This window comes from Taurulus bubalis (genome assembly GCF_910589615.1).
Source record: "Taurulus bubalis genome assembly, chromosome: 3".
In the NCBI taxonomy this organism is placed as follows: Eukaryota; Metazoa; Chordata; class Actinopteri; order Perciformes; family Cottidae; genus Taurulus; species Taurulus bubalis.
The window spans coordinates 9,027,508-9,171,686 of NC_136591.1; the positions used below are offsets into that span (position 1 = coordinate 9,027,508).

The following is a 144,179-nucleotide window of genomic DNA, read 5'->3' on the forward strand; positions in this document are numbered from 1 at the left end:
AAGTGATGGAATGTACACATTAAAATTCGATCTCCTGCATCAGTACATCCAGTGCCGGTCAGGACGGCAACTATAAATTTCTGGCCATTATTTTCGATTAACCACACTGACACCGTGCCCCATCACATTTCTTCCCATTTTTACCCGCTGTCACAGTGGCGCCATATTTTCAGCGCCGTTTCATTTTAGATTGTCCTGAAGCATGATAACACACACCAGCAAACCTCGGGACACAAGCCAGCGGCCGATTTTATTAATGGCGGAGCTACGATAACAGTAGTTGTCTACGTCCTCGGTCGGTATCTCGATCTTCCGGCACATCCTTTCCAGGGCCTGGAGAGCAGAAGCGTCACAGCGGGTGCAGAAGGGCGATGGCTTGACAGTTCATAGTTGATGTGATGGGGAAGTTTTATCTCATAAGGAGGGGAAATAGTTGGGAAATAAGTACAAATAAAATGAAATCTTCATGCATTCATAACCCCGATATTTACATATTAACATAGGCAGTATGCATGTTAATTTTACTGTGCCAGATTTACAACGTTGGAAGCTTATTAAACATAATGTGCAGATTGGATAGAAGCAGATATGGTCAACTACCAGTGGACGTCGGGGGGAGCAGATGCACAACACAATAGGAGCAGATATATGACTTTAGCAATTGCTCATTCTGTAAAAATAATGGCCAGTGTCCCAAAGCAATAAACCACTGCCAGAGCTACAGTGTTATCAGAATCATGGTCATTTCATTGCCCTCATTATGAAGCCATTGCGATATGCACATTCAACTAATTGTCTAACTTCAGGTTTGAATATAGTCTGGGGTAACTGATATTAAAATCGTTGATATGGCTTGGAGCCATGAAGCTCAGTTGGAAAACAATGAGTTCAAAAGGGCAACGGAGTAAACTGAGTCTGTGAAAGCAAGTGCTAAGCTCTGTTTTGACAGAAACAAATTGTTGTGTCTGTGCGGAAAGTCCTTCTCTTAGTTCTTAATGAGTTTATTGGGAATCGATATCTCTCTCTCGTCCACTGGCATGTGACACTGAGGCCGTGACCCCGGAGGGACCCTTAGACGGCGGAGTCGAGCGGGTCAGGGAGGATTGGCAGTTGCTTGTTTATGCTTAAGCAGACAGGAATGTCCCAGTTTCACCTAGGAGTAAGATCTCGACTCGTACCCCAATGCTGCAGTTTGTTTCTGTCGTAAGACGGAGGCATAACGTGTCTATTCACTTAAATTAAGGAAGCGGCTTTCTTATTTTGGTCTCTCAAAACCCTCATTTATTTAAAGGTGCTATTTCTTTGTCAACATTCTGCAGTGCATGCCAACGGCCTTGGCTGGCGACCAATGCTCTTTGAAAGCAGAGCTTCTCAAAGAGCTGGGTCTGCGTCCCTGTCACATACTGCACAAACTGCCAGTTTGCCTGTCAGTCAAAGCATCTTGAATGAACCCCTCTCCCTGTGATTCTGTCCCCATCCTGCTGACATGGACGTTTTTTTTTTTTTTGGGTCGTGTTTTTTTTCTACTTTTTTCAGGAAAATGGGGCCTTGCCTCCCCGTTGGGGGTTGGAGAAGTTGACCCCACCCTCGCGAGCTCTCAGTCTGCCCGAGAGGATTTTATTCAGCCCCACTCAGTAGAACAGCGGGGTGTGACCCGAGCCGATGTGGCACTGCCAACGCTAACTCCATTGAGAAACCCAAGGCCCATTCAGAGCCGCTGATCGGGGCTGCCGGATGTTTTTGAGTCACACTGCTCAGCCTCTGTATATTCAACAGTCAAATCAGTCTGCTAGAAATGATTTGTGTTTCCCTTAAAACAAGAGATAGCCTTTATACTGTGCTTCATGTCAAACTAACTTTATATGCACATCATTCAAAGTCCTTTTTGTTCTTATTTAGCCGGCTACAAAGCAGAACAAAGGAGGGAGAGAAGGGGGTATCTGGCAAACGGAAAACAATTGGGCCAGGTGCCAGACTCAAGTCAAGCATGTGAGCTCAATAAAGCACACTGTATCGATTTGCGAGTTATTCATTATTTGTTTTGGATGTAGAGAAAGTTCTTTGGAAAATGATTTTCGTGTGCAGTTCAGACTCTGAAATATACGGTTTGACAGATCATCAATGACCACTGTATATGATAGTAAATGGCCTGGTATTGATTTATTTCCCAGTGCCCCCTCCTCTTCTCGTGAGCTGTTATGCTTATGGCAAAACCAAGCACTCCCCTGAGTATTGGATTTTTGTCCACTCTGCTTTCAAATGTGAAAATGAGGATTTATTTGGTCCTGGTGCTTGAGTGATGCTTATAAGAGAGCATGGATTCGACTGGATGAATGGAGATAGAGAAAGGATATACATCACACCGCACTTAATATCTCCCGTGACAACAAACAACCTTGCAGGTGGTAAATATGCAAGCATCTCAAAATGCACAAAAAAAAATAAAATGGCAGCTTTGTTTACTGCATTCTAAATAAATGGCAGAGGCCCCGCTGTCACTCACAGATGGCACTTCCTTTGAGAAAAAGAAAAAAATTCGCAGAGCCAGTGACTCGAAATAATGCGTTGGCATGGCGGAAGCCATTTTGCACAACCTCCGGAGGCACTGATCGTCACAGAGAGGCGTTGGCATTGTCTTGGCACCGGCCCGACCCCGGGCCCGGAGTAGTAACTGATAGCCAAGCTGGAGCTTGTCAGGCCTGACGCCTACCACTTTTGACATCTGTCCACGCCATCTCTCTTCCCTCGTCTGTGGCTGGCCTCCGAACACTGACCTTGGGATCTCTTTCTCTGTTACTCCGCTGCTCCGGACCTCCCCTCCGCTGCTTCCATGTCCTCATTTGGCACGGCTTCCGTGTGCGTTGTTCTGAGGCTATCATTTACCCTTTTAGACCTTGCTCTGTGGTCAGACCTGACTTGCAAATCAATGCTCAAGCACTGACAAGTCCCCTGCCTCATTTTTGGATTCCTGCTTGTTTGTAATGAAATGAGAAATGCAGTTTGTTTATTAACAATTAATTTATGTTGGAAATATATTTCACATTTTTATTTTCCCTTTGGGGAAGATCTGATAAATGTTCTGCAAGTACAAAAAATGAAAAATTATATTATAATAAGAACAGTTGGTTTGTGATTTTTTAAAGATAATTATGTAAGAATAACAAAGTGAAAATGAAGACGAGCTGTCACACACAGCCTAGCGTCAACAGGCAGGCAGGAACTGCTTGAAATTATGTATTGTGAGGGAGGGCTGCTGCTGCTGCTGCCAGAGTCCCTTGTTGCTGTTGCACAGCCTAAAGAAAGGGTCAAGCGTGGCGAGCACATCCAGACACAGATATGCCCGAATTGGCATCCCGAGTCAACTTGTGTTACGGCTGACAAGAACAAATATCCTGATCGCCCGGCTTTTACATACGTCGAGGTCCAACCAGTTTAGAAGCGGATCATTTCATCCTCCTTTCTCTGTACGAGAACCAACAACCCCAACCCCCCTGTTTTAGTCAGCAGCTGAGATATTAAAAGCGCTCGTTAGACTCCCACATTGCCTGCAATCATACATCCTTTTTTCTGCTGAATAGTTTTCTGCCACTGAGTCACCACTTGAATCAAAATCCACAAATCGTATGCATTCACAGCAGAGCGCGTTGCATTTTCCCAGGGTTACATTGCACATCCTTTTACATTATGAGGGCTGACTCATCGGCAGCCCTCACCCCTGGCCTCCCTTATGAGGTAATTAAGCCCCAGGTTGTTTGTTTAGCTGTCTGCATGTGTGTCCTGTATAAAACACAGGGGGGGCATATGTTCTTCCTACCATAAACCCATTTGAAACAGCGGGACATGAGTGGTGAGGAGGGGTCGACTGTGAATGTGTGTGTGAGCGTGTGCTCTAATTAGGCAGGCAGAAGTGTATTAGCCTCACTGGGCAACAGCCAGCTGGGAGCATCTGGAGTCGTCTTTCATACTCACCAACTTCCCATCCACACGCATGCCTGTCCACACACACAAACACACACACACACAATTAGAAAAGATATCTATGGAACGGCAGTGTGATAAGAGAGCCCAGGTCAGGCATGCTGGGTCATATGGGCAGCTATTTGAGTCTGCCACATTGCAGGCCTCTCTCTCACATCGCAGCCCCGTCTGCAGTCCTTGTTTTAGAGTAACGGTGCCACTCTCACGTCTCTCTCTCAAAACTGGAATGCCAACAGCGGAGAGGGGAGGACCTTAACCATCCCAAAGACGCGTCGAGACTGTTTGAAGAGCCAAAAGAATTCAGTTTCAAAGTGGGGTCAAAATCTAAAATAGTCCTTCCAGCCTCTTGCTCTGCTCTATGTGTTTGGTTTCATTATTTTACAAGAGATGGCTATTTTGCTTTCATTTTATTTCATGGTTGCCGTTTCGATTATTTAATTCTCCCGAACCTCTGCCAAAGTTGTGAAACAATTTCGCAGCCCCCCTCCATATAATCAGAAGAATTTTCTTTTGGTGATATCAATGGGATACTTCAGCTGCTCCCACTCCTGCGTAGGTGCACACTCACCACTGTATAAGATACGTCACTTCCTGTGCATCAGCTAAATGTCTAAAAAAAAAATACTGCTGTCACACATTGTAGAGGGTGAAAAAACTGAAACAGTGAGTTGGCACTCTCAGTATTTATCCTATCCAGAGAGCTCAGTGAGCCAGCTGAGATAGTGTTTCTTCTCTGTGCTATTGATTATCTGGTTATGCCATGAAAAGCCTGGGACAAGACAGCCACTGAGCTCTCCTTCCTCTGGCTTATGCTCTAGTGTGTCTGCTCTCTCACTTTTCTCTCTCGCTCACACTTTTATGCCCTTTATTCCTCCTCATCTCTTCCAATCCTCTCTGTGTACTGTATGTGTTGCCCTCATTCTTGTGCTATTCTTATGTGTTTTACTATTCCGCTCACAGAGGGGGGGAAAAAGCCCCGGCAAGCCGCTTGCCGAGTTAGATCACAGGGACCCAGCTGTTCACAGTCAAGGGCCGCTTCTTTTATTAGCCGCGAGTAGGCCGACCCGGTGGGGCAGTGAGAGGGAGAAAGAGTGGGTGGCGGGAGGAGGAGCAAGGGCAGCGGGGGGGAGCTGGAGGAGGGGCACAGATTTCCCAGCTGTTGGTCCACAAGCTCTGCCCCCCTGTCAGAGATTAAGTAGATCAGCGGGAACGTGAGCACATACACAACGGCGAGACAAGACAGCTGACATGGATTGAGATTTTCCTCCTCAAGGGTGATAGTAGTTGCATATGAACGACCAAACTCTTGAAGTTCTTTGATGGTTGAGGACTGTACATTGGGGAAAGGAACAAGCCAGCAACCGTGCAACGCCTTAATACCCCTACAAATCCCCCACTCCTGCCTTGCGTCCCTTTTTATTTCCCCCCCGACCACCTCACAAACCCAATGCCGCCTTTTCGCCTACGGAGGACTGTTTTATTATTGAGCCCGTCGTCTGGAGGAACACAAAGGACCTGAGTGTAAAATCATATTTCTAGCTATATAACTAGACCTCCATAGTGCCATTTTTTATGATATTATTTTCATTAAGATTGCTTGGGAATCAGTCTTTGTTGTGCCTCCCCTTTATATATTCTTCAATTCTAACCACTGTGGAAACAAAACCACTCAAAAGAAATGGCAGTGTTGAGAGCAGCACAGAGTGCTCCCATTTTGTATGATTAAATTCACTGTGACAAGCAAGCATGCTGTGTTTTGGCAAAACACGTTGCAGCAGGAACCCAGAAACTTTCGCCCCACGTGAGATGTTTAAAAGACCTGACTCGAGATGTGAGAAGGGGTCTCAGGCAGGTCTTTGCCTGAACTCCCTTTTGCACTCAAAGTACTCAAGATGTCTGCATTGTATTTGCATATTCATGAGAAATGGGTGTCACAGTGATTAACTTAACTGGGAGCCAGTTTTTCAGAGTGTGGATAAAGAAAACTATATGAAATGTGAAAGCCAAAAGACATGATTTATTTTTTACATATCCCCTTTAACCTTGTTTAAGTTTGGATTGGGATTTGCCTCAGCCAGATGGACTAATGAATATGGTCAGAAGATGGCCCAGTAGCTGCTGAGATTGTTGGAAGATGGTAAAAATGACAAACATCAAGATCAACATTGTCCATTTGTCCTGTGCGCATGAAAGAACTGACACAAAGATAAATCCAGTGCATGAGCAGTTTAATAAACATGGAACCACTATGGACAATAAGTGCTTGTGACCAATGTAGCTGCGTGGCCCCAGACAAGTAATTAGAGTTCACGCTGAGACCTGACTCTAAAATATAGTCATTATCCCAGCAAAAATACAACCTTTCCAGGTCACATCATTTTGTTTGCAGCAGTAAAACAAGTTTATTTCTGGATTGAGCCACCATTATAGTTGCCCCGATCCACTTGCCAGCATTTTATGGAGCACAGAGTGATTGGGGGCGACTGAAAGATTCAATAAAAAAAGTGGGAACACGATTGGCTGAAAGCAAGGTAACCACGTGAGCGTAACACATTTTGTGTGGATTTTTTGCTTGATTATAGAATATTTTTATATGCCAGTGTATGCGATGCATGTGTAGAATAGTTTTCATTACCCTAATTTAACAAGCGCCTCCTGAGTGAAGCCCCAAATGACAGCACACCATTCTTTACAGGCCCCCTAAGAGCTAATCAGCCATCCTGCAATGAAACACTAGTTTATATTGGACCTTCTCACACAATAGTCCCAGTGTACGCTTGTTGTGGGTCTCACAGTTCTTGGCAAGAACAAAACTCATCTAGGTGATAACTGAATGCAGACAGGAAGGGGAAAAAGTCCATAATCTGTCGACAAAAATGAGGTTTTTGCAACTGCGGACTGGCCGGTGGACAGAAGTTTGTCATAACAATAGAAAACATTTATCTAAAAAAAATTGCCCTTGGAATGTGAAATCAGCTGTGAATGTTCAAATAATATCCGTTTACTCACAATATGACATTTTGTCTAGAACTGTATCAGGGACACCATTTGCAGGGCTCCATTGGGTTGGATCTGTTTTCAGTTGGAATTTTCAGATAAAGACACATACTCTAGTCTGTGCCAGTGTTTTGTTCAGCTCAAATTAAACTCTATACTGTAGAATAGTTTTGTGTAACATTAGACTGTTTTGTCAAGATGCTTAAGATGATGCTTAAGATGATTACATAATGACTCTATTCATCAACAGGTATTTATAGTATACACAACAGATTTTTTTCCTCATATATATCAACCTATGAGCAGATGATACTATAGATGCTAAAAACTTTTGGTGACTCAATGGTGATTCATATTGAGCTTTTGAATTTTTCGTCATCCCTCTGGACCAAAACCAGTAAAGTGCTTCCTCTTGTTTTTCCCAAAAGGGATCACTTGACAGAGGATACGTGGGAGAATCCCGCTCAAATGCTGACTTTCAGCATCAGACGGGGGCTGTACTTCCAAAGACTATGCACTTCATCAAACACACCAGCGAAGAGGAAGGAGATGATGACCCCACTCACACATACACAACACTACTGGCACCGCTGCCAGTTTATCACACGTAATTTCCTCAGCTCTTGACCATTGACCCCTCCCTAGAGCTGTATTTGTATTTAGGGCAACCCGCCACTGTCTGAACTGTCTGTTTGAAGCCTCCCTAGAGGGACGTAGCAGTGCTTGCAGGAGAAATATCCTGCTTAAACCACTGATGGTAAATCCACCCTTGTGCCCAGCATGTGTTGCTGTCCCTGTGTGTACGTCTATCATTGTCTGCTCAGCCCTCTGGTGTTTTATGCATGCTGCTCATTAGCCAGACAACGGACACTTCCGATGAAATGCCATTCAGGTCAATATTTCAGCGAAACCCTTGGGATGAGAGAAGGGAGGCTGGCAGCTTTGAAAGAAAAGAGGAGGCTGGAGTAAAATGAAAGAGAGGTACATGTGAGGGGAATGACAGAGAGATCCTCTGGATAGCTTAAAAACAAAAGACACAATGTATCTGAACCAATGAGGAGGGGTTTGCATGTTTTTCATCCACAACAATCCCCGAATAAAGAATCAGTGAGACCTCAGTTCACCCCGGCAACCTGCTTACAAGCAAAAGAGTCCGAATGCCCTGACCTCTTGTGCTTGTGAGACCTAGTAGAACAAGCACACTGCTCCACGCATGCACCAGCCGCACCGCTGCAGCGCTAACTGAAGCACTAGCTCCATCCAGTGTATGCCGGCTCCCCTCCCCTTACATCACTGCGTCTGGAGGCGGGAGGTGGGGAGGGGTACAAGATTAATGACGGTGCTAACCGCGTATTTATCATCCGGCTGGAGAGTAATGCGACACCTTTCTAATCTGAATATATTTCATTGGGCTGTTATGGCACTCAGCCCTGGGCCCCCATGTATGTGTGTGTGTGTGCTGGTGTGTGCTAGCACTTGTGTGCGTCACTGGAAGTGTATTTGAAAGTTAATCATATCCGCTCAAGTTGGTGCATGAGAATGCGTGCGCTTGTAAAGGCATGAGAGTACTGTGATACCAACCAGCCACCATAAACGCTCACGCTATCTAACCGTGTGGTAATTAGATAAAGATGAAGTTCCTCTTTCCAGCACGTTAGGGCCACGCTCCCTGAGATCCTCTCCTCTGATTTCCAGCCGCCTTATCAGGTGAACACCTTCCTTCCATCCTCCTCTCCATCTCTCCCTCTCATTCTCGTACTACCTCTTTTTGGCACTCAGCAGAAATCAAGATGGATGTCTCTCCAACAGAGATGGGGAGATAGGGAATGTGCAAGGCCAAGATGGGGCCTGATAGAGCCCACATTGGGCAGCCGCCAGTTAGATTGGCTTTACTGTGGCCAAGTCTGCCAGAACTATTGAGGAACTTTGGAGTAGAAATTCCCTCGTTTAGATGGTCATTCTGGGCATGCACACGACCACATACAAATGTAAAATCATGCAATAATTTGGCTTTCTTACAATTTGTTATATTGAGTTACCCAACTGATGGTATAATCTCAAAACAGGACAGAAGATGAGTGTACAAAATCTGTTCTGCACTCATTTTCTAAATCTAATCATGTGTTTGGTCTTATATATTGGTTCAAAACTGTGGTCATGTGCATTTGTATGAGATAGCATGAACATAGACTGTAGCACTGGTCATGGGAAAAAAAGGATATAAGAAATGCAGTGATAGTATAGACTGTTTCAACAAACACTGGCCCCATCACTAATTAAATGTCCATAGCTAATTACATTCATTCAGTAGGTACAGCCTTAGTCTGAAGACAGTCTTTGTACTCGCAGGAATCTACATCTTAAGCATCCATAGGATCGAGCATCAGGCTTACATTCCAGTGAACAATCACAGCGGTGACGAGGACGTCGACATTTTATGCTGGAAGGGGAGTACACACGCAGGCATGCTTCCTAGCACAAAGGGGTTTTCTCTCGGAGATTATGCATCTTGCTTTCTTGTGCACCCTTTGCCAACATGCCATTTATGCAAGTGAATGTATGTCAGACTCTGTAGCTTATTGCATGCTTCATTGTCCAAGTTCATTGTAAGGCAACAAAGAGAGAGAGAGGGAGTTAGACAAGGTTTTTTTCAAGTGAGCGATTTAGATAAAGCTCATTACCAGCTAACCAATCTACCCAGCTACCGATACTTACATTAACACATCACTACAGCAGCAGCTACTTGAAACGCCTGGTTGAAACTCAAAACGATTATTACAAGTCAAGACTCAAGATATCTTAACAGCCGCTTGTGTTGTTTCATTTGCTCTAATGACTTAATATTGGGACTTCGTGGTAAGTATATCTCATCATGCCGCCATCTTCAATTCAGGTACATCGAAAGGTGGCCAATGTTAAAGAACGGGTTTGGATTCACCTTTGCTTTAGATGTATAAGGTTGCTAGATAGTCAATGTACAATGTAGTAACAAAAGATAGTATCTTTCCCTGATGCCTTTACCAAATGAATCAGCATTGCAATAGCACCTTCGGTTATCATTGAGGGCTCAGGGACAGACTTCTCTCCTGTCATGTACGCGATCCAAGTTAATTTCCTCGCTAGTGTAGGAACCTTTTCAACCTCCATCATGTCAAAGAAGAGTAATAGGCCTGGTACTGGGACAGCACTGACTGACTCATGATGTTTCATTGTCATTTCAGCCCTGAGCATCGTTGGCCATTCTGCAGCAGCATTCCTCACCATAGTGCTCATATGAATCCCCAGAGGGAGGCACAGTTTATCAGTAGCAGTTAGCAGCTGGTGTCTGCCCCAAAGAGTCCAATAGCCCCCAGCTAGCGTTGCCACTTCAGATGCTAGTCATTTAGCAAACAAGTCAATCATGCGCAAGCCAACTGCCAGTGACTTGCCAATGTCCCCAGTGATCCCACATACAGAGATGAGGGGGCAAAACAGAGTCACAGCCTGCTGGGTCATGGAAATTATGTCAACATAGTCATCAGAAAACTATCTGGTCCAGCCTTCTGTTTTAATAATTGCCGCTGTTGAAATTGTTTGTGATGACAAATGATCAGGAGCCCTTGGTGTCGTTCAGAGTCCAACTCTGTTCATTTATTCAAGCGCCTGTCATTGGCCAGTATATTGCTCAACTATAGGTTTTGAATTATGATCTGAACTGTGTTTTACAAACAACTCTGCACTGTAACATGTGAGTAAATGAGCCTGTTAGACGTGTTGTGAAATTGCAAAGAAATCTGTGGCCACACAAAATTGTTAAATGTTAGGAAGGGAATCGAATAGCGTTCTCTCTCTCTCTCTGCACTGAACTGGTGGTACTTTTGTCACAACGTCTTTGAAGATCTTAAAGGCGACAAAAATAAAAGCTCCTTTTGAAGTAAACGCTGCATTTACTTTTTCACAACATCAGAAATTCAATTTTGGTGGTTAACGTCACAATGAATAGATGCATTATCGTTGCTTCTGTAAGAAAAGATAAAAAAGATACATATCCCTCTCGTATCTCATCTCTTGTCTGAGAAACTGCTTTAGATGTGGCACTGGAGACCTAAGGGCTGACATACCGTGGCGTCAATAAAAAACTTGAGTTTGACGATCGACAATGTTAGAGGCATTAACTCACTTGCTGTCTTTTGTTGTTGGGCTCGAGGAAACTTAGCAGTAATGTGTGCACAAAAGTGCCCCTTCTATTGGATTCAATTAGCTTCAAGGAGACAGGAAATGTTTTAGCTTTGTAGTGTTTTTCTTTCATCACGTAGCACAGCCTAGTACTCTCAAAGGTTTTCCTTTAGTTTGTAGCTTTATTTGTCTGGCAATGACAATGTTGCCCAAAAATAGCAGTTAGAACAACTGGAGCAAAATTTGCATCATATTAACAGAAAGACTGTACATATCTCCCAAGCAAGTTTTCCTTGGCTAAAGCAAGGAGTGAATGTCTTCATATATTGCCTGTTATAACAGCTTTTATCAAGCAAAGCAGAATTCAATTAAATTAAAAATATGAAAAAAAGGCTCTACAGAATAAGAAACTCATTATGTTTGCATTTGGTCACCATTGGAGAGCAGGAAAATGTCCACTCAGCTAACTGACACTGTAGATACAGTTGACTTAATCATCAGTAAGTTATAGAATAGGAACAAGATAAGAATAACTGTTTTGAGTCAATAAGGAAAATGTCACCGTAATCGAAACTAACAATTGCTATGAATTCAAACAAAGTCTTCGAGACCACCAATTATGTGTAACATGTAACTTTATTGGGATTCATAAAGGTTGGACCAATAAAAAAGCACAGAGATCGTCTGTGGAAAGTTCCAATGTTTACTCCCACCGTCAATCCATTTTTAAAGGGGGATTTCTATTGGATTCACTTGAACAGTCATGTGCCAAACTGTCCAAGTGCAATGTCAACAAAAAGACAAGGTTACAATCTGCTGCGCACACAGGCATATGCAAACCCACATAACCCCTCCTCCTCACGGACACACACACGCACACACTTGCACACGTGCATACTTACATGCATGCACAGGCAAGTACATCGCTATCCCTGTAGTGCCCTCCTTGGCAAAATCTCAGTGCCAGTCTCTTAATGGAATGCTCAATTAGGGTCTTTAAATAGGTAATTATGCAGTGCCTAATCCCTTAGCTCCTGGGCCCTATCTCATTTAGATGACACTTGGGCAGGCAAAATGGGAGGAGCAGGCACAGGGGCCTTGGTTTCTGTCATCAAAGCCCCTCAGTGGTGGAACAGGCGGCCCTGTTAATGATAAGGCACATCCAGGCAGTCAGTCAACAGCGACTCCCAGTGAGGGCCACTGACAAGCACGGGAGATGGCAATGGCAGGCTTGACAGTGTCTTAATCATGTTTTTGAGTGTTCGGGGGTGGATTGTATTGGGTTGGGGGAGCTTCCATAGAGGTTTCTAAAAGGACGTTAGATGGAGAGCGAGACTATTTGTGTGATGTGAGTTTCTAGCCATTTTTTTGCCACAATTTCCAAGTTAATTTGACATGAAACGAGTACAGAGGGAGTGAAAATCTCTTCCAAATGTCAAATTGTGTATTTTGCTTGACGCCAGGCACTGACAAAAAGGTTTTGATTTCCTGTACTGACATTTGTTTGAAGGTGGCATTTGATTTGAATTTCAATCTCCAAGCTGGGGCTGGAGAAAAGGACCCATTCATTCATATTCAGCAGCATTATAAAATGCCTCGTTCAAGCCTTACAACATGCCATCACTGACCGGGGAACTGCTCTTGTTGGGTTGCTAACGTAGCAATGGCAAGCATTTGTCTTAGTGAAACGACAAAGAGGGAATTGTTGCTTTTGCCTCGGGGTGAACCATTGCTTTTTCTCGAATGAGTTGCACAAGCAGCCCGCACTGCCTTTCAGGAGAATAACAGCTGAGCCAGACTAAAACACCTTTAAAGGGTGTCCAAGAACTTTCAAAAGTCCAGCTGTCGAAACCTATTAATCAGCAGTGCCCACATCAAAGAGCTCAGTACACTTTGGTGAGGATAGTTGAACCACCGAAATATGGAAACAGCTTTCTAAAATGCTGTTCAATGCTGTCCACCCTGCATGTCCTTTGACAGTCTTATCAGGATATAGATGGAAAAGCAGAAACAACACAATTTCACCTCTATCTGTCTATTCAGCAAAAACATCTCATATCTGTGATAATATTTTTTGTCCCGTTGGCCCTCCCTGTTGGCACTGATGTATTTTCATGCAAAAAGCTTTTGATAAGCTGCTGGTGGTAATGCCGCCTGTCTGTTCTTTCAGTTGTTGACTCAGGCTTTCTTATCAAATCTGAGTCATGGCAAAAACACCAGTGCGCGAAATACACTGAAATACAAGAATAGCTGCCAGTGTCCTCATGCCAACGGCAGTTTGACCGACTCTGCAGACGCTCAGACTGGACTGACACAGGAGGACATGTTTGCATTTTCTGAAAAATAATATTTAATTCATATTAACGCAGCAACAGTTTTGCCTACAGTACTTTAGCTTAGATTAGATAGCGAAATATTGTCTGCCTGTGAAACAGAGGGTCATACGACGAATCCACTCATTCAAACATCCATCGCATAGTTTTTGGAAACAGATAGCATACAGTATGCTAGGCTAATTAAAGGGAAAATACCCCCGGCGGTTGCTTCTGTGCAGTACAGCAGCCATAATGTGGCGTTACATTTTAGCTCAGGGTATATCAAGGCAAATTAGCATTTAGATAATGGGAGATACTTGGCATTTTAATTATTTTGCTGCCCTATGAGTGTAGCGTGTATGCCCCAAGTGCCTCCTTACATCCTTCATGTACGCCTAAGTAGTGCATTTACATACCAAACGGTTTGGCTTGTGTACAAAAGCCACTAAAATGTCACCAGCGCACAGTGTACCTTGGTGTTCAATTGTTTTGAGAAGATAAGGAACCATATTGTTGTTGACTTATGCCACATGTATTAGGGGGCAACACAATGCCCAGTCCTGTATCACTCAGGGGTTTTCAATAGACGTCTGTTTGGATGTCTTCCGCCATGGCGGCGAGTGACGATGGAATGCGGGTTTGTCTGTTCGAGGTCTCTGTGCTTTCCATTAAGCGACAAGAGCTCAGGCCGGGAACAACCTCCGCCTCACCCTCATTCCCTTTCTCTCGTTCTCTCTGCCTCGCTCGCGGAAGAGAGATTATTCCTCTTCCCACAGACCGTTGCTGTGTTGGGGGTAGATGTCAAAGTGCCAAAAGCATGTGGTGCAAAGGGTATGCGTGCCTGCTCGCTGCCTGACTATTTACAGCACATGACTTGCCTGCATTTACATGTGTGAGCGTGTATGTGCTGGGAGTCGCATGTCTCAGGACACATCTATTCACATTGGATGCGGACCTGAGCCCCAGTCTGTGCTTTTTAGGGTGAGGGGGAGTTTGCATGCGCCATGTTTCCTCGTCGCTCGTTTTTTCCACTTGCTGTCACCTTTCCAGTTTCCTCCCTCCAGGAAACAATACCTTTAGACTGTCAGAGTGGCCTTACAACGATTATCTCCTCTTCAGCAGCGGCTGCTTTCCCTCCCTCCATTCTTCTCCCCTGTCTTCCATCTCTCTCATGCTGCCTCTGTTAGGCGTACAAGCGCAGACGGAGCGTGAGAAAAGCTGGCAGTGAGGCACATTCCCTTGCTTCCCTCCCTCTGCCTCCACCTCTCCTGCTCTCTACCCTACACCACACTCTCCTCTCCTCCTACCTTCCTCTCCCCTTCCACATTACGTTCCCCGAACCCTCCTCTCCCTTCTCTCGCCACCTCTCTGCCTCGTTGCTCCCCTTATCCATTATATTTCCACCCCTCTGCTCCGCCCCCTCCCCTCACTCCCCCTTCTTTTTTTCTGGTTCATAATATGTAACATGATTTAGCTTTCCCCTGTTCATGCGGCATAAATTTAATCCCAGCCATTCCTGCTGCTGCATCTCCCATTTTTTTCTCATTCCTCCCCCCTCTCCCCCCTCCCCTATCCTGCCACACTCTGTGCTCCCGAGGAACAATAGACTCCTAAAGATTCAGCCTGTTTGCATGATAACAAGTAGTTTTTTTTCTTCTCCCTGTGCTAAATGCTGACGTGCAAGGTCAAGCACGACCCAAGTGGCACATGCTGCACTATAGTAGCCTCCCACACTGTGACAAGCAACCACAGCACAAGAGAAGGCCGCCCAACAAGCAGGCAGTCATCGGAATAGTTAACACAGCTCTCACACATGCTCAATGGCTGATTGTACCGGGTGCTTGTTTCATCTGCTGCACATTGAAAAGGCATTAGTGGCGTCCATTAAAGTTCAAAAGGTAGCGTGTTTTCCTGTGTCATCAAGGTCAAAAGACGCGATCCGAGCACGCAGGTAAAGATGAAATACGCTTCAGCGTGTCCTTAAAGCTCACCCAATAGCGATGTAACCGTGCGTGTGTGTGTTTGTTTGTGACTGCCTGTGTGTGCACTGTGTGTTGGTATTCTTTCAGGGAGCAGCACAACAGGGCGGCGGGATAATCAGTCACTAGACTGCAGGTCAGGGTCTTGCACTGTTGGGACCATCCATCTGAACCCAACAGCTGCTGGGAAACGTGGTGAGAGGAAAAGGGACGCGAGAAAAAAGATGGTAGAGAGGGAGGTAGACCAGGTAGAGAGAAAAGTCAAGGAGAGGCTTTTGAAAATGAGTGGGAGGAGGAGGAGGAGGAAGATTTGTGGTGATTATTATTTTATTTTTACTAAAGTGTCCGCTCAAGGTCACTTTGGGTGGTCTGAATTCACACGACGACACAAAATGCTCTTTGCACCCAAACAACGGAACGTTTTTTCAAATTAGAACCTTGAACTATATTTCCATTACAAGCTTGTTTTTACAGCAGTTTCTATCCGAAACCGATGTGTAGCCTCTATTTTCAATGGCGAGTATTTGCATGAAATGGGAAACTATCACTTAAACGGCAAATAAATGTCATTTGATCAATAACAGTGTTCGCAAGCTAGGTGAATACATGCTATTTTATTTTGTGGTGTGAGATTTCAAAGTCCAGGTAATTTTGCGGACAAAAAATTAATAAATGGGCGGGGGTGTCTTTGAAATCTCCTGCTGTTATTTTGCAACGGACACACAACTGGGAGTGTGATAGCTTCGTGGTCCTACAGCCGCAGCAGGTGCTTTTAAGCCAATTATTAGACAGACAAATGTCATCAGATGCAATTAGTTTCCTGCTGTGTGTTTCATGTTGGGTGATTCATTTATAGGAAAACAAGATACAATCAGTTACATCATTGGCAGCATTTGCTTGACAAAAATAATATTTCGGGCTTGCAGGCAGAACTCTAAACCCTGACTTTCTCGAACGTAAAGTCAGGCGCTACCACCCAAAGGGTACTTTATGACCGTGGGAGGCTTGTCAGGGGAGGCGAGGAGGGAGGGGAGTAAATAAATAAGTATAGCAAATAAACTCCTCTGATGTGTGCTTGTCAGGGTCTTTCATGTGGAGGCTGCACTTGAGGGCATAGCTTAGCTTAGCTTGAGGGATGTTATTACACATGCCGGCTGATCGGGAGCGATGTGTGAGAAACGGCCTTGTCACTCGGTCTTAAATCACACCATCGCAGGCAGAGAGAAGAAAGTAGCGGCAGATGAAAAAAAAGGGTTAAAACACACAGAAGAAAAAAGCAAAGAGGGAATAGCGGTGAAGAAAAGAAAGAACTACAGCGAAGGGAGGGACTTCATGTAGATTGACCGACTTTATAACATGACATTAAAGAAAGAGTTGTAAAAAAAAAAGATAAAAGATGGCTGCAGCTACCATGTGAAACACATTGGGACTTAACCCGGACTTAACCTCTCTTAATGAGGATGTGGGGATTGGCAAAGTCGGTGGGTGGGAGTCGATGTATGAGGGAGCCTTTGATTAGCTTATTTCATAAATCTGGTCATGTGACGTTTACAAAAATCCTAGAGGCACTGTGAATGGGTGCCTGTCACAGGAAGCCACGTTTTACTTTTACCGAATCTTTAGAACGAGGGAAGTGCTGGTGCACAGCAACCGGTACCCTTTTACATTCCCTTTGACCTTGAGGCCTTAATTTAAGCACTGCTGCATCTTTGCGTAGTTTAATCGTATCCCCAGCCCAGGTCCTGAGCCAGCGAGGAACAGCCAATTGACGACCATTACAAGCGTTCTCAAAGAGAGAGACAAGCTCGGGGCAAAACAGAGGGCAGGTCGTTGTCACCTATTGCATCAGCAAGGAGGGAGACGTGTGTGTCACCATTTTATTTTACATAACTGTCGAATTTAATTCATTAAAATTTGTATAATGCCATTCCTGAACTAAAGTAAAGCGCTGGGAACACCAGGCAGCTCGTTTAAATGCACAATGAGATAAGAATACTATCCAAACAACGTCTTGATTTGCAATAATGTTTCAATTATAATTTAGCACTACAGTTAAATTGTTACCCGGCTCTGATGCAATACTACATCAGCGTATTGGCAATGATGCATGTTTTTTTTCTTCGACAACACACACACACTTAGTGAAAAGTTCAATACAATTCATCAAAATGAAATCTGTTAAACAACCCTTTACTAACAAGACATGCTTCATTCTCCAAATGTCTACTATTGCGCCTTCATCAGGGTGTTTTGAGGAGTAGTTAAATTAAATGTCATGCCAGCAGGAAAATAAGATGCCGTTGGAATCTGCAGTCCTGAGTCTCCTCCACCTCTCTGCTACTTAACTTTAACTTGACCCCAACATTCTGAACCAGGGTCTGTCTCTGTCAGTATTGGGCCAAAGTAAAATAAGAGGGATCTCAGAGATCATTCCAGTACTTACACAGTATCCACCCTGTGTGCTCACCACCATAGTCCTCTGTATCATTGCAGTGGGAATGTGTGCGTGTTGGGGGTAATTACTACATTCTTTAACTTTGCTGGTCCAGAGGGAAATAGAAAGCTCTGCCTCATAAAAAGACAGTAATTCTTATTTGCTGTGCCTGGCTGGGCATGATACTAGGGAACTTTTTACAACCCCATGCAGCACGGATCACATCCTCTGTAGTTTTGCAGTGCTTTGTCCTTGCATGTGTTGGGCTAATTACAGAGGGATTGGCCTTAATAGATTTGGGGGCATTTTTGTGGCTGCTTTGGTCTGTTAAGGATAACATATTGTGAATCCACTACTTCCTTAAAGTTCAATTCAGCTTGTGCATGAGTCTGAAATTAAAAACACCAAGTTTAAACATCCCCTGGAGGCGGCCAAAGTTAAATTAGCCGACTCGCACGAAGGATGGGCATAATGTGCTACAACTGTTGTGTGCTCAAACCCACGTTGCATTTGTTCGAAATGGCCCCATCAGTAGCATGCTCATGTCAGCACTTGCTCCCCACTGGTTTGTACTCGGTTTGCCAAAATATGACAGTATGTGCGACAACATGGAGGCTGATGTTGTGAACCTGAGACTTTGGGGAGCTCATTACGAATCTGCCCGCATTCTTTCCTCCAACAAGTTCATTGCGGTATGACTGGAATATAAGATAAATATGAATCTGAATCTTTTTTTCCCTTGTTATCCCCCTCAATAATATTGCCCGTCTAAATAGTGCAGAATACCAAACGCACGCGCTGAAATGAGAATACAGACCAGCCATTATAGAGCGCATAAACATCCCACCCTCTTTCTTTTTCACATTTCTGATAAGGATCATGGGGAAGGAGAAAGAGTAGACAGCTCAACAGCCCCTTTCTCTTTTTTTTGCCCCCCACATCCCACACACCCCCTTTTCTAATTAACATTGTGCATGTTGTCAGGCTTTGTTTAATAATGCATGATTGCTATCAGCAGCAAAATCCTTTGAATGAAGCACCACTGAATGGGAACACAATAATACCACCAGAGGCTCAGGAAGAAAGACAAGATTGTTTTTTTCTCTCCCCTCTTTCTTTTGTAATACATGTTCAATGGAAAGCATCAATGCCACCAAATGTATGAAAGTGAAGGGGCAGAGCGCGACGCAAAATGGCCATGTTGGGGATAAAACGGGCAAAGGTGGGGCCACCTTTGAGGGAGTTCTTTCACGCCGACAAATGAGAATGGAAAGGATCATTTGTACTCACGCGCATGCTCATACATGTAATCAAACATGCATTAGCATAAGCTTTCATACAAAAAAAGCCGCGGCTAAATCCACTGCCAGATAGCGACGCACAATGCATTTGGCAAACTGCTGCTCTTCTGCCAGCTCTGGCAGGTGGCTTCTCTACCCTCAGCACATTAGGAAGGAAATCTGGAGTGCAATTTCCTTGTAAGAATGCACACCACGAGTCAAAACCAAATATAATTGCATTTATTTTTTGTATAAATCAAGGCTTTCACGGGGTGTTTTAGCTGTGCCTACATCAGCTTCTCCTTGTATTTACTCACATGCCAAAGCCTCTTGGTTGTCTCACTGGTGGTTACACAACATACAGATGGTTTTGTTTACCTCTACCTGTGTGTTCGTGTGTTCGTGTGTGTGTGTGTGTGCGTGTGTGTGCATGCTGGGCGCGATTAGAGAAAGGGAGGGCTGCTGAGTAGTTTCTTTTGTGCCGCCTAATGTCATGTCATTATGAAAAATGTACACATTAATTAACTCAAAGGCTTTCACGGCAACTTCACCTGCACAACATACACTGCAGCTTCATCACCCTCGCTCCAGTTGAGTCTAATCAAATTCAAAGTCCGCTACCTCTGTGGAAGAGGTAGCGTCTCGTGTGCTCAAACGTATGTACATGTATCCGCATTTGTGTTTGTAAGCGTGCGCGCGTGTGCGTCGGTGGCGGTGGTGCGAGCGGGGGATGAGATTGCCTCAAATTGATTCCCCTCGCCACGCGTCCCCCGCTCCCGCGCTCGCTGCTAGCCCCGCGGCGCTCAGAGACAGGTAGTCATGTCTATCTCCCCCCAACACAAATCGAGTGTGACAGGTGCGCTATCTTCCCGTCTTTTCTGCCATTTACAGCCCACAGAAATGAAAGCGGGAGAGAGCTAGTGGCGAGAAAAAGGATGATTGGTAACAGGGAAATGAGGTACTTTGTCATCATTGCGCCTGGTGATTGGGCTTAGAGGTGGCTTGTTTTTTTTTTTCCTTTTCTTTTCGTGGTTCAAATCTGCAGATAAACAATCCAATCAAAATATTATTTCCAGCGAAAGCATTTACACACACAATTGCTGTCTCCTGAACAGACGGCTACCGAAGCTGCAGACTCCCCCAAAAAACTTCAAAAAGATCCCACCGCGTTCTGTGTTTTGACCTCACGGGCCATGAAGTGTCTGAAATGTCACGGTACGCGGGCCGTGTACTGGGTCGACCGCAGCTGCAACAACAGCATTCTGCAGAACAATGCAGGCGGAGCGGCTCGTACACTAACCAGCAGTACAGTATGTCATCAAAGCTCACACACTTGGATTAGCGGCGAGGCGCATTACAAGCCGAAGACTACCGCAGAGCATCCATCACTAAGGATCAAGCTCTGAGCTTAAGCAAATGGATGACAGGGATAGAGCCGGTCTGCAGCTAATACTAGCTCACTGTATCACATTGATTTTCACAGCCAATGTAGTGGCCCTTCAATAAAGAGCTGAGACATGAATGGCAACACTTAGCCACTTTGTCGTCTCGATTGTATTTGTTCGAGCGGCGAGGAAGTCGGTGTTTGTGTGTGCTAAAGCTAAGCTACTCCATCACTTTGTATCGGCATGTCGAGCTATTAAACCTTCTACTATGGATTACGTGTGGCGTAAGAAGCATGGGTATGAGCTGCAGATGAACTGGTGTATTGAATGTGTATGTCATAATGTACTGTAACTAAGCATCTTGTATTGTACTTTAATGTTTAAAGTGCCAGCGGTCTCGCAGTGGTCAAATATACCCAACTCCTAATTTAAGAACTATGAAACAGCTTTCAGCATTCATGAATATATATCCTGTATTTCCCGAGCTTTTTTATGTGAAACAGATATTTTAACACTCATCTTAGAAGGACTTCAAATGTACTCTTATTATACAGTATATTTAATTGCCGCCCGCGACAAAATCTTATTAGCCGACCCTTTCGTATATGTGTGGTTTCTCCGTCTCTCTCCATCGCTCTCCCTCACACGCACACGGCATGCACACGCATTGTGTGAAGTGACTATTCCATTTAGAGAACTGTCAGAACATACCCTGTGAGCACATCAGCCTCTTCCTATCCTCTGTCAGCTCCAGCCGAGGCTGTGTGGGGGTATGTCAGAAATGTGCAGGGATAGATAAAACCCGTTGAGCCAAACAGCTTTGTTTCATTCAGTCCCTCTCTCTCTTCCTCCCTCCTTTTTCTCTCCCTCTCCCTCTACCCATCCCTCCTTGCCTTGCATAGGCTGTGAATACCCTGCATCTGAGAAATCAGACCAGACTGACTCACAGGGCTCTGTGAGCCAGCGCCACCGAGGCTGCCAAAGCATGCTGGTGCCAAGCTGTCCCACCATGCACAGAGCCAGACCCACGCTGCTGCTGCTGCCGCTGCTGCTGGTCCTGGGTCTGTTTCTCCACCTCGCCGACGCTCAAAGTAAGTGGACCGTTGGCTTTCACGTGGGCCTCAAGTGTTGTGTCCTGCTGGGTTGGGGGTGGGGCTGCCAGGGTGGGATTGTTTTTTTGTCTTAGTTTTTTTCAAAACAAACATCATCAGACATCAATACTTCATGTAACACACATGCAACTTCAATAAATACTTAATGAACGCATGAAGCACACCCTCTGAGCTGTACTGTGGTGAGACTGCTGATACACCGGGGAGATATTACCACTGCCACTACCAGATTGCTTTTTCAGTGCTTGTGCACATACAGTACATTTGGGGTACTTTGCTGACTACCAGCCCACGAACTGTGAAATGAGACAACCCAATTAGTTTAGTTTTCTGTGCTTTCAAGATCACAAATCATGTGATGCAATAAACCATTCAGATTTGTCACTGAGGGTGTCACGATACCAGAAATCCAGTAGCCGATATACCAATACCAGTGAAATTACATGATTCTCCATATCCAATTCAATAACACGGTAAAAAAAACAACAACAATGCACTTCAACATACACTCCTTACTTACCATTTTGCATACAGTTTTTTCATATAATGTATTATTAATTCCTTATAATATACCTCAAAAACAGTAAAAAAAAAAATCTGAATTTTAGCACTGACTTGGTCCCAAAGTATCAGTTCCCGTGACATCTCTAGTGGGTTCCCCTCGCTTTGTCACATGCAGGCTTATTACAAAAGCTTATTGGCAAGTAGTAATCGTATTGAGCTTCTCCCTCCCTCCCTCCCTCACACACACACACACACACACACACACACACACACACACACACACACACACACACACACACACACACACACACACACACACACACACAAACATGGAGACAATGATCCATCTCTTTATCTCATCAGACAATCAAAATGTGTTCAAGTCCCTATTTTCCGACTACATTTTTCCGTCGCAAAAACCATCATGTGAACCAGAAATGCTCGGGCCGCAGCCAAAAATCTCATCATGAAAAGTCATTGAAATTGAGTTAGTTGACTTCAGACACCTGCCCATTGATGTGTGACAACAGTTTTCAAACCTCATTGAGCTCTGGTCCTGCACCTCACCTCCCACCCTATTTTTTCTTCTTTTTTTTTACACTAAGATCCATGAATCATTAGCTTCTGGAGTCACAGAGGGATGAATAAAAGTTTTACTGCTCCCTTTGCGCCGACTGAAATCCCTCCAGTTCAGCTGAATATCTCTGACTGGAGAGATCATTCACCCAAGGTCATATACAACAGAGCCACGCAAAGTGAAATTGATGGGAGAGATTCACAACTTTGCGCCTGAGAAATGTTCCCTGCAATCTGTTCAAATGTGTTTTATTTTTCTTCTCTGCCTCCCGCCACATATGTCTCACAGCAGGGAAGAGGCAAGCGGAGAAATGTAGTCGGCGTTTATCCTCCGTTTTATGTGCCGCTCCTCGGATTTATTGACACAATTTAATTACGGGACCTTCCCAAAACGGCATTAACAGTCGATAAACGTTACCATTGAGGGGGCTCTTTAGTAGTTATCTTTTCAGAAACTCCCATCTTTGTCTAGTGTGAATTTACATAACATCATTTGATGAGCAAAAGAAACACGACTGCCAAAACCGTCCCTCAGACAACTGCCTTGACAAAACTTTCGCTCTCGCGTGTCCAGACATTCCACAGTCACATTTGAGCACACATGTCACAGAGACCTGCACAAGTGTAGTCAGCAGCCCCCAAATCATGACGCCTCTGCTCTCACCCACCACACCCCCGCCCCCCCAAAAACTCCTTCCCTTAGCTGTCTGGCTGTGAGCAGCTGCTGCTACCTCATACCCTACTTAGACAGCTGTGCTGGGTCATCATTTCAAAGCCAAAACAAACGTATCATGCGGTAGCCACAGTGGCTGTCTGTTAACGACTGAGGGGGGTGGAAGGTCACGGGGGCGAGGTGTGGTGTCCTATCTGCAACCAAGGTAAGAGAGCGGGTGTCTGTTCCTGTAGCCAGAACCACTTCAGGCAGTACACATTAGCCCTTTCCTTTCTGTTCCTGCACGGCCGGCTCTCCAACATGCACATGTTTGCTCCTTCCCTTCCCAACTCCCTTCTATTGTTTTCCCCTCCTAATCGCTCTCTTGCCAATTTTCTCCTTATTTCTTTTTTTTCTTCTTATTTGTTCCTAATGTGTTTCAGCCTGCGTCTCTGTTCCCCCCTTGCTGCTTGGAAGCAGTGCAGTAGCCCCTTCCAGCGACCGAGCGGCTCCTTAATTTCCTCTACTGTGCCGCTGCATATGCATACCCAGCCCAGACGCACTCTGGGGCTCTCTCTCCAATCTGTGGCGTCCGCTGAGGACAAAAAGACCTCCACTCAGTTTAGTCTGCTCCAGACGGACACAGAAAAAAATAAAAGTCGGGCTGCATTTAAAGGGAAAGCTGCCCTCTGTTGGTGCTCTGGATTCATTTGGGTTCGTGCTAGCCTCTGGCTGTGGACATGGTGGAGGATATGAGACAAGCGAGAGCAGAAAATGGCTGAGTCGGCCTGCTCAACAGATGGCACGATCCTCGGAGCCAGTCCTCCTCAGCACCCCGCACAGTGGACACTGCAGCGCCCTCTCAAACAAACACTCTAATCAGGCCCAGAACAAACAAACATTGCTGTTAATGGAAGCTCTACCGAGGGTTTTCTGTGTGCAAATGTTTCTAGTTGAGATCAGGATATAGCTGGGAACCACATGATGGATAAACAAATGTATCTATAGCGATATGTTGTGTAGCAATGCTTTTGTGTTCGTTTGTTTTCACCATTTTTCTTTTTTTTCCTTTTTGTCTTTGGCCTTCTCTCTCCCTCTCGTTTTCTCCTTCACCACGTCCCCCTCGCTCTTCAAATGTGGACCAATTAATTTGTGTGGCAAATTGGGCTTGGCAATAGCTTGAATGAAGGACATAATTGTCCCCGGTGAGCCAAGAGGACGGATCGCGAGAGACGAAGAGCAGGGAGGCAACAAACAATCCCTCTGTGTCTTTTTGCTCACCGATAATGCAGAAAGGAAGCGTCTGAGGGTGAGAAGAGAGCTGAGAGCGTTTAATATCTCCTCCTGGGCGGGGATGAGGCCGGCTATAACTTTGATGCATCCGCACTAAATAACTTGGCCGTTAAATAACTGGATAGAGTGTTTTATGAGTCGGACACTGAAATGAGGAAGGAAAAAAGCCTTGTGTTAAATGTTAGCGTCTCAATGTGTGTAGAAAGTTTCCCCCAAGGTATCGTCTTGTGATTGAGTTGTAGAATGCAATACATCGACCAAGACGGACTACAACATTACTATTTTACCTTTTTTTTTTCATTTGCACTCAATGAACACATTCATCTCAAAAATACTGTTTTTTGAATATATTTCTTGATATAAGATACATCTGAAGCGAAAATTGGCTCGCAAATCCCCATTGCACTCACCACCTCATGCTGTGTTGGACCATGTCAAACCCTGGGCGTTTTAATTGATTCCCCTCCTTGCCAGTGGACAGCATGGTGAGTCCCAGCAAGCCAGCATGCTTCTCTTTAACATGTCAAATGAGTATCGACAGGTCCCCCCAGCCTCTGTAAACATTAAGACGTTAACACCCAAAGCACTGTGCACACACACTCGCTCGCTCCATCCACAGGCATCAAAATGTATGCGAGAATCCTTTTGAGTCGGAAATCAAAGGTGAACCACACGGGAGGAGAAAATCTGCAAATTGTCTATTGACCCGGCACTTAGTTTGAGCCGTTGCAGTGTGTGTGTGTGTGTGTGTGTGTGTGTGGGGGGGGGGGGGCGTAGTCACATTTAAACATGATGTTGGTCACGTTCCAATGTGTGTTAAATAATCAGAGGAGAGAACTTTCCCTCTTCCTGTTACACGTGAATTGGAGTCTCATGCTGTTTTTGTGACAGGAGTCAGTTTTCCATATGTTCACTATAAAGGCGACAGTTACACATTTATGATCGAGGAGCATCTACTGCTCTGTGAGGAGTAATTTGTTTAACAGTACGGCAGTAACAATCCAACGGCATCTGCCCGTGTTCAAGTCAGTTTGAATATTTTGTGGGTGGAATGCAGATTATCATAACGATGTCTTGTCGTGATGTTTGTGTATCAGATGCATGTCGGGATGGATAAGAATAACTAAGCATGTATGCACGAGCACACAGACACACACACACACACACACACACACACACACACACACACACACACACACACACACACATACATAGAAAGGAAGTAGTCCCAATTACATGCATGTGCAAACACATGCACACACCCCTAAACAGGATCACCTTGTAGCAAGTCCGAAAGCTAATGATACTCTCTTCCCCAGATGACATCAGGCTGTAATATGTATGCTTTATGCATGCCTGGCCTAATATGAATTATTGTAAAATAGTGTTGTATTTGCATATGAGCTTCCGGGCTGTACTGAAATTAGCATTTTTACAACAGCTCAAATTAAATCCCTCTGCTTAATTTGCCTGCATGCTAATTTGATTTAAATTGAGTCTATTTCATTCCCTTTTCCTCTCTTACCCACACAGCACTAACATACAACCACGCACACGCACACACACACACACACACACACACACTAATTCAAGCACATGCACACATGTGAATGCACAGTATGTACTCTTTAAGAGCTGCAGCCTATATTTACCCTCCCACCCCCCCGCACACATTGAATTAGACACACAAATATACGCACACATCTTACATGTTTGTGTATACACATAAAATGGGATTAAAGCAAGAGCAGAACTCAACTCGTAGCGGTTTCGATGCAACTTTAAATCACTGTAATTCCCCCAGTCGACCACGTCGTTCATCATTCTGCCGGACACCGCTCAAGTGGAAATCTCATTGTTGGCTCCACTCGTTCATTTCAGAACCGGCTTACTACAGTACGTCTTGAGAAAAAAAAACAGCATCAACATCGACAAGCAGAGCGCATCTCATGTTCAAACTTCAAACAGAAGCCGTGAACACACCTTCACTTAGATTGCCGGCGCTTAATTGCCATCTCGTTGTTTGGAAGCAAACCTTGTGACGAGACTGTGAATCTGAGATAAAACAATGTTATCAGCGCCATGCAAGATGTGTCTTGCTCGCAGGTTGAAATAAACGGGTAAGAAGTCATTATAATCTTTGGCTGAAAATGCCTGCACCAAGTCCTTGTCAACAACGTGCTGTGCAATTATGTTTAAAGGTTGTATCAGGCCCGTTATTAACTCCATGAATGCCATGAATGTTTCTGGCAACTACACCCCAGTGTATTATTTAAGGCCATTAGCCTCATCTATGGATTGCAGTCATTTCTCCTCGCGCTTAGACCACAGAATCACACAAAAGCCAAGCAATTTTCCCCACACTCATGACCCTCCCACTCTTAAGAAAAGCAGATAATCAAATACAATACGGAGATGTTGTACAGGCCCCGGTGCAGGTAATTAAAGGCTAGCCCCCCCAGCCACGCTATATCTAAGTGCTCTTATGTCTGCAAGACACATTGACTTGAAAATGGTGGGGCAATTTCACCATGCTGTACCATTCATGTCTCAGAGTGGGAATATTGACAGAACAAAAGCACCATAATCCAAATTGCAAATCAATTGGAGTGGCAATCAGCAAACTCCCAGAATCCCTTTCTCTGAATCCATATGCTTGAATACCTTGACGTGAAATGAGTCTATCACACTGCGGCACGGTATGGACTTCAGTCAGCCGAGCACCTCCTTCGCTGTCCTTCGAGCTTTTAAGGTACCAAAAAAAACAATAGAGGACCATGTTAACGCAGTGCACAAGACCAGCTCTCTATACTTACATAGTATTTTTCTCTCACACACACACTTTCACACAAAGGGTACCTTGTAGCATGGCTTTGAAGCCGGGATCAGCCGGGGAGCTGAGCACAATGCCAGCTGTTTTGCATCTGCTGGGCTTACACTTGGCATGATCCGGGCCTTGCTGGCATATGTAGTAAATCTGATCACCCTTCATACGCCATGCCAGTGAACTGTATAACAATGCAGGTGTTTCGTGACATTGCCCCAGTGACAGTGCAATTAATAGATTGATGCTGTAGCTGCAGTAATGGGATTACTGGACCAGTCAAGTCTGAAATACATCAGCGTTGCCTGCACAGATGATGTTTTACCGCAGTGTGCAGTCTGAACAATGAAGAGCTGCTCAGAGTACAGATCATCCACACGTCCACTATTCTAAGAATTCATACTAAAATATCAAAGATGATGACAGTTTGATTTTTCAGGCAAACGCAAAGTTCCTATTTAACTCTTTTAAATACAAATACAACTCAGAATGGTGCAGTGTATATGGATAACGTCCATTATGATTAAGATAAAAAATATTCTGTAAATGGTGCCGATTGTCAGACGGCCTTATTTGCATTAGAGCATTAATGGTAGATAATGTATCAACCGGCTCTGGGTGCACTCTTTAGCACTTTCTGCATACAGGTATTCAAGAACAAATGGTAATTTAATGCAGGTTTGGCTGCTTATTTATTAGATTTTTAAAGCTGACCAATGATTACTAATTCAGCAATAATTCATACTGTGGTATTAAAACTATATATCTTCAGCATGTGGCATTCACTAAGATAGGAATCAAAGAACCGGTCCATATTTTGCATAGCAGAAGCTACCAGAATGTGTTGGTTTGGAGGGAGCAAATGTTTTTTTGTGCACTTTTATAGTACATAAGAATTCAGTTAGAAAAGGGTTTTGAATGATATGCCTCAGAATTAATGCATCTACAGTATGTGTGTGTGTGTGTGAGAGAGAGGGGGAGTGTGAGTGTGTGTGTGGCCGTGCGTGTGAGCTTGTGTGGGTAACACCTGGCCCTAGGCTGGCGCTTTGGTCTCACTCCAGGGGTCCTACGAGTGCGACACATTGCACTGATCTCAGCGTAGCACATTTGTGTGCCTCTGGGGTTTGTTGAGATTCTGCAGTGGGGTTAATGGTCTAAACCATTCATCTCCATGGAGAGCCTCGAGGCGATCTCTCAGTTGCAGCCAGAACGCTTACATCCCCACCTTCTTACCTGCAGCACTCTCCAATGCTTGACGCCGATTGGGAATCTTTATGCCCTAAGCTCCTCTTGTCACAGTGGATTTACATTCAGGAGAGTGATGGAGTGAGTGCTCAAAGTTCGTCTTTGAAGAGCCGTCTTTCTCACCCGATACTCTCACACAAACTACATCCGTCACCTTTTTTTCTTCTTTTCTCTCTCTCTCTCTGTAACTCCGCCCTCCTACTTGCACACTCATTCACACACTCCCCGACTTACACTCGCTCCTTCTTTGGCTTCTCTGCACCACCGAGCGAGTCGTGCCATTCGTGGGGCTGAGATTTATTGTGACACACAGCTTTAGTGCGGTTTATTAGTTATGGCAATGAGAGTGAAAGCCTCCATTGAGAGGGTAAAATGCTCTCACGCCACAGCCAGACCCATAGGCTTCTCCAGTTGAAACCGAGCCAAGCTCTTGTTTCTAATGGCACGGCGCTCTAAGTGCCCATCCCATCACGCTGCAGACCACGGAATATGCATTCTCACTCACACACACACACACACACACACACACACACACACACACACACACACACGATTACCAAAGGGTCCCTGGACATTTATGAGGCGTTTATACAGCATCCATCATAACATCCATGAGCAGTCTGTTTCCCCTCAGCTTTAAAACTCCCTTGGTGCAGTTTTTCATGTCATTCATCATTCTCTCATCAACTAATTAATTATCACAATCCCCTCCATCACTTGAGTCATGATGAAAGATATATCCAGTTGAGTGTAGATAATTCATGTAAAACAGAGCGGGGCAATGGAATCCGGAGTGGTCATTTGCTTCGAAAGGACCTCATCTGGGTTTCCTCCATGCCTAAGAATCTTGAGGACAAACACTTATGCCGATATATTTCATCACAAATATTAAGCCCTCTTAAGCTTGATCTCACTCAATCTTTACGCAGTCATTAATCCATTCATCTCCCCACTTTTATCTCGCCCTCAGTCTGATAGTTAGTGCAGGAGAGCAGGTATCGGAGAACGTGGGGGATGAGGGTGTGGAACAGACCGGATGATGTCAGGATTTATGCCAACATGGATTTCTTTAAATACACCTTCCAAATAAGATTTCCTCACTCTCACGCTCGTGCCCCTCGGAGTGAGGAAAAAAATAAATAATGATCAGACGGTCTCGAAGAGATTCCCCTTCACTTGCACAGTCTCCTTCCTGCAACTGCCTGGGTAAGACCGATATTTCACACCGCATGAGCTGCTGCCTCTCATTACATGGCACGATTTAATTGCCTGTGCTTTTCCCCCGTTGTGATTATTCAAGGAGTGATTTCCAAGGGAAGGATCAACTGTAGTTTCACCATTAAGTCCCACAGGGAACACCTTATTTGTGTTTTTGGCAAAGGTATGCCAACTCCAATGGGAGGAGAACAGGGACACCCAGGAGACATTAGCAGTGAGCAGGTAGTACACAGGACTAGATGAGATCCATGCTGGAAGCAAATGGCTTCAATCTCAAGCAACATATTTGCCTTGAAATACACAAATAATAACATGATGAAAATAAATTAAGATTATTATCATCTCAGAGTTAATGTATCTCTGCACATGCAGTAGGGAGCACAACTATGCATGCACATATATGCAGGTACACCCATTGTGTTGTTCACACTCCCACACATGCAGTGTATATGCTAGCAGCTTTGCCCAGTAGTACACATATTCAGTATGCGAAGTATGCATGTGTAAAAATAGGACTGTGTTCTCACACATACTGGACACCTAATGGAACCAAGAGATGGACAATATGGCTTATCTGTAATAATATGCTTTCATTCTCCATTACTGGCAAAGAGCACCACTGATCAGATGGTCTGCAAAATCCACTTTGACCTATGCTAAAAATAACCATGTTCTGGGACGTCTGCCGCAGCAATGTGCTGTATGCACACTGTACAAACAACATCTTTGTTTGCAGAGAAGGCAGCCACAGTACTTGGTAAGACACCTTAAACATAAAATAAATTAAATACAAATAAAATGTAGGTAAGGGGAAGGGGTCAGACTGACAATCAGAGTGTAGAACAGCCACAGACGTGAAATCTCAAAATGCCATGGGACGCAGAGACGGGGAGTAGATAGAGAAGAAAGAGCTCAGATGGAGATTAACTGAAAGAATGGATGGATTGACTTTCAAAGACATTCTAACCAGATGAGGCGATAGAAATGAGGGAAAGACAAAGATAATATGAGTTACAGCGGTTTCTTTTATGTTTCTTCACTGCTTAGTCAGAACTCTTCTTCTTTAGCAAAGCTTAAAGATAATTTCCAAAAAGTAATCCTGGAGCCTACAACTTTAATCCTACAGATATGATAAGGTTCCTGACATCTAATGAAATCATCCCAATCGTTCTTTTAAGGATCAGAAATTTGATAATGAAAGTTAAAGGTATACAGATGAAATATATTGTATTTGGGATGGAATATAACCATTTTGATCTTACTTCAAGAGTCTCGTGACACACCATGAAATAAGTCAACTTTGGTCTCTAAAGTATTAGTCATTAAGTTTAACTTCAACCAACTTCTATCATAGCTGGTAGTCAATACCGAGAGGCGACATGAATACATTTAGTTGTTATCCTTGTGCACAAAGGGAAGCAGTCTGGCTTGTGCTTATTATTATGATAGCCAATTCAAACCCAAGCATTATAGGGAAAAATAAAAGAATAATGCAGCTTTATAATGTGTGCTGGGAAAGAAAAGCGAGCTGAAAATGCAATCCTGTGTTAAAATCATATTCCATTGCAACAGACCGTCAGGCAATACGCAGTGAAAATAACCCAGGTCCAGGCAACTTAGTAGTAATCAATTGGTTGCATAATAACTAAAGCGATTCAGGGATGAAGATGGGAGTCGCAATAATAGCAAACAAATAAGCAAAACAGAGCCATGAGCGGGTATTCTTATCTCAAGATCTCGTGGAAGACAGCCACTTTCGTTTTGCCACGCTTCATTGTGTGGTGTCTTTGAATGCTCAAGGGCCCGTTACGCAGCATTCATTTTGTTTCATCCCGTGCACAAAAGCTTGACTGACAATATATGAGATAGTTTGTTTCAGGTACAATGAGAGTAATTATTCAGACTGCATTGAGAAAGCAGTGATCGAATATCACGGCACATTTTTAATAAAAGTCTTTTTCATGATTCACAGTGCCCATCGGTGCATCACTCCTGCATCATGCTGCGGCTTTCTAGCTGTAATGAAGAAAGACTCATATCTCCATATCTGGAGATTGGTTTTGGTATCGGGGGGAAAACATTTGGGTCAAAAGTCAAAGTGGCCACAAAGTGACACTGAACACTTGTAGAACACCCAAAGCACATCCAGAAAATGATGCAACAATTGCCGGGTAGGGGGACATTTTTTCAGCTTAGACATACGTAGTATGTATATATAGTAACATATTCAGGTACAATAGAGCCTGTGTCCATTACTGAAATAAGTGCTATGCTTGTGTGGTCATGCAGCCCCGCTATACTGTTCCCAGCACACTTACACAAGGCTTCTTAGAAGGCAGATCTATGCACCCGGTCACTGCTCTACATCTGTACAAGATCTGGAAATATTGATCAGGTGATAATTAAATTGTCCATCCCAGCTTGATATGGATTAATAATTGCCCACTAATGCCCTCCTGACATTTTGCTGTATTGACTCGATACTGTTTGCAGCAGTGCGCCGATAATTATGACGCTTGGCATTCTTCATTGTGTCCCTAATGAGACCAATCAGAGTTGGCTCGACTTTTGCCTAAGAATTAGAAAGGAGTGAGAAGGAAAGATAGATTTTCTCAGAGGACCCATTCATCAATGATTTGGGCCTTATCACAGAGATATTTCCTTGTCTTACAGGACCGTTTCTTTCCTTCCATTCATCATCTCTTGATGTGTAATTAGTGCGATGTCAGGATAAGGATGAACTGTCATACTATTTGGGTCCGAATCACGAAAAGAGGCCATCTTCGGACAAACAACATCACCACGAGGAGAACTATAAATACTGAGATGAGAAGGTGGTGTGGGCATCGTGCCACTTCACTGCTTCGACTTCCTCAATGCCATCTGTGAGTGTTCCTCCTCTGGCATTCTCACAAAGGCCGTTTGGGCTTTCTTTTACTCCTTTGTCCCCGTTTGCTAGGTTTAATTAGGTTATTTACTTGAGCCTCACCTCCCAGTGTTTTCATCACAGTGGGCATTGCAGATAGGGCTTCACGCAGGGCATGGGGCAGATAAAAAGTTAGGACAAAAGATGATAAATGTCGCGAGTGGAGACCGGAATGCAATCTGGCCGCCACGATGCAGAGATGCTCTAATGGCTTCCCAGCAAGGAAGGGAGGAGGCACTGTCGAGATGGCAACATGATAAATGGTGCCGGGATAGCCGTAAAGGACTGAAGGCAAGACGGAGAAAAAGAAAAGTCATGGAAGGAGGAAAAAAAACGAAGATGACCACAAAATGGAATCTAATTAATCTGGACTTGGTTCCCCCTTCTGACAAATACAGTGAAGAAGAAGAAGGGGAAGGGAAATTGTTTTTTCGGGACGTGTTCGCCTCCCACCTTCCACACCATTCCACTTTCCTCCCAGGTTGAAAAGGCAAAGGGACGTGTTGGTTCTGACAATGCTCCTGCACCTGTGGAGTGATTAATGACAGTGTGGACATAAGCTCACCAAGGAGAACCCTCCTATGAACATAATTCTTCTGATATTTGCCGGTACATTACACAAATAAGAGTTGTTTTTTTTTAATCACTGTGGGCCTTTCGTTTTCACTTGCGTATACAATGCCCATTTTACTGTCCAATATTAAATTCCCAAATGATTTCTAAATTTAAAAATAACATTATCATATAAATCATTTACATAAGTTGCAACATGCCAATATAAATACTTTGATGCCTCACAGAAGAATGGAACGAGAAAGTGGATAAGACTGCATTATTGCCCTTTCAGATGCATGTTGAAGTGATATCCATACTTTTTTGACAAATAAGTGTATATAATTAATACTTTGATTTTATATAGCGCTTTTCTGAATGCTCAAAGGCGCTTTATACAGGAATCATTCACCCACTGATCAGAGGAGCTACCATGCAAGGTGCCACATCAGGATTATCAACCATGTATACACCATAGGTGTAGCTACCGGAGCAATTTAGGGTTAAGTGTCTTGCTCAAGGACACATCGACGTGGGCTAGCAGAGCCGGGGATCGAACCGCCGATCCTCCGATTGAAGGACGACCCTGCTCACCACTGAGCCACAGTCGCCCCAATTGACATGCCACATTTGCACACACCGGCAAACTGCCTCACCATCAGTTTGACCCGCTTCAAGTTGAAAAAGTTGCTTTATCTTTCCTTTATGTGCTTAAGTGTGCTAGGTTTATAAGAATATTAGAAGTTAACAATCATGCCGAGTCAATGTGCCGACTTACTATTTAACCTTTAATCTATGTGAGAAAACGGATGAAGCCATTACTTACTGAGGACCATAGTAACTTGTGGCATTTTGTGACAATGTCATTGGCTTTTTACTCTTTCTTCCTCGCAGTTTCACTACTCCACATTAAAAGCCAAAAGCCTCCGCCATGGCTTACAGTTGTGCTTTTAGAATGATTCAGATAACTGTGATGTGCTATGTTCACAAATAGCACATTATCTCGGCTCACAATTACATTAACTGTACTGTCTATACAGTATGTATGTGTACATACATGTAACCCACACGAAAAAGCCACACACATTCATTTATTCAGTGGACTAAAGCCCATTACTGCTGGCAAACATTTGCACTTGAGGCCAGCGCTTTTGTTTACCCTCTTGCTTTGTCAACTGAGGATCAGTTTGGCAAAGGGTGAAAAGGACTAAGAAGAGAAGCGCAACAAACTCCATCAATCCAAAGGCCACATCTCCGGACCCCAACGGTCTTTTACCCCGAGGAAGCTCCTCGTCCATAGAAATCTCCCCCTTTTTCCAGCCAGCCTCTGAGAAAATATCAGACAATGTTCCATTAAATCACGATGCAGACACAGTTAGAACAATATAGTAAACATGGACTCTGAGAGGCATTTTTTTTTCTCCTTATAATCTATCTAATCCAAAATTGTCATGAGCCAACAGTTTTAAGAATGTATATCGCTTTTGGATTGGTTTCTCTTTTGGCCATTTGCTTCACATATAGCAATTCAAATCTTCATCTCTCGTTCTTTTAACTTTGACAGCTTTCCAGCCTGAACTCCACAGAAGTGTTGTATTCCACCACCCTGATCATGTTCACCTTTAATGTGATGTAAATATTGTTAAAACAAATTGTATTCTTTTTTCTAATCACATTACCAAATAGGGTTTTCATGGTATATTTGGACCATTTTCAAAGTTTTGGAACCAGATACTATGATGGTACATTTCCAGGTTGATGAATATGAATGCATCTTAAAGCCTTGGCTCTAAAGCATAGTGTCTCGTGACAATCACACACTGTATACAGAAAGACACATGTGCACGCACACACACACACACACACACACACACACACACACACACACACACACACACACACACACATACAGAGTCATCCTCTTCAAACTTCTACACATCTCTAGATGAATCATCCCCATATCCACAAACATCAAGGAGGAGCCTTTTTTTTTTTTTTAAGTGATCTGAAGCATTTAATTTAACTGGAGTATTTTAATGATGTCCCCTGAGGGTTGTTGTTTTTCGCTCCTTGGGTGACATTGCACTGTTTGCTTCCAAGTGAAACCCCATCCGCCAGGCTGACCCTGATACCACCCACCCTCATTTGTTTCCCAACTGTAGCTCTTCAAAGATGTAGCCACACACACAAGAGCAGAACACTTTTCTTTCGGGGTTTGCAATTAGGAATTCAAAGACCTCAACTTAGATTTACTGCATGTGGTTTAGTTGGAGACATATTGACACAAACAAGACTCTAATACACAGCTAATGTGTTATCCGGCAGTGTTGCATGTCACTCACGTAATGCAAAACAAACAAAGACAATGAATATTATTTTTCAGTATTATGACTAATCATTTGAAATGTATTTTTTTTTTCCATTTAACATTTGCTTGGAATTTTGACATATATTATATGAAATGCTGCAGCTCAGAGGCAATGTTTTGACCACAATTATTATGATTTTATTATTAGTAAATAATTATCTTATGAACTTTGATTAAATTAAATCAACCAGGGAGTCAGGAAGTTGACAAATTAAATCAAACAGCATGTGTACAGCTTTATAAGCATATATATACATTATACCGTGAATTGAAAAAGAATTGAAACTAACGTACTGCTTAAGCCATTCAAGACATCCAATCCCTGCATCGGCACTGAGGCTGGTCCACTGATCGCTATTAGACGATGTTTGTTCTAAATAGCTGGATTAGTGGTCTCTATAAAGGCCGATCAGAAAATGGCTTTGCTGGAGTTTGGAGTTGAGTCTCTAAAGCCTCTTTTCCACAGCCTGTTCAAGACTGTTCAGACATTATTCTTCCTCGCCTTTCTGTATAAAAAGTAGAGACAAAATGTAGCGGGCATTGTTAATCGTCCACTAAGCCCGCAGCGGTGTTTGTCACAGATCTGAATCGACGTCAGCATAAAAGTGACAGCCCGCACGGCGGGACTGCACACACGTTAGAAGTTGTGTGACACGTTGGCATGCTATATAAAAAGCATTATGGTGACTTTTTTGGGTAAGCGTAAAAAAAAAGAGGCAAAGACGGTAATGAGGGGACTCATTTATAAGCAGTAGGATTGCAGGATTTATGCACAAACAGGGCTTATGTGTGAAAGTGTCTGCAGCGAGATATTGTGCAGTATTTTTCACACATATACACTTGGGCCCCAAAAATATTTGGCGACATCACTATTTTTTTGTATTCGTCCGAAGCCATCTGATTGACGAGAAGACTTGTAACAATAGAACGCGCTGGGGAGTGAACGTCCCATGGCATGCTATTGCAATCAGCTCACCCAGGAATAGTTCCTGGTATCAGGCGGCAGAAACCCCTTGTTAGACTGACAGGCCTTTAGCGACTGATCCCCAGATACCTCCACAAAGACAATCTAATTCTGTGAAAAACACTGAAGTGGAATATGTTGCCAACGTTGCTTGCCAATAAATGAACGGTTGACAATCCATGACATTTTCTCATCTCAGATAAATACTGGTCCACAATAAATTGGAAACTCGAAATACAGCCTGTAGTCAGTATTGTCTTTTTCTGCTTTTAGGGATTGGTGATCGGCCCCAAGAGCACGATCGAAGCACCCTTAATCCGTATAGGAAGCTAGCGTTTAAACCTAGCAGCTCAAGGCTCAGTATAACAAGACTTGGTTGATAGTCAACGGCACTGCGCTACTCTTATAACATAACATCACTCAATATTACATTCATACGATACTTATCTCAATTAATAGTATTCAGAATGCTTTTACCCTCATATATTCGGACAGATCACACTCATCGGTAGCTTCCGAAATGAAAAGGTGATTTTTTATTTTTATTTCAATCACAACCATTATTATTCCTCTCGTTTATGTGTAAACTCTTCCTTCACTGCTGCATAACATTAGTGCCCTGTGAAAGGTCACTTTGGTCTTTGAGTGACTGTTTGTGGTACCTCCCCTGCATATTCTTTGTCCCAGTAATAATTTTGGGTTTTGAGGATAGCCATGACGACGGCTCGCTGCAGAGAACAGTATGCCGAGATTTTAAACTGCATTTAAATTGTAGTTTCCTATTCCAACATTGTCCATATGTATTCCCAACAGAGTTATGAAATATTCCCTGCACTTTACAATGTGAAAACTGGTAGTATGTGATGGTTGGACGTACAGTAGATGCGAGAAAAAGGCCTGTTTATTGTTTCCCCGAAGAGCTTGGTTTAGGTGAAACCTCCTTTGCTGAACTTGGGGACATTCACACGATATCTGAGCTACAAAGCTATAGAGTGGGATTGCTGGAGCATGAGCTAGTTAGCCTGTAAGCGCTTGAGAAAACACAGTGCCGGGAATGTGTTACTTCTTCTGGCCCTACAACTGGCATCCAAAAGGCTTGGCACAACTTATCCATACAATTAAAGTCTGTTTAAATATACAATGCCGAATCGCTGGAATGATTTGCAACTAATCCATCTCTGCTCCTACAGAGAAAAAATATGAAGCAAGCTTTTTTCCGCTCCGTGGTTGAGGGCAAAGACAATTATGTGAAGTTTATGCTGTCAAAACATACAGTAGGACAGGCCCAAGCATAATGTAATTATCTCTTGAGTACAGCCAGTCAAACACATTGCTTATTTGATTTTCCATTCCACTTTTCCTCATCCATATCTTTTGATTTCTGCTACATGTAGTGGAAAGCCAGCAGCTTTGTAGATTCTCATCTGCACATGCAGTCATGGTGATATTTCCATATCAATCTCCCATAAGATTTACATCACATGGTATAAGCGTCTGAATCATACACAATCATTTCCGTCTGAATCATACACAATCATTTCCACTTATTATCTACACATGATTACATTGGCAGTAAGCCGACAGGCCAAAGAATGTTTATCACTTTTGCCATTTTTAACATCTTTTCAAGTCTGTGCAGCCCCAGCATGATAACTATTGGCCATTTTGCTGCAGCACTGCCATTTAATGAATCGTTCCATTGCCTCGTGGATAACAGAATGAACGAATGGCTTTCTGTGTTAGTGGCTGCCACTGCCTATCCTATCAGATAATTAACTTTTTGCAAATAGACTGCGCTGACTACCAAGTAAGCCTGCACAATTAGAATTACTTATCTATGGTCTCTCTTTTTTCCAGATGTTGGAGAAAAAACAAGCAAGACAAACAAATCCAAATTTCATACTTTTTAATCTACAGTTTTTCCCTCAAATGATCACACATAAATGTGTATTTATAGACAAATGAATAAGGGAGGATGTTTTATTGAAATCTAAGCCTGTGTATTATTTTGCGTCTTCGTTCGACAGCCTCAGCCCAGATGTTCAGCATCTTTTTTTTTTACCTCCCTCCCCCTGCTCTTCTCGTTTTTTTTTCTTCTCTCTTGCGGATGGTCTCGCGCCAACAGTGGCACAATTCAATATTTATATGTTTCCTTCTGTTTGGTTTCCACCGCAAAGGGAGGTGGGCTTTCATGTGTCGGATTTGCCACAGCAGCGATTCAGTTCCAGCTTTTAAAGCGTTGGGGGCCGTTTGAACAAAGCCATCTGTTTGAGTGGGCCGTTTTATTAAGTGACAAACTGGATCCCTCTACATGGCTAATGTGTCCCGTGGGAGATGGCGGTAGCTTGTGTGTGTATGTGTGTTTGTGTCTGGTAGAGAGACACACACAGGAAGGGAGAGAGATAAAAAGGGGTACACGTTTTGCTCTGCAAACATTGCTATATACCACGGGGGGGGAAAAACGACATCACTGACGTTCTGTCATTGCAGAACTGCGAGGCTTTTGCTTCATCTTCAATGATAATTCAACAAGGGGGACCTTTCAGATGCCATCTCATCCCATGAAACACAGAATAAGACTATCGGCACTGTTCCATAAATAAACCCATTATATTTATTTTATGGAACCTTCCAGAATGTCCCGAACCCCAATTTATTAATATTGTTCACCCATTCGCAATGTCTCCGTGCAGCGAGAATATTCTAACGTGAGAGTGAGAGTGTGTACCAGTGTGTTGCTGTATGTGTATGATAGGTAGTGCACCTCTGGAGCCCCCACCCCTCTTGTCAGATAATTTGTCAGTCCATTAAATGTGGGACAAGTGCATTAGCCATTCTTTTTGAAGCTGTTGCTGTTGTCTGTACAAAAGTGCCCTAACTCCTGCACAGCTCTTGCCAGAAGCTGAGGCCTTGCATCGCAGTGCCAGCGAGAATGAGTAACACACACTTAGTGGGGTTAAGGAAGTCCCATTGGAATATGATTTATGCCATCTCAGTCATTGGGATAAATATTTGACAAGCAGCCGTGTTGTAATTGATGATATGCATTTATTTATTCACGGGAGACTCTTGGCGGCTTATGAGCCAAATAAGAGACCCCGACCCCATCGCAAAATGGACCCGCAGTCCTCGTATCCACATGCAGTCTCAATATTAATGTGTCATTAAGCTGCATTTTTGTATCTTCTATTGAATTAGTTTTACATAATGACTGTTAGGAATTTTGCTGAGAGAGCACATTTTAGCAGTTGGGAGGTGGGGGGAACAGTGTAGGAGAAGGCTTGTATTATGAACTTCATTATGTGTGACAAGCAGCACAATATTGATGGAGGAGCAGGTCCCCATCATTGCACTGCATTAAAACCTCTGCACTGAATTAATGTACTATTCCTGATCCAGTAATTAACAGTCATTCGGGAGCAATATCCCTTTTCAAGTAATCACTAATTGCAATAAGAATTTCAGTTTCCATTTAAGGCCAGATTACCGATGAGCATGCAATTCAAATCAGCCAACAGTTCTAATTAAGCTCTGATTCCTTTTCATTCTTTCTGCTTTGTGAGCACATACAATGTGCAGTTTGTTTCCTCAGTATTACAAAAGGCACATTTTTTTTTATCATAATGCTGCAGATAGAGCGCTGTGTATTGTAATGTAATGTGTGCGCGGTTTAGCTTCTCTTTTTTATATTTGCATTGTTTATCTCGGTGTTTGCACGTCTGCATCATGCCACAAAGTCACATGTTTCTGAACACTATATGGGAAGTAAATTAATCCATCGAGGTGGTGTTACTTTATCAACCACACAACTGCAATGACCAACAAACCCATCCCTCTGCACCTTTCTTTATTCAAATTTAAATACTGCAATAGTGAAATTGTTGAAGTAAAATGTCCTAGAACTGTATATGATGTGCATCCCTTTCACCCTCTTCCAACATTAGCCACCCCTTTCAGTCCTATTTGCACCACTTGCAGCCATTGTGACAATTCATCAATAGCGCAGAACTGATAGGCTGCGGCTTAAAGATGTCGAATGAGGTTAATGGCATCTTTAAATGTTCCTTTCTTCCACCAGTATGTCCAAAATGGAGCTGGGTATTTGCAGACTGCCACCCAATGTGTTAGGATTAATTATCGCCCTCCACAACCCCACCTCACCCTGCAAGTTAAAGATTCAGAGAGGAAATGGCCCTTTTCATGCAAATGAAATTGAATATGTCAGTCAGTATAATTGTGAAAACCGAGCCGTCTTGGACTGGCGTCTGTGCCGAATAGAGGTTCCAACTGAAAGTGGGTTTATTAATGTTCGTCTCTCCACTCTTTGATTCATGCTCTTTAATGGCTTGGCAGATCAAACTTTAGTCATGGCGGAGCCCTGATGACTTGAACTGTTTTGCCCATTATGAATGAAACCCAGACTGATCTTTTTGAGAACAGTATTTAAATGCATGTTTGGCTGTAAATTAAGCCAATATCAAACAAACTTGTAATAGATGCAGATCCGCAAGATGCTCTGAACCCAACTATTCTCCCAGTCTGGCGTGATAATACAAAAATATGATATCATTGGCCTCAGTTTTGCATTCCACTCAGCTTATAGTCTCGCTCTGCAACAGGTTCCTTAAATTCTCCCCAAGTTCTGCAGAACAGAAGCATTTAATTCACTGCTGGTTCAAACCAACTAGTACCAAAACCCCCCAAAAAGCTGTCCCAGTGTGGTGGGGATCCCCTAAGAACATCTTACTGATTGATCAGACCACTGAATTTAAATGGTAGTTTTAAAAGGCCTCAACAGGGGGGAGAATGTTAATAAGGATAGTTTATAGAAGAAGCAACAGTAGTAAAATGTGCTTCCCACATTGTTGAAGGCTTCCAATTTCCATTTATGTCTTCCCATTAAAAAAATATGTACTTCCAGGCATGAAATGCTCTGCCCCCTCAGCCCTGCGGACATGGGTGTTCTTAAGAACGGTAAAGGCTCTCAGTCAGCCACCGAATTATTAACATGGCATTGATCCATGAAAAATAGAGCAAAGGATGCTATGACGCTCTTCTTCCTTTCCATTGGCAGCGATGTGAATGAGGTTACACTATGACCTCAAGGGAGAACAGGCACAGGCCCATGTCACCAACCGTTTAGCTTGTGACAGGCTTTGCTTCTCATTTAAGCTTAGCACTGGATTAACAGGTGCCTATCCCCGGTATTAATTAATGGTTACCTCTCAAAAGAGATCCAAACATTCTGCAGAGGTAACAGGAGCTTTGACTAGATAGCAGTTCAATTGAGATGTATCTGATTTGATTAAAGGCCAAACAGTGTGCGCACACTGAACTAATTACATTAGTTTCTGTTAGAAATTAACATGATTGCAGATTCATCTTTCCACTTTCTTAATTTAGAAGTGTTTGTGTTTTAATGGTTGTTGCAGTTTTCCAACACAATTCTTGAAAAATCAGGGTTCTGTGTTAAAAGGTGTCTTCGTGCCGCATGCACAATGTTTGTTCATAGACCAAATCATTTTAGTCGCTGTCAAGGTTCTCGTCACGGCATTGTTGAGAGAAAACAGAGGTTTCAATCAGCCTTTGTCTACCCGCAGCCATACGAGGAGTCGACCAAAATGGATGTTTGTCAGCGGCAGACCTAAAATGGGGGTATGATGGTGCTATCAGCGGCCATGTCTGTGAAAACACTATTACCTCCATGTCACGCCTCAATCACTCCCCATTGTGCGATGACTCTCCCCCCCACCTCCAGTGCTGATCTCCCGTACATGTCCTAGTAGTCTATCACAGCCGGCGTGGGGAGACGCACCGAGCCATAATGGATGGCCCCGGAGCGAAAACAGCCCCGATAGCATATCAATTACCCATCAGCACCCTCTTGGCTGGGTGACAATGCGCACCACACCCCGGCAAAGTCAACGAGATAAAGTGCAAATTCAGATATAATGGTGCTTTTTTGCCACGTACAAATTACACAGTGTCAACTCTGCTTCCCACCTGTCAGATCTGTCAGCGTGCGAGGTGAGAGAGAGCCTCCGAGAAGCGTGTGTGGGTTTATTTTTTATGTATGTGCGCATGCCATGAGGCAATCAGGTGATTTCCCCCGACTCATTTGCCCGGTGGAAGCCCAGCTGCTTGCCTGTTTATCTATTCGCCCCTTTTGATTGCTGACCACACGTTATGTCACCTCTCTGTGAAGCCCGCAGGTTAATTTGTCCCTCTCTCGCAGCGCCGCCGCCGCCGCCGCCGCTGCTGCTGCTGCTGCTGGGCAGTACAATCTGGGAGGGGAAATCAGTCTACACACAGGCACACGGGCAGGCACAATTGCACTCACAGATGAGGTGATTCAGATGGTTGGCATTACCGCAGCTGTGTGGCCCTTAATGGCCTGCTGAAGTGATTGATAAAAGGCAAACAGTTGCTCCGCAGGGGGACAGATGGAGCTGCACCTCCCACTGAAGCCGGTACTCGAGCTTTAGATGAAAATACTAGGGGAGTCTGACTAAGCACTACAGCATTATTGAAATTAGCCTTGATCATTATTATGGAGCTGGAATGTAAATCTCAAAATAAAAATCTCATCAAGAAGAGAAAGCTTCCTACTCATCCCATACAACATGAGAAACAACTCAATTTCTTGGAATTGAAACTGAATTGAGAATCGTTTTAATGGCTGACCAAACCTGGATATTATTGGGGAATAATTTTTTCTTGACAAACAACAAGAATGTGGTTGCAGCTCTCTTCGCCGCTATCGGGATCGGAGCCTGAACAGACGCGATTGTACGGCGCTGGTGAAGCAACCGCAGTAGATGGGAACGTCCCTGTCCACGTCCACACAAAGCAAACACTGTTCCACTCTGCTATTCTCTCACCTCCACTCCCCTGCATTTTTTGCATTTCTATCCTGATTGCCTTTACACTTGACTGAGTCGAGGGACCAATTAGGAGCAACAGAATGCTCACATCGACGATCAGAGCGTTGCCAGGTTCTTATCAGGTTCGTGTCTGGATTGTGCGGGGCGCAACCCACGTTCTGATTGGTGGTTTTCTAGAGATTAGTGGTGTCTGCTACTGAACGCAGAGGCAAGCTTCTGTTTCTCTTCAACAGTGAGGGAAATGTCAGCCTATGTTGTTAGAAACACTGCATGGCCACATGGTTTATGTCCATCCAGCATGTAGACCGTGTGAGTCGTAACAGCTCGTCAAGATAGATTACTTTTGAATGACACTTAAGGTTTTTCCTAATTTTAAGAATGTATTTCCCTTTTTAGTGGCATTATATATGAGTTACTCACGAGCGGCTTGAACACCTAATTACACATAACACAGCAAAGGGTTACAAGTAGTAGTGATTTCCATTGTAGCCTTCTCTGTACGGTGTAGTGAACAATCTAAATCCTAAGTGAACAGTTTCTATACAGCCCACTATATGTTTACCACATTTGCTTTGGAACATTATCAAATAGTACTACAATGAGGGAAGAGGTAATTTACTATTCTTTACAAAAAGTTTGCAGCCTTGACACAGACTCAAATATCTTACCACAATCAGATCTAATCAAACAGCATGTATATGAACTTCTTTTCTCCAGTGATTGATCTCAACCCTTTCTTTCTTTCGTCCCCACAAAAATGAAAATAATTCCTCTTTAAAACTCTCTCCAAAGTCTCAGTTATGCTTCACAGTCTCACAGTTACGTAGAAATACCCCCAGTCAAGATAAAATGCCCTCTGTCTTAACTTCTGATCGTAATCACTGATCCTCCATTTCCACTCATACAATGATGTCAGTACAATCTCTTTTCTTGACCTCCTCACGCGGAAATCTGCAACTTTGTTTCTTTCTCGTGCGTGTGGCTTGATAAAAGAGATTACTTGCTCTGTCTGCAAAGCTTAGCGTGCTTACTAACTATTTGTGTTATCTTTTATTTTCTTCCTGTCTCACCAGCACCACCAAAGTTTTTAAGAACCCCCAATGACCAAACAGGCGTGCAAGGAGGCGTGGCCTCCTTCATCTGCCAAGCTACAGGAGATCCACGACCGAAGATTGTGTGGAACAAGAAGGGGAAGAAAGTCAGCAACCAGAGATTCGAGGTATTAGGTCTATTGTTCTGATGTAAAATGCTCGACAAAATGGGAATGCTTCAAGCACTGCTTTTGGCTCTGCTCGCACATCATCCATCGCTCCAAGCCCAGCCTGCTTGCTTTTCGCCCTGACTTGCCACCAAGCATTAGCAGGTTCTAATAACCATGCTGGCTAGGCTTTTTTGTTTTACATGCATGAGTTTTAATGAGCAAGTACACAAAAGATCTGGGGACCGATTTGTAATTAAATAAAAAGACAAGAAAAGAGCAATTGGACAGAAGAAAAAGCAACCTTGTGGTGTGACCCAGATACCTACATTAGCATCACGCCACATTTGCCAGCTTTATGCAAAGTGAAAAGGGAAGTAGCGCTTTTACTTCGAAATACCCTCTTGCTTTGTGGCATCTTTATCTAAATGCATGTCCTACCCTGCTTATTTTGGCTGAAGCTTTGATTTCTGGTCAGCTTTAATCTGCACTTGGGCTCAATACCCATGAGAAATAACACATCGTTGCAGAACACTGATAAGATTTCTATTAATTTCTGTGTCAGTCCTCGGGACTATCACGGTGTTACTTTTTCCACGCTCCGCTCGAGATGCCGTATTTGCTTGCTACTGCAAAGCAGCAATGGCTTAACGGAGCTCGGAGATCTCTTCCCGCCTTTTCTTTGCATCTCATGCCCACAGAAATCTAATCTTATCAGAGTTCACTGCGTCGCCCGTCGTGCTGAATGCTAACGCGCTAGTCTTCATTCTCTCATTGCTTCACAAGGCTTGCTGGCTGTCACCATTCCGTGCCCATTCAATCATGCACTGCCTCCTCATCTTCTAACAAAAACCCATTTCCTTTTAGAAGTCTCGCAACTTCCTTTCTAATTCTGCTGCTTTGACTATGAAAGGAGGGCATTTACATTTTTTTTCACCATCACCTGCTGTCAGCTTGAATGCCGACATCGCTATAGCTCGGCCAATGAAATGTTGAGGTGCATTGTTAACTAACACATGCACAGATGTATTGTGAACTTTTAAAATGTTTGTAGGCCTCTGCGCGCGCGTGTGTGTGTGTGTGTGTGTGTGTGTGTGTGTGTGTGTGTGTGTGTGTGTGTGTGTGGAGCAGAGGTCTCAGGCATATCTTTATTGAAATCTACCTCTATGCTTAAAAGAGAGTGAGTTATGACACAGGGCTTTCTAGAAATCAGTGAGTATACAACATGTAGCATGCAAAACTAGCTGTATAAGCTACAACAAACACCTGTTTGTGAGCATTTTATGTGTCGTTCGTCCAATACAGTCGGTCCTGTCTTATGTACCACTATCTCACCTCATGGTACAACTGTCCGTTACTGTTTATCAAGCCACCTTTAACTGTTTGTGCTTGTTTCTGTCCCATTAACACAATCCAGTGTGTCACATTTCCAAGGGATAGAGTGTTAACTTTAAGAGTGGGACACATTAAGATTTCAATTTCACTCTCCAACCCGATATCCAAGTAAAGATTCTGACCACCCTAACTTTCCCCATTCTTAAAGTTAGTCAGCCGCATTAGTTATTTAGATAGAGAATAGTTCATTACCTAAAAGACAGCACGTCTGAACACATAACAAATGGACATATCTACAACCAAAAGGCAAAATTATACTTTGTGTTCATTAATATGCTCAGTACCTACATATTATGAACACATTTGAATACTGCACACATCCTGATGTTACTTGTTGCACATGTATGTGTAGAGTATAACCACAACATCACTAGGGCTCAATGTAAGGTAGGCAGCAGCTTTTGTTTATGTCATGGGAAGCGCATTTTGTCAATCACCATCAGTGTCGAAAGCCAAATGTCCTCGACAGTGTTGTCTCTTACGTCTCCGCGGAAGGTCCCTCGCCCATTCTGAACCAAAAAATCTCCTTTAACATATCCTGTCTCTCGCACCTGCAGGTGATAGAGTTCGACGACGGCTCTGGATCAGTGCTAAGAATTCAGCCATTACGCACGCCCCGAGATGAAGCCATATACGAATGTGTCGCCTCCAACAGTGTTGGAGAGACGAGCGCGACCACCAGACTCACTGTTTTACGTGGTAGGTCTCAGCAACCTCGAAAGAAAAACAATTGCACACACACACACACATCTAACATGCACTTTTTCTCCCAGCTAACCCAGGTAATCTTGAATGTACTTGTTGTTCTGTCCTTTCTCTTTGTTTCTTCCTGTAGCAGCGCACCGTCAAACCCAATTACAGCCTCTGGTTACACTCACGTTGCGTCTTTTAACTTGATAAGATTTAGTCCATTAGCCATTTAGCTGAGTAAGTTTCTGTTTCTAAGTGACTTAAGTCATTTGCATACAGATGCCTGACACAATAATTAAGATGCCAGTTAAATTATGCAAATAGCCATCCATTCCTAGCCTGTGGTGGTTTCATTGAAAAGCTCAGCAATCATTTTCAAATCAGTAATTTTTCCTCTCTGCATTTCATCTTTGATATTCTCACTTGATTAACAAGCATATATTGTTTATGGTAGTATTCTAGACCCAAGTTGCCTTCAGGCGAGTACCTTTCAGTGACCGGTGGCGGTTAATAGCTAGCCTGCTCTACACAGACATGTGTAACAATCCAGATGGGAAAGGTCAGCCCCTTTGTTTACTTCCAGTGAACAATGAGAGTATTCAGATGACAAATACATAGTTGGTTGAAAGTACCGCTTTTATAATAAGCACTGAGCAACATTTTATCTTGATTACACACAACATTCCATTCAAAGGCAAAATATGTGGTGGCCGCTGAGTTTAAAAGGCTGAGTAATATCTCTCTAAAGAATGACTTGTTTGGTGCAGAATGGAGAAAATGGCTTTAGAAAAATGCCTTGGGCTGCCTGAATGAGGTGTGCTCCATTATGTCCCACAATTACACAACATGGCAAATGAGTTTCTATTGAGAGGGGTGCTTCCATCCTATAGAAAAAAAAGCTGGCTCTGCGACTCTCTGAAGCTCGCCCTACTCCCCCCGCTTCTTATCTCACCAATGAGCCAACAAAAGGACCCCCTTTGCACTGTCTCCAGAGGCAGATTGAAAGAGAAAGGTGGCACGTTCACATGCAGCTCTCGCCTGTTTACTCTGGAGCACAAAGTGCGGGTGTGTGTACGTGTGCACGTTCTCTCACATGCAATACTCTGTGCATTTCCTGTTCCCTTTCGCTCTGTCTATCTCTGTTTTTCCCCTTCAAGCACACACACACACACACACACACACACACACACACACACACACACACACACACACACACACACACACACACACACAAATAGATAGCTAAGGGACGGGTACAGAAGCTGCTCTTCCTCGCTCCACGGCCTAGCATTAGCATGTTTATTACCATTTCCATTTTGCTCTTCTGCTCGCTCTCCTTTCCCATCAATGTATTGAAGGTGAGTAGAGGCCTATCACGGACCAAAAAAAATAGAAAAACAGGAAAAGAGCTTTTTTCTTTCTCGCCGTTATTGCAAATACAAAAGGAGGTGCTCCCTGTCCTCACATTGCATCCAGTGGATGCATATAAAAAATATTGGCATTGTGAATGATAAGTTGCACTATTTCTATATATGTCCATTTCACTACCCTCCATCACCACTTGTAATGACGCAACAGGTATTCAACCTATTCTCGCGTCGAGCATTTACAGTTGCTTGACATCTGATGTGTTGTAGGTCTGACAGAAATGTATTTGTATGCACACACACACACACACACATACACACACTGGTAGTGAAACAGCAAATAATAAATCACAGACCTGATTAATTATTATGAGCAGTGATAACAGTCTTGGCTTGATAGACAAAGGAAAGGAAGCAAGATGAAAATCAATTATATACAAAAGAGGAAAAGCTGCCACAGCGCTGGCCACAGACACGGATAAGCATTACTATGATAACATGAACTCTATCTCGCCATATTCTTTGAGATTACACTTCAACAGTCATAACGTCAGTTGTAGATGTCCTTAATACAGCCAGGCTAAATATTATTATTTCAAGACCCAACATAAGGATGACTTTCAGGAAGCTTGGCGTAAGCTGACACACTGCATTGTGGGTGCAGCGTTCTGTATGGGTAACACAAGGTTACCTCAAGGAGGCTTTATGTATTATTTTTAGGAGACCAAAAAGCTCCCTCCTTTCACAGCTACTTGGTACTGTAGAATACACACAGCGCAGCTGGTTTGCTACTCATCATTCCACATGACATAAACTGCAGTTTGAAAAACGCTATGACACATTTCTTTTAAATCTGATCTGTCACCACAACCAGCAAAAACACGATTTCTCTCCTCCTTTGGCCCTTTTAGTGGAGCGCGTGATGCAGGATTGGGGAGATAAAGAAATAAGCAAATACAAATAAGCGCTTCTACACCAGGCCTAATACATATAAAGTGACTGTTTAGTTCATTTGGGCTCCAATGGTCTGTAGAAACAACTGCAAAGCATCTGTTGTGGGAAGCTCGCCACAGGGGGTGATGCCTAATTCCATGAAGGAAAAGCACATTGTTGTAATTGCCATGCTATGAGGAGAGGGGACTTGAGGTGACAAATGCAAAGTACTGGAGGATATTAGTATTCGAATGTGTCTCTAACTTGATGCTAAGTGCCATTAGCAATGAACTTCCAGGCGCAGGCAAGTGATTTGCATGAAAGGCGAACCCTGAAACGTAATGATTTCCCGAGTCAAATCTGCGAGGCCACAGCATGAGCTACCGGTTTCGTTAGTGCACACGTTTTTTTGGGGGCCCTCTTTTTTGATTAACTACGAGATGAACCGACTCATATGTGACGCGTGTCTTTGAATTAAGGTTGTCTTGATTTGCTATGTAATTGAGAAGGATAGGAAGGGATGGAGAAATGGAGAAACAGCACATTTTGGGTGTCATGGCTGGAATATGATTTCAGTGAAGTGGCATTTGATCTAATTTATGAATATGCCCTGCGCAAGATATCTGAGTACACGTGTGGACTCACAGGAAGCCTTTATATCTGTCGCTAGACGATGTTGGGGCATTTGGATTTTCTCTAAAGTAAACAAAAGAAATAATCAGAAAATGTAGCAAAAAAAACCACCCCACAGGTCTACACTCTCTGCTAGGAGTAGTTCCAGCAGAATGATGTGCGGATTTGAGTGTTGCAGTTCATGATTCAGGCATGATTAAGGATTTATATTGCATCCTCACACTCCCATTATGCTGTCAACAGCCATTTCCTGTGCCCCACACACAAGCGTGCAAACTTATGCAGCTGTGCACAACTTGACAGTGGGAGCGGAAAATGGGAAGCCGCTCTCCTGTGACGGAAAAACAGAATGCATCATTTCCATTTGTATGGAATGGTGCAATGGCACGGTCGAAGCCATGTAGCTGAGACGGATCTTTCCCTATACAATAAAGGGGCTGCTCCACGATCAGGGATTATTCATAGACAACGTATGCACTCGGCTCTTTGTCATTGTCATCAGGAAAATGGTCTCACAACTTGAATAAAAGACACCAAAAGCTGCTCGATTTAAATTCCAAGCCTAGTTAACTGATATCCCCGAGATGGCGGTCGACGCAAACTGCATTGAAAAAAACAACATACAAAACTTTAAAGAGTGACTGATAGTAATAATTCTAAATACCTAAGTACCTTAATGCTCATTCATAACCATTTTTTTTAAATATAAGTGCTCCCGCACAATTTGCTCAATGTACAAGGCTTTCTTTCCTCCAAGTGCAGAGTGAGGGATGAACAAAAGCCGGTCTGCATGCTCAAATTGCTTCGCGAGATAAATGCTGTGTCAGCTGTCTCGGACTGTCGGAGCAAGGGATGCAGTGGGGATGAAGCAAGTGACTATTGTGAAATTACTGCGGGGGGGCCGCAGCTACCATACAATTGGTTGGTTTACTGGCGGGAGCTCTATAGATGGCGAGACCTGGGCTGCCACATGGAACACTCAATTTTGTAAAAAAAATACATTTTTCCTCCAAAAGTGGTGCTGTGGAAACATGCTGACTCATTTTGGGAGTTTAACTTTTTTGTTTCATTAAACTATGACATTATAGACTTCTTGGAACAGCATTTTAGGTCTGAAGGAATTGTACGACCTAAGTGGCCGGTCCACTATGAAGCACAATGGGTATTGATTTACCCCACTTTTAAACATGCTTTTCTTTGTCACCAGTTCCGGTGTTTCAGAAGCCACGTTTGCATTTGCAGGTTTTTCATATGAATGAGTGAAATTTTTCTTTTCTTCTTAGAAACCAACATGCTTTTTCTCTCTCTCACCTCAGCATGCCGGGACAAATCGGGACTAAGCGCAACTAACTTCACAGATCATCAATTATCTTCATTTCCATTAGAAGTTTCATAAAATATCCACTGGCAGGAGTTATTGCTTGGGATTTGGCCAATATTTATTTGATGCTACTCTCCCCTCAATTCCCAACTTCTCTCCCTCATATGCCACAGAAATGAAGCATATGATGACAAGCTATTAATTGTTGTAATTAGAAAGATGGAGTCGACTGTCCTCACCGGAATTGATCTCTTCTCAGAAAAAAAAGAAGAGAAAAGAAACCACACACCTCCTTATATCTTACTGTGTGGGTAATAGTGGGAGCCAATCAGGTTCTGTATTGTATGCAAGATGATTTAAGGCATAACCGCTGCCAACAAGATGGATGTTCGACTTTACAGTCTGCATAGCGTGTGAGGAAACATCTGTTGGAGCCACAAAGGCGCTTTGACTGCACACTGAACATGATAGATAACTCTGCACACGCCGTGGCTTCGTATGTGTTGGAATTCAAGTAAAGACAGCCTCTTGAATTAACAATTATTGATTCAGACAAATGAGGAATGTGTTTTCTGTTTGTTTGTTTTTCTTCTTCCCTCTCTGGCTTTAGATGCCACTCTTCTCCACGGTGACCTCACCGCACTGGCGGTGTGATTAGATCACGAGTGATTTAAACATGCAAATTGTTTCCCGCATCTCGTGGAAGCACAATCCAACAGTAAATAAAAAAATTAGGACACCAGCAACATGTTTATTTGCTTTTCCAGATCTTGGATATACATTGTTGTGTATGTTTAAGTAACCAAAACTAAGTCTACATGCAGTCATGCTAACCGTTTAGTCACAAGCTACTGTTGAGCAGGTATAGGACCACGCCTTAGTCCAGCATGTTAGCATGCTCACCTTTGCTACATACTCAAAACTGAATTTGTGCAAATTACACCATATATGGCAGAATATAACCCAGCCGTATTCATTCGCTGGCCTGAAGGGGACACAAGGTCATAAGAGGAGGAGCATGTAAGTCTGAGCCAGGTATTCAAGGGGTTCTAATGTTAGTAGCTTTGATCTCAAGTCGTTTTCCACGAGATTAATTGGGTACTGCAGGGTCATCCTTAATGCATCTAATGCATGTCAGAAACTTCTCAAGCCGCTAATTAAAACCAAACAACTTTGGACTGAGAAAGTTGGAAGAATTGATTTTCTGGTGTAATTAGTTGCCTTTACATTATCACATTCGGTACGTCAAAGATGAGCGCAGTTAGTAATGAAATTTTATGGCTGCAGGAAAGAGGGACAAAACCCGTGTATCACAAGTTTCATCTGCGGTAAACCCGAGCTGTCAAATCTCAAAACATGTGGCCTCAATATCGTAATCTCCATAATAAAACAATGCAATCCACTGCCTGCTGTGACACCCATCATCCTCCCTCTTCATGTTTGGGGAGAATGCCCGTGTGATGAATTTGAGAAGCCTGATATAACCCTGATTTCCATTAGGGCTCTTTGAGAGCCAAGAGGTCCTTCTCTGCAGGATGCCAGCAAGCATGAATAATCTTTATACTCCCCTCTCCTGTAGCAAGCTTTTAGCTCTATCAATTATTGAAATGGCTGGTGCTCAGTTTTCCCTTTCTCAGAAGGAAGTGAACTTGTATGAAGTCGGTTCCCGCAGACATTTATACGGCGAGTCTCCCAGAGTACTCGTCTGGGTCTGATGATACCATGTTCAAATTGAAGAGTCCTGGGCCGTGACCCATACAGATATCTGGTCATGCGCAAAATGCTTAAAGTGATTAAAGCTCAAAGGATTTTGTGGGAGCATTCTGGCAGCTGATGGGATGCTTTCTTGCTCGTAAAGTAATACACACCACACACACAAATTGTCCCCTTCAGTCCATTTAACCTTAACGTACACCGGTTTCTGGTAATGCTCAAATGATATGCCAAGAGACAATCCAAGCCAAAGCCTTTAGAAATGCCCATTTGATCAACCTGACCCACCTGCTTCTGAATGTATAGTACATGAAGCTTAATGAAGCAACTCAGAGTCTCACAGTCTTGCCTTCTGTCTCGTTTCTTGCCCAGTCGGCAGACTGGACCGGTTGCTGAGTCTCTCTCCGCCTCCAGCTTCTGGCCTTTTATAAGCTTCCCCTGAAAAGACAAAACAATTCAATCAAATATTATTTTACGGTAAATGTTGAGACACAAACGTATACTTTATTAAACTTTGACTCATCAAGCATCATATAGTCATCCCAAGTGGGCGGTAAAAGGGTGAATATACAAGAAAAGCCTGAAAGACAAAAACATGTCTCGCAGTATCTGCTTCAAAGTGACAGGGGGGTCTCCAAGGAGAAGGTCGTGTGTGGTTGTGTATATATTCCCTGCCACGTCCTCTTTATTTGTGAATGTTTAATGCACTCAAGAGGATCGAATGATGCTTGATGGACTGTTTCGGGAAAAAAAAGCGAGAAAAAAAGAAGACAACGCTTCCTAAAGTGTGTTTTTTATGGAGTTGAGAGAAAGTCTGCAACATCCATTTTACCTTTGTGTTTGGCTGATAATTCAAAGAGTTGTCAAATCGTTTTCTCCCATCTCCTTTGAATATTGCTAATAATACCAGAACAAGTGCTGATGGCAGATGAGATGACAGGGAGCAGAATTTTCTTTTCTGTCTTTCCCCAACTCTGAATAAATGTGGCACTGCTTTCTGAAGCAAATGGAACCATTGCTCAAGGTAACAACCAGCAAATGGAATATGCAAAGCGAAATCCTGAAGAGGGTTGGGGAGGGACAGAAGGCAGAGAAGATGGGAGACAGACAAATACATATTAGGGGAGAGTCTTTAACATCAAGCATCTTTTAAAGTCTCAGATGAGCTGCGGCTGGATGGAGGCAAATGCAGACACACTGAGTAAGGCAAATGCAAAAGGCAATGCCGGTGTGGTAGAGAGACGTGATTGTTGGTTGAAAAGGTCCTGAAATCTCTTTTTACGCCCTCTCCACTTTCCCCTAGGTGATCTTTACTCCGAACAGTACATCTGGCTGCGCTGATGTGTAGTCTGTAGAGCAAAAAGAGGGTGGAGGGGGCATCTGAACGTAAATGGAGCTTTGTGCCTGGCTTCCTGCCTGCCTTGCTGCTTGCCCAGCCAGGCCTGCAGAGAAAGGCCCCCTTTCCGCCCTTCCTGCTTCATCTCGGCTTTTCATCGCCCTCTTTACCCATCCATTTTAGTACTATACCCCTTAGGGGCATCTGACACTAACACTCACTCTCTGCTTTCATTCCCCTCCTCCAACTCCCTTCTGCTTATGTTGTAAATGGAAGAATATCACAGCTAATCCGTCATGTTTATGAATGACGTGGGGCCAGGGGAGAGTTGGGGCACCGTGCCAGAAGTGGCGTACATCTCCATTGCATGCCCCGTGCTTGGCCGATCCAATATCCCTCAGCAGCGAGGGCCTAGAAAATGTATCGGCAGACGGGGGTCATTTTAAAGCATAATACATCATTTTTGATCTGGATCGCGTTTTCTCAATTTCAACCCAAATCTCATCACTGCTTCTCTATGGTGCTCCCTACATAAAAGTCCTAAAAGGGAGAAGCGGACATTACAAAAAACAATCAAAAATCCGCCCATGGTGGTCAACAGTGTCGCTCCTCCCTTTTGTAGAGAAACATGACAGATGTGCATTATGTCTTTCATGGTTGGATATGAATACGTAAAAATATAAAAGTTATTGTGTGATCCACAAAAGACATATAATTGTACTTGTTTTACACGTGTTTAAAAGTGATTATTCACCATGACAACAGTGTGTCAACTTAAAGTTTTATAACTAGCTCTCCAATGTCATTCACAATGAGGAACGGCTTGAATTGTTCAACTGTGAAGGTTTTTCTGGGGAAAAAACGCTTGGTGATTAATAGATTGACTCTACAATGGTTTCCTCATAATCTCAGGCATTAGGCGAGGGGTTTTTAATGACAAATAAGCAGCATTCAATTAATTATACAATCTCAAAGGGGATTTATGGAAGAAACAATCAGTGCGGGGCAAAGGGGGAGACGATGCTATTTTTCACCGAGACAGAGTGCCATGAACCTCGGGTTACCAGAGCTCCCTGTGCCTTCACCTTACTCCTCCTGTATTTCGTTACAACGTTCATCATCGCAGGATAGAGAAGACACTGGATAGTGTTTCTCAAGCCATTCCTATTTTACTCCTTCGGGCAACAATGGGGGAAAATACAATTTTAGTGATACAATTTGGATACTAAATGGTCCCTCGTTGTCGGCCTTGGGGTGTTAGCGGTTTTCTCAAAGAGGCTGCATTTGTTCAGCAAATTACTGAACTACCTTTTAGAGGTACCAAGCTAACGAGACTTAATGCCACTTTGTGTTGAAGTGGGCCTGCTCCTCTTAAAACTATTATAGTGAATAGGAATTAGCTGCATGAGCCAATTCTGGCACATTCACAGTAATATTCATTAGCATGCTCTATACCTGTTGCATCAACTGATGTCTTAAAGCAGACTTTCGTCAGCCCAGCTCCACTCCACTCCACTCCTTCTGCGTTGCCCAATTTTTCGCTGCACAAAATTCACAATATTGAGGCACATTTGCAAAACATGTCCCTTAAGTTTCTGAAAGCCCTATTGTGTACGTGTGTAGTCTATTTGGTTTTTACAGGGAAACAACTGTACACGGTAATTGTTTTTAACCTAAAATCACCCTCCGTCATATCCATGAGATGAAAATAGATGATGACTTGTATCTATGAAAAAAGGCCCTTGACACACAGTAGACCCATAAACTGACATAATCTCCTCTCTGGGTTAGCCTCTTCATCAATGTTATTATGAAGACTGGAGCGTACATTTGTATCCTCAGTGGAGATAAATGGATCACAGGCTGTTATTGCAAACTCGCCAGCACTCTGCGAGATACTACAGGATTCCCTCTGACCTGCGAGTGCTGCACTGACACATTCGTGACCCTAAACTGGAACGCTTTGCATGCTTTCCTACTTAACATATTCTCATATCAGTTTGTCTAATGCTTTGGAACATTAAGAATTGTGGCTTCGGGCATATAATTGGGACGTGCCCTCAGATTTGAGCTCCTGTCGAGTTGTTTCCTGCCCGCAAAATAATAACGATGAAACAAATATGTCTCGATACACGGAATGCATTAAAACAATTTGAACCCTTGAGAAACAACTCAGGAAGATGAATTTAAGAGTCGTCCCCTACCACACATGATTGTGTGCCTTATTAGACGAAGTGCTGAGCATTTTGTTTTCTATTATTGGATTACTTAAGCAATATCTACCCAGTGCAGGTGCCAGGAGGCTTATCTGGGAAATCTGGCTCAAAGGAAGTTCCAGGAGGAATCCTAATCTTATTTAGACTGGACAACATATGTGCCAAACAGCCCTGGGATGTATCAGTGGGATAAATACATGCTTTGGATTCTCTGAGGGCATTTAGGGAAATTTCAGACATCTCAATTTGTCATTCCTTCTTTTAAGTTCTGCAATGTTGCACAGGTGCGTTTATATTCTGAACGTGTGTCTGACTTGTTGTCCTCAATTATGCTTTACTCTCACTTGCATCTAAACTATTCCAACTATTACACCTGAGACAGTGCCAAGACATCCACTTAATGACAACAATGAGTGCAATATGAGTCATTATCAAAAAGTGTTGCATCTTATCATACTTAAAAACTAAGTGTACAATAGCAAGTTAATTAAATCAATATATTCAAATGTCTGTGTATTTTCATTCGACATAGGAAATAAGGGTACAAGCTCCAGTCCTCTGGTCAAAAAGTATTTGGGGAAAAGTTTATTTGCAAAAGTGTATAGTTAAAGATGGATGAGTGTTGAGGAAAGCAACTCTGTCTTAGTCCAAGTTTGAGAGTTGAACCAAGCTGCAGGTTGCTGATAAAGCAAAGGGTGGTCTCAGATTTAGAACCTGTCAATCATTCGGTGCTACATTGTAAAAGTACACCTTTGTACGGTAGCGTTAAGCGTACCTTGTAAGTAGAGCAAAGAAATTAACGATGTGGGTGAACGTGGTGAAACATTAGAGAAGGGGAAGAGAGGAAGAGAACAGATGCCGTCATAGAATTGGCACAAAATGGAATTGCTGTCTGCCTTTGTTAATCAAGAGCTCTTACGTTTGGTTGAGTAATTTTGTTTGTGTGAAAACAAAAGCATAATTAACATTCCCCTCTCACATGCCAAAGGGAAAAAAAAAATACGTCAGTTCAACAGGAGCCGAACAAAACATTTTGTTGAAGAGGATTCAGGTCGTCTCTGAGCGGATGTATTAACTAGGCTTGCAACACATTTTTGAGAACTGTAAACAACTTATAATGGACAATGTTGCCATGTCACTGTGTTCCGAATCAACAACCTAATTTTGGAGAGAAAAAAAGTGTATGTCACTAAGACCAAACGTCTGCCCTGAGAGTCTGGGTTAAATGTAGCTTATTTATCTGTGTCAAGATGTATTTTATATCATATTACTCCACTTCTACGTCCTTCATCCTTTAATTGTGTGTGTGGCATTTTTTTCTTCTTTATTAATTACCTTTTACGAGTTTATAAAACACCAAGTCTTAATTCAATCTAGGTCAGCTAATGCATTAGCAAGCCATGAAACAAGCCAATTCCAAATGACGTCCTTGTGAGCAGCAAGAGTGCTGTATGATTAACATGATTAGCACCCTAACCCTGCTAAATTCTTCTATCTTCTTTCTCACTTCTTTTGGATTTTTTTTTTCAGCGTGGAAAGAGCTTTAATCACTGTCCCTCAACTTCAAATGATATGCTATGGTGTGGTGGGAAAAAATGGCTTTGGCTCAGGCTGCTGAGAAAAATAAGCAGTGCTGTCACACTCCACAGGTAATGTTTTGTGGCTCATCTTTTTGTTCTGGCTGAAATATTATCTGGGGAGGGGTAGCGAGAATCAGATTGATTCCTAAACTGGGCAAGGATAATCTTCAGGGCAGCAGAAGAAGCAGTGTAAATTGTAAGAATGTCATACTTGAAGACATCTGCCCCAAATTCCCACACTTCCATAATCCAGCATCTTGTGGCAGGGAGGGATCCTCAAACAACAATAGGTCTTGACACACACTTTTCTCCAGCACGCTGCCACAGCAAGTGACCTGTGACAGCCTCTTTGAGGAGATTGTATCCACTCAAATACGTCCAACAAATACATTTTATTTTGGCCTGCAGGGATTTCCCCTGAAGAATAACCTCAACCGCGGGGTGAAAAGTCTTGTTCCGCTTGGGAAGAAAAGGGTCGGACCGAATCCAATCCTTGTGCAGCAACCACGGAACTTAAGCCAGAATGTGACCGGAAAGGTTTATGTTTTTATGGCTTCACTCGGAAAGTTCAGCGCAACAAAGGTTTAATTTCTTCTCAAATTCTTTTGTACTTAATCTCCAATATTGGAGCCAAATGTGATTTCAGTGACATGAAACACATCTCATGTAATTCAACTTAAGTAGAAGATTTACACTCAGCTTCCTTAGCATTTTACTGCTTTTGTTTAACTACGCAATGACGGATGTTAAATTGTATTTTGACATCACTACCCACTGTTTAAATGTCAATCATCATTACCGATACAATTGCACAAGCTAAAGCATATGCAATATTAGCAGACTACCAATATCTGGGGACAGCAACTCGCTGTGTAATTGCTTCTTCCAAAATCTTTGCTCTGTGTAAGGTCTACTATGCACCAGAGAGAAAGACACAGAGGTTGGTAGACTGTCGATTCTATGCAGGAGAGCGGAGCATGCTTTTTATTTGGTTTTCTGGAGCCAGTTTCCCACAGCTGTCAACATCTGGGCAGATATTAAACTCAAGCAGATGTCCTGGCATTTGTTTTTAGTCTGGTCCCACAATCATTTTAATGAATTGCACTCCACAGATGTAACTGTATTAATCATGTAGTGTTCACATCAACTCAGTCTACACAAATACAAAAGGGCCTTGCTGTAGCGCTAACCGAGCTAACATGTTTGCTGATCCTGGAACAACTCACGTTGGAATGGTACCTTTATCTGTTGAGACTCAATTAGGCTCATTTAATTAGAGCCTAAACAGGGAAATTATTACTTGAGTTTGTAACTCCAGCCAATTACGACACAGCAGGTGACCCGTTTACTTTGACACACACTGTGTGTGATTGTGTGTGTTTATTGCCAGCGACTGCAATATAACAACAGATTGTGCTGCTCCCAAGCAACATTTTAGAAACCGAAATGGCCACTGTTTTTGTACACGGAAAATGTGATTCCACCCGTGCTCATATTTTGTATGAATGATCAATAGATATAATCTGCTAATGGGTTGAGTTTATGTCCACTGGCCTTATGTCTTCTGCAGAAATCTGCTCACTGAAGTACTTTTTGAGCCAATGTCCCTTTTATACTCCTCCCATTCTTGGCAGCGCACACTCATATGGCCTGATAGCCTGGCAGTGGCTAATGTGTGCAAATTGTCATTGGGAGTCTTTTTATATCAAGCACCAGTGCTCAGCACTTCTTTAGAAGGTGACTTCAGCATTTCTCTCCCTTCCATCTCATTTAGTGTGTAGATCCATTGTTGAATATACAGTATGGGTCTATAAAGCAGAAACTGCCCTTGTCTTATAGGCTGTCCTTGAGATTGCAGTTAGCAGCGGGGTAGAATAAGGAAGCAGGGAAAGTCGGTACAAAAAAACAAACAATTTTTTGTTTCCGTTTTCCCATTTCAGCTTTGACTTTCATATACTGTACAGGGTAGCTTGTGGCTGCATTTTCAAGTCACACAGCATATATTAGCCCCAAAACACACATTCAAAAACAAAGCACTAACAAGCCAATCAAATCCAATTTCTACTCCGATCAGGATGCAGATCAGGGTGCCTAAAGAGGTAATGAAGTAGCTCCTTGCTGATAATTAATGTAACCACGAGTCGAATACCAACCTCTTGACACTTAGCAGAACTGCAAACATAGCACATGGGAAAAACCACGTGCTGGCTTGGCCCCTGGTTGATTCATTATTTCATTATTTACTTTGAACGCTTTGTCAATAACCCAACTTTTCCAAAAAAATGTACACCCAACAGGCCGTGGCTTGAATTACAGAGTGATCAATCTGGTTTCATTGTGGTCCCTTTGCCTTGTAAGGGAAATGAGGCCGCAGCTCTGTTGACGTGAGTTGTTAATCACGGCACAAGTTAGCAACTGTGTTTAATTTCCATCGCTATATTTATTATCACAATGGTAATTCTCTTTCTGAAGTGAATGAGGGTATCGCTGAGAGCTGTGAGGAGCTTGAGAACGTCAAGGTACTTGTGTTTATTATTCTTTCTTTTGTCTTTCCGAATCCAAGTCCGATGCAAGAGAAGTTTTGAGATACCTCACGGTTGAAATCATGACTTTGTGGTCATTCTAGATGAGCGTGAGTGCACAAAGCAGCTGTAAAATACATTTCTGGGCTGAGCAAGAATGCATTCAAAAGGCCAGAAACCTTTGTAACAGATCATTAATTTTAAATGCACTGCCTGGAGTCATATCAGCTGCCTGCATCAGAGTTACGGGCTAGCATCATGTAACCAACACATTCTATTGGACATGGAAGATGGGTTTGGTGAAAGTGCCCTTTGTTCACTTGACCTGGGCCTCATTTTAATATGTTTTCACAATGTCAGTGAGCGACACTGTAGTTAATCAGTAGTGTAAATCAGACAGAATTGCTATGATTTTTCCGTCCAAATATTTTACAGGATCCAGATTTTGAAAAACTACACCATTTACAATTTAAAAGGAATGTTGCCTCACGCCCTCTTCTTTTCTCCATGGAGCTGAATAACCAGCTTGAGAACAATCCTGGCTTCTTAGATTGGACAGTTAAGTTATGATCTCTTGAGCACTTTGTTTTAGAATATATTGCAATTTCACAGGAGTTGCTTCTTAGTTCGCATGGATTGTTACATCCAATTACTATATTCAACATGCACTCGTGCTCCCAGTCTTGCTTCCGGCTATTGTGTTTGATCAGGTATACGTTTGACTCACTGTAGAATCGACTAATTGTCTGTTCGACCTTGAACGGGCTGAAGGGAGCTTGAAAAGGGGCTACCTTTGACAATTAATTTCTTTCACCCGCCTTTCTCCATTTGAATGAGCAAAATGTGTCGTTGTTTTTGTTCTATTCCCTCATTTCTTGATACATATGACTGTGATACTTTTGGAAGAAAGTCACTCAATTTAAATGATCATATGTGTGAATATCAGAGAACTCTTCAAATGGATGTGTTGATTGTAAAAACAAAAAAAACACACAGATATAAAACATCATGATTATGTGAACAATGATCACGTAATTACATAATTTAATGCGGTTTTGTTTTCACTGCGTTGTCATTGTAAATCAGAAAAAGAGATAAATGATAGCTAATAGAGTTATTGAAGCTTATCACATAAACACCTAAAATGATTAGAATACACCATCCATAACCATGCAATCACATTTTATGACTGTAAGGGAGATATGAACGGCGGCAATAACAAGTTAACAAGAGAAAAAGGGGGATTTCTTCAGGTGTTATACTAGAATTGGATATGTCCTTCAGCCCAACTTTCCTACCTTAACTGCGATGTTAACTACATACGGCTGGTGTGACTGAGCTGAATTAAGTGGTTAAGTGGTATTTGTCTTGATTAACAGCAAATCAATTTTGTGCAAGCAACAAGCAAACACAGTGCCAAACACCTACAAACTTTTAACGAGAGTAAAGCCGGGGAGCTCTCATTACCTTAATGGATACTGAAAGGGATAAATGTATCCTATATATTGCACACCATGTCAAGGGCGTACAGTGATAATAAACCATAAGGATGCATGGGGCAGGACGTCCAGGATAACTAACCGTCCACCGCTGCCAAGAAAATGACCAGTGTTCAAAGTGTGCTTTATGTAGGATAGGAATCCCTCAACTTGGTTTAAGAAGAGAGAAAGATAATGCATCTTTGTGATTGATTTCAAAACATTTACAAACCCTTCCATCACTGTCAAAACACATGTCAGTTCAGGCAGGGACGCAGAGTTGCATCGGAAGTTTTGCAGTTCAGTCTGAAGTCACTCATTTGTAATACAGTCTATTTCTGAGAAGATTTATCCATCGAGTTGGTTTCTCATGCCAGATACCCAAAAGCATTGTTGGAAGGCGGCCATGATTGTCGTTTGGCTGTGTGCAGGCTGTGGCATCGCAAAGCTGTTTCCAGACTGATGTCTCCTCATGAAAATTTAATGAAGAAAGTGTTTCCAAAAAAGGTGCAGTTTACGAGAGCAGCGGAAGACAATAATTAGCGATATCACAGCAGGGGAAGGAAAACTTAAAAGATGCACATAAACCTCATTGGCATTGAGAATTTCGGTCTTGTTTTTCTGATCCCCCAGAACCTTACTGAGAGGCAGTCATTTTGCATACAGAGGTCTCATGGCGCATGGAAAATTCCACTCGGCGCCCTCTCTAAGATCATCGCTTTCTGCACGCCGAATACTGCTCAGAGCCGTGCGCCGCAGACAAACTTAGCCCAGACTTTGATTTTCTTTGTTTTGCTAAAAGAACATGTTTGAAGCAAGGAGCTATGTGAGTTATCTCCTCTCACATCTCAAACGGCAGCGAGATGTAGCCCGCCTCTGTTAAGTCGGTGAGTTGAGACACAGGCAGGGACAAGACAGCTTATTCAACACAGCTAAGCCGCCTGCCACTATCAAAGAACTTCAAAAGGTGGATAAACTGTTATCCAGCGGAGCTATGGTTTCTTCTTTTCTGTCATTCAGAGAATTGCTGGGAAATATTCTGTTTAGGTTGCCCCTAGCTTGTTTAACTGGTAAATAGTGTTTTTCTATTGTCTCATCTAACACTCAGTGGGAAGTGAATATTTTAATTCCCCTAAAATACAACCTGAACTTCTCCATCAACTACCGGGAGATGCCTGAACTCTGCTGTTCATCGACATTGTAGATCCATCTTTCCCTCTGCAGTCTTATGATTATAATGTTCCACAGGCTCTGCCTTGTCATTAGCTCTGTACAGGGTTTGAGGAGGACCACTGGCTTCTTCAACAATGTCTCTCATCTTCTTTTTTTTTGCAGAGGACCAGCTGCCCCCTGGTTTCCCCACCATAGACATGGGCCCACAGTTGAAAGTGGTGGAGCGAACACGCACCGCCACTATGCTCTGTGCCGCCAGCGGCAACCCCGACCCAGACATCTCCTGGTTTAAAGACTTCCTCCCCGTCAACACCACCACCAACAATGGACGCATTAAACAGCTCAGATCAGGTAGGCTTCCTCTGCTGAACGCTTCATTACAAAACGGGGGAGTCTTCTTTCTCGTTACTCTCTATCTGATCTGCTCCCCCTGTTGTCGTCTCGGTTCTTTCATCCTCTTCTTCCTCCCATAATTGAACTTCTCATTTGGCTTTTAATTTTGTAGGTAATGGCATTGTTTCTACTACTTCCTGTCCTCTTCTCTCTGTGCGCCCCGGTGTGTGCTGTCTGTATGTGTGTCTCCCTTTGTCTTCCAGTGTTGTCATGGGCTGTTGGGATTGTTCCCCCCCCTCTGTGTTTGCTGGCTTCTGCCCTAACTTCTGCCCTCATTGCTCACTGCTGTGACTTTTTACAATGAATTATTTTGCGGTTTTGTGTTGATTTCCTGTCCACTGCAATGGTGCAGTATTTTGTTTTTGGATCCATTCTCTTAATTTGTTTTAATATCTGTATTTAGTGTTTGTGTTTTTACAATAAATAAGGAGTTCACACGATTATCAAATAGGAAACATGCAGAAGAGCAAATTAATCATCGTCCTTTTTTAAATGTTTAAAGAGGGATCTTTAATAAACCTCCTCTGAAAAAGAAATTTGCATTGCATAAGAAACTTCTTTAGGTTTATGGACTCTAATCAGCCACAGTAGTGCGTAAACCTTCACAAGGCTTTTCCCTTTCCCCTTAATTCTTTGAATTTACAGCCCCTGCTTTAATGTGTCGATGCCAGCTTTGTTTTTATTTGCCTGTGACATTATTCTAATATACCCATTCGCCTGAATACCCCATTTGATTTCACTATCTCAATACTACGATATTCTAAGGAGAATTACATAAATCATAGCTTGCAGCTTTATGTGCCCGCGGAAGGCAACACATTAGCACAACTACCTGTAACGTTTAAGTCTTGTATGTTTGACCACCTGTCTTCAGATTTCACAGCTGTCCTGTGTTAAACCGTCTTGCTAACCTGACTTCCTTGCTGCCTTGTTTTCAACAGAACTGTGTAGAATTAACCCGTATTTCTAATGTGCGACTTTGATTCACGTAGTTGATAACGCATTTACGAAAACCTTTGTTAACTAAACTCACCTTAAGCATATAATCATATTCTTATGCTGTCTTTCTTCTCTCTATATTTTTAAATCTACAGAATCCTTTGGTAAGTGCTTAGCTCTAAAGCACACATCACCCCCCACTAATTCTCATGTCTCAAACAACTATTAAAATGCATGGCATGCATTTTACTAACAGATAGTGCAGTTTCAGGGCTACTAGTAGAGGCACATACACTCTCCCCTCACCCCACGGTGTTCAAGTGTCCCACCACTGCCAGCTTTAGCATCACCTTTATCTGGAGATTATAATCACCCAACCGTAGCTTATATTGACATATAATGACCTGTCCTCACATCTTTCTTACTCACTCACTGACCCACCACGTACTCACTTATCCTTTAACACCAGCAAAGTAGGTTTGGGAATTTCAGGAGATTTAGGGAGGTGACCAGCTCTGTTTAGCTCAGGTGAAGCAAAGGGATCTCAAGTTGTTTAAATATGACTGCTCTCAATCTCATACACAAAGTCGTCAAAGTCTCTCCCTTCAGGAGACGGTCTTCAGAAGCTATTGCCACTTCCAAAATGGCACCTCCCCGTGGTACATCAATGTACAAGTTCTTCTCTCTGACCTATGCTCTTCTATGATGATTCCTGTCTTTCTTTGCCAGTAGAGTACAGAACAATTCTCTCTTTCTCTCTCTCTCTCCCTTTCTCTCCTTTCTCTTTCCTCTAGTACCTTTATTTACGTACCCTGTTAAATCTAATTTGATTCTTCTTCCAAAGCCCCAAGCCTCTATCTACTCGTACTAATGCTTCTTCTTTCTAATCTTATTTGCATTCATATTATCCACCCAGGTGGTACACCAATAAGAGGTAAGAGTGCTGAACTGACGTTCACAGAATGAAAGTAATACAAATTCATTCTTGCTGTCAACCCATCCATTCACTTGAATCACCTCCATTTCTGTCCTGTTTACCAAGACCGAAACCCATTACATTCATATGGACCTTCCTTCTTATTTGTCCTATTTTCGTTGACTAAATTTATATTCCATTTTTCTTTGTCTATGCTTTATTTACTCCTTTATATTCTGGTTTCAAGAGCCTGTTTAGCTCAGTTGTGATATGCTTGCCCTGGCTCGAATAAGCATATCCAATGACAATTATTTTTTTAAACTATATTTTTTCCGTTCATTTTTGTTTTCTTTTTGGCCATAGCGAATCATGTGTCCCTCTTTTTGTCCAACTAAAACAACCAAGCATTTTTCCCCCTTAGCTGTTCTTGTTCAGCACTAAAACATATGCACAGATGCTGTGGAATCACGCAGGCATGCTGAAGACAACATTGCCTCTCCTCTGCTTTTTTCTCCCAAAGAATTCTTTCTATATTTGCAAACTATTTTTTTCCCATTTCTTCTATTTGCTTTCCTCTCCTGTACCTCTACAAAAAAGCCCAAACAACCACTTTTTTGATAAAGTTTCTACGGTGCTTTTTTTCTCTTTCACCTATTTTTCTTACTTTTCTTGGGTTTGGAGAGTATTTTACTTTTTGACTTTTTTTCTTCAGGGTTTGGGGAAGGCAAACAGTAGAGTCCGGCGAGGACCTGATTGGCTCATTTTTGCCTTGTGACATGAAGCTGGAGAGTTGTTGATGCATAAAGCCATTTTTCCCTGGGTCATGTGACACCACACTGCTGATCCCATTGGTGGATTTTTATGGGTGTCTTTTGTAGCTTTCACAAGCTAAAGCAGTGGTTGGTTACCTTCTTGTCGGCTCAGGTCGATATTTTGAATTTTGTCTTCTAATACAAATGCATTTTATTTTTCAGCTAAGGGTTGTCAGAAGGTTGTAAGTTGTGCCGACATACATTTCTTGCCAAGATTTGCATGTCAAAACTTTTGTTATTGAGGGTTATATGTTGGTTCTGCCTTACATAATACTTCAATTAACATTTTTTATACATCTATGAGCAGCATTTTTCAATTTTTTTCCTGGGCTGCCTTTTTTTTTTTAAAGTTACTTCACCTAGTTGAAGTCCCAAAATATTCAGTTAGGTGAATATTACACCCGATCTGTGATTGAATATGCTAAAATTCATACCTAAAATTCTTTCTTTTAATTGTCCTCCCCTGTTATGCTGCTTTCTTATACTGTAAACCTTTTTTGTTTGATCCATGTTTCCCTAAAGCAGTATCACTCATCCCCATATTGACCAGTCCAGTGACATGTTGTATATTGAAGGGCTTGCCCCTATTCTTCAAGTTGAAATTATGACATTCTTTTTGAACATTGGCAATAGCATTAGGGTCTTTTTAGATCCTATAAGCAATCAGGCTTTTTCTCTAAAGAAGTCATCGACAAGGTAAATGTATTATAGACAGAAGATAACTTAGGTATTTTTCTTTTTTCTTTTCTTTTGGATTTGGACAATGTGTTTTATTCTTTTCCCTCGTTGATATTTTAGCCCGGTAAATTGTATTACAATGTCTTGCATGATCACCATTTGCAGCTATCCCTCACCTATAGCAGGGTAACACAGTCCTCAGCCAGTGGATCAGGCTGGGATAATGATGGGGGCTAAACTTTAAAATATAGAGTTTTAAGTAAAAGAGGCAAGAACGTAGCATTTCATTGATGCAGTTTATTGGATATTGTTTAATTTCAACTTTCCTCAAACTGTCCAACTACTCAGGCTTGACAGGACAAAGCAAAACTAGAAATGAAGGGGGCTGATGTTGGCCTCCTTGAGGTTCAACAACTTCTTTTCTTGTTTTATGTTTGCGTGTGAACATGATGGGAACGACAACATTTTAACCAAACATACTTCCAAACCCCATTTGCTATTCCCAACCAGGAGCCCTCCAGATAGAGCAGAGCGAAGAGTCTGACCAGGGGAAGTATGAATGTGTGGCGACCAACAACGATGGAACCCGCTACTCTGCCCCAGCAAATCTATATGTCAGAGGTAGGAAACACACGTCGACAACACTGGCATGCTTTCTATCAAACATTGTATTAATGTTCTCTTTAAAATTCACGAGTAACCTTTAAATCAGCCAATAAAGTCTGCAGGGGCCATGTCCTGTGAGGCCGTTGTAAGTATGCTATGTTTTAGTTGTTTTGGTTCTTTTTTATTTTGCACTTGACTTACCTGCACTGATTTGAACCTACGGTATCTGCTGTTATGTGTCTCTGGTCCTTGTTGATAATCCTGAGTCTAACACCAACTAGACTGCTTGCTGTGTTTATCTACTAATTGCCTCTCAAACCTGACTGTCGGAGGTGGTAAAGGGTGGCCGGCCCTCCTCCATCAGTCCCAACTCTTTCCCCAGCAATGAACAGATCCTCTCTGGCCTTTTTTCTCCCTATTGATCAACATCCAAAAGACAGCTTTAATCCCACTAGGTTTACTGAGAAGGAAATGTAAAAACTCAACACTTACAACTGGTATAAAGCAATTATAATACAGTATAGTATAGCTTTTACATTATCCTACTCCATATGTAATGTCTTGTAAAAACAGTCTCTGTTCTTTTATATATAATTCAGATATAGCTTCAGGATTTTAGCTCGATTTCAGTAACCGCTCTTTCAAAGAGGCTGTAATCTTTCACTCTTTTTAAGTCACAATATTTGGTGCAACTCTTGCTTCTGATTTTCACTTTTAATTGCACACATATTTTATATACAAAACTCACTTACTCTTCCAGTATTGTCAAGTATTATAAAGTCTCTATAAATAACTGTCAAATGCTCAACAGACTTTTGGTTAGTTTTTGTAAGTAACATCATATACAATATATAATAAGCAAAATACATACGTACAAGCTAATTACCTAGCTTGGGCATAGTTTGTATTCAAAGTAAACAATCTCTATTATTCACAATGTTTGAGCTCAGACAGGTCAGACTTTCTCGTTTTTATCTGGTAACCTGGGAGGTGCAACCTGCACCTTGGAGACAGAAGGTCCTTCAAATTGTTTACATAGCATTTGAACACCTAAAACATGGCCTTTTTACTCTCTGTGTTTCCCTTGTTTTTCTCCTTTCCTTATTTAATTTTGTTCTGCATCAAATTTCCCAACATCCCTCAGAGCTACGAGAAGGTTGGTGTGTTTTTACTTTTTGAACACAACACAAAACATAAATAATTTCATTTGTTTGCGAAAAAACAAAAACATTTTCTCTTTTTTTTTTTACCTCTATTTATATCTTTAAAAAAAATCTTCGTCACTCATTCACTGTTCATGTTGCCATCGAGAATGCCCCTGGTCTTTGTCAGAGTGCTTGACTGTCCAACAGGTGGTGCATGTTTGCATCTTTGGGGTGGGGTGGTCGGGGCGATTTTTGCACATTTCTGAGGATCTATTTGCATGGTCACCTCTCAATGCTTGAGCTGGTCATCCCCTTTGCCCCGCCCCCTACCCCAACCCTTACCCTGTCAGTGTTCCTGCTTGGTTTCTCTGATGACTCACCACACAGCAGGTCAATGGGATACAAAATGAATACAACTGTAATAATTAAATGAGTTTAATTTAGAACAGAAAAATAATACAAAATGTCCCTGATTGGGCTGTTGTCCTAATAATTGCTGTTGACCATAGATGCAGAGTTGCTCCATATGAGCACTGGATCTTTCCCTCCATAGAGCCATTTAAGCACCACTGCACTAAAATTGTCCCTGTGGTGCTCTCTCCAATTGAAGTTTCTCAGGGATAAAAGTATGTTAAAGCAAAATCAATTCTTTGTTGGAATGGGCACTAAAGTCAAGCGCCAAGCTGTAAAAAATAACCTTACCCTCAGAGATTATACACTTCCTCTGACTCGGATGTGTCTGCGCAGGAAGTGGTGAAAGAATGATGCATTTAGAGCGTTAGTCACGAGACTTGACAAATGTAATGATATTCAAATGAGCACGATAATATTATGTCTGTGGGGAGCGTGATCCAATTGGATATTAATTAAATATTGAGTGAGAGAAACGTTGTATTTAATAATGCAAGCAGCTCCTCTAGATTTCCTCTCTGGAGAGCTGCGGTCTGCTCAACAGAATGGGTTGGTGAGTTGGAAGCAGACAGCAGGAATTGCGTGCCTATTTTTAATATACATATATGCATATGTATAATAACTAGTTTAGAGTCACAGGAAGTACAGTTGGGGCTGTTTAAAAATGTGGGTGCACACGTTTAAAAGCTTTCACTAAAGAAGTGAATAAGTAAACCAACCAAAGCTAACAGTAATCTATTTCCAATACCATGAGCAGTAACACTGACTTTACTTTCTCTCTCCCTAAATGTGTTATAACAATACCCGGTAGTCCCCGTCTGTTTCCCACCTAACCCAAGCTCCCTTAGTTATCCACATCATTGACACATACTTTAAAATCCTCACAAGTAGAATCTGCTGAATAATATGTTGTATTTTATTTCTGGTCCTGTCCATTCATTTTACTCCTGTCCTAAGATGTTGTTGTCTTCTTCTTCAAGTGTTTTTTTTTGTTCTCCCAGGACCTTGAGCTTGTACTAGTCACATATACAACAATGTAGCACTCCCAGACTAACCCTCCCATTACACAGTGTGCTGCCACGTCTTCCTTCTGACCCCGTTAGCACTTCTTTTACCCTTGTAGCCCTCTTCCCGCTGACTCCCTTACATGGTTGCCTCACAAAGTCACATATTGTTCTTGTATGCATGACGGACTCCTGCTCCCCTCCAAAAGGCCTTGAAGCCGTCCATGTGCATTATGAATGTTATACATTTAAGTTAACTCAAGAGTGTCACCTTTTCTTTGAAGTTTTAGCCTTTTATGTTACTTTTCTCTCTTTCTTTTGAGAATGTTTTTTGGGGAATGTGTATCTGCTAGCGCTGTCAAATGATATGTTGTTTTATTTCACTTGGATTAAAATCAATGTTGCTGCAGGTACGCATGATTGTAAAAAAATTAAATAACACTTGCTTATATTTTGAAATTACGATTATTAATTTTAAAAACAGGAATCATAACAAATCTTAAATAAATAAAAATACTGGTTAAACTAAAACTTAGCATCAAGAGACAAGTATGCCACACACCTAAATTACTCCAATGTTAGTCCTTCTGCAATGTGCTGCAATATGATGACTTATGATGTACATAAATCATGAAAACAATGAGATATGTTCTGCCAATGCATTCGTGTTGGAGCAGCGTGTCTCCCTCTCAGAAGACGTGTGGCTTGTCTCGATCCTTGATATGCTCCTAGGTAAAGTTACATTTCAGAACCCTCACTCTGAATTATCTCGCTCAGCATTTTTATCGGAAGCTGTCCTGAGGCCTGCAGTCATGTCGAAATCATTTGAATTAACATCAGTTCGTATTTAGATTTTGATTCATTCACAGGCTCGGACTGATTTGTACAATCAGAGAACGAAGTGTAGCGAGCCAAGTTAATGCTTTAAGGGCCGGCATAATTTGTCCTCTTGTGATAAGCGTAATACTTTTCTATGGCCATTGAATTCATAAGCATAAAAGAAAGTATGCATAACTTTTACTTTCATCCTCTAAGCCGTCTGGCAGAGTTCACCAATCTAAAGCCACTTTTAAAAGTAAAGGCAGGAGAGGGAAACATGTTGAGGGTGATTGTGTTATTCACGCAGTGGACGCATAACATTTGACAGCCCTAGTTTCTACTTTGGACTGACCCTAAAAATTGCAGAGGATCATCATTCTCCTTTTGATGCGTGTGCAACTTCTCGGAGTATTATCTATGTTTGTGTGATGTGAGAATGTGAGGAGGCACATTATCTCACATCAGCTGGAAGCGCGCAGCCGAAAAGTTGTTTCTTTGCATACAACTGTGGAGTGCTGTCGACTCTCCAGAACGTTGTGTAGTTCTGCGTACCTGTTCTGATGGTGATACAGTATTTATATGCATGGCACTCGTGTTGTTCATTCACCATTGAAATATGTAAGTCTTTGATCAAATGTGTTTTCCTAACCTTCATCAAGCGATCATAAGTTATCAATCGAGAAACCAATTTTCTATGCTACAATTTCACTTTTAACAATGTGCTGATGTTATTATATAATGTTTAAATGTTAGACAATCAGTTTTCTTTTGGCAACATTTGAGTAAAATACAGATTTTGTTTTTCTATAAATGGATTCAGTTGTTCCATTTTCTGGGTTTTCACGCCACATTTTGTCTTTTTCAGTACGCCGAGTGCCACCACGATTCTCCATTCCACCTACAGACAACGAGATCATGCCAGGCGGCAGTGTCAATATCACATGTGTGGCAGTGGGCTCTCCCATGCCATACGTCAAGTGGATGCTGGGTGCGGAAGACCTGACGCCAGAGGACGACATGCCCATTGGACGGAACGTCTTGGAGCTCACAGACGTCCGGCAGTCGGCCAACTACACCTGTGTGGCCATGTCGACCCTGGGGGTGATAGAGGCTGTGGCACAGATCACGGTGAAAGGTAAAGCTGCACTTCTTCAGAATTAAAAGGCAGAGTATAGTGTGCTCAGCAGCTAGTGAGCTCCTACAGTACTACAATACACAAAGGCTATGTATAGCTGGGCTTAGTTCGGACAATTCTGCATACAGTTTAGTGTGTGCGTATATAAATATTAAATTCAATTAAAATACAAAATATATATATTTAAAAAGTGTGTGTACATACATACATATACACTTTTTAAATATATATTTTGTGTGTGTATATATATGTATATACACACACACACACTTTTTTTAAAGATTTTTTTTTGGTGTGTATAAGTGTATATACACATACGCACACTTTTTAAATATATATTTTGTCTTTTTATTTTAACTGCATGCATATGCTATATTAGGAGTGAATATCCAAGCAGAGACGATGGGCAGTGCTTTAAAGAAAGTAATTTAACTGTCACCGCCACGGTAACTCATCTGTGGAGGATTCTATAAAGCTTTAGACAAGCCCTGGCACCAGCCTCACTGCATTAGGTGTCAGATTGAGAATATAGTGAAGTTCTTATCTCTCAGCTGGAGAGCTACAGAGCCACGAGCTCACCATGTTAGCAAGAGGTAGAGGAGGAGGAGGGGGCGGGTGGGTGGGGGATGTAAAACGGAGCGAGTATTGTTTGGTTTCCTCTGTAGGCTTGGCACTTATCTGAGTGTAATCATATCTATACAGCAGCGTACCATAAAGATATCCCAGATTGGTGTCGCCATGTCCACGTGCTCACAAGGGACAGACTCACACACACCCCCTCTGTTTTGTTTTTCCTAGACATAACAGAGAAATATTAGTCACAATATAACCGTCTGGCAGCAAACTCCCCCAGAAGCATACTTGAGATGGCATATAAAGACAATCTATCGCCCTGATATCTTTTGCCATGTGTCACGGCGTGGGGAATTAAAGCAATAAATTGAACTGTTAAATTATTAAAGTGATAAACACTGGGAAATCCGAGATAAACGACAACATTCCTCTCGGTTGAACATGGGGTATGCCGACCTTTAATCTCGCACATAAATTCATACGAAACTCGGAAAAAGTGAAACAACACAAAGACGATCCACGCAATAGAACAGACACACACACACACACTTCATACGAGTCTGATGACTCCAGATATACTATATATATATCATCAGTGTCAAGTGCAATGGACTGTAAAATGAATGTGATCAATATAATTCAACCATCTACAAATTAAAATGAAGTGTCTATGACCCATAACAGGAAATAAATTATCTACAGGTATAGCGTTGCTGTATACTTTGCATTCCTATTCATATGTATGCTTATCATCACAGCATTGCCCAAGACTCCTGGCATTCCTGTGGTGACAGAGCGCACAGCCACCAGCATAACATTGACATGGGACTCGGGCAATCCGGAACCGGTGTCCTACTACATCATCCAACACAAGTCCAAGTACTCAGAGGACTCGTACAAGGAGATCGACGGCGTGGCCACCACTCGGTACAGCGTGGGAGGCCTCAGCCCTTATTCGGACTACGAGTTTCGGGTGGTGGCGGTGAACAACATCGGACGAGGGCCACCCAGTGAGAGCATCGAGGCCAAAACAGCTGAGCAGGCACCCAGCACGGCACCAAGGCAGGTCAGAGGTCACATGCTGAGCACCACCACAGCGGTTATCCACTGGGATGAACCGGAGGAGGCCAACGGGCAGATCATGGGTTACCGAGTCTACTACACCATGGACTCCACCCAACAAGTCAACCTCTGGGAGAAGCAGATTGTTCGGGGGGCAAACTATGCCACCATCCAGGGCCTCATCCCCAATAAGACCTACTACATCAAGGTTTTGGCCTACACCTCAGTAGGCGATGGACCTCTTTCTCCAGACCTTCAAATAATCGCTAAGACGGGAGGTAAGCACGGTTTGTTTTTATTTGTGGAATCTATAATTGAACACATTTTAAGTTTATAGGTTTATAGTTGTGAACACACGATCATCTTCAGGCTTTATACAAACACTTAAATTGCCTTTCTCAAGTGTGACAATTCAAATGCTCAGTTGTTTACTTCTTGTGAAAAAGTTGTTTTTACCCCTCATGAAGTAACCATGGACTCTGTGTCTCTTGTAGCAGTAACTTAATGCAAAGTGGCATCTGTGCCAGTGTGACTGTGATGATAATGAATAGTGCAAGATGTAATGATAAATTAATTAATCTCTTTATTCCACTTGCAGTTCCCTCCCAACCAACCGACTTCAAAGGAGAAGCCAAATCAGAAACAAGTATTTTACTGTCATGGATTGCTCCAGCGCAGACTGGGCAGGAAAATCAAATCACAGGATATGAACTTATGTACAGGAAGAGGGATGACAAAGAGGAGGTAATGATTTCCTGACTTGACCCAATTTGGCCCACCATTAGATTTTATTTACATTATCACAAATTATTTGTTCTGAATCACACGGGAATCCATTACCGAGTAATGGTTTGATTACGTCATGCAATCATCCATAATATTCGTTGTAAATATGTAAATTCACAAAATTATAATTGTTCTAGTTTTCTAATGCCAACACAAATAGTACTAATTGATAAGTCACATACTGTATATGTACATAATACCAGATACCGGTATTTCTCAACATGAAAACCACCAGCTGACATACAGCGAAAAGGAATAGGTATATCTTCTAATATAACAATTACATGGAAGAATATCCAGTATTGTTTAAATGGATTTATGGTAACTAGTTATGAGCAGTCGATAATCAAACCAATATTGTTACACCATTGCACACAAACCTAAAACATACCGCCAAATGACTGCATAATTGGTGTTTGTAGTAGTTTTTATCAGGGTATAATACAGTCAAATTGTATATTCATATCAGAAAGCAGCTGACTTATTGCCTGTATTTCTTTGAAAACTCACATGTGAAACTTTCTCCACAGAAACGTATCAGCTTCGAGCCGACAACAACATACCTGTTGAAAGACTTGAAGCCCTTCACGACGTATACTTTCCGGCTGGCTGCCCGTAGTAAACACGGAGTCGGAGCTTACACCAACGAGATCTCCGCAGAAACTCCACAGACACGTAGGTCTTCTTCCTTATCTGACAGAGTTTAAACTATTTGGGAAGGAACACATTTTCAAATGCATTCTAAATTTTAGTGTGCTGCAAAATCCCCCCAAAAAGTGACAAGGATGTCAGGAAGGTTTTGAGCACAGATATACAGTGAATGTGATTTTTCTTGAAATGGCTGATGCATTTGAAGAGATGTAAACATTTGAAATAGTAAACAAGTGTTACCTGACCATGCAGTATTCACTTTGAAAAGGTTGCATGGACAGCGTGCCCAGGCTTCCCTGTGAAGTCAGGAGACAAGGTTACGAAAACTACCCCCCTCCACCTTTGTTGTGCGAAAACAGTCTTGACTGAAATGAATGATGAAGCCTTGAATTATTAACACGACTGCCCACATCTGCATTACCCAACTGTTTTTCATACGTGAAAGGGCATTTCAGTAAGCCTTGTCTCTTGACATAGCATGTCAGCCAAAAATAAAAGAGTAGAGAATTTTCAAAATGAGCTTTCTATGTAGCTACACTGCCAAGAACCACTTGGGATTTTACCCATTTTTGCTATTGATGTTTGTACTCAATTCAAATTAGAATCAAGAAATTTTGTGGAGTAACGACATCATAGAAAGCTCACAGCAAGCGTTGTCTCTGTAGTTAGGGACACTTCCCCCCCCCCCCCCCAAAAGACCCCAGATATATGAAACAAGTCTAAATTGAAAAATTGGATTCTGTTACAAAATCAAACTAAACCCAGTGCAGTTCAACTGAATTTGATTACCAGTCAGAGGATTCCCCTTAAACCACACGTGAAATCATAAATCTGAGGTCTGTGAAAGCCAAGGGCAGGGATCAGGTGGGTATACAAGAAACTCAAACTCTGCCCCAGATGTTTGTTCTGAGGTAAATGATGAAGTAAATCAAAAAGTGCATGCCAATGTTATCAGAATCTAATAAATCAGTCATGTCTCCTTGGGAAGTTCTCTGTTGTACAATCAGGCTGTTACCACAAACCAACAGGCTTCGGAAAGGTTGGTGACAAATACAACATTTTTCTATTTTGAATAGTTAAAGCATCAACCTTTATGTTTTTGGATTGATGGTAACTGCTTGCCAAATTTGTCTTAGATATTACTTCATTTCTTTTGGAATGGTTTTATCCTAAATTATTTATTTAGAAATTAAAGTGATCTAATACATAGAATAGAATAGGATATATGATTTTTATTTTCCCTTTTTTTATCTATATATATATATATATATAAATATATATTTTTCATAACAAAGGTAGGTTACATATTTTAAAGCTGTCCTTTTTCCAATCAGCACCTTCCATTCATCATCAGTGTGTACCTGTTTGTGTTGGTTTTCGCCTTTTGTTTTGTTTGTATTTTCTATGTTTCCTTGATTTAATTTACTTTATTTTTACCCACATAAGTCTTTGTACTTTTTCCTCATTTTGTGTCATTTCATTTTCCTTTTCTTTTTTTCCCTTTGTTTGGTCAATTATACCATCATCATCCCGATCGAACCAAACCGAAACTCCTTTAAAACTAAAATCCAACTCAATGAACGGCCTGACCAAACAAAAAACCCTTCACCTGCACCAAACCCAACACATCAACCAGAACCCTCAGGCCCACCTCAGGAAGTCAAGTGCTACAGCCCCAGCTCCACCAACATCCTGGTAAGTTGGCGGCCACCCCCACTGGAATTACAAAATGGGATCATAACGCAATACACCATCCAATATGCGGCAACTGAAGGGGAGGATACCGCTGCTCATCAAATCTCCAGCATCCCTCCGGAAAGCTCTCAGTACCTTTTGGAAAACCTGGATAAATGGACAGATTACCGCGTGACGGTCACTGCTCACACAGATGTCGGGGCAGGACCGGAAAGCCTGCCACAGCTCATCCGCACAGAGGAGGATGGTATGTGTTCGCTAAAACAAAGCTCCAGCTGAACATCCAGTCAAACCCTCTTAACCTACCCCGTCAAATACTAACAACCTCGCCTATATCTGCAACTCCCTCCTCTTTTCTACCCCTCTGCCTGCTTCTAGTAAAAGTGACGGTCATCACTTGCTACTTTTAGCCCCATTTTGGACTGTGCACTTTTCCACCCACACAAACTGTGACTGACTCACTTTGCAAAAGCACCTTTTTTTTTTTTACTTTTTTTTTTCCTACGCTGCTCAATTTCAACACATGGTATGGCATTTTCAACTGCAGGCCTCCAACTTCCAGTCCCAACTGTCATTTTTGAAATATGCTCTGCAGTGTTTTTGAACGGCAGCATTTTTTTTTTGTATAACTCACTTTTTGGGAACTTGGCAAAAGGACAAGTTCTGGACAGTGGGAATAACAATAGGTGGAAGACATTTTTGAAGGCCATTTTTTTTATATTTTTTCTCCCCTCATGTGATAGAATCATTTTTTTTATTCATTTTTTCCTCCCACCATAGCCAAAATTATTGTAGTGCTTCAAATATTTGAAACACTTGAAGCCCCCCTTTGGCTCCACTTTTCTATTTTGGCAAAACACATTTTTATTCTATGTTTTAGAAATCCACTCTACCCATTTTTAATGTTTCAGGATTAGGTCAGTTGTCAGACCTGTTTTTGCTGTTGTTTTTTCCCCTTACCATTGTTGAAATATTGATGTCATGCAGTGCTTGTTGCAGTTTGCTGCACTTTTGTGATTTTTTTTGTCACTGCAGCATTTTGCGCTACGGCTTTTGGACAGGAAATAAAAAGAGGGCGAAGGGGTTCTCTATAATTTTGACCTTTTTTTTCTATCCCATGGTATTCCTCCAGTTCCTAGCGGGCCACCTCGTAAAGTTGAGGTGGAGGCTGTCAACTCCTCATCAATTAAAGTGATCTGGCGTTCACCGATGCCCACCAAGCAGCACGGTCAGATCCGAGGGTACCAGGTGCACTATGTCAGGATGGTTAATGGGGAGCCCACAGGACAGCCAGTCATCAAGGACATCCTGATTGATGATGCCCAGGTACAACACCCTTTTCAACCAGCCACCACATCTCTCACACACAAAGTATCGCTTTCTCTCTTTCACCTCTACAGACCTTACAGAAAAGCATTTTAATTGGAGTGGGAAAAGAAAGCTCACTTTTATCCTGTCATATCAATATTTGAATTGAAAATAGTTACCATTTAACTGGTGTGTCACTAATTACAACTCTCCTGGATGCAGAAGTTGTGTGCATGTTTATTTACAAGTCTATATTTGATTATTGTTACTTTTACTATAGTTACTTTTAATCAAGATACAAATTAATTTGGTGGTTGCAGACAAACTGTGTGTATATTTTCTCACCAGTGATTAGTGTCTGTACCTGGCCTTATTTGTTGTCTCTTTTCTCTCCATATTCTGATATCATAATCAGTGGGAATATGATGATTCAACCGAACATGTGAGTAGTTAAACTTGACAGACTTCGAATCTTGTTTCCCCCTGCTGTCACCCTCTGCATGAATGGCATGTGGCTTTTGTGCACTAGGAGTTCAAGACCTCAAGCATTTTAAGCATTACCTTGAGTGTCAGTTCAACTTTGTAACATATTTAGACAACAGCAGATGGAATCCTTGACTCACAATAGTACTGACCTTAAAGGTTTGAAGTCTTTTGGTGTTTACTGACGAAGCTATTTTGCAACATACAAAAGAAACATACTCTTTGTCAAGAAATGTACTGACCACAGCTGATCGAGACTATTCCTTTCCCCGGAAGCATGCCCCAATGTTAAGTACAGCTGAGAGAATGTGTCTGTTGTGCTTTGCTCCTTGCTTGTATTTGCAAATCAGCGTGTGAGTTTCCTGCAACTTAAGTTCTGAATCTTTACAGGAAATGATCATCACAGAGCTGCAGGCTGAGACCACATATTCAGTTACTGTGGGAGCCTATACAACAAAGGGCGACGGTGCACGCAGCAAGCCCAAACTGATCACCACCACTGGCGCAGGTACTGTCACTGCAACCACTGACGAATCCCCTGTGGTTTCAGTGCAATACATTTTCTTCTGAAACGGCATTTCTACTGTGAAGAGCTGTGAAACTGCAGGCAATAAGGGGAAAAAGTGCGAGGCAGATATTCTTGTCACAGAGTGTGTAAAGTGTGAATGCAGCTAATTGCTCTCTCATTTAGTGCAATAACTCTTCCCCACTGGTGTGACATGGCACCGCTGAAGGCATTTTCAAAATAATGAAAAATGTAGTGAGTGAGAAAAGCAAGAGGCCCAAGTTCACCTCTTTTGACAGTGTTCTACCACAGTAAAATGACTTACAACACAAAGATACATCAACTGATAATGAGTGCTTGTCTACTACAAATATGATACGAAAGAAACATGGTCCTCCATATTTATAACTATTTGTCCTTTTCTCCACTGGTACCGTCTTAGTTCCTGATAAACCTCGGCTAATGGTCAGTACAACCAACATGGGCACCGCTCTCCTGCAGTGGCATCCCCCAGCATTAACCCATGGCCCCCTGCAAGGCTACCGCCTCCGTTTTGGCCGCAAAGACGTGGATCCTCTGACTGTCATTGAGTTCCCCGAGCGAGAGAACCACTACACTACCAAAGAAATCCATAAGGGAGCGTCATACACTTTCCGTCTTTCCGCGCGCAACAAGGTGGGCTTTGGTGAAGAGACAGTCAAAGAAGTCACCACAAATGAGGATGTCCCGAGTGGCTACCCTCAGAGCATTACAGCAGAGGGTGCCACCACCTCCACCATTCAGGTTAGCTGGCAACCTGTTTTGCTGGCAGAGCGAAACGGCCAAATAGTGAAATATGCTCTGCAATACAAGGACATCAACAGCCCACGCAGTCCCTCAGAACTCTTCATCACCGCCCCGGAATCAACAGTCATCCTGGATGGCCTTAAGGCAGATACCACTTATGATATTAAAATGTGTGCCTTCACCAGCAAGGGCTCTGGTTCCTATAGCCCCAGTGTCCAATTCAGGACACAGCCTTTGGATCAAGGTAGGACCAGTCCCTGAACCTTTCTTAAGCTCTTTCCCTTTTAAAATCAACCTTTCCCTGCGCAGCCATTTCCAACTACAGCAGCTTCCTCTGCAAGCATCAAATGGCAGGAGTTGAAAAAGTATGGAATCATCCACAGGACTTTGGTATTAGCATATTGTCCAGCCGTTAGTCTTTCTAATCTAAGAATGATTTAAGAAACTCTCATGGAGTAAGTATGTGTGTCTGTTTTTTTGTCTTGTTGGTCAAGCAAAGCTCAGTCATTAATGTATGGGTTGGTGTTGGTAAGAAGGTAAGAGGACAGTGTTGAGTTCAGAGTAGTGCTGCCTGGTTTTGAGGAAGAGACATTCTCAGGTAAGCACTGGTGTGGGACCAGTAGTGTAGATGTATTTTTAAAAGGATGTCCTGTGTCTAAATCACCTGCTCCCCCTTTCTTTTAGCAGTGTTTGCAAAAAACTTTCATGTGAGAGCTGCCATGAAGACATCAGTTTTGCTGACCTGGGAAATCCCGGAAACCTACAACCCAGCTCAGCCTTTCACTGTGAGCACTGCCGAGATAAATACAAAATGTTCACGTGTATTGACGCGCCCTACACAATGCTTTAGCACAGATAATGATTCAGTTAACATCCAAAACCAAGAGCTCACATGAAACATCAACTCATTGGTATACAGATCCTTTACGATAATGGGCAGAGTGTGGAGGTGGATGGGAAGCTAACACAGAAGCTAATCACGGGTCTTCAACCCGAGACGCAGTACTCCTTCCTCCTGACCAATCGTGGCAACAGTGCCGGCGGTCTGCAGCATCGCGTGTCCACCATGACGGCCCCGGACATTCTCCGCACCAAACCCTACCTGGCTGGCAAGACCAATTCAGACGGGATGGTGACTGTGGATCTACCATCAGTGCAGACGGCCGAGAGAGTAAGGTGAGTCGAGACGAGTAAACTGAAAGGGAAATGTGTTCTGCCCCCCCGAATGTGGATGATTTGAATTGTATGTTTCGAAGTCCCCACGTTGACTCGCATTTGCTGTGTTACTGGAGACAGAGTAATGACCCCTGACCCGATGCATTGACCTTGAGTGCTGTTGATTCTGACCATCTAGATTTGTTCACGTCCCTACTTGTAAGGCACAAGTGGCACAACATGACTCTTTTTTTGGATACGTGACTTCATCACTTTGGTGTAGTGGAACTTTTTCTGTCCATTGATGATGTATATATTACTGTTTAGTCTTTCTTATTGATACATAATGAAACAAAACACAGTGGATGACTTGATAGCTGACCTTGTCAGGGGAAATTCTCCGAAAAACAAAGTCATTGATGTGAATCCCTACATTTCAGTGTATTATCCACTTCACCTCAGTCATTACACACTGAAACAGCCCGACTCGTGTAAGCGCACTCCTCTAAGCCCTATGAAGTCTCTTATATCCTTTCAACAAAGCCCAGGGCTGTCAGAAGGCCAAGCAGCACATCCGATTGTAGACTGATGCTTCAAACCCATCTTGGGTTTTTTGATCTTGCTGGATGCACTTGGCCCACCGCCTCTCATGCCAGAGCTTAAGCTAATTAGTTTCCCATTAGCCTGCCACGCTGCCTTCCTGGCTAACGCTAGCTAGTACAGTGGCCAACCAGGAAGCCCAGAAAACTCTGGCAGAGGCTGTTATCTCTCCGGCCACCCTGATGAAGGGATGAAAATCCCTCTAATTCTGCATCTTTTCTTCGTTCGCTGAGGTCTCCTAATTAGCCCACGGGGGGCCTCAGTGAGGTGCAACTGTATTGCCCAACGTTGTCTGAACATGCTCAAATTAAATTAAAAAGAGGGAAATGACCCCAATCAAGAGATAGAGACTGTCTTACATTTCTAACGGCATACTTCTGCATATTTTTTTCATCAGTTTCTGGTAAGCAGACTAACCTTCTAATACAGGTCGACATGGCGGATACTGGGCAATGCTGTATTCGTTATTGCTGCCATAAGATTGACCAATTCCATACAAATATAACGTGTCTCTTTTGATATGTGGCAATGATCTTTGACCTACATTTTGAAAATGTTTCTTTACAGGGGGTATTACATTGTGGTTGTGCCTCTGAAGAAGCAACGCACCGGCAAGTTTTTCAAACCCTGGGACAATCCCGATGAGATGAATTTGGAGGAGGTAATTTTGGAGCTTGATTATATTGACAGAAAGTATAAGAAAATAATACGTAGAAATATTACATATTCTATAAATCCAGTTATTGTTCACGGCTTCTTAATTGGGCCGATATAACAATGTGCACACATCACACATTTCTTTTCTCAAAACTGGAAAGGCTGTTGAGGCCGTTAAGAGGGCAGGAGGAACAGGAGATGAGTCTATAGCTGCAGAGAGCACTGTTCATATGGAAATGAGAAACATGAAGTAGCCATCAAGTGCACTGCTCAACCCCCATCCCCTCTTCCTCATCCTCTTTGAGTCTGTGGTAATTACCTGAAGAGCTGCATCAGGCCCCTATGTCCCTTCTCATCTCATGCAAAGCTAGGCTACTGCGTATGCAACACTTGGCAACTCTGTGCATTGCAGGTATGATTTCATGTGAACGCAAATGAAAGCTTTTATCCCGATGCATACCCAGCTGTGATTGCATTTAAACTTTTCTTTTATATGCAATGTCAAACATTGCAAGCTAATGGTTGGAGACATTCGGTGCAGAATATAGTGTAGTCTCTGTCCTAGAAATGTGTAGAAATGGAAACTTTAAAAAAAAGTGATTCCCCCTCGGGTCACATAGAAATTGAAATTCTGGGAACCATTCTTATTTGTGAATCAAATCCTTTGGAAAATTATAACTTATTTTGAAACTGTGGGTTTTTAAATATTTATTTCTTTAGTATAAACATCACAAATGTATCACGTGTCTAGGGGGCTAAAAGAAAAAAAAAAACACACCATGTCTCATCTGGCATTGGCTTTACTCCTCATGCCTACAGGCCCGTGTCTGTAGCCTTGACCGATTGCCCAAAAGTCGCCCCTCTGTCAGAATTTATTTGTTTGTCAATATTGGCACTCACCTTTTCACAACTTTTCCCAAGGGCAGCTAGATTTAGCCGTGTTGACAGGAGAGATGATTGAAGACATTATCGGGCAGCACCAACAGCCCGGCAGCCAAAACAGAGCACACACGAGAACGCACACACTCCAATGTGAATGACAGTCTCCCAAAGCGCGCACACACACTCTCATGCCTGCACACAAGTCAGAGAAATGAAATCAGACATCCAAACAACTATCGGGGCTTGATTAGCATAATTATGATCCGTGCTTTGTGTGTGAAGTCAGATAGAACAGACTTGTATGAAGGGCACACAGGATGTGTTTCTTTCATTAATAGTAGTATTGTCGTTGGCTGAAAGAGCAACGGTGCATTTTTTGGGTTTACACTAGGTAAATTATCCGCACTTTACATATCTTTCATTCAGATTGATCAAAAAATAAGTTTTTTTCTTTTTACAGTTTGAAGCTGTTGGATAATCCTCATCTGTTTTATGTGCTGGGAATTCACAGATCTCTTAATCTCACAATCTTCCGTAGTCAAAAATACAGATGAATTAATTCATTGATCTTTTCTGTAATGTTCTGCCTGTTGCAATCAGCATTGTCAGCTCGGCAATCAGAGAGATAGATAGCCCGATTTGGTGTGTGGGGAAATGGGTCCCTTTGTGTTATCAATTCTCTGCCTCTTGCTCCTAGCTGCTGAAGGAGATAAACCAAACTAGCAGAGGCCTTCGGTTCCAGAGGCAGGCAGAACCCAAAGCCTACATCGCTGCCTACTTCAAAGTCCTGCCCAACGATTTCAACCTGGGAGATGGCAAGACCTATCGGGGCTTCGAAAACAAGCAACTCCAGAATGGCCAGGAGTACATTTTCTTTGTGCTTGCTGTTATGGAAATGTCTGAAAATGTAAGATTGCTGTTTTAATTCAATTTCATCCATGTGTGCCTGATATTTTCAGCTTCAGATATGAGATTGTTCACCTTTGGGACATCCCGTGCCGGTGATCTTGTGGTCTTCGTGCTCGGAACTGTGCTTCTTGACGGAGGGTCGGAGTTTGCCTCTGGTTAGATGTGTTACTCCGAGCCTTTGTGATGCTTTGCCTTCAAAACTTAGAGCTGCAGCTGGCCTAAGAAGCTGACCCTAGCTACTTTAGGGAGAGAAACCCCTTAAGACCTTAGCTGATCGCAAGGATACCTCGATAACAGAGCTCCTCTTTAATTGCGTCCGACGTGCGGTCCACCTTATCGCCGCTGCTGCAGCAAGTGTGTATTTGTGCATGTGTCTTTCTGGACTGGAGACCCGAAAGCTGCATGATTAGCTGCAGGCGTGATGAAGGATATGATGGGCAGCAGGGTCTATAGTGCTGCCTCGCACTCTCTCTGCTAACCCTGGGTTAAGGTAGAGCAAAACGATAATGGCAAATGGAGAGAAAGCGCTAATTTGCTCACTGAAGCATAGATTTTCTTCCCACTAGACCTTTCTTTTAATCTCCTCGTAGAATGTGAAATAGTTCAATCAAGGCTCCTGTAAAATAGAGATATTGAAGATAATTTTGATTGGTCAAGCTGCAGCTTAGCAGAAATTACACAGCAAAACTTTGAATTGGCTTTTAATTTGTATTGTTGGTCATGCTGTCTTTGTCAGAGTCTTGTTAGATATGCTCTGTAGAGAGGGTCAATTAATTGAAGTCTTGCGGTAGTGCTTTGAATATCTTGAGCTACTAGTTCTAGATTTGATGAAACATTGGTGCGAAGATCTTTCAAAAAACACTATTTACATACAATTATGGCACAAGTAGAAGGATGAGGTCCTGTACGGAGAAAGTAGCATATGACGGTTGGTCAAACAAATAAAATAACACAGGTTTTATGATTGACTAATCAGTGATTTGCCTCTCCCTGGCTCAGATCATGTATGCCACGAGCCCCTACTCAGACCCGGTGGTGTCAGCCGATATCGACCCCCAGCCGATCATTGATGAGGAGGAAGGCCTCATCTGGGTGGTGGGCCCTGTGCTAGCGGTTGTCTTCATCATATGCATCGTCATTGCCATCCTCCTCTACAAAAGGTGAGGATATTAAATGATTATCCGCATACAGAAACTAAACTAAAAATGAAATTATAATAACTGTTCCCACAAAGTGAAACAAATGCGCAGGAATCAAACTCAGATGGGACAGCTATATTAACACTTAACGTAAATGCTACTTAAAGTAAACATTGTCCACTCCCAAGTCACGTATAGCCACTCCATTCAATATTTAATATCCATGTCATCAATACACTACAACATGCAAATCTTCAATCAGGACATTAAATGGAAAAGCCCAAGGCACATTGATCTTCAGACTATCCATGACCCCCACTCTCAGCCGCACACACACACACACACAGATGAGTAAATCCAAACATACAGCTCTCCAAACTGTGAAGCCATCGAATGCCGACACGCCACAATTCTTCACACAGACACGTGTGTTGACTGAACGTTAATCAGACACACACACTTGCAGTAGTGCTTTCACACCGAATCAAAACTGCTTTTTTAAAAATCTGAAACCCCCCCAGTGGTAGCGAGACCTCGCGCTGTCACTGCTCATCAGTCGAGCGTAGGATGGGGAGGGCTTTGCCTATCTGCTGCATGTCACTGCATGTGTCTGCAGCTTGAGAGAGGCCCTGGAGCCCGGGCAAGCATCCCAGCCACCCCACCCCCCTCTCCCCTCTTACGACGACCCATTCCACGAGGGAGACTAGGTCTCGATCCCGACTCTGACCTTATGACGCCCTCCTGCTTGGCCAGGACACACACAAGTGCATATCAGACATGCGTGCGTCCACACACTGACTTTTGTCCGTCCTTCACTCTCTCGTCTCTTCTCACCTTTTACATAAGGCATATTTCCCGCAGTGTTCAAATGTCCAGTCCTAAGCAGAATTTCACAGTAGTCCTCAAGAAGTAATTTTGTGCGGGTAAGATTAGCAAGTGACGAGTCAGCACACTATAATCAGTAACAGCGGCAATACTGAAGACAAAAAAATATATCAATAGCAGTGTAATGTAAGAGGTTTACGCGTACAACTTTATTCTCTTGCACTGTATTGTCCTTGGATTTCATTTAAATCAGGTTTTGGTTTGGATAATACCAAGGTGAATTGAAAGTGAACAAAGAACGCATGTGTACAAGCTTCAGGCAGAGTTTCCATTCGTGGCACGTAGATTTACACATCGATTACCAAGCCATGGTCACTGCCACGTTAGAGAACTTTCAGTGCATAACCAGGAGATATTTCTCATGTCAAGATACATTTTTATCTGACAGAATGCTCCTGTTGTGCAAAACAAAGGCCAACAACCATGTTGTGTCGAGCTCTGGGAAAGGACATGGGAATAACAATATGCAGCTTCACCAGAGAGAAACATAAATCAGAGCCATACGTGCTACACATAGAATAATTGAAGTCATGTCATGTCTTCTACCCAACCGATTTAAAACCAAAACGGTAACGTGCATTTTAATGCGGTATATGCTTAAGTTATGAATTAAAAATGATAGTCTCACATGTTGTTCACATTTATAATAGTGCATGCATCAATCTTGAAGATGCATAATTCTTGATCTCAATAAATCTCACAGTGTAGAAAAAGAAAGACACAGCAATTAGGAGTCAAGAGATGACTTTTATGCTCGAACAAGAAGCAATCAGCTGAAACTGCTCAAAATAGCAAAGATACAATGTTCAAGTCTTGGCTGCACCTGGGAAACTGTAGTATTTGAAACAAAGAGCCCCAAGGCTGCATAATTGGGAATACATTCACAAGTGAAGCATCACTAATCTTGCACGCGAAGGAAAACTTATATGATATGATTGGTATCGTTTGTCTCTTATAAAGTCATTCACTTAATCTAAAGAAACGTTTCTGGAATTCTCCATTATATATATATATAAAGCCAACGGTCTTTCCACCTAATGTTGTGTCGATATTTCTTTCCTTGCTGACGATTGGAGCAGCAAACCAGACAGGTAAGAGTGAGAGGAGTAGAGGAAAAACTAACTCCCTTTAAACCCCTTTTCTCCCGAGAATGTACATATTAAATACAAACACAGGAAGATTGGTCACCCACTGGAGTTGATGTCTTTCCTGAAATCACACTATGTGCTGAATCAGCATGACCCTATGTGAAACCCATCGTATGTACTGTGGCGGGCAATTACTGAGAAACACATACATGCTTTACTTTCCCTACTACTATTAAACTTTAAATCTATCATGTCAAAATAGCCACCACATTCCCTTTCTATTGTGCATATGTTGTTACGACAAAATGTTATCCATGTCCGTGACACTTTTTTATTTTGTGTCTATTCCTTTGAATGAACAAACCCCATTGCTTCCTGTAAAACTGCATCTTGTGTCGGAGGTGACAATGTAGTGCACTGAATATACGTGCTGGAGAGATTCTCTACAAATAGGATTTTTTTAATTCAAATTACTGAAAAATTCACCTAAAATAAAAGGGAGAGGAACAAAACACTCTACTACACAATATAATCCAATACAATAGCCCTTTATTAAATGTAGCTCTGTGAAGTGTGCAACCTTTTCTGTTGTTGCTCATGTTACTATAAATAAGCTAACTGAACCAATTTACAGTATATTGCAATCTCAACACCACCCCTTAACTATGGCTTCAAATTTTCTATAGCGTTTAATTGACACCCTATCTGACAAAAGTGAACATTAGGTTTCACTTAAAGCATAATTTACTGATTGAGGGCTATTGTATTGAATTGAAGCGAAGCTGTTATTTAGTCCACCCCTTGTAGTCGTATGTACTGTTAGCCTGTCACCTCCTCAATTACATATTTGCCCACTGTATTTATTAGACCACAAGGCAAGCTTGGAGGTTATGGAACAGAAGTTTTGAGCACCCAAAAAAAAGAAGATATATATATACAATCTGCTGTTTGTTTTGCAGAAAAAGAGCAGAATCTGAAGCTAGGAAAGGCAGTCTCCCGAACAGCAAGGAAATGCCACTGCACAATCCCACTGACCCGGTTGAGCTACGACGCCTCAACTTCCAAACGCCTGGTATGTATTCCAAAGGACGTCAGGGATGTCTCATTCACTGTAAATGTAAAACTGAATGTGTATTGTGAAGAGGGACGCCATTGCAACAGATTGCTCGCTTAAACTAAAGGCATAACATACATATATATATATATATATATACATATATATATCTACATATATATATATATATATGTATATATATATATTCCTAATGAATTCTTCTTCGTTTGTAACCATTGCTGACATTGAAACCTAATAAGGTGGCGTCCTAAAAAAAGTACCCATCATCTCGACAGTGAGATTGGCACGACACAAGTGAGCAGTTTGCCGGTACACAGTGGACAGGTGCTTAGACAAGGCACAAAGGGTCAAAACTGACAGTTTGCCCCCAAGAGACGCTTCTCAGTGGAAAATGAGGAGGCAGAAATGCAAGCTTGACAGTTTCGTGGCAGCTGTCGTTTTCCTCTGCACCTGAGTTATCCAGGTCATCAAGACTTGTCCTGCTTAGTCAGAATAGCGTAGCCCTGCTGGGATGGTATCCTGCTGCTAGGACACGAGAGGCAGCATTGTGGAAGTTGAGGGAAATACAAAATGTGTCATGGATCTGTGTTCCATCTTTGTATGGAAGCCAATGGGTAGCGACGAGAAAGTGGTGGCACGCTGTAAACACTAGTTATCCTTCGCTGTGACCTTTAGTGCTGAGGTGAGTGGTGGTCAGCGGTGATGCTTTGACTCAGTCGCCTGGGGAAACAATGGGAGTCACAGTCCATTTATCACCTGGAGAGGAGGGATGCATCTTTGCCCCATCCTGACCAAGAGAGAGAGACACTAAACTGCCGTTTGAGTTCCTCTGGCACTGACTGGTTTGGGGACAGGTGTTCAGAGACTGCCAATAACGTTGTATTATGAAAGCCATATTTTGCAGGTCAGTTGGTATGAGAGGAGGATGAATTATCCTTGTCGGCTCATTTTTGAAAAAAAAGATTTTGCATATTTATGCAAGCTCTTCAATGATGTTAGGGCCATTACTGGCTGTTTCATCCTGGCACAGCGGTATTTTTCCTTTTGGCTCAGAGTGATCTCAACCATCCTCCAACTATTTCACTCACCTCTCAAGCCATCATTTTTCCCCCAACTGCCTTTCTGAGAGCTGGTATCTTGGCTCTCTCGCTGCTCAAAAAGGACCCACATTTTTTTTGCCTTCCACGTGTCCACTTTCGCTCAAGTCCTGAAGCACTTCTACATTCGACCACCTCTCTCCCCTACTCTCTCTACGCTTTCTTCCACCTCTTTTCCCCCTCAATGGACATTTTCTTCTTAAGGATGCTTGATGTTTGAGTGATAGCGTGTTGGAAATGGTACTTTCATTGTCACCCAGTGATGGAAATGGATTTTGAGTAGTAGACTGCAATAGAAACCCCCTTTGCCGTCTTTCAGAGAGATGTGAGAGTGGGTGGGAAAACGAGGCACAGCTACCATTAGCTAATGCCCACTTGTGCCAGCAACCAAAATGAAAAATCACAGAGAGAGCGAGAGAGAGAGAGAGAGATGTAACTGTAGTGTCACCTGAATACTCAAGTTGAATATCTTTGACCACAGACTGTATCGTGAAAGCATGCACAAAAAGGTGTCTTTGCATGGATCAGTATTGTTCAAACATGACTTTTAATTGTTTTCCCAAACTCTTAAATATGCTGATGACACCACCCATATTCGACAATGTCAAAGTCAAGTGAACTTAACTGCAGACTGAAGTAGTATATCACTGTGTCAGCATTCTCAGGTTAAAATGAATGGTTGATTTCTTTCCATGAAGTATGCATGGTGCATCAGCCAAGCTTTGAGCATGATGACTCGTTTGTTACTAATATATGTCCCATTAAGAATACACATCATTCAGCTACTTCTTGTCACATTTCAATTCCTACCTTCTGCTTGTGAGAAAAAAATAGTCCATCACATTGCCAATGACATCTGCAATGTATTTAATTACACCGCCGTTTCCTCCACAGGTTCAGGTGCGTCCAGTCACCCCAGTAACCTCCATTTGTCAAGTTAGTTGTTCTCGATTATGCACTTGACATGATTTTATTTGATTTTTTTAGCTTTAATTCTTTTTCTTTTTTTCTGCATAGTCTTGTATTCCCATCCCAATCTAATCCATCTGGTGGTAATGCAATGTCATCACAGGAGGCGGGGTTTGAAATGACATGTCATCACTCAAAGCAAACATCAACATCTGGCCTAACAATTTGAATGTTTTCTGTTTTCTTTTTTTGGGTTGTTTCTTTGTGTTTGTGTCTTACTGTCATGCTAACTATCCACCGCAGCTTTCCGTGTGAATAACGTTTCTCCTCTCTCAATAGGGAGAGTCCCAGTGGGGCAAGTGTGCTCGATGACCTCTCATTGGCTTCTGTGTTATATTCTCTTTATGAGCATGGCCACTGCTTTGAGTGAAAAAACTAGCCTAACCAGAACCACTTTTCCATTCCCCCTGTTAAACACATATGCTGCTTATCTAATGATTCGCTGTTGGCTTGTGCTTGAGTGATGCCATTTTACGAGACTAGTGACTGACATTCAGTCCATCTAATTGACAGGTATGGCTAGCCACCCTCCAATCCCAATTATGGACCTAGCAGATCATCTGGAGCGCCTGAAAGCCAACGACAACCTCAAGTTTTCACAAGAATATGAGGTAGGTGTCAGCCAAGTCCCAATGCTGATTCAGCAATCGTTATAAATGCCTTAGCATTAAGAGTGTGGCAGCATACAGTCAACAATAAAACATACTTTCTAAACATAGAGCATACAGTCTAAACTTGAGATGCAAAACTGGAGTTTGAGTTGAGAGATGTGTAACCGCCGGATTGCTTCGCAGTTTACAAGCTAATTTCAAACTAATAAAAATTGAAATAATCTACACATAGAACACTTCCAATACCCAAATCTTAGCCCGTTGTCTACAGATTTGGCATATTAATGCAGAATCTTATAAAGGTTATACACATGCTACCATATACCAGTCCAAGCATGTCAACAATTGGTGGATGATCGGCCCAATAGGAGAATTAGGAAATATTTTAGTGAGAAACCAGAGATTTAAAATCAGTCAGTATGCACTATTCACAGCATGCATGTTTGTATATGTCAAAGCAGGAAACACACAGGTGTAATTAATAGCTTTAATAATGGTTGCACTCCATTTTCAAGTCCAGAGCGAAGCTATTGTGCCTGCTGGCTCACTGACATCCGTAAATGTAAAAGACGTCATTATCAATGTTATTACCTGTGCTTTTCCTGTCAAAGTAAAAAATGTCTGCTGTGAAAAAGACCGATATAACCAGTCGAGTAAAAATGTGTCATAGCCACAACATACCAACAAAATCTGCACAGAGAAAACATAAATTCATTTTTATTTCAGTGGTTCATCTTTTTTTTAATATCTTTTGCAATAGTATTAGCAACCATTTAAAGTAGCAGTAACCTCACAATATGAATGTTTTGTATATATAAAGATATTCAGCCAAATAAGGCACCTAATGCTTTACTGCTATGCTGATAGGAGTGACTAGAGCAGACGTTACAAAGGCTACAGTTTAGTGACACCTGTCCAACCAGTGAATCATACCTACACGTTACCTGAAGTCTGATTCTACAACGTATGGCCACTATCAGAATAAATAAATGCATAATGGAACAAAGGTGATAGTTACATTTATATATCCTGCGATTAGACCTTCAAATGTAAAAGTCTTTCAAATTTAAGTGCCCTCAAAACGCTGTGGGCAGCAGTCACTTCATATTGCCTTTGTGTTGTAGATGAACTAACGGAGCCTGAAACACTTTGTGAGCAAGAGGTCCTTTCAGGGGCATTTTGTGACATAGGAACGACGTTCATCCTTTCTCTGCCCATTTCTCTCTGCGGGTCCTGCAACAGTTCCAAAATGTATGAGGTCACCCTATGGGTGGCTGCCAAGCTGCCCAATCATTACTGCAGCTTAAGTACATTGAATTCCAATTTCATAGAGCTTATTCGAGAGCAGTGGAAAGCAATTTTGCGAGCACAATGAAATAAAGATTTTTATTATGAGCAATGTTGCAGCCCACTGTTTCAACATATTTTGAAAAAATATCAGGCTTAAGCCAAGGGTTTGTCCCCCGCATATGGCCGCTTTAAGTGATATTGGTGCTGAAATGTGTTATTGTATTCACATCAAGCTCATATGCTCTTAAATTCCTCTTAATGTATTTGCTTCCATGGTCATAGTCATATAAAGTTTGCAATCATTAAAATGAATAATTAAGCTTATCTTTATGCTTTTATTGCTCCCATAAATTAGCATAAAAAAGTCATACAAGTACGATAATTACGATGATAATAAGCAAGGTCAGTGTACTAATGTGGCATCTATTTGCAATGTGTCCTATTACACTTGGGTTTCTACTTTCAGTGGATATTAACTCATAAAAGCAGGTTGCAGTCATTAAAAACACAAGAACAATATTTTTCCTGTAATGTGAGATGGAACGCCGTCTTTCATGCCATTGTATTTTCCCTTTGTGATATTATATTTTACGGCTCATTTATCGGTGATGAGGGAGCATTGTCAATCTCTGCTTTACAAAGCTGAAAGAGGGCTTGGATGGCAAATTCTGTTGAACTGGTCTCAAGTGTGGTATTCTAGTATGTGCCATAAAGTCCTACGACTCAAATGAGGAAAGCTGATGGAACACAAGATTTTCCTTTGTGACCAATTTGTAATGTTTCTTTTTGTAAATCTAATCATTTATATGTCGCAATTATTTCATGCCAAAGACAACAAATTGTTGATATTGCTCCAAAAACTATCTGCTTTCAGGCCAATTTCCATACACGAAATGCTCTCCTCCACCTTTAATGTTAGCCTTGCAGACCAAAAATGTCAATTTAGATTCATGTGTCTGGTGACACCCCCTTTTCTACAAGACTCAGAGAGGCCAGAACAGATTCTACTTAAATTAACTGGAGAAGAGTAAAAATCTGGGGACTGTTCATCAACTAAATCAGCTTTCAGTAGGAGAACAATAATCATCTTTGGACTGAATAACCTCAAATACATGAGATCACAACTTCTTTTAAGAGCCTCCAGGTTTTTTGTGTAGAAAGAGGACACTCACTGGTTCCCAGTATGTTATGCCTAGCATTAACCGCATGTTATGCCATTTTATTTTCCCTTGTGTGTATTAGTCCTCTTCACTTTGGAAATAGTACGCATGAAATATCCAGTTTTATATATGATTTGGCCAGGATAGGAAACATTATTCATTGCAGGGCAAACTAGAGATGAAGCAATATTGTATCAATATTTTACAATATATTATAATATTTTTCTGCAGCACACACGAGGTCCAACAGCAGCACTCAAAATCCATATAATGCAGGACTTTAACACCAACTGAATATCTTAGCCAAATATGTCATGTGTGTAGTAGATACATACAAAAATATAGATTGGAACTCATCAGAGCTTTCGACTTTAATTAACTGCTTTCCTTAAAGCCTTGGGGGGGAAAAGTGCCTGGTAAACATCTTTAATCATACACGTCTAAATGTGGCCTGGTGATTTAAGTACACTCCTAAAGAGATGAAAACATTATAACATCATATTTCCAATAGCTCTATGACAAAAAGGCACACTTCAGTAAGCTTACTGATATTGCTCTTACACCAACATCTCATGGGGTTGAATTCAATATTAGGAATGAACTATTGTTAAATGTTGATATTTTATATTATATAATAAGCCACTGTAACAAATATGTTCTTCTCCTTCGCAGTCCATCGACCCTGGTCAGCAGTTCACGTGGGAACACTCTAACCTGGAGGTCAACAAACCAAAGAACAGATATGCCAACGTGATTGCCTACGACCACTCCAGAGTCTTACTCTCTGCTATTGATGGTACGGCGCCCACCAGCTTCTTCCCTCCCAACTACTGTATCGATTCTACAGACAGCCAGTATAACTCTATCTCTTAGACCTGAGGAGCGCAACCACGCTGTACTTTTAAATTATATTTCCACACAAGCACGTTAGACTACTTTTTCCTTTCATGCCTCAGGTGCTTGCAAAGAAAGTGACGTCTTTAGAAAGTGGACATTTTCACTTTGAATGCTGAGGCAAGAACTCAAGTCAGATTAAACAATCACCTATAGTGAGGGATGCAAGTTTACCAGCATCTATTTGTATGACCTTATAGCAGGTGATTATTTTACATTTATATTGTGTTTAAAGCCATGGCCTGTTTCTTAACATAATTTATACATTGAAATGAAACAGTGAGTACACTGGAATATAGACATTTTAGCTTCTTATAACTTATTTATTCTAATTTTAATTTGCAATACACATTACATTACACATTTGTACACAATATGTGACTTATTTGTGGGTACAAACATGGATATGTGTTTACCAATGTGCTACATGGAAAAATAACTGATAAAAACTCACGGCAATGCCTTAAATAAAGTGCTTACATTGGTAGGAGTATGTAATGGGTGTAGGGACACAACTTCACCTGCGCCCATCATAAACCTGGTTTGAAGCAGCCCAGTAAGTGTTTTGCACATTAAAGAAGTGTTGCGCTGTACAGCTTCTGAAGAATGAAAGGCCATTTTGAAACGGCGCGTTAAGTGCTGGCTCTTTCAGCAGTTTGTTGGATTAAACACAATTGCACATACACATACGGCTATTAATTAACCATTTCCATTGAGCTGCTCCCATGGAGGGCGAAGGGAAATAAACAAAGAAGTAAATGGCTATTGTGACAAAAACAGATAGATAAAGGCTCAAAGAGCCCTTTTTGCAGTCTCTCAGAAACAACACACAGCTGAGTGTTGATGGAAGTCCATTAGCCAGGCGTTTAGACACATCTGCACGGCCATATTGGAGCCTTTGTGCTGTAGCAAGTGAGCAGCTCTCAGCCAGGGGCACAAGAGGGACTTCCTCTTTTCCTTCTGAGGCTTAAAGCCTTTTGGCAAGCAATGCGCCTATTGTTTACTTTGATTGAGTTATTTGAATAAAAAGGGATTGGGGATTTGACATCAGAATTTGAAGATGGCTACTTTGAGAATGTATTGATGTGGGGATGGATCAGCAGAATCTTTGGAACACAGGCACACTGATGCGCAAGTACATTTGTGGACTTTGTCGTGACTGAATTTGTTCTACTTTTGACCTTTGTCAAGATGCCTGACCAGACAAAACATGCGCTTTGCGCTAAAGTTAAAACATATTTGTAGAGTTTCTAAATTCAATTAGTATGTATCAGTGTTTTTTAGCGTGTTCTTTTTGGAACATTAAATTGATTATTAAAATCCAATTTATGAAGTTTAATTTAAACTAGCTTTTCTGAGGTAAAACAATGTGGTAGTCTGACAAAGTGAGTCGACATCTGCTCGCACATGCACAATGCCTGAACATCAACTGCTAAGAATAATCATCATTATGAACATTACCCTAAAATCTGTTTCCTTAAAGATTCTTTTGCGTCCCTATGAAGGGTACGGAGTACTAAACAACGCTGGGGCAATGTTTACTTCTCAATAAGCATATTGACTGAGAGAATGGTTGCATTTATACAAATCCTGAGTGACAGAAAGCACAAAGGCAAAAGCCATTTGCAAATGGGCATTAAACAACTCGCCTCGTTCTCATTAATCCACAGTAATGTCTCCTTTTGCTTCTTCTTTTCAAATTGAAAACGCACTGGGCTTAATTGCATTTATCCCTTGTCCATCATGGAAATGTACTGCTGCCTGGCTGTTTGGACAACTTCAACAGCAAAAGCGAGGGCGGGGGGGACAGTTTAAAAAAAAAAAGAAATGTGGGCTGGTCTTTGAATGTGTTCATATTTCATTTTCATTTCCTTTTTTTTCTCCTGTTGAAGAAGTTACCTGAGAGAAAACAGAGTTTAGGGGAGAGGGGGTGCAGTTGGAGAGTAGGGGATTCTCTGATACGTGGCTTCCATGCAGATGAGACTTATCTTGGTAGACCATGTGTGCACGAAGCCCCTAAACTGCCAGTCCTGAAGCATTGACTAGCTGTCAGCTCCGTCTCTTCCGCCTGGATTGGAAAAGGCTGCTGTGCCTTTCATTTAATACAAGCAAAGGGAAGGAGTGGGGAAGGGAGGGGGGAAATTGTTTTGCTAGTTTATTGTTGGTTTGTTTTTCTCCATGTGATGTGATAGACTTTTACAGACCAAGCTTTATCTGTAAGTCAGTTGCAGATATGGAATAGGAACACAAACACTGCCGATTTGAAGGCGTTGTTGATAGCAAATACAAATCCTAAAACAGACCGTAACACTGGTGCCAAAATGTTAGTGTTTTATGCTATTTTTCGATTTAATACTCACACAAGACGGCTTAACTAAATTCCTTTTAGGAAACGGCGAGGAAATCCTTATGCGGTGTCATCTGAACCGTATGTGAAGGGAGAATCAGACATTACCTCAAATAATTGCAGCATAAATCAAGACTGAGACCAAATTAGGATGCAACAAAAAACACTATTTTGTGACATTTATCATGTTCTCTCCATTGTGTTAAACAGCAAAGTTAACCATTGTATTTGAGATGACGCCTTTTTCGATTCTAACCATCTACATGTTCTGTTTTTAGGTGTCCCTGGAAGTGACTATATCAACTCCAACTACATTGACGGCTATAGGAAGCAGAATGCCTACATTGCCACCCAGGGGTCCCTGCCAGAGACATTTGGTGAATTCTGGAGGATGATCTGGGAGCAGAGGAGCGCGATCGTCGTCATGATGACCAAACTGGAGGAGAGGTCCAGGGTAAGAGACACAAACACAGACATATTTACTCTGTGGTGCTCGATATCTCTCGAGGTACTATTCAAATGAAATGATTGGGTTGAACCCAGAAGTGTAGGGAACATTTGTTCTATGGTATGCTTTGGAATGTCTAACCCCAACTCGTAAAAAAACACCCAATGATTTAAAAGTCTGAGCAAAGACAAACAAGTTATTTCATAGAAGATTTGCGGAATGGATTCTTTCTTCACCCTGTCGAAGTGACACATTGAAGTCCCTGTCCTCTTGTTTAATCTGTAAAGTGTGCTCTACCATCCCGACCCCTAAGGTCGCCTGGGACTTGTCTACTTTCTGTTCCAAGAGTCAGAACTAAACATGGAGAAGCAGCATTCAGCTTTTCTGCTCCACTTATCTGGAACAAGGTTCCTGAAAGCTGCAGGTCTGCTGAGACCCTCAGCTCCTTTAAATCCAGATTGAAGACTTTTCTGTTTGCTGCTGCCTTTAATTGAATCCGATTCAATGATATCAATGTCTGCATCTCACTACTGCATTGCATTTCTTAAACTGCACTGCAACTTTTATTCTCTTTTATGCTTTTTAACAGTTTTTATGTTTTAAAATGAATATTCTTAATTGTTTTTCTTCTGCATTATGTGTTGATGCTGTTAACGGTTTTACACAAAGCACTTTGAATCTCCTTGGTGTTGAAATGTGCTATACAAATAAACTTGCCTTGCCTTGTACTCTGCGCCCCCTCCCAAGATGCCTTCGTATTAATTCTCCAGGCAAAGCCAAGTTCCATGCTGTTACTCACTGATATGCTCAGGCCTTTCTCTACAAAGAACTCTTTGTTGTTGTTTAGTTTAGATTGATTAGTGGCATGGGTCCATTCATTAGTGGAGCACTGCTGAAAGCACTGGATTACAATCAGTGATAAAAAAGACTCCAACACTGAAAAGCTACATTGCCCAGCTGTGTGCATTCACAACTCCTTTAAGGGTGACATGGTCAGCCCTTTCTCTGACACATCTTACAATGTTTGACTGAGCGCATGAAAGCTTGCACTGACTCCATAAGCTACTGACCTTCACACTCGTATGCCTTTTCTAAGAGCCTGACACAGTGTTAACGACGGGGTGGACTCACTCCACAGAGTCGTTTTCACTCAGTATCTGTGCAATCTGCAAAGCAAATAAGCTTCTCTGTCTGATTCTTTGTATCGTAGGTGCTGTAAAATGCACTTTTTCAATTACATTTGTTCTATGTTGTCAGGTGTCTGGTGACTCCGTATGCTTTGTGATATAAGAGTGCTTCTTGGCTCTGCCGTAAAGGCTTCCTCCAAGACATCCCCCACTCGGATATGTTCTGTACCAATATGTTGTTTGACATTTGTAGTGCATAATGTGATTTTGTTGCTGCCAACCGCTGCTGTCTTTCATATTAGTTATAAGTCATATCATTCTCTGGTAAGCACTCAAGCTGTATTTGTATGTTGCACATATCTAAAGCAAACCATTATGCATGATTTCACTACTCCCAGTGCCAGTGTCCATTGCTACTGGTGTCAGGGATATAACAACTGCTGAGGAAATTAAATGAATGGATAGTGTACGTTTTTACTTATTTGAATATACCAATGATGCAACTGATGTCCAGTTGTCATCATACCTTTCCACAGTCACATAGCACCAGCATTTGTTCAGCATGAATTAATTTCAATTGTGTTGAACAAACGGTTATTACCACATCAGTGTAATGGACAATATGAAGAATAACAAGTGAATTGGAGGCCAGGTATTTCCTCCCCATCACCTATAGGGCTTCCCTTTGTCAGCTAAGCAGTAATGCTATAATTGAACAGTTTTTTTTATTGCCCGTAAACCGGGAAACAAAGCTGTGCACTCAAATGGCAATAAAGCTGAGCCGGTGATATGATTGGAAAGTGTGGTTACTTTTGTAATTATGGAGTACAGCAGGGCAATTAATAACTCTTTTGGCTCTATACAAATATTTCAGGCCATTTAATTGATTACTCAAGTGAATTTGGAAATGTATTTTACCATTGCTTGACTTTGTGTAATACTGTGAATGTGAAGCAGGGCACTTTTGAAAAAGAGCATTTATACTTAATAAATGTACCTATCCATACCATGTGTCTCTCCATTGCAGGTTAAATGTGACCAATACTGGCCAACAAGAGGGACAGAGACGTACGGCCTCATCCAAGTGACACTTCTAGACACAGTCGAGTTGGCCACATACTGTGTCAGGACATTTGCACTTTTTAAAGTAAGAAGCATTTGGATTGTCTTGTCCTGCAGTAGCTACTTAGACCCCACAGCATCTTTCAAGTCCTTGATGTGACCAATCTTTCTCCACCTCCATAATTCAGAATGGCTCCAGTGAGAAGAGAGAGGTGAGGCAGTTCCAGTTCACGGCCTGGCCAGACCACGGGGTACCAGAGCACCCTACTCCGTTCCTGGCCTTCCTGAGACGGGTGAAAGCGTGCAATCCTCCAGACGCGGGGCCGATGGCGGTACACTGCAGGTAAGAAACAACATGGTATCATGAAAACATCCTGAAGCATGAAATTGATTTGTTCTTCCCATTTGCTGTAATGAATATATGAATACATATGACAACATTTTTTTTTATTTTATTTTTTTTTTTTATCCGAGTCATTTGTGTACTGATAGGATTTGTTTTTTTTTAAATGAATCAGACATGAACCAGAAGGAAAAATGTGAGTTATAAGTAGAATATTTGATATTGAGTGAACTCTGGCCCACGGTAAGCCCAAACAAATCAGCCTACTAGCTTTCACAGAAGGCACTTAAAATCGGAGGGTGTTTTCAACATCACAGCACAAAGAGTACTAGTGTCGTTGCCCTCGGCAAACTCAAACATCTCCTCCCACTCACTGACACACAAACACACGCAGACCTGTTGTGTTCCTTGCTACACCACTAACATGTCGCACATCAGCGGCCCACAAGTCCTCGGCTTATCCCCTGGGTTATTGCATCCAAAACAAATAACTTTAACACCAACTTCGCTTCCCTTAGCTACATAAGCGGCCACACTTCCAACAGAGAGTCAGAGGGATATAACAGAGACTTCTTGCTCCTTTCAACTCAGCAAGTCATCAGAGGCTCAGCACAGAGGAAGCGAGTGACTGAAGGGGCAGAAAAAGACAGTAAAAACAGCCATAGTGAGTGTAATAGATACAAACTTGTGACAGAAAGTGACAAAAAAGGAAGGGGGATTACTGAAGAATTAGAATTACCACATGCTGTAGTTAATTAGAACTAGTTGCCGAATCGCTTCAAATTGAAAATCCTGACTTTCTACAATGAAGCAGAATGCAGGAATTAATGTCAGTCTGCAGATGGGAGTTTTTAATTCCTCTGGCTCCCTATCAGATACAGTCATTTCCAAGCTCCAAATCCTTCCAGAGGCTTTTCTTCACTTCATGTTTGACCACAATTTTAAATAGAGCCATCTTTTTATTTATTTTTATCTACATACTTGCAAAATAAGGTTTATAGTGTTTTGTGGTTATGCAGAGATATACCGTAGATAAAGATATTTAGTATCGCAGAAGATGAAGCTGTTTATGCAGATGAAAAAAGGCCTATAATTAACAACATGGTACAGTTGCTTAAATAGTTGATTAATTAGTTGGTGCACCATTTGCATCTCACCATGTACGTACACACTGTGGGTTCTTATGCAAAGACCATGAAGAGCTCAAATGTGTTTGTTTGACTGATGGTGTATGAAGTTAAATTCCTAACTTGGAAAAAAAAATCACACTGTTCCTATTCTTTGTAAATCACTAATTAGAACCATGTTAATTTATCAGAACTGTCATTATATCCTGACTAACACAGATCATTATGTATAATCACTCAATCATTACATCTATACTCCTCCACACAAAGAGGGATTTTTACTCAGTAAAATTGAGGAAATCAGACCATAATCTCTACCATAAACTCAGCTCTAACTTGTTGAAAGATTCACAATTATATCCAAAAAGTTAATGATAATGACTTAGGGACAAGAAATCTTGCTAGAAATAGAAATCAGAACATTGTGTCTTGCACATGCTCAACATTCTACAGTAAATAATGATTTAGTACATCATTACAGCACAGGAGTATTTCACAATAATAAATTAATGTGTTTCCACTGTGCTTCTGTAGCACCTCTCACAAGGTTAAATTCCAGTTTGTCTTTTCAAATCTGCCCCCAGACACATTATAGCATGTTTCCTGGGTTGCTTGTTCCTACTGCTTTCTCTAACCCACAGGTCAGGGACTGTTTTGCTGTTGTAGCTATAGGGCTACCCAAGCGATGTGAGGTGATGGAAGAGGTTAAAGTGTCATGATTGAATGCCATGGAGAGCACTGGCCTCTCACAGCGACTCTGAAGGGAAACTTTTGAGGAAACAACCCACAGTCTCTGTATCACTGCGGCAGCCAGCACATATGTAGAAAGTAGTCGACTTACCTTACAATTAAGGGATGTTAGCTGCGAGTGACTAATACAAATAGCTAGATTGGCAGCAAAAATGGAAAGTGGGTAAGTGAGCGAAAGTGAACACACTGACAGGTAGAAAACAGACTGGAACATGCTGAAGGGTCATTTGAGAAGTTGTTATGGACTTTTCACTGTGAATAAGTAAAAAAACTGCACTGGGGACAAATAACTTGCTTGCATTGGCTACTGGTGCACTGGCTACCAGGAAACCGGTAGTTTGAGTACCATGGGCCTACAAAACATCCGTGTTGGAAAAATTAAACACAGCCTCCTCATTTCCATCAAGCCATAGAGTTTCCGCGCTCTTCCAAGGCGTCAAACAAAAATATGGATTCTAATACAATGAAGGAAGTGAACAAAAGTGTTTCTGCAAAACTCCACCTGGCTGCCATAGTGGTATCGTAGCATGCGGGGGGGGAATAGTCTTATTGTTGTTTAATATGCCACAATGGACAATAATCAGCCGTTAGTTTGAAAAGCCTGTTTAAAAGAACTACATTCTGTATTTCCAAGTTGGAAATGAATGTCTTTTTTTATTTACTTTTCACATTTTGAAAAGTAATCAAGGACTACAATTATGATTGACTCCATTAACAGCAATGAGGTGATCCTGGTGAATTTGACTAAATGTGTGTGTGTTCAATAGGCAGTGGAGGGAAATGGTGACAGGTTAGCTGACGGCAAGAGATTCGGTAACAATACATATGTAATTACTTCCACTGCTGCTCATGCTTTATCTTCTCGGGACTCATTGCAGCTGTATTTTAAACTACACTCTCTCTCCCATCCCCTATTCCCTAAACTCCTGGAAAGCATATTAGTCTGACACTTAATGTGTGTCGACGTCCAAAGCAGCTGGTCTTGACTGGCTGAAAAGGCAGTGTCAGGTCATTAGTGCAGTCAGTCCGCCAGCTCCCCTTCAACTGCCAAATGTAGCGACGGCTTTCTGCACCAACACACACACACACACACACACACACACACACACACACACACACACACACACACACACACACACACACACACACACACACACCATCACGTGTTGATAAAGGCAAAATCGCACATGTTCCCATCATTTACAGTTCTTGCATTTCAGAATAAAATAGAGCTCAATATGTATTCCTGCTGCTGAGTCTTTTAGAAAACTAACCACACAACTCCAAGGTAACTGGTGGCATCTCTCCCTGCATAACACAACTCCACCTTCTCTCTCCCCCCCATTCCTCATCTTCCTCTGTCTCCCTCTCTCTAGCTCAATGCTGTCACTCTGTCACTTACTCTCTCGCAGGTCATCACTCTCCCACATTCAGGTCCGCACTGTAAAATGTTTTCAGATTGGAAACAGCTGGGGTAGTGGGAGAAATCTCTCCTACTTTCTGCATCTCTTGCCCAAGGGCTGAGGTGTACTCAGACCTGGAAGTGATTCATTCTTCAAATATCCCTGAGATACTTTCACGTTTCTTAACAGCCTGATTCTTTGACTCACGCCGATTTCGTAATCGCCCTTGAGGTTTGAAGAGTTTTGTAACCACACAAAACAAAGTTCCGTCTCAATCAGCCAAAGTCAGCCATTTTGAAAGTGATCATCAGATCATTTGTTAAAGCCAATGACTCCCATACGTGTCTTTATTCCATTCGCAGCACAGTACCAGTGCAGCATGGCACATTAACCAGACTTGGCCCCCAGGGACTAACTTTACTAACTCTTGAGTTTTCCTTCTTAACTCTTCCTCCGTTTCGCCGCGCAAATGAAAAACAAAGGCTCCATCAGAAGGAGGCACGAGAGCATGGCTCACACCTCGTAGGCATGTCAGCTTAATGGATTGAATAACCTATTACTTTGGAGAACCGAGCGCAAGGTACTGTCTCGTCAGTGCCGTGCTTGGCGCGATGTGGGAGGGGAGTTAACGAACAAGATTTAACACCACCCCGTCGCCCTGCGGTAAATAAATTGTCCTCAGAAAACATCCTCTGTGCTGAGGCATGAGATGTATTAAAACATGTAATGTGCAGGGGTGAGCACTTTTCAACTGTCAGCCGACTGCGGACGGGGGTTACGTCTTTAAGAAGAGGTCAAAGGGGAAGAGTAAAACATGCTCCCTCTATGTAGAGTGCTTTGTTCACTTGTGCATTTCTACACACTAATGTAACGTGCCGTTGTGAATCTTAATGAAGAGAGCTGCCTTTCAGTGCCTCTTCTAAAGCTCTTAGGTTATTTGGGTGCACTGTGCTAATCTAATGGCATTAATTGAAGTCAGCTGCTCTTCTCAGAAGTTGCCCTGCACATTAGCGAAGCCCTAAAAAAAAAAACATTCTCAAAATTGCGTCGGTGTATCCACATTTCTCTGTGCATTTGTTGCAGTGGCACTTTTCGGGAACCGTGAGATAAAGGTTAAATGTTGCTGTTGCATAAGTGATTAACCCTGATGGATTGGAGAGCACAGGTGGGGTCCAGGGGGGAGAGACTAGATTGCAAAGGCAGCAGTGAGCCCGCTGAAGGCTGTGACTGCCAAGCCCTCTTCTCCACTCAGTGCCACTTCAGATTTAATTACACTCCAAGCCAAATGGTCCATCCGACAGTGGCAAACTTGGCGCAGAGAGTTTACCTTTTGGCCTCATCAATGGGAGAAGGGACTTCTTCAAGGCCTTGTACGTGTTTAGAAAAGACACCTATACCCTTCCACTGGACTGCCCCTCATTTGTAGAAGTTATGATAATAGAAGCTCAAACCTGTCAGAGTAGGGACCTTATACATGTTTCTATAAAATGCATCCCTTTCATAATCCTGGTAACCTTTTATTGTACTGCTACAACTGAGAATACTATCCAGTAACATGCTTCCTTCTCTCTGTTGTTTTTGATCGCAGTGCTGGTGTGGGACGCACAGGTTGCTTCATCGTGATTGATGCCATGATGGAACGTATCAAGCACGAGAAGACTGTGGACATCTACGGGCATGTAACGCTAATGCGTGCCCAGCGCAACTACATGGTGCAGACAGAGGACCAGTATGTCTTCATACACGACGCTCTGCAGGAGGCCGTCAACTGCGGCACCACCGAAGTGCCCGCTAGAAACCTATACGCCTACATCCAGAAACTGACGCAGATAGAGGGTGGCGAGAACGTCACCGGCATGGAGCTTGAGTTCAAGGTACAAAGTGTTTAATGGACAGCATTGGGGTAAATTGTTTGGGTCAGGTATTACTATTAATGAGCAGTGTTTTAGCTTTAGATCCCTACATGACACCCGGCTTTTGACACTGAGAACTTGCCATGTGCCGCAAGAATTTGCAGCCATCCCATTGGCATCTGTTTTCAAAGTCAAATGTGTGCCCCTGTGCCCTTTATTGGGCATTCTCCGTTCAACTCCCTAACTCTTTTCCAGTTCTCATTAGGCTCGCTAGACAGTGTGGGGCCTGTGGTTTCCTCTCTATTCCGCTTAGTCGACTTGCTTGTGTAACTCCACATAGGATAAATTCTCCATGTCTTATTTCCCCTTCCCATAGCTCCGCTTTCTTGGGTTACGGGGGTCTTGGTTTACATAAAAACGCCAAACACAGGTTTCCCTGACCACAGAACAGGAGGGACTTGAACAATATACTCAGTCCGCCAACCATCCTTTTCCAGCCATTCCAGTCTTTGTTGTCGCTGCATGCACGGTATTGCCTTGCTCGTCACGCACCTACTTTCTTGCTCTGTGATGGATGCTGATTCCATGATGAGATTATTAACAGGTTTGACTGCACTGCTTCTGTCCGCTTCAGGTTCACTTGGGGTTTCATTCCCCTGTCGTCATAACATGCGATTTTTCCCCTGCAAAGGCAGGCTGTGATAGTAATCACTGATGCCATTTCAGTAATTTATGGTTACATGAAATAGTATATAACCACAGTACACTGGAAACCATTACAGTGTAGATTTGATCATCCACTATGTGCAGCTTATTAGTATGAATTTGTCCTCACTCCCGTGTGAGCAGGAACTAGTACAAAAGCATATGATTGTTCATAATACTCATATCTTTATTTAGTGCAAGTCACCTTAAATGTCAAACATAATCAGTCACTAGGGGTATTAGAAAACACCAGAATGTCAGTTCTCAAAGATCTCTTTTCTTTCTGTCTCGATGCAGCGTTTAGCGAACACTAAAGCCCATACATCAAGATTCATCAGTGCCAATCTTTCCTGCAACAAGTTCAAGAACCGCCTTGTTAACATAATGCCATACGAGTCCACACGAGTGTGTCTTCAGCCCATTCGAGGAGTTGAAGGCTCTGACTACATCAATGCCAGTTTCATTGATGGGTACAGGTAAGTGCTAACAGACTCCAACACCCATTGCCGTTTAGATGGCCAGTACATGAATTAATTGCACTTGAAAATGACTCGATATTTCTGAGTAGGAACTACATTTTTTTGTTTTTATTAGTCATACGAGAGTATAAGAAAAACGTTTCCAAGACATCATATTTTGGCAAGGCATCGGCAATATTCAGCATCTTCAAACCATTTGAAGCTCAAGTGTATTTCTATGCTGATTGTCTAAATTGTTTCCATAATGTGATTAATGCATTCCCACAGGCAACAGAAAGCATATATTGCCACACAGGGACCACTGGCAGAGACCACGGAGGACTTCTGGAGGATGCTCTGGGAGCACAACTCTACTATTGTCGTAATGCTCACCAAGCTTAGAGAAATGGGCCGGGTAAGCCAACGCTTCCCTTTCTCCACAGTCTTTGGCAGATTAACCTCCTTCTTCTGGCTACAAACACAAAAGCATATTACAAAACATCTTCTATGGAATACCATATATAGATTCCACCATGAGAATAAAAGCTTTCAAGCTGAAAATCCAGTATGAATTGAATGTAACAATTCTGGGAATGAACACAATGAATCTAGTGTATGAAGAGAACGTTGTGGCTCATTGTGGTATTCTATTTTTCACTCTACAGGAAAAGTGCCACCAGTACTGGCCAGCAGAGAGGTCAGCCAGATACCAGTACTTTGTGGTGGACCCCATGGCTGAGTATAACATGCCCCAGTATATCCTGAGAGAGTTCAAAGTGACTGACGCCAGGGTAAGAAGACATTGTTTTTGTGTATTGCCTTTTCATGGGGGACACTGATTGCATTAACAAAATAACATTGTAATTGATTAAGAAACCAATTGGCCATTTTAATTTCTGAAATCCAATTATGCAATTTCTCAATCACATGATTTTATTTACCAAGAAAGAAGATTTGTTTGACAGTGTTGAGCATGCTCGACAGCACCAGATTTAACATTGCAGTAGTCATTAACTCCAAACTTTGGCATTCTATCAAGTATTTGTTTATACCAAACTATGGCCTAAAGTGTAACATAAGGATAAATATATATTTGCGGGAATTATGACACATGTCAAAGTGTAAAAACAAATGAGTGCCGGCAGCAGCGAGCTGCCAGAGTTTTTAATTCCATCAAAGGCTTACACAGATAAATGGCACTGACTCCTTCCTTTGTAGTGCGCGTTACACTGTCTCGTCAATGGGATTGCTCTTCTTATCAAGGGGATACAATATCACTTAAGTAATGCACACCCTCAAAGTCGATTCTCCAAGCACCCTGTCGAGGGTAGCACATCAAAGGAATTAGCATCTTCAGTGTTCATGTTTAATACATTCAGGGGAAATGACAGGCATCTTTAATAACACAACAGTTTCTCTGATGCTTTACTTGGCATCTGTGCTAGATAAAAAAAATCCATCTTGCACTGTAAAACCCACAAAGGCGTGGATCATGATGGAGATGGTCAGGGAATGAACCGCCATGGGTTGGATTTCTGTGAAACTTCTCAAATTGGCATCCTAGTTGTCTTCGTTATTGTTCCATATTTCCGACTGATGCTCCATTTTAATATAATCTTCTGTACAATCTCTCTCTCTCTCTTCCCACCCTCTGGTCCCAGGATGGACAGTCGCGGACAGTAAGGCAGTTTCAGTTCACAGACTGGCCTGAACAAGGAGTGCCAAAATCGGGAGAGGGCTTCATCGATTTCATTGGCCAAGTACATAAAACAAAAGAGCAGTTTGGCCAAGATGGGCCTATCTCAGTCCACTGTAGGTAAGTGATCAATGAGTCTAACCCACCACACTACATCACTTGAACATCTATTGAGTTGCAAATAATACATAGCTACACAAAAACTGGATAATGGTACATTGTTTGACATGACTTGTTCTATATTTATCTGCTTCCTCTGGCCTCACCGCTGACATTTCTGCCCTCTCGCACAGCGCGGGTGTTGGTAGAACTGGAGTTTTCATCACCCTCAGCATCGTCTTGGAACGAATGAGATATGAGGGCGTAGTAGATATCTTTCAGACAGTGAAAATGTTACGGACACAGAGACCAGCTATGGTGCAGACAGAGGTGAGGTGTTTCTTTTTCTCCTCCACTAACCTTGTAAAGAAAACATAACTCACAACTGTACCGAGGTACCAATGTAACCAAGGTTTTGTGACACTTTAGATCTGTGGTGCTCAACTTTTTTTCAGTGATGTACCCCCTGTAAAATACTTTTTCAGCCAAGTACCTCCTAACAAGCACAAAGCATTCTTGGTTGAAAAAAAGATGTAATACACAACACTGTGCCACCAGTGTCTGATTTAATATAGAATATATAGGATTATGTTTATGAACTTACAATTTTTTTTAATGGATGTTACTTTTACATATATATTTTGTGTAATCTCACGTACCCCCTGGAGTGCTTTCTTCACGTAGCCCCATTTGAGAACCATTGCTTTAGATAACACATGGAATCAGTCTGGTCTCGACTGCAAATCATCAATATATGATATATAACACCTTTGTAATACACAGTAGAAGTACAATGTACCAAAGTTGGGGCAGAATATTTCTAAGATCCCTATGAGAAAGGACATGAGAGCTGAAATCTTCTCTTCTTTGCTTCCAGGATCAATACCAGTTCTGCTACAGAGCTGGCTTGGAGTACCTGGGAAGCTTTGATCACTATGCAACGTAAAAGACCCAGTATTGGAAGAAAAAAGCAGAGGGCCCTTTGGAAAGGAAACCCAGTGAGCCTCTCTTCTGAGCCATAAATTCCTGCTTGAGAAAGTACTCCTTAACTCCTTGCTAACAACTCATTAAGTGTTGGATGTGTGACATGACTTGTCAAAAAATGAAAAAGATGATTCCCGGAGGACCAAGTGTTTTCCCAACCAACCCAGTAAACCTCGCCTTGATACGAAGTGAGGGAATCCTGACTGTTGAAGCATCGTACGGAATTATCTTTTCTCTTGCTTCAAGGATTCATTTTGGGGCTCATAAAACTGAATGAAACCAACACAACAAAAATATAAATGAACAATAATGACATCGTCAGAAATGCATCAGTGATTATGAACCATTACGAGAGGCATTGGAGGCACACAGAATTGCGGGGGAAGAAAAAACTTGATGCACATTGTAAAGAAGAAAAAAATAAATCAGTACACACAGATAAACCATTGAAAAAGAAGACAATGCTTGGTCCACAACAGCAAGACAGACTAAAAGTAATAATGAATAAATACCACTTTTCCTGTCACAATGTTCATCATCTAAATTTTGGAGAGGGTAAAGCTCAAATGATATATGAAATAAATAAAAATTATTGATTTAGTTTTTTAGTACTTTATTATACAGCTGACGTGCTTTTTTTGAACTGTGTGAATTTCCTTTTTTTACACAAATTTATTGCTTGGAAAAAAGTGATAAAATGTATTTACGTAAGTGTTGTTTTTTTTTTTTTTAAAGCTGTAGAACTGTTCTGACGTATGTGCTATTTAGCAGAGAGTCTCTTTGCTTTTTTTTTTTTAAAGAACATTGTTTCTATTTGTTTCCTTCATTTTGCTGCACTTTGGTGCACAGAACAGAATTCGCACTACCAAAATGTAAGTTTGTTCAAGAGTTATTTTTCTTAATTTAGTTTCTTTGTTTTTTGTCCATGATCACATACATGGTAATGAATTACCCACATTTGAATAACTGGGGCTTTGTGGAATCAACAGGGATGAGCAAAGTATAAAGTTGCTGCTACCGATTATCTTAGTTCTTCCATGTTAGAAGGATGATAAGAGAACCTTGATGAATTGGATACGATATATGAATTTATGAATATATGGTACAGATTGTCAAATATATGTGAAATAAATATTAAAGCATAAATATAACATTCTAAATATATATACATAATATATGAGCAAAAGTATATGAAAGATGGACTGTCTATGAAAGCTCCCAGATTGAGAGTTGTGTGCTATGAGGGAAATGAAATGAGATATTTCACTGGAATGCACATCAGTAGGACACAATTGTATTCTGATTCAGTGCATCTTTTCTCGTGCAATAAATGTGTGTGTGTGTGTGTGTGTTCGGATAGGGGTTCATGTGGACGTGACAGGCAAAGCATCACTGGTGCATTTTCTTCAAGCTCTCATCCAGTCTGAGAGGTCACACAGCCGCACTCACCGCTCCACACAATAGGGCAAGGTACAAAGACGTCACTTTCTTGCGGTCCTTTAAAGCATTCAATGGTAATAACTTTTTTTTTCTTCTTTCATTTTGCATTTAGAGTGCCTTATATTTATGCCTGTTTTTATAATGTTTCATTTAACATATTAATGTATCATTTGAGTAATCTAGGCATTTAGTATAACTGTAACAACATAGTTCATTTACCTTTTTGTATTCATTGTCACATAATGAGATTATATATGCAAATAAGAACATTTAAAAGCTATTTTCTTTTTCATTTTCAGTGGCCTTATTGTGGCTGAGTAAATTAAAATAAAACTATTTATATATATATATATATATATATATATATATATATATATATATATATATATATATATATATATATATATATATATATATATATATATCACAGACCTCTACAGAAAACAGTCAATAATACACAACAGTTACAAAACATATATTTAATAATTGCAGAAATAGAGACAGGGAAGATAATGCAGAAAACTGGTGTCAGAACTAAACAGGATGAAGGCCCATCGTAACGGCAATGAGCTTTTAACAGATTGTCAACACGGTCACAATTTAAAACAGCAACTATCCGATTTTAAAATTGTTAAATTACAAATGTATTTGGTTCAAAAGAATGCCTGATGCACGAGTCATCACCTCAGGGTTTCCCTTTCATGCCTTGGGTTTGAATTCCGGCCTTCGTGTGTCAACGTTACACAACAGAGTGGATCGAGAAACACAATCTGCGACAAAACGTTATTCTGACAAACCGAAACGGTGCGTCAAGTTCCTTCTTTTTCATTTTTTTGAAATGGCATTACAGTTGGAGTCTGGGGTTTAGTGTGGTTATGTTTCAGTCTTTATGTTGAGCAGCATCTTTAACTTCTCCGTACCCCCCTGTTAGCTTCGTGGATGTGCATTCCAGGTGCTTTCTTTCCCTTGTAAACTCAAGCAGTGATGCGTTTTATGTTTGTCAACTGCTTAACTGATTACTTTTGTCATCATTTTGAGATATAAAAGTGCTATTATTTAACTTCACGGTGGCTAATGTTACATTATGTTCAAGTCTCAGACGTTTATTTTCCCATCTCAGTGTTTCCTTTCCATGTTTTTTTTATTGATTTTTCATATGCAGGGTGATACATTGCAGAATGGCCAAAGCTGGCCTGGTAGAAAGATTTGCACTTTCTCTATCTTTGTACTATGCACTGCCCTATTGATTCTTAACCCAACAATATATTACTTGAACCCATCTATAAAAAGAAAAGCTCCTTAAACGTTCACTTTGTGTGTATGTAAATAACACAAAAAAGGTATTGACTCTTGAAAAAGACAAAAAAAAAGTTTGTGGCGAAAAAGAGCATCCATTCTGATGCCATGGTTACTCCAGCAAATGACTTCAGAAAAATCTGTCCCCCAACCATCTGTTCTTGTGGCTTTGCCATTCAAGCTTGGAGTGTCATTAACAGAAATAAACGTTGTGTTCTCTGCTCTCTCTATCTATCTCTCGTCTGGATGCATAGACTGAAAATTAAATAATGAAATTGTAAAAAAAAAAAAATGGCTTGTTAAAAAGATCATACAATTACCTCTGATTAGTTGTAAGCGTAAACTGTTTCTTTTTCTGAATGAAAGGAGTGCTTTTTATTTTCTTACTTAGGTTACATTGGTGGCGAAAGAAGTCTGTATGAAAATCAGTTCTTTGCTGACACAAGTTCCATTTGTTATAAATTAATTCTATTAAAAAATGTCAGTGTTATGCATCGGCGTTTCACTTGTTTCCCTCCGCCTCACTTTGACTTGAAAAGACGGATGGAGCTATTTTACCCCCTACTGGTCCGGGTCCAACGTATTATCCACGGTTCTCTCATGAAAGGGGAAATTGAGCCTCACCACATTTGAACAGATTTCCATCGCTCTGTTTTTTCTGTCACTGATGTCAGCGACAATGAATCATCAGGGGACCCTTTGACAGATGTGCAATGTTTTCAAAGCTGCCTGCTTTTTTTTTTTTTACCACAAATTATTTTCACCATACCAACAAAGTGGTGTAGTATTGTAAACTAAACTAAATTAAAATCACATTGCATAACATCCAGTGCCATTGCACGACTTAAACACTGTAGTTTTTTTTATTTTGCTGTTGCTTCTTATCTATAATGTACATACTTGTGAAGTTAACAACACAAAACAATGACACCAGTAAAACTAGCAACCTCAAGTTAGGCCACAATAAATAGTCAATCTAAAGTCAAACGTACCCTTAATTGACAGTTAATTATGACTACTCTGGTTTTGATAGATACTGGTAGAAGAGCCATCTTCAGCTCAACCATACAACCAGTATGGTACATATTAATATGTAAATATACATAGAACGTATAGTGCACATGTGTATCTTCACATAAATATAAATACATACATATATAAAGTACCAGTACCAACTCCATAGATTGAAGTCTAAGTTAAGTTTCAGCAATTTCCCAGACACATTGATACCGAATCAGCCAGAAAAATATTGCTACTATAACAATATCTTCATGATGGCATAACTTTGAGCATAATTGCACATTGCTAATTATTATATATATATATATATATATATATATATATATATATATATATATATATATATATATATATACTCTGTCTGGTATGACATGAGCTTGGTAAACATTATGCCTGAGTCTAGCCTTTCAAGTTTTAATATGTAACAAGCTGCACAAAGTATTAGTCCACAATAGCAGATCATAACAAAAATGTCAAAGATTAAGAGACTGTTTGTATGAGCTGTTTGTTATTTGTTTTCTGATGTTTGTTTTTCCAAAACACACCTCAAACTGAATATGCAATTTCACTTTATTATTGCATCTGCAAGCAAGCAAAGTGTCTCTGAAAAGCCAATATAACTACATGTTTAGAATATGATTCACCACACACCACACGACTTCAAGACGCCGACACGGAAGCTGGAGGAGACGGATTCCTCTGAACGCTAAAGTATCATATCACCACGCATACATAATTGCATATGACATGTAGGAACATTTTCACAGATTACAGCATGGCAAGAGCAATTATTGCTTCATCCTGTTTTTGACAATTTGATGGAAATTGGCCAAAATGGTATTCTAAATGTATTGAGCAATCATGCCAATGCAGCTGTCTGCCACACGCCAGACAAGAACACAACGAAATGCGGAACTTCTACTGTCGTCAGCTTTTATTTTTCACCAGAGACTGCACTTCAGATGTGTCAAGCAGATGTTTTGTCTTTGTCTCTCTGCGTTTTTTGCAGAAATTTGAAGCCAACCAGCAATTCACAGTACTGCGCACAAGTAACTCCTCATGTACCCCCTCTAGAAAGCGACAGCTTGCCTCACCACCCTTTTTTTTTTCCTACGTGCTAAATTTGATGAAACATGTCCAAATGAAGGCTCGGGAGCATTGCAGCGTTGTCAACAGTAGTGAGTGGGATTTAAGAACTAGACATTTCTTTTATTCTCTCAGTTTTGAAAAAAAGACGAGCTTTCTGCACTGGATTCTACAGCAGCGAAAAATAATTACATGACGGTGCATTTAAAGAATTACATTATTTGTCAGGTTACTTAGATCAAGAAGTTTGACACTCCCAGCATCCACCACCCACTGTGTTTAAACGGCTCTATTCCTGTGTTGATCAGTGATCATCTTTCACCACCTCACTATCTTCAAGCATAAGGTTGAGAGTCATTTTCACTAATGAGATAATGTTGGCAGTTATGCTCCTTAGGCATCCATCTTCATATTAACATTGCTGGGAATACATAAATGATTTGTAATGCTGCAGGTGCACATTAAATGCAAAAACTAGAACTATACAAGGAATTTAAAGATTACAAAAAACGTGAATTGATATCTTTGTGATTTGTAATTTAAAATCATGGCACCTTTAAAAAAAAAACCCAACTCCATCTGTGTGTGTGTGTGTGTGTGTGGAGGGGGATCCCACGATGCAATTGATTAATTCTCGATTGAACAAATGCAAAGCTGTCTTTAATCCACAAATATTACATACAATAAAGCCACCTGATGATGGTCACTGTCTAACAGAAAAGGCAGTGGAAAATGTGTTGATCAAAAAACTCAAATATTTGGGAATGAAATTACTTAGCTTGTATGAGAATGAATATTTCATTCAAAGTAATGTACTGGCTTAATATTTTTTTGTTGAAAAATATGTTAAAAAAAAGATGACATCTCCGGCAATGAAGAAAATCCTTCCAGTTGTCATATGGTATGTAAGTTAATGGTAAGTACGAAGTAAGTCATTTATTGAAGCCTGCATATTTACACAATATTTCACTTCTGTCTTCCAAATAAAAATTGGTCATCTTCTTTGAGGATAAACTACAAGACAAGTCAGCTGAGGAGTAACCTCACAGTTTAGTTCTGCCTTTTATTCACCCTGAAAAAAAAACAACGTTATTAATGAAGTCAAAAATATATATATGAATTGAGAATCCTGATTCTGAGTTTTTTTCTAGCACCCCTACTCTGTGTTCCTGGAGTGTTGCCAAGCCTCATGTCATTCATAACCTCTTCATACAATTTATTATCTAACCTCCGATCCTGGCCCGATATCGGTATCAGTATCAGTATCGGTGTGTCCCTCGCAGTGACTTCATGTACTTGTTAAAGGCAGAGCTCACATCCTTGCCACCACTTCACTGTCACAGCTGGCCACCAGCAGAACTAATAAAGTTGAGAGCTAAACAGCTGAGTAAGCAGACATTGCAATTCCAGGATTCCTGGCTTGAGTGGACTAAAGGCACAATGCAGAACAAGCGGGGCAACTCTGTGCTGCATGGACAGCAACACAACCCAGGGGCCTTTAGCCGGCAGAATAGTGAAGGCTGCTGTGCAGCGGAGAGACAGATACTCTGCCCTGCAGCAGGCTGATGATGATGATGATGATCCATATGGGGATCCTCAATTGAGCGGGCTCCCGGTTCAACGATGAAGAACCCAGATCAGAGCTGACACTGCTGCCAACGCTACATTGACTTTGCCTGCACATCACATTAGAGCTACTTCACAAGCAAAATGAGGGTTTGACCTTTGGTAACTACTGAAAGGGAAGGAGAGGAAGACGAACACAAAAGGCTGGTAAGAAAAACGCAGTCATCTTCGTCGTTATACATTGTTTGTCTTTCAAGTTATTTCTCGCTATAGCTAAGAGAGAGGGTTTCTTTTACTGTGAGACCAAGTACAGCAAGAGAGAGAGAAAACAGCGACATGATAATTGCTGAAAATTGAGGGGGGATAGGGTAGAGACGACTTGAGCAAAAAGCTCGACTGGAGAAACGACAAAGATAGCAAGAGAGGGCGAGAGAAGAATCCAGCAGGAGCCAACAGTTGCCGCAGTGTAAAAACCTCTGAAGGTTAATTTCTCCCGCTCAGCATCTTGCCAATATTCCTGTGATCAGAACCTCTGTCGGCCAGCCATCTGCTTCCCCTTCTCCCTCTGCCTGTGCACTTCTCATTCCTAGTTGGCTTCATCTGGGAGTGGACATACATCAGGGCACTTTTAGGGTCTAATCTCTTAATGAAGGATGTGAGGAAAAGGAATTTTGGCATCCAATCTCTCGTTTCTAGTTAGCTAGTTTGCTGTTGAAGATGCATTCATAGTCAATGAATGCATATATAAATAACTTTCATAGTAATACCAGATTACTAACTATAGCACCAGTATATCTATATCTATATACCAGTGAGAGTACAGCAAGAAATTTACTCAAATGGCATATATGGCTGCAACTAACGGCTTTTTCCGTTATTGATTCATCTACTAATTTTTTTCTCAAGCGATTCATTGTTCAGTCAATTGTCAGTAAATGCCCCCACAAGATGCCAGAGCACATGGCGACATCTTGAAATGTCTTGTTTTGTCTGATCAACAGTCCAAAAATCAAAATATTCACATTTTAAAAGCTGGAAAAAAACATAATTTGTGCCATTTTTACATAACTTCATATGAAAATAGCTTCAGATTTTTTTAAATATTACAAAACACGATCAAACACAGAAACAAAGTGGTCAAAGACCTCCTACCTCCAAATTTACAGTATCAAATGCTTTTCTTCTAGAAATGCAACTGTACGTAAATTCAAGTTTCTTAAACGTGAGCTGAAGTCCTTTCCTAATATGATCCTAAAAACAAACCACCGGCATCCCCAGGGACTGTATATACCTGACTGACAACAAAAGAAATATACACAATATATAGGCTAGTTGAAACCAATAGGAAGTTCACCGCACACATCAATTATCCTGTCAAGCCTGAAAAAAGAGAACAGGAAATATAATTTACGAGCCCCCCGACAGGTTTTTGTTGCAACCTAAAGCAATAATACACCTTCAGTTCGGTGCTCAGCTGCAATCTTTTCATACACTGCCACCTCACCATGGGGATACGTACTAAGGATATATTTTTTGTGACCTCAAAGGACACAGTGTCAATTATTCTGGGTATGGCTCTGTGGAGGACTTCATTCCCTAATCAAAATAAATGGCCAGGGCAGCAGAAAGTGAATGTAGCTAAGCCCCCAATATTCCTTCGAGACAGGAGGGGGAGTTTGGGCCACAAACAAATCCATTAGAACGCGGTAAATAGGACGCATCAGCACTCTTGGCCCATTTGAATGTTTCTTGCCCCGTGACCACCCCTACATAGGAGTCTTCCATTTTAGACATAGGGGCTGATAGCAATAGTTCCCCCCCCCCCCGTTTTTTTCTCCTCTTGCACACCACCCTGCAGTCAATCTTACATAATACATTCTGATGATAAAACTCTTCCGTGTATGGCAGCTCCGCTAACTGAAAGTGGCTGTGACTAACTCAGTGTAATGGGAAAATTCAACTTCCTGCATATAATGGAAAAAACGTGGAGCTAGTGTAAGTTCAAATTTTAATGCAATGCTGTAGCCTAATGTGGTCTTAAGCAATTCACGGATGGGTTGGAGGTGGTGATGGGGATGCAATTAAAATGAGCTGTCCTGAAATTAAATGCCCCCCCCTCCTTTTTTTTTCCTTCACCAGCTGGCAGTCATTTTACTGTCAGACTGTATATAATTTGGTGACAGTTCTGCTCTAAAGCACCATTTTTTGCCACAGCAAGAGTGCTTTTAGGGAGCTCCTCATACACAACAAGGCTTTCATATTGTCCATCTTCCTTTTAATGTCTTGTTCACAATAGTTCTTCTTTCAATATGAGATCAGGGATAATATTAACCTGTCATCTTGTTCTACAGAGGTTTCGACAGTCAGGTAATGATACGCTCAACCACAGAAGCAACACAAAAAAAAGGCACCCATTTTGAAAGTCATGAGGAATAATTAACAACTGTCATGTATAGAATCCTGTAAGCTTCAAAACACAATTTCAGTTTCATGCTCCACCTCATTATCGAAACATGAATTTACTAATATTTTTCACACTCAAACCAATTCGTTCTCAATTCTGAACACTCTGAATAGTGGACAAAATGATTATCTTAAAGTACTGTTTCAAAAGGGACTACTGAGTCAACCTTTCATCTGTTGCAACTGCAATGAGACTTGTAGTAGCTATTACACCATTCTGCCCTACGCCAGGGAGGCTGCTGAAGCATATCAACTCCGGAAGGCTAAGAGTCGGCGGCGTTCGGCGCAGTCGGTGGTAGATTCTCACCTGAAGCTGCTGAAGAAATTGTTATCATTTAAAAAACATTTAGTGCCACCTCTATCTGCTATCCCATGGTTTATGTGTGGGGGGATCAATGTATTGTGACTCATCGAGGGGAATGCTAATGAGTATGAGGAATCCTGCTGGATTTTGTGGTTGGCACAAGTAGAGCCAATAGACAATCTGTGTCCAGTTTGCTGAAATGAGAAAAAGGTGGCAGATGGAGAACGGAATTGGACTGAAAGAATGACGTCTTCTCACTGACAGCACACCTTTGACAGAAACTTGGGAAAGCGTTGCTTGTTCAGGTCACAAAACTACAAGCAGACTGCCAAGCACTTCCAATCAAACAATCAATTCAGTATAGTAATACTAAACGGGCTTAAAACTGTTACCTTGAAATGAGCTTTTCTTTCCCTCATGTAATACATTAAAATAGGACTGAACCGATTCCCCCGAGAGCAAGTAAAGCAGAAAAGAGGGGATGGTTGACTGCTACAGCTCAGGGCCATACAAGAGCATTTAACTAGCAGAGATTAACTACTGTATTCCCACTGGTGGCCTAGATGTCCTAGTGTACTGCCTCAGGGAGGAGAGATACCAGAGCGGGAACGGTGGAGGGAGTAAAAGAAAAGGGAGGTGGGGGTGGAGTGTCCATGTAGTGCTGACAGCTGAGAGTACAGAGTGACAGGTAATACAAAACAAAAAACAGCCTCCACACCTACAGTACATTGCTGTTAGTAGCACTGTAAGTTTGCGATGGGTAGCAACTGCGTGTCTCTGCTGTGTATATTGAGGATATTAAAAGAAGAATGGTGGCACATAGTGACTTCTCCTGAACTCTCCAACTAGAATTGCGCTCTATTTATTAATGCAAACGTATACAAACAAGATGCCATAACAGCTGTGTTTGCTACTCAATTTATTCCCTGCTGAAAACTGTCTCTCACTTCCCCACCGTCTTGGTGCACCATACCAAGACATGGCAGCAGTCACTCTAACTCAGATGGGCACATTTGTGTGGAACCTACTGCAATTGCTCCTGATCCATCTGTGACATTTTGTTCAGGCCATTGCTTGTTAGCATTCATAACATCACAGCCGTACCACTGGCATTCCTGTTAGAAATACTGTATGCTGTACATTAAATTCAGACGCCAAGGTGAGTTTGTTACCTTTAGGTTACAGTACCATGCAATCATCCGTCATCCAGTCAAATTCCAAAAGTCACGTACGTTATTTCTGAAAATCGGCTCTGTTTTCAAACAAATATATATATATATATATATATATATATAATATTGCAAGGAGATCCTTCGACACTCTCTGTCCTTCTAAATACAACACATTTCACAAACAATTGTAAATGTAATTGCATTTTAATCGTTGCACAAAACACAAATCAATGATGCACGGCGTGATCATCTACTGGTTGGGTAGTTGGTCAGATTTCCGAGTGAAGAGCCTCGGTAATTGGGACCATATTGTCCTCACAGTCCTTTTTCAAGTGCCTTCAAGCAACTGAAACAATTAGGACCCCCAACCAGGACAGCGGACGCCTCTGTAGAAACGCCACTGAGTTGTTTATTATATCAACAGCTTGCACTGTATGTCTTCTATGAGCCTGTGGAAAATATAAAAGCGGGAAATACACAGAAGTGCTACTTTGTCTTTTGGCCTCCCTCGACCGCCCGCCATTCCCCCTTCCTCCCTCCCCCTCTCTCTCTCTCTGCTTCCTCGCATCTCCCCTCTGTGTTTCTGCCTGGAAGTGGAACTGATCGTTCTGGCTTCCTCCATCGCTGCAAAAGCTCCTCTACTTGTGATGCAGAGCAGGCAAAAAAGCACAGGAATATGGCGCGTCTCCAGCAATGTCGGTTCAGAGAGAAGGAGTGCAGCATTTTGTATGCAGGCAGGATTAGCCTAATTGAAGTGTCAGCCTGAGAAAATTGTGGATGCGTGTGGGTTAATGTCTGGGTAGAGCAGAAGCTTCACTCATCTCGGTGATGATGAGGAATTTGCAGGCCTCATTTGATTGTGTGTGTGTGTGTGTGTGTGTGTGAGTACAAGTCTCTGTGTGTAGACCCCACCCCATGGGGATGGTGACTGTAAAACCTACCATCTAGTCAGTGTTTTCATGAAGCGGAGACAGCAAGGTGGAGGCTGTTGGCTACATAACTACTTTACACCATTGGGTCATTACATTAGGAAATTCACAATTAAAAAAAAGCAGCAGTCTTGATTAATTCAAACACACAGATGAACACACGCCTTTTCGAAAGCTTCCTTTAACGTGGTGTGAATTTTGTACGGAAAATGCACATTTATTGTTCTGTCCCTCTCTCCGTTTCTAGCAGAGTAATCGTCAAGGTAATTGAAATGTGTCAGTGTGACAGTGGTAACCGAGAATTAACGCCGTACCTACGAGGGGGAAATAAAACAATACGGGCCTCACAGAAGCCACACTGGCGGAGCAGCACCATTCCCCCGTCCTAAGTATATACAAGAGCTATTATTGCCTTGTCAAGGCATGGCACCAAAATGACTACCTTAAACAGGTCTCGGTCTCCATGCTCACAGCGTATCCAGCAGAGATGATGTTGAAGGCCTTAGTGCTTTCAGCAGACTTTTAGAGGTAAGGATCAGAGTCAGTGTGATCCTGAAAAGTGTGACAGCATTGCACACAACACTTAGCTTTCATTTTTCCTGGTAAACAAGTAAATTCAGTCTAAAACGCAAAAGTGGCACCGATCTGTGGTGGCAACCGATTAGCCTTTTCTTCTTTATCATTACAGTTGACCACATATTGTAACAAAGGAGATACATTCCTATCAATTAGCCAGATTAAAACAGCTGATCGCTGAAACAGCTCTATTAGTCATTTGCTGTTTCATGCAATTTAATGGCACAGTTGAAATGTTAAACACAAGATCATTTTAATGAGCTCTTGCCTGTCATCTGTCAACACATTTTACAAGGTGAAAGTTTGAGCTGGCAGCGGCTGATGTCGTTGCCAGATATATCTCAGTGGCAAATTACTGTAATAAATTAACTTTCAAATTGGCCAACTTGATTGTTGTGCATTGTGTGTGCTCCCTGGTGCTGGTAGCTGCGATTCCATTCACATAGTTATACGCACATTGAATGATTGAGTTATGGAAACTGCAAAATTCAATTAAACGTCCTCTACTGCAGAAAAACGGATGTATGGTTGCTTGAGGTGTTTTTCCTTTTGTCAACTGCAATGACTCGTTGTCCACTACATGGATTATGGAAACGCTTTTGTCTGATAAGTTCTGAAGTACATTTAACTCACATGACTGATCAGCTGTTTCTGCTGACAGAATCTTCCCATAACAGGAACATTACGTTCTTCTTGGAAAGGATAAAACATGACCAACCTGAAAGGACAATTCAAACTTTCCCAATTGAGATAAATTCCTGAAGATTGCTCTCCATTATTGTACATGTTATATGGCCAAGACAAGTTTTGCTTCCAGTTTAAAACCTTCTACTTTGTTGCTGGTGGGTTAAAGCCTTGCGTAGCCTATTGTGGCAACTTCTACTGGCAAAACTACGCTGGAGCCTATTTTATTAACTCCAAACCAGTTGATGGAAATGCATCTAATACACATTTATTTTTTGTGATATTTGAAAATTGTTCTTAACATTTGCATTGACAATTCAATGGAACCACTGCTAGTCTAACATTTACACTTGACGAAGAAACACCACTCTGTGGTATTGTAATAATCTTACTTGTCACATGTAGTAATTCTCTGTTAGACCGTTATAATCTAGCCAAGTAGTCTGAAAAATGTGAATTTACAAATAATGAATGAATTCCCTAAAGTTATTAATCTGTTATCTTAGATTAACAAACATATATATTATGTAATCAATAGTTCTGGAAATATATTATATATGATACATTTCTGAGAAGTCAGAAACACATAGTCTTAGTTTGTATGTAAAGTACAGCCAGGTACTGTATCTCAGGACAACTCAAGAGCGTATGTTGCTTGTGTGCATCAAACGTATTGCCAGCTGGGCAAAACAACAAAAAGAATATTAGGGAAAACCTATAATAGAGACAATAGTTGTAAATTGTAACATCTCTGTGGATCTCCTTAATGGAGTTCATATGAAATGTCTTGACATTTAGTTAAGGTGACTGCGATCAACAACAGCAATGTTAGTGCTAAGACAAGACATTGTATGATGTAATGTAGGACACAATGAGCTCAAGCCCAGACCTTTACTTGCGATATGTGCTTCCATAGATATTTTTGCAAGACTATAAAGCCTATATGGGAAGAAAAAAATATAGTTGCAAACTGCAACGTTTCGTGCAATATACCAATAATGATGTCATGGTTTATTCCAATTAACCAATCAAACAGTGGTTCCATTGAATATACATTATAACCAAAAACATAGTTAGCCTGTCGCAGCGCTTGATGGGTCGACAGTCTCGCACATGTTGTAGCAGTTGTTTGATCACTACACAGCAAATGGACATTCGAAAGAATCCTCCTTAGTTTGTGAAAAATAAGTATAAGTATGATGTCATTCAATATAGGATGGATTTTTCATGATAAAGTCAATTACCTTAATGTGCATGAGATCAGATTGGTGGCTTTTCTTGTGTCCACTATGGGGTTGCCCTACTGGAAGGACCACCTTGCAGTTTAATATTGCTGAGTCATCTGATCGTGCAGATGAGGTCAGCCTTAAATGCTGCTGTGGTGAGACAGCACCAATAGTGATTTCCCTGAAAGGTGCAGCAAGGTACAGACCTCTGTCAGCCCTTCTGCACCTAATGCCAGCACACCTACTGTCAACTCAGACTCATGAATAGAAACCTGTATTACAGTATTCTATGGACACAAGTACAGGGGGCTAAATGGCTATTGTTCATAAAATAAAATAACATTTTACCTACATCATAACTTGTATTTTTCTAACTTAAAATGAAAAATATGTTGACCTACAAAATAAGAACATGCATCACGTTGTCCTTTACTTGCCTGAATTCCAAATCAAACTGATTTGAGCATAACATATGATTGGCATGTATATACAGAGGTTATATGGGGCTCATTCATAACAAAGATGATGAAAATCTAAAAAAATGACATACATCTTGAAGCCCTATCTGAAAGCATCAAGACCACTTTGCAGTAGGTAAACAGCTAAATTACAGTTAATTTACACTGATGAGAAAGAGTGGGCGAGCTACTGGTAAATACGCAGTACGACTGCAGCCAGTATCTTACAAAGAGAGCCTGGCTCAGAGTTGGCAGAGGCACGCGTGGGAAGGATTAGTGTCTTCTTGTTTATTGCGCTTTAATAGGATTTGATTTTGTAGATTGTGTTGGCAATTCCTCCTCCTCCGAACACAGCATCTGAAGGCTGAGAGATATAGAATATGGATTAAAAAATGCCTTCTTTCAGAAAAATGTGCCTCAAAATTTGCTCCAAGAGGATTTTATCCTGTCGTTAAAGTATTGATAAGTAGATGCATATGAAAGTTAGGAGTATGTATATTTGTGTTAACATGCAGTACCCAATGAATAACACAAAAAGAACTATCAGATGGTCTTGTAGGAAGCGTTTTTTTTTGGCAACAAGGAGAACTTGAAAGTGATGTCATGTCTTCTTAGCACACCAGTGTGGAGATTACAGTAGCAATTCCACTCAGATTTTGGATTATGTTACTCTCAGATCAGATGAGCCCAGTTAAGTGTTTCCAGAAGGATCCATTGTAGCTGAAGGAAGAGTCAGACTTTGTAAAGCCGAAAATAAGTTTCACTGAATACCCAATGGCATCTGTCACATTTGGAGTTGCGCAACTATTTCATATTTAAAAATAAACTGCTTGTCCACAGAGTACATCCTGTGGCTTCCATTACAAAGTACTTCTTAGGATAATAAGAACCAGATCAAGTCTTACCATCTCTGAGATACCTGCTGTGAATTGCCTATATTAGACATAATACTTTTTAAATTTTTTACTGGACTTTGTTTCTCTGGTGCAGTAAATAAAATGCCATATTGCCAACACGAAAGCAAGGATAACCTAACACATGGCATCTACAGATAGGTTGAAAGGAAGTGACATTATTGATAATATACTGTAGTGTATGAACATACTGAGGCAAGCATGAGGTTAAAAACAGAACAATCTAATGTACTGAACAACTAAGGCAACTAACAAGGGATGTTTTGATTGTGTGAAGAAGACAAAAAGCTCCCCTCGTGAGATATTTTGACAGTCTGCTCTCTTGGTTGTGAGCTACATGTAATAAATATTTTGCTTATTATTTGAGTGGATGATCAGGTGGTGCTCTGACGTTCCCCAGTTAAAGAAAAATCTAAATATCAAGACATTTTGTCTCAGAAGTTAAAAACAAAAAGCTTCAGACGGATGCTTGCATTGGAGCCGCAGTGTAATTTTAGGGGAATGAGACATTGGCTTTGCTATTTGAAGTGGATAGCTTTGGCCCCTTAACTTGACAGTCATTTTATTGCACCCATTAAACCCTTAAGAACCTCAAGTTGTTAACATGACAGCAGCAAAGACAAAACAAAGTCCATGATCTAGTGGCCCACTTCCATCACGAGAGAGGCAGGGAAATGGGAAATGTGTCATGACAAACACTTTTGTAGTGTGTTATAATATTAAATGTAAATTCCTAAATAGGTCGGGGTGTCGATTTAGTTTAGACAGAGATATAATTGGCTTTGGGTGTCGTCCAAACTGCATAAGTAAGCCTCCATATGCAACCCATTAGAGGTAGTTTCCCCCTCTTTTGGCCTTGCTCTTTAATGTAACGAGGCAGAGAGAGAGCTTCCTTTCGACTACAGACTTTAAAACTTTTGTCATTTTTTTTTACCTTATCTGTAATAATTCCACTGACAGCCTGCAGATACATTCAGAGCTGTCTCAGAGCTACAATGACAGCTCCCGGAAATCCTCTGTGGGAAAGAAACTTTCTCCCCCCCCTCACCGTGGGATAGGGCTGACTAACCCTTAAGCCCCAAAAACCTGCTTTTTGTCTGCAGATTCGTCAGCAAGATTTAGGAATAATTAAGTATGCAACATAATCACAACAATTACATGTTGCAATAACCAGCTTACTGTATACTGTGAGTATTTCTTCTTACAGTTACCAACATGTGACTGCGTGTGTTTTATATGAGCAGGGATTGGAGGTTAGTGAAGTAGAAACCGTAAGCGGGATTTAAAGAGAAAATAAATGGAGGCTTCTCACTTCATTTGCTACAGTGTCTCCCAGCGCCAGAGAAGGAAACCCATCCTCTATGTAACATGTCAAATCTGTGCTCAGGAGTCATCACAATCTTTGTCACATTCTCTTTCCCTTCTGACTTTTTTCGAAACTTTGGGCATATCTAATGAACTGTTACTTTTTATTGAGGATATTTCCATTCTCATGGAGTCGCATTCCTTTAATCCTATCATTTAAAAAGTATTCCCCAATTAAAATCGAGCCATCCACAGCTGTGCATGTTTGGCATCAGCTCATAAAGTCACAGATACATGTCAGACAGACTGTAGCGCTCCATGTGTCATAATCATACACTAACACACACATGACGACCCCTCTAATACACCAGTGGCCCTAATGGGCAGCCTTGTCACTCCTTCCGCTCCTCAAATGTGTCTCCACCCTCCCTCCCGACATTTCCTCTTTTCCCTAAAGTATTGTCTTCCTTCTTCAACTGTCTTGGCAGCAATTTGTTTTGCTTAAGTCTCCTGAAAAAAAGAAATGGAAGACATCACCCGAGTTCTCTAATGACTCCAGTTGGTTGAGTCACTTTTTTTTATATTCACTGTACTTTAGAATTATCATTTAAAACAAATAACGAATCCAAATGTAAAATATCCAGGGTCATATTTCCTCACCACCGATTTGACTGGCGCAGGGTGGTCTCCCATTTCATTTTGTCGTTTTAAACACTGATCTATTTTGTGTCACTGTATCCGAGGGAACATTAACTAGACAACGGCGACAACAGACACTCGCCTCTCCCTGATGATGTATCGCGATTGGCATTTTGATATTCGAGCATAACTGGTAACTCGTCATTGGAATGATGCATTTAAATGTTTTCAGTCATGTGAATTCTTGAACCACCAATTTAGATATAAAAATATTTATGGTAATTGCCGAAATTCAAATAATCTCTATACAATATCAAGAGCATTACTATGGCAGAAAACTATTTGCAATGTAAAGACATCATAGAGTAATGTTGTCCCTCAGAGTGTGTTGTAATCCTCCCTACTTTGATTACATTGGTCATGTGTGCCTGTTGGGTAACGCAGTCCTAACAGACAACTTTTGCTGCACAGCATTAGTTCAATACTAATAGCGGTAAAGGTGCTACTATACACAGACTATACAGGGACGTAGTGTAAATGCATTTCACAAGGAAACCTTGAGTTTTATGCATTTTTTTTTCTCTCTGATCCAGTTGGAGAATAACAATAAGAGCACCGTTAGCATTTTTGAAAGGTATACAAAACACTTGTCGACATTTAAAATTGATAAGGCGACCATTCAATCTTTCAAAAAGCCAAGTGTAACTTCTTAGATATTATAGATTGTTTCATGAAATTTCAAAACTTAATTTAGATGATCGAAACAGACATTGTGTAAAACAGTTAAACCAGTGTAAATGATATGATGGAGCAGTTTGAATCAAATACCTAATTAAAATACTAATGTGAGCACAGAATAGCGTAACAACCTGAGCTTTTAAATCACCTTCTATTGAGTTGCTGCTGCATTCTGTGTGTATGACGTGGACTTTTATTCATTCAGGCTCACTGCAGACTTTACATCACCATTTTTAAGTTGATTGATGAATTCTCTGACTTTTATTGCTCTGGTTGGACAATCATATGGTAATCATTAGTCTCTAAAAAAAAATACAGGAAATCCTGAGTTTCATTCAAAGAGGGAGTGAGAACAGCTGCTGTCTGTGCAGTGGGAACTAGAAAGGGTAAACTGAAAGGGAGGACAATTTCGATGCGGAAACCAGGCATTTTGCCCTATGATGTCATAGTCCAAATATAAGGCGAGCATTCTAGTTAAAAGCCAAAGGCCTGTCAGCTCTCACCGTTATTTCTAATGACACTTAAGAATGCACCATGACCCCACTGTCGAGGAATGGAGACTGGGAAAGAAAAGAGGGGAGCAAAAGTGAGTACAGTCCAGAGAGGCGAAGCTACAAGCAAACAGACTCTACTGCACAGGGCTTCGTATTACACATCCTAGTTTTAAGACAACTGTCTGAACAGCACTTCTATTTCAGAAAGTGAGCTCTGTATGCTTAACCTCATCTCTTTGCATATCTGTGCAAACTGAACATGTGCATGTAGTTCCTCAGGATACACCCAGTGAACTCAGTCGGTGTTGCTCCTTAGTAAATGGTAGTAGCAACCCAAGCTCCCTATTCACCCTCCTTTAGCAACACAAATGTATCCACAAATGCTTTTCATCCAAGCTAGCGAACCTCTATATCAGTGAAGCTAGCGGCTGGTGAGGCACACATATATGAACCCAATAGAGGAGCTTAAATCACCATTTAATTGGCAGCTTGCACATTGACTACTGGTTGTTTTTCATATTTCATATCAGCATTCTTTACACACACATAGGTAAGGTACATATTTGATTCCATCAATTTATAGCGGCCCAGAGAAAGAGCGCATTTCCCTCTGCGTGCTATTCATTTGATTTGCCATCGCAATTCCACAATTCATACTCATTCAATACAAATAGGCCATATGGCCTACTGCAGTGTGCGCATGGTCCTACCTTCACTTGTAAAAAGTCCATTCGTCTATCCTTCTGGACAAACATCTCTGTGACTTCGTTGTAGAAGTCCTCCTTATCTTCTTTTATTTTTTAAAAGTGTAGTAGAGCAACGGCACGCCCCCTTCCTTGACTGTTGGCCTCACCTCTGCTTTCTCACTTTCATGTCAATCAGCAAGACTAAATAGGTTCTACAGATACATGACCATACACCACCTAGGACGTGTAATAAAAGTGTCTACAAATATTACAGTGGCGACAAACAAGGAGAAAAGCAAAAGGCATGCGCTCAACCCAGTTTGTGAGGAACTCACTGCACAATCTGAGACGAGGCTCAGAACAGGACATGCGCAAATTCAGCGATTACAAAAATGATTGGAATGATTGGAATCATACATAAATTACATATATAGCACAGATCACTTGATAAATATTAATATTTATTGTATTGTATCATTATTTATGTTTTCAGGCTTTGCCTCCCCTGCTCTATATAATATACAACAGTTGTGACATATTGTCAATATACCGTCTAGCCTGCAGTTGCTCATAATGTAGGACCTATTCAATGATCTCAACAGGTACAATTCTAAAGCACAAAAACAAATATGACGCCGTCACCTGTGTTCAGAGAGATTAACAAAACACCAATGCTGTGAATTCACAAAGTCATTCAACTTATGAAAAGAAAAAAGAGAATTTAGCATGATTTTTCAAACAAAAACCTTTGGACTTGTACACACTTTGTGTGTGGGGAGCCTTCTGTTGGTCCCGTCTGTAAGCACAATGATTCTATTACGCATTAAAGTAGTCGAGGATAAAGAGGATTTGCAGACTGTTTCCAACAAATACCACTGTTTTCAACTTTATTGGGTACTATATATATATGAGGGATTACCTGGGATCGATAAACCAGAGAGATGTTTATCCTCAAGTGTGTACTTTTCATTATGGTTAATACAAGTGGGCATTTCTACTTTAGCTGCACTTGAGGGAATATTTCCTCCAGGTCGCAGTACAGATTCTTGAGGACAAAACAAGTATGAATACTTGCAGTAACACACATTGACTGAGGAATGATGACAAACATTGGTTGGTCCTGGACACTTAAAAGTGGTATATGCTTCACTTTTATTCTGTGCGTTTTTGTCTCGCTGAAAGATCATGATCATGAAATGATCATGTTTCTTAGCCAAATCAGTGTGGCCTTTCTTCTCAGATTCATCAAAAATATTAAATAACAATGAATCACGAACGATAAGCAGAGATACTAGCTAGTTGTTCTCACATAATTCATTTGATTTTAAGATCAGAAGGAGTAGTTTGTGAAGTTTTACTTGCAAGTGTGACAATCACCCTAAAAGGACTATAGGTTCACAATGAAGAGACAAGAGGAATACAAGTATCCACTGGTTTACACCTTTGCCGCTGGCACTGAATATATTAATTGCACTGGATATTAACGATGCTAATTAATGATGGCACACATGTCTGGGTGGTGTGTAAACTGTGAAAATTGGTACGGAGTAATCCCCTGCAACAAAAATGACTATGTAGTGCTATCGAAGAAAAGAAAAGCCTGCACACCTACTTCACTCCCTCTTCCCAGAGGATTATCAGCATCATGCAAACATAAAAGGTGAGAAGCAGACCTCTGGTTTCACAATCAAAGGAAAGAGGCGTGGGAAGGAGGAAGTCAACATGTGTTCTTTTTGCATACTGTCTGACTGCAAACGTTAACCACTGTATGTACATAAGAGAGAGTGGTCTTGCAGGAATTGCACAAAAAAAAAAAATTACATTAAAAATCTCATTAAAATCGGGTAATCATGCTTTGCCTCAGGACTGGGGAGGAGGGTTCGCGAGAGGAAATGCTTACAAGTTGAATCAGCCTGGGGAAGAATACATCTGCTTTTGCAGCATGCCTTAATGCTCCAGAGTATTATTAATGTTGAGAGGAAAAAGATCCCATGTGGTATGGGGGGAAAAAAAGGATGTTGCCTTTCATATCCTGCATTAGGTCATCAACTGATTTACTACTGCGGCTGCTTTGTGGTACAGTAGAAAGCATTTTCCAGCATTGTATTCCCACATAGGATAAGACAGGTGGCTTAGGGAAATAAACCAAGTGTGGGAGAGCGGTCACTAAAAGTATCATTCTGACGTGCGTTCCAAATATTCTTCTTGTATGCTTTTGTTCCTCAGAGAGAAACATTGTCCTGTATGTGAATAGCAAAATATTCAATACAAATCAAACCATAACATTGTGCGTTTTTAGGGTTCCTTTTCTATTCTGTACCTGGATATATTAAAATGCCACCCATCAGGGGTCAGAAGAACCACAAGGTTATTACAGCAAAAATCACAGATTTCCTTTATGTAGTCTATGACTGGCCCAAAAATAATAGTATTGTCTTCATAAAATTAACAACCCCCCAATTTTTGTTGGAAAATGTACATCAATAATGTCTCTTTACTTCGCTGTAAATTAAGAAAATTGTTCTTTTTATCCCAGTTAACACAGCATGACCAATGCCATTTCACATAGTATATGGCAAGGGTCAAACTGAGTTAATGAAAAAAAAAACAGAGGAAAATAAATAGTGCTGAAAGCATTAAACTGATTTCCTGCTGCTTGTTCCCCACTTATTCCTGGCATTGCACATTTCCAAGTCCCATTCGCTTTGGCCTCCTGCAGGTCATGGCCATGAATACAAATAGCAGGCTCCATTTCTGTCACTTTTTTTATTTTCCCCATTTAGGTAATTTCACAAAGACGTCGTTGCTTGGACATCTGTGGGAAGAAAGCCTCATTTATTGCCGTCTATAAAACTCTTCCAGAGTATACATGGGTGACTTCATTACTCATGAAAGTCAAGTTTGGATGCACTGTATCTAATGTAAGTGTCTTTTGTAAATAATGCTGTTTCTGAAGCTCGGAGTAACTCGGCTTTCCCACTTAGTTCCTGTTGTCACGCCTGTCAAGCTTTCCCTTCGAGCACAGCATAAAGTATATGCAGTCTGTCCTTGCTTTAATCAAACATAAACAAAACACAAACCTTGTTTAGTCGCTTATAGGCTTCATTATTCAAACTGTATGTTTCACTTTTAATTATGAAAGGTATAATGCATGTGACAATGTCAGGATTTGAGGATGAGGAATGAGAGATAGCAGAGAGTTTGGCAAACCTAACGATCTCAGATAGCAAGTTTCATTGGGGTTGCTGCAGTGTCCACGTCTCCAAAAAGGAGACACAGCAGGATAAAGCCACCAAACTCTAAACTCCGATATAGTACTATCCAGACTGTGCTCCCATACAGTAAATGTGCCAGTCTTGAATTCAGCTTTTTTTCATGTAAATGGGGGCGGTAAATCATTCAGCTGGGTGCTAACGTTTGCAGCTTATGATAGAGCAAAGCTTTTTTGGTCTTGTACTTTTGGTTTGGGAAGAGCGAACATAAAAAGACAGCACTGTGAACTCTTTCTACAGTATCACTTTTACTACAGCACCATGCACTGCCTCAGCAGGTGGAGAAATCCAGAACTAATAACCAGATGCTGCTTTTCAGGGGAAGAGTGAATGGTCAGTTGGATACAAACCATATATATATATATATATATATATATATATATATATATATATATATATATATATATACACACACTTATACATGCATATACATACATACATACATATATATATATATACACATATATATATATATATATATATATATATATATATATATATATATATATATACACACAAACATATACATTAATATGGATTGATGAATGAATATATATATATATATATCTATATAAATATATATATAGATATATATATGAATGTTATCTTCAATGACTATATGCATAATTTGAGTTTACAGAAAGGACAGTTAATATAAATCTGAAGCCTCATGATTCCAAGAAGTCTGAGGATGCCACTCAAGCCACAGGGAAACCTCACCCTTTTGCCTGCCTTTTAGCACTTACTTGACAACTGACATTAATTACAGTACTCACTATTACTTTTAATTATGCCCATTCATGTGGACGATGTATGAATGGACCACACACGTCAAACGTTAAGATTATAGGTAGATTGTCAGTTGGATGGATGGATGGATGGATGGGAAGAACATCCGTTTGTGCTCGGCCCAAAATGAACACAACAATTATAGCATTTTTATAGCTCACACAGAGAAGGCTATCTTGGATATCTCTACCATTACCTCCCAACAGGAAGAGAGAAAAAACCTCCAGTAAATCAACCAGGCCATCAACACTGGAGTATCACACACAAGGCCGCTGTAAACTCTAGAGACATTAAGAAGAATGTGGGGACCTAACGTGTGGAATTTATGACTGCGAGTTTATATTCTCGTTGCTGCAGCGGGCCTGCTTTGAAGGGAAGATTGATTCCTCCTCCTCATTACCGAGCTATTCAAACTCTACTCGAGATTATTCCCCCTCATAAGGATGCAAATGGGGAAAGATAAACAAAACTAAAACAGATCTGATAAAGCTGGAAACGCGTTGTTGCTCCTATGGAATTGCAGCTTTATTCATGTATCTTGTTATGCTATGGCTGACTTGGGGGGCACAAAAAAAACACTGTCCATATGTGTTTTCTTTAACTGTTTACTTTGTTTGATCAGAGTTAAACAGCAATGAAAATGGGCTCTTATGGCACTGAAATGACTGCTTTGGTGGTTTCTTTCAAGGTTGCTCTATGGTAACACACACAAAGGCATGTAGAAGAAAGCATTACACAAAATCAACGAGGCCATTTCGAAACTAAACACTTTCTACTACATCAAGTTCAGGAGCTCAACAAAAATGGGAAGCCATCTTCAAAGTGAGAAAGACCAGTTTTCTCTACGTTTTTTTCCATGAATCATCCTTCCTGGGAAAAAAAAAGCTTGTAAACCTTAATACCCCAGCAGAGTGGAATAGCACTTACATGCAACCATAAATTCTCATAACACCCGCAGTGATTTCTTATGTATCATAAATTAATTTTGGAACTATTAAGGTTGGTGGTTTGAACGGAAAGGGAAGTTATGAACTAACTGGAGAAATCATGTCACTTGAAAACTGTAATTGCGGCTAATATCTCTGAGAATGTACTTGAGATGTGTTCTCTTTTGATAAATACAGTCATTCAATAATAGAAACAGCTGTGGGAATGATACATTAAGTTCAGCAGTACATCTGAGCTGCCTCACTGATCCACAAAGAAACGGAAATGGGAATGTATGCCCTCATAATTACAACATAGATGCTTGTCTTCAGTCAATATGCCCGTGGTGTAAATACTGTATATATTACATAGAAGGGCAATTGAAATTTGAAATGTAAAAACACAGAAGGTCAAAGCTGAAGTAAGCTGAAGAAATGTGCATTTATATAGCATTAAAGATTAAGCAGATGTATGCCACAGAATGCTAGAGCATGTTCTCATACCAGATGTATGTACATTGTATTGTATAATATGTTGAGCCAAGTCGTATAATCTTTACCTAGTTGTATTCGGGCTTCAGTCTTTTTCACTTTCGCTTTCTGTCTCCCGCTCCCTCTCATCTCCCAGCCCTCAGTGTTTTGCTTTCTTCTCATTCATTTTTAATGAATTGTTTCAGGTGCAGGCGCGAGAGGAGCAAATCAAGGGGACATTTAGCACTGGGAGAAAGGAGGTGACTATTGAGCCGATAAACCAAAGTAATGAAAACAGGAGCTCCAATCTCAATGCCCTCCGCAGGACGTTTGTCTTTTTCTCATAAGCGGCGCGCCAATTCAGTGGCTCTGCCTCTCGTGAGCCATAAGAGTGTCAGACTCAAGATTGTAAAGCGTAAAAACTTGGGCCTCGGGCCTTTAGTGTGCACGAGTTCCCACATACCGTGTGTTCAGTTCTGCAGTTGTCTGGTGAACATTTTGGTTTTGTGGGTGCCTGTGTGTGCACTGTGTGGGTGGTCTAAAATTAGCCAATTTGTGGGGGATGGAACACGTAGGAAATTCACCATGAGGTCATTGCCGATGATGGGTTGAGGGTGTGTGTGTGTGTGTGTGTGAAACCATTCAATGTGCAGCAGCACACATTTGGCAGCATAAAGAATATAGTGTGCCATCATTCATTTTCTCACATACACAGACCCATAAATAGGGAAGGACTGACCTAAGAGTGCGGCTCTCCAGATTGTGGTTACTGTACACACAATGTGATTATGTTGACATCATAGCACTTTGGTTATACGAGGGACTATTACCGCCCGACCACACTGTCCTCCGACTTGGCCGGTGTTGGGGACACACTTACGTAATGGGAGAAGCTGTGTGGGATCAAACTTGGACTCAGTGCTGCTTTGGCAACAAGAAAAAAACTGAATGGTTCTGTGCCAGGGTGGTACACTGAAACAAAGACCCTGCTACATGGAGTTCAGATGTATTAGCATTTATTATTAATATCATTAGTATTTGGAATATTTAGTTGGGGCAGAATTTCAAGCTCATTAAGTAGCAGGTTACATGCTGTTTTTTTATCCATACAAGAACAAAGACTTGTTGTGGATCGTGAGTTTACATCATTGACTATTTCTTGGCTGCTCCAACCAAAGATGGGTAAACACATCGTTCTACGTGTATGCGTCACGTGTGCAGACTCACTCCAATGGGAGAAGTGAATGTGTGCACAGATTAGAAACGATTATTTCGCCCCAGTCACAATATTAAATATTGAACCCATTTTGGACAAGCCACATACTTTTTCCAACAGTCTGACACTAAAATGGCAATTTACAGACAAACAAATCAGAGGAGAAAATGAGCTTTGTGCGATACCCGTCTCTTTCTAAGAAACAGACTCTCGCAAGATCTAAAGTCTGTATATGCCGAGCTTACTAATCGTCATAATGATGAATAGGGCTTTCAGCTGTGTTCATATCTAATGTTAACAAAAGAAGACATTAATACATTAGACTGTGCCCACTTAGGAAACAGGAAGTGTATACCATTTCATACGATTGGCACATTTTTTTCTTCAGACTCCGATCCAGTTGGGGTTGACCAGAACACTTAATTGTTAATTTACTTATAAATTACTCTTAATCTGATTTCTTGTTACTGTCGTACGTGTCAGACACTTTTACTGTCTTCATTTTCTGATTATCTTTCAATGCACAAGTTGATGATGGTAATTAGATGGAATGAACAATGAAATTAGATAGTGGTGATAAAATGGAATCATCGGCTTTTTTCCTGATACATTTTGTGGTTTCTGTGGTTACCCCATTAGGGAAAGTGTGGCAGCCATTTGGGCTTAAAAGTAATTCTTTGGTAAGAGAACACACATTTCCACAGCATAACACAATACTTTAAACCTCTCACTGATTACAATTATCATAATTGTACCTAATTGTCGACCTGGGCTGCATGAATTATGCTATTTTTGATGCAAGTGTGGGCTGTATACCTACAGTCTGTCAAGGTGACAAGCGCCAACACATTTTCTGTAGAACTGCTTTGTTGTGCTGCTTTTCTTCTCAAATAATACCTCTTTTCTCAGACCAGACATCAGCACAGAAATCCCTCTTTACCGAAGTCTAAGCAGGGGCGACATTAAACTTTAAATGCTGATGACGATGTGAATCATGAAAAGATTGCTAAAATCCCTTTTGGGGAACAAGCATTTGATTTTCTGGAAATGGGATGTATCACCGCCCACGAACAAACATGAATCAAAATTGAGGTGTAACGATGTCAATTCCAAGAGTTTGTAGCAAACAGCAGGCCACCTGCTGTGAAAAGACAATCTTTTCAGCAGGGGGCCAAGATCCACACTTAATAAAACACATTTTCATTATGGAACTTCAATATAAAAATGGTAATGTATAATCAACACTTTATGAGATTGATGACATTTGCCAATCAACTGGAGATGAACTGAATCTCTTTACAAGTATTTTCTCACCTCATTGTTAAGCATAAGATTTAATCTATTGAATGTCAAGCAGGAAAATGTTGTGTGTAGCATCAGTAATTACTGGTCGTGCTCCTTTGCTTTTCCATGGTTCATCAGTTTGAAATGACAAATCAATTTGAGAAAGTGCATTCTTTCACCAATCAGAAGAAAAGAAAGTCGTATACATTTCTTTTCAACACGCTATTTCAGGGCTAAACCAATATTATGTTTTTTCTTTTGGGGTTTTCTTTTTCTTCACGCTCAATTTGACATGAGACAATAAACTGTGTAGACGTGCAACTTTGCACACTCGCCGTGAATGTCTCATGTGGCGACACGCCGACAAAATGATTAAAGTTCCCAACACCCTGATTTATGATAACTGAAACACGATACACATTCTTCTGATACTGCTCTACGATTCAGCAACAGTAAAATCCATCTACTTGTGGTGCTTTATTTCCAAGTGACGTCTTGAGTGTACTTCATAGCATTATCGTATACTAGCTTATGAGAAAGTATTGTTTGCAAAACAGTGTCCTCACAGAAAGCTAGCTCTCCGATTAGAGACCTGTTAGTCTGTCAACTGGAAATACAGTATCGGCCTGCAAGACGAGAGTAGAATGCTCATGTCAAACAATAATGACGCCCACAAAAGAAACTTGGATAAAATTGTGAACATCTGCTATAGGACCGTTACTTGACCTGCCAGATGGTTTGTTGACAGAACTATCTGAAACGACGTCAATGGATAATGGCACGTACTTTCAAAAATTACTCATAATACTATCTGTCAATCAAAATGTCAACAGAGCCAGATGGGAGCAAACATGTATTTTCCATCGGGAAAAGGCTTCAGTTTGCTTTTGCTTTTCCTTCAATCAAGGAATACTCTCCAGTTCTGATCTGATGCTATTGATGAGGGCGTAGTCATCGGGACGTCACCCACTGGTCCGAGATCGCCATCTTGGAATACGGCCATCGCCATCTTGGCCTTTTTACAACCGATTAATGGAAGTTACCATATTTGGAATGCGGAGGAGTGACGTAGTGACGCCGGATACGGAGGGCTCTGGTAGCGGCAGAGACCTGTCAATCACAGTCTAAATGGGACCATCATTTACTAAATGAACACCATGCATGTTTACAATGTTTACTGACTTCTTACATCAAGTGGGAAGTAGGTCATTTTCTCATAGACTTCCATACGATCAGACTTCTTTTTGCAACCGGAGGAGTCGCCCCCTGTTGGTCAGTAGAGTGATTGCGCATTTTTAATACTTCTGCCTCGACTTCTCTTGGCAGAACTGGAGGCTACCGCCTGGTAGCCGTGCACACATACAGTATATGCCCAGTAGCTTATCACAGGACGCTGGGTGGTCTGAGCTCTGGCTTCCCGGACACAAATGCATTGCTTGGAGCCTGACAAGATGGATTCACTGCAATTATTGCATGATCTTGTAACTTTATGATAATTCAGCTGTACTGCAAGGTAATTAGGACCAAGTATAAGTGATGATTTGGTTTTTGCGTGAAACTGGATGTATGTTTACAACATCATGTGGAATAGCTTTTAAATGAAAGTTTTTGGGATCAGTATATCATTTGCAGCTTTAGATCTATGTCAATACATTCAGGTTGAAAATGTGCATTTGATCAGGTTAGTGATGGATAAGACTAGCTTCTCTACATTTGACAGGTATAAAGAAATACAACGTGGGCTGCGCACCAGATGCATCATTATAAACTACCAAGGGAATGCACTACCCATGTTGTCAAAATGTACTTGCTGAGAAAGCACTTGAATCAATTATTTGACAGCAATATTTGTTGAGCAGAGGAGCAAACAAACAGCTGCACCACTTCAGAGTGACACCCACTGAGCCTGAAGTTCCATGAGAACAGCATACCATTAATTCGGATGGCTCACATCTATGTCAGATGCTGTTTGTTTCAGACATGGAACTGGGTGAACGTGGCCCCTGTCATATCAAGTCAAGTCAGTTGTTTATTGTATCACTGCAGCCAGATATAAAAAGCATATTCAACGCCTAACTGGACTGTATTGCCTTTTTGCAGAGATAATAATATATTATCTATGATAGCTCGAAAACAATAGTTAGGGGGAAAAAGAGAGTAATGCTTTTAGTCTGTGGTTACAAAGGCGATTCTTTCAACGGAGAGGTGCTTTCTTTTTTCTCTGTTGAAGTGGTGGTTAACGCAACAAAACATGCAGAGTCCTGAAACTAAAATGAGTTTTTCAGTAGTTGATTTGCTCTCAATCAAGACAGGCTGTAGCCTCTGTGCAGCAAAGGCGGCTTAATCACTGTTTTTGTATATAAAGTGTGTATCTTTACAGCTAATTTGCATCTCTGCCATCTCCATGAGGTTTGGAGAATCTGTCGAAGGGCTTTGTTAATTATGACTAATTTTGCACTCCGTCTTTTTGAGAGGGACCCAATTTGGTGTCTGGCCCCTTAGCTTCCTTAACCTGCCATTTACCACTCATCACCACAAAGTAAACAGCCTGAACAATAGATAATCAGAGAGGGGAATGATGAGGAGTGTGTGGCAGATGCGCCTCTGCGTTGCAGATATCTGCTGCTTCTGCTTCAAATCAAGCTGCAATTAGCGCCATTTCACCGCAGCTGCTATGGACCGATTTATTTCACTGGAGTGATCCCCTTTTCTGATCAGCTTCAAAACTAAATTGCAGATCCCTCCAAGGCCTTGCTCAAAGAAAGAGAGGCAGCAAGGGTGAGACCGAAAGAGACGGATGGGGAGAGAAGTGGTGCATGAGCGGGAAAGGATGAGGCTGACGGAGAAGGAGAGGAGAATGCAATGACTGAATTATCTGAGCTCAACAGCACAGGAGGCTGCTGCTAGGTGACGTTTCAACAGCTGAGCGCTTTTTCAGAGCTAGGTTTGACAGTGTTCTTTGAAGGTATGAAAAAAAGAGCAAATTCCATATTACTTTATCCTCTTGAAGACAGTGTAAGTTAAATTGTGTAAGACAGGCTTATGTTCAATGGAATATTGTTGCAGTGAAACACCGGACTAGTTAGAGTCCTACATGTCTCTATTAGGGCAATAATTAGCTGTTATATTCTCTATTGATCATACTAGCTGCAGTAAAAAGTACCCATCCTGACATTAAGGAATTGTAATGTTGGTGTGGGGAGTTGGGCAAGTGAAGAACATTAACATTACCATTAAACCTGAATTAATTGATTTTTGGTCACTTGTTGAGGGCAGCAATCTGTATACCCAACATCGACATATTATCCCTTAATGGATGTTGCAGAAGTGTTAGCAAACAGTTGGCTTTTAAAACATCAAGCAGACTTAAAGCAGCATTAGGATTAACTTGGAGATTTCAGGAAACCAAACAAATGTAGGTCCAATATCCATGCTCCTTCTCTAGTCTGGTCTCCAACACCTCATCAAGGAAATAGCTGGCTCATATATGCAGCAAAAGGTTCCACTACGTTCACGAGCCTGTCGCTATCTTTGCCGGTCTGTTGTGTGATGCTAAGCAGGTAGTGCACAGCAAAGAGGGTTCATCTCACTGTTCTAAAAACAACTGTTTTATACAGCTGGAAATTAGGTCGATGAGAGCGGTCAGACTGAAACACAAAAAAAGTGCAGGCCATAAAAAAAAATGTGAAAAGGGTAAAAAGACTCTGTAGAGATGAAAGAAACTAATGAAAGTAAACGAGTTTACATATAATTCTCTCTGGGTTTCACAAAAAAGCAATTTGATCCATTGTTAATGGGAACATATTTATTATAGGACCATTAAAACATGAGGACACATGTGGTGCTATATTTTAATGACGTTAACTTGTCATGTTTGAGAGAAGGAAAATTGGTCCCTGAACATCCACTAACGTATATGGCATTCTTTTGAACTTTTAAACCATTTATAAAAAGGGAACTTAGCTCACCACCACCTTTGAGATGTATCGGAACGTCGACGCGAGCCAGGCCTTATAGCTTAACATTATTGTGTGACTTAATGCTCCTGTAGCTGAAAGGGAGAAAATCCCTGAAGCCAGGTTGGAACATTTAGTTGAAAAGCCTTGCCAGAGGACTGGAGGCTGCTCTGGGCCACTGATTTAGAATGAGATGCTATTCAATGAGGAGACAACGGTCCTGGTTAGCACTCCACTAGCTGTACAAGAATAATACAGTATACATAGTTTCTGTTGAGTTTTTCTATAACTATGCGTCTGCAAGAGTGTATAGAGGCTCCAAGTCAAGAGATCCATAAAACATGCAGCCTATTTTTTTCCTACTGTTAGAAAGCCAAGTTCTTACCTCAGACACACAGAGGTACAATTTCCTTTGAAAAATCCCACACGGTGCGCCAGAGCAGTTAGTGACCACAAGCTACAATTATGGCTGGCCTCAAGTCATATTGTCTCAGTCTTTATGGAAGGAATTCTGTTTATATGGAAATGCTTTTATATACAGTAATGTAATATATTATAGCATTGCAAGGTTAAACACAGTGTTAAATGCAATATATTAATTCCTTTGGATTTCTACAATCCCCCACAATCTAAGGAATGCTAAGAAGATGAAATATATACATCTATATATATATATATATTCCACGTATTGATCTTCACTTAACAATACCAGCTGAAATCATGTAAAAAAGTATCAAGCATGTACAAAGATACAAAATGCTCCGGCCTCTTTTCACTTTTCTGATCATTTCTGACACAGATTTTACCCAGACTGACGTGCCCTCACATGCAAATGATGAGGCAAAAGTAACATGAACGTGACATCGACACTGAGTCATCTTCTTGATTATATTTTTCTGTGTGATAACCAGGAGTCCCTCAATGTCAGAAATGAACAACACGCAAGTGAATATACAGTATATATATATATATATATATATATATATATATATATATATATATATATATATATATATATATATATTCCCTTCTCTCTCCTCCCCCATCATCTCGGCACATTAAGTCTGTGAAACTCAAGCCCTTATCAGTAGGTCCCTGAAAAAGTATGAAATTAAGTTCTCAGAAGAAATGTTGATAACACGTCAGCTGACTGGCAACAAGCTACTGATTTTATCTGCTGGAAGGAGGAAAGTATTAATTAAACAAATTCAAACTTTGTCCTCTTTTTTTCCCTTTGCTCATGATACTTCACACAACAAACACGATCAGATTGTCTTGAATGTGCAGCACATGTCTCACTAAAATGATGAAGACGTAATGCTAAACTACAGACAGAATGAATGTTCTGCGTTTGAATTACATAACAAAACTGTCCCTTCTTTTTTAATTATGTTGGCCTTACAGTCACAAAGTGGTGCGGCTTCATGACCTACTACCTTGTCTATCATCTGCGGGGATCAATTAGTCTTCCTTGTGTAATAGCTGCGGAGCATAAAAAGCGTACTAACAGGGTTCCCACCAGTCACACTCGTGGCCCTTAATATAAGTGTATTGTAACCAGATATAAGAACAAACAAAGGTGTCTCCTTGTGTTGAAATTTGAATAATCTAATTCATTTTATTCAGCTATAATTTATCTCAACTCCAGCTTTCGAACATAGCAATGCATGTCCCCTGCGGTTTCGTCTGGACTGCTGTGATTGACTTCAGGACAAATGGAGTGTTGGCTGTTGAGCTGACGCCATCAAAGCGCCATATTTAATGGATAACACCGAAGAGGTAAACATGCATCTTTCTAGTCAGATAGTCTTTTCCCATGCTATATGTCCACTCTGAACATCACAAAGTCCATCTTGTGAGCTAAATAATCAATGGATTCCCTTCTGGCTGCCTCAGGGCTATCTGGCAGAGAACAGGGAGGGAAACATTGCATGTTTGCCCAGAAAAAAAAAAAAAAAAGTGTCTGTCCTCACTTGCCCTCAAGGATAAAAAAAATGCTACAGAGCCATTTTCTTCCTTGACCAACTTTTTCTCCCATGGGTGACAACTTGTCAGTGACTTCAGGGGAACAAATGTTAATTGAGAGTGACACCCTGATATGTTCTTTTCAAAAGGCTCATTGCACTGGGAAATAACAGCACTTAATCAATCTTCAAAATGTTTTTTTTAAATCTACAGACTGTGTGTTGGCTGTTGAAAGAAAGCCCCTTCAAGAAATGCTTTAAGAGAAGACTTATGACAAACCTAGTGCAGATCTCAGCCGGTAGTGTCTGCAATGACCACTGCTGTAATATTTGATTGAATCAGTACAACCCACAATTGCCCGCCCCCGTCTAGACCACAAGGATATCAGACACATATTTCACTTGCACATCTCACGCAACAGATACATTCTTCTTTGAATCTATGCAGCTGTCTGCACCAACTATGCAGGCTCACATCTCAGCTGCATGAACGCAAGGTTGATGCAAAAATAAATAGGCCCTGAATATATTTATCTACATGTTGCAAACCAGAGACTCCTCTTCACTTTGCCCAGCAGCTGGGAAGTGAGACGCGAGGGAACTCTGGGTATGGAGGAGCTGCGGCGTTTGTTCATGGGCAAGCTGTAACCTACAGTGTACATGCACTGCCACGAGACAACTTCACTGCTTACATTTCCCTCTGATCCGATCACCCACCCCCATCTGACCCGAGTGCAGCCACTGTCTCTCTTTTGCTCTCAACCACACACACACACACACACTCGCTATTCACACACTGCCCATTGTCTCCATTCTGACTGTGGGCAGAAGATCTTTAAGACAGACGTTCTATTTGCAAGTGATCAGACTTCTGTGTCCAGACATCCCCAATCTATATGCATGGGTTGTTGTGTTAACGATGCTGGTGTCAGTACCTGCATAGCTACACACAGTCTTAATAGCCCCCGTTTGATGCTTATAATAATTGTTTACCTGCTATATCCTGAATCCTAATTCACCCCTTTCTCTCGACACTAATATTGACTTCATATTTCAGGATAAATCCGAGCATATGACCTCAGGGCACTGGAGTCGCTCACTTCCTGTTTCCCAGGCTCCCCATGAGATGTCTCGCCTGTGGGTGCTTTTAAATAAGCACACGTTGATATTATATTTTCAGAGGTTTGTCATTTAATAAAGACATTATAATGAGAAAAGAGTTCACATTCCTACAGTAATACAACGCAACTGCCCCAGGTGGCTTGTGACTAAGCTGGGGATTGAATTAATATGTTGCTTTCTCACAGTGTCTTAAAGTGGCCTCAAAACCACTGAGCAGAGAAAACCGACAAACCAGAAGAAAGAGACGTTTGGACTGTGAAGTTCAGTGAAAGATCATATCAGGAAAAAACAAAGGAGTGAGAGGGGAATATTGTATGGTTACCTGTGCCTGAAAGAACCAACACACTACCGCATGTCATGGACAACAGTTGGCACTTATGCACGCTTTCTGAAATAGCTACAACATAAAAAGACATTATGGTCTATAGTGTACACTGTTTTACGATACATATTCTATTCTATATCAATCACTTTTGATTTGTTCAATCAGATTTGTTTCAATCTGCAAATGCTTACACAGCTGTACACACTACAATGGCCCATTTCTTTCCATTTTATGTTACATTACTCTTTGCTTTTCTTCTTTTTTTGTGCGCATGACATCGTCATAATTGCCTCCTCCTTTGCCTCCTGCTGACCACTGGAGCTAATAACTTTGACCTTTGATGTTCACCAACATGGACACCACTGGAGACACCAACTAATTCCATCATTGAAATGAGATGACCCCTGCATTTGTTAGCAATTGCACTTACATACTGTGAAATGCAATTCTTGAGCAATTGTATTCTGTGTGAAGCCAGTTGCAGAAAGCACTTCAGTGTATTTTTATTAGATTATGCATTAATACTATGGATAAATAAGGACTGCTTTTTAGACTGCTTTTATTACAATGGCAGAAACATACTCAGCATTAAATTGAAAAATGCTTCTGAAATACCAAAACAAAAGAGTATCTAAGTGACAATGCCACTGCTATTTATTAGCTCAGCCATAGCCTCACTCATGGAAACAAGTGGAGAGTCTTAATATTAATTTTTGACAACAGCTATTTGTGGAGAAATCAGACTATACCACATTTTGACACTTAATTTTGGACCTAAAAAGTCCTTAAATCCTATTATTTGGTGAACAAACCAAGAAAATGGCATTTAGTTAGACCCACATGAATGCTGCATTGATGAGCAGCTAAACTTACTATCCATCTAAAGACAGACTGGATCTATGAAACGTTGAAGCCTATGTGACATTAAACTATGCATACATAACTTTTTACATAAGTCCATTATTCCTTTAAAAAAAGAATTACATTTGGGGTGTACTATTACCCTACCTACACTGACAGTAAACCTAACGTCACTCACACAAATGTACATTATTTTCTGATTAATTTCTAGATGAGATAGCATATGTTGTCATAAGTATGGAGTGGCAATAAAAAGCAAATGGTTCAAGTGTCCTTTTCCA

The 144,179-nt window shown here is 41.4% G+C and overlaps 1 protein-coding gene across 1 annotated transcript; it reads left to right on the forward strand.

Moving 5' to 3' along the window:
- Window positions 1-21,508: 21,508 nt before the first annotated feature.
- LOC306733615 (receptor-type tyrosine-protein phosphatase delta) lies at window positions 21,509-110,418 on the forward strand (the record flags this gene model as incomplete). Its single annotated transcript, XM_079214884.1, has 34 exons — window positions 21,509-21,614; window positions 44,715-44,860; window positions 46,792-46,933; window positions 63,359-63,547; window positions 65,445-65,462; window positions 67,445-67,555; window positions 71,785-72,054; window positions 73,386-73,967; window positions 74,288-74,433; window positions 75,006-75,150; window positions 76,763-77,068; window positions 77,954-78,147; window positions 78,545-78,571; window positions 79,003-79,120; window positions 79,560-80,147; window positions 80,591-80,688; window positions 80,823-81,079; window positions 82,226-82,319; window positions 83,895-84,104; window positions 85,106-85,266; window positions 87,207-87,221; window positions 88,178-88,290; window positions 90,873-90,970; window positions 94,093-94,216; window positions 96,940-97,115; window positions 99,264-99,383; window positions 99,487-99,641; window positions 104,510-104,795; window positions 105,777-105,955; window positions 106,226-106,352; window positions 106,603-106,728; window positions 107,599-107,753; window positions 107,927-108,062; window positions 108,610-110,418. 34 exons carry the CDS (start codon window positions 21,509-21,511, stop codon window positions 108,676-108,678), a joined length of 5,787 nt encoding a protein of 1,928 aa, XP_079071010.1. The 3' UTR covers window positions 108,679-110,418.
- Between the last annotated feature and the right edge of the window lie 33,761 nt (window positions 110,419-144,179).